Source organism: Hemitrygon akajei, chromosome 5 (assembly GCF_048418815.1).
Source record: "Hemitrygon akajei chromosome 5, sHemAka1.3, whole genome shotgun sequence".
Taxonomy (NCBI): domain Eukaryota; kingdom Metazoa; phylum Chordata; class Chondrichthyes; order Myliobatiformes; family Dasyatidae; genus Hemitrygon; species Hemitrygon akajei.
The window spans coordinates 27,285,990-27,430,168 of record NC_133128.1 but is presented as its reverse complement, the minus strand read 5'-3'; the positions used below and the strand labels follow the sequence as shown (position 1 = coordinate 27,430,168).

Below are 144,179 nucleotides of genomic sequence, written 5' to 3'. Positions count from 1 at the left end.
CCAGCATTATGTATTTAAATCCACACTGGGGCTTGATCAGAGAACCCTGAGTTAGAGATGAAATTGTTACGAATTCAGTCAAGATTACACTGAATTACAAATGGAACCTTGTAAAGTAACTAAAATGTTTTAAAAATAAATTTTTTTCATTATTGGTTATTAAATGGAACTTCCTAGAATCCCTTCCTCCCCTTTTAAAACTAAAACAATTGGGCTAGCTTACATGATCCAAAGCTTCAGTGAGCAAATTTCAAGTTTTTAAAGATTTAACAGGAATTTTCCAGTTAAAAACCCAAGACTAAATTGCTTAATTCTAGGAAATCTAGTTCTGCAATTTAATTATATATTTATCCATAAATCATTTGCAGACAAAGTTCAAATGTACATTCAGTGGAGAAGATATCTCCTAACCCTGATTCTCTCGGCCATCTGCCCATGAATCATACCATCTTCTGTTAAGAGGCTAAAAGTCCACACTAATTCAAGGCAGGGGGGACAGTAGTATAGACTCAACAACAAGAGCACAGCCACATGCAGAAAATCTGCCCCATTATTTAAAGAAATATTTAAATTTTAATGTTCAATATTAACAGTAAAACAGGAAAGGAAAATAAACAAAAATGTGTTACAGCTATTAAATGTTCATTTGTAAAGGGATGTTTCACAAAGCATCTGACCAGTATTTCTCCAGTATTATTTCCAGGGCCCACCCTGTGTCACCAAAGTGAAAGGGAAAGGGGGAGCTGTTCTAACAACAAAGATTTTTGCAGGATTGGCTCTACCTCCTGTTTTTGGAGTGACTATACTAACCACCTCCCAAATCATACAGAATTAGATTTTCTTATATTGTCTTTCTGTTACGTATTGTAGTTTTGGTTTTCATTTACAGGCCTCAGTTTCTCTCCTACACCCCTCCCAATCTCTTTCCAGCTCCCTAATCATTGATCCCATTTCCCATAACAATCCTACACCAACCCCTACAATACTTGTCCACTGTCATCCTTCTCCTTCCTTACAAAATCCTCACCTCTTGGCACTCTCCATCACAATAAGAGATTGCAGAAGCAAGTCCTACAAAATGTGCATACAAGGCTGGGACCTGCCAGCTCCATTGAACTTACAACCACAGATATCATGCACTAGGGATATCAGTTTTATACAGCCTTGATCAAAAACAACTCCCCTTGTAGTGCTATTTTAACACATGGAAACTTGCACTGAAGAATTTCTAGACCAAAGACCAGTAAAAAGATATTTAACAAAACTTAACATGTGCAAATACTAATCTATGTTAGAGTGCAATTATATCTATGTTAGAGTGCAATTCAAGGCTATTCTCAGAAAAAAAGGATCATATCTATGAAAGGAACTAAAATGGATAAATGTACTTAATCTCTTGGAACTAGCAATGGGAGTCCAAGAATCTGGGTGGTCCGTCTGGCCTGGAATGTGGTGATATCAAAACACATGTCTTATCTCACTGCTCAAGGTGACAATGCCTTGTAGAATCACACTGGCTGCCCTAATAACTTGACTCACAAGAAAACAGTAAGGTTGCTACTTAAGCACAGAATCCCTTTACTTTGCCTGGTGTCCAAGAATGACAGAATGGAATGCAAAAAAATATATTAACCAGTTGACAACTTCTTCTAAGGCAATGCCCCACAATCAAAGGTGACTTACTTCCATTGTTTCAGTGGGTTCTAAAGTACTAAAAAGGCCAATGTGGGAATCAGTCTTCTACACAGATGCAACAGAAAGTATCTAATGGCACAGTAAATAGATGGCTAGTTTGTGAGATGGCAACCTCCTTCTGCCATTGCTAAACACCATTTCATCAGGATAACTGACTTGACTTTTTCTACAACTAAGATCAAATCCATCTTTTTTTTTGCTTCCTTGCCAAATCCCCAGTGACTAAATGATAATTAAAATATATATGTAGACGGGTATCAAGCACTGTTTAAAATGGCCCAAGGAGAATGCGTGAACAGATGTAGTCTCAGGATTATGGGTAGACTCAGTATTCAAATAGCAGTGATTTTTTTGAAATTATCTTTACCTTGTCTAAAATATCTAATTTCCTTGAATATAATCAAGGCTGACACTGTCAAGATTTCTGGTCTCCAAGAAAATCAGTGAATAAGGGCTCATATCAGAAACTGCTTTGCTCAAGGATCAGCCACAATCTTACTGAAAGCAGCCACAATGAATCACATGACCCAATCTCAGTCATACTTGTACAATATAGGGTTTGCAGAGGTACAAGCCAAACTCCACCCAACAGTAGGGCAAGTTTGCAGAAACTCCAGATTTACAATCCAGATACTTCCAAGTGTCATTCTCAGGAATCACATTTATTATTGCCATGCAAAACCAAATACTGATACTTCAAGTCACAAAAATATTATAATTCTTGATGCCTCACTGGACCCTTGCTGCTTTCTCACCATTTTCCTCTCTGCCCCACTTACAATGTTTATGCTATTTCATTTTTCTTTGGCAATTATCTCAACTTAGCTTTTTCACAGCACCTAGCCTTCATCTGATTGGTAAGAAGAAGTGAGCCTATGGATGGCACTCCACAAGTTGCAGATTATATTGTTTTGTGTATAGAAGTGAAATAATTTCTAATCTCAAAGAAGAATCAAAGCACTTTCACGCATAAATTTAAGGTCTAATACCAGTTTGCATTACATGCCATAAGTGAATTCAAAATAATTTGAATGTCATTGCATGCATTGATAAAGTAAATCTTACCATGTAAAGAACCAGTCGTTAGGAGAGCTCGAGCTTTGTCTGCCAAGTCACTGTTCAGCGTATTACCAAGTAGCAAGATGTCAATAGCTTCCTGCTTGGAGCTATCAAAGAAATTATTCTGAATGGTTCTTGTCACTGAGCGAGCTCCATCCTTAAACTTTCCACCCTAGAAGAAAAAGTTAATACATTACTATGAATAATTAAATGTTACTTAACTTACTAAATCTGCCATTGATATTAGCTCAATATACTCTGTAATTTAATGTGTTACATTACATGAAGTATCTTTGATGTAAAAATATGCTTTGCAAATACATGGTGTTAGGTGAATTTTCCATTAACTTAGATTCATACACACAGATACGGGCGCTTCAATTTATTTAGTCCATGCAAATCACTGCATCCTTCTTGCCAGTCTCAATTGCCTATGTTGGGCCCATAAATAACCAAGCCTTTCCTCTCCATCTATCTATCCAATGCCTCTTAAATGTTGCAGTTATACCTGCCTCAACTACTTCATCTAGCAACTCATTGCTGGTACTCACTACCATCCCGTGTAACAAAAATAATGTTAACTTTCAGGTCTCTTTTTAATTTCTCTTATCTTGTATTTGTGCCCCCTAGTTTTGGACGGCACAACCCTGGAGAAAAGACCATCTACCCATCTTATCTATACCCCTCATGATTTTATAAACCTCTATAAGGTCAACCCTCATTTTCTCTACTTTGCGAGGATTAAAGATCCAATGCACCCAACCTCTCTCTATAGCACACACACACACTCCCTAGTCTAGGCAGCATCCTTGTAAATCTCTTTTGCACCCACTCCAGCTCAACATTGTCCTATAAAAAGCTGACCAAAAGGACCTCGAAAAAATTCATTATTCAGTTCTTAATTCGGATCTAAAGTTCCATAAGGTCTGGGGACCTTTTATCGAGTACTTTCATAACCTTCCTCTTGACTAGGGTTTTTTTTTTTCTTTTTTTTTCTTCTTTTCGGTCCCTTGCTTTCAGCTCCTTTTTTTTTTCTGGTAGTAGGCATTACTATCCTCTGTTGCTAATTGTATTCACAGTCTGGGAGTTTGACTGTCCTGACCTATACTCTCTATATTGTGTTGTGGTCGGTCTGGAGTTGTTGTTGTTTTTTTCTTGTGTTGTGGGGCTTGGGGAGGACACTAAGCTTACTTGTCTTTAATTTAGGTGCTTTTTTGTTAAATTCTCTTCCTTTGTGGCATATTGTTATTGTATGCTTAATTTTGCACTGTATTAATGCTCCTCATTGGGATTTGGGGTTTTTAATTTGTAAAATGTTTTGAAAAACTAATAAAAAAAATTAAAAAAAAAAAGCTGACCAAAACTGTAACATCATACTTCAAATACGGTCTAACCAACAACTTATAACAGCACCTGGAGTATTGTGTACACTTTTGGTCAGCCTTTTATAAGAAAGACAAGCTGGAAAGGGTGCAGAAGATGCAGAAGACTGAAATATAATATCCCTACTCCTAAATTTGATGGCTTGACTGACAAAGACCAGCATGCCAAATGCCATCTGCACCATGCTGCCTACTTGAATAGCCACTTCCAGCAGATTAGAGCATTCATACACTCAGGCCACCCTGTTCCACAACACTTGTCAACAATCTCCATACATTGTATAGCTCCTACCCTGGTGTGACTGCCCAAAATGCATCACATCACACTTAGACAAGTTGAAAGCTATTTGCCATTCCTCATCCCATCTCCCTACCTGATCAAGATTTCTTTTAATTCAGTATCATCAACAAACTTGCTAATTGTGCCATGTACATTCACAACCAAATCATTTACATATATAATACAAAACAGAGGTCCCAACAATATCCTCCCCCAGGCACCGGCCACCAGTCAGAGAACTGACCTTCAACCACCACACTCTGCTTCCTATCTTTGAGCCAATTCCAAACTCACCTTACTAACACCCCTTGAATCCCACACAACCTGGTTCTAGCATTTAACTGTCATTCATTCTTTGGGGCACTCCTCTGTTTTTGTGGATGGTTGCGAAGAAAAAGAATTTCAGGATGTATATTGTAAACATTTCTTTGACATTAAATGTATCTTTGAAACCTAACAGATCAACAGGATCTTGTCAAAGGCTTTGCTAAAGTCCATAACTTCCCATCCACCACACTGACTTCTTTTATCCCCTCAGTTACCTCTTCAAAAAACTCCAAAATAATTGTCAGATATGCCCTCACACACACAAGACCATGATTATTCTTGGAATTGTATTACTGTCACATATTGAGATATGTGAAGATATTGTCTTGCATACAGATAATACAGAGCAAACCATTAAATGGTACATTGAGGTATTAAAAGGTAAAACAACAAAATAATGCAAAATGAAGAATAATAGCTACAGAGAAAGCATGGTGCAAGTAGACAACAAGATACAAGAGCATAACAAGGTAGATTCTGATTGGGCCATGATTATCCAAATGATGGTAGATCTGATATCTTTATGCTTCTGATATACTTAACTCACCATTAGGCCAACATCCAGAGAAAGCAATAATCAGGGAAGGAAAAATAGATCAATTACTGAATAATCTACACTCATAAATCTTTATGTATAGTACATTTAAACATAATCATAAAATACTAAGGGAGTACCTTTCACTGAAAATGAAATCAAAGTTCAAAGTTTTGCTTAGAGTGAAACAATGCAAAGTTCTTAATGCTGTAGTGATTTTCTGCCAAGTATGCGTGTGAAAAGGTTAATTAGCAGGAACATTCTTATCCGCAACAACTTTTGAATTTGAAATTGTTACACAGGTTTTCTGTAAAGTCAATACAAATATTTGTCTGAATTTTAACATCTTATCATGGCACAGAACTGGCTTCATAAAATCTAAAGAAGAACATAACCTAATGGCACTTCCCCAAATACCAACAGAAGAAATACTTAAATAAGAGCCCTTCACACTTGTGAAGTATGGCAAAGTATATCCTCAAAAGGCAGTAATGTTGTAAACATATGACAATGCATCAGAAACACAGGAGTAGAGATTGACAGAAGAGATACTTCTCAAAGGTCCACTGAATTTCATATGCCTAATAGGCATACAATCGTTTAAAATTAGGAGGGGGGAAATAAAGGTACATTGCACAGAAATTCCAACATGACACATTGAAAAATAGAAAACCTCGGGGAAACAATAGTTGCAGAAATTTCACTGTCAGAGAAAGAGACAGCCCTTGTGGAGCTACAGCTGAGAGCTCTGTACAATGTGCTGCAAGCTAACAAAGGATGGAAAGATTTGGTATGAGTGAACCAAAAAAAATGGTTCATGACAAAGGATATATCAGGATCATAATCAGAGATTCTGCAGACGCTGGAAATCCACAGTAACACGCACGAAATGCTGGAGAAACTTAGCAGGTCAGGCAGCATCTATGGAAAGGAAATGTCAACTGTTTATTCTTTTCCATACATGCTGCTTGACCTGCTTGACATTCAGCATTTTGTCTGTGTGTTACAAATATCAGGAAATTTGAAAGTATACTTCATAAGCCAAGTTCAGAACTAAAGAACAATCGTCTCTGAAGCACTTCCACAAACTCAATTATCATGAAGTAAACATTATAAATATCTGCATATGGCTTTAGAATACAAGTAGGATCTCATCCAGAGCATTTGGAGGAGAAGGGGGAGCAGCCAGATGTCTTGGTACATATTGATACCAAGGACATGGGTAGGAAAAGCAAAGAAGTCCTGAAGAGAGAATTTAGACAGCTGGGCAGAAAACTGAGAAGCAGGACCTCCAGGGTAACAATTTCTGGATTGCTACCTATGCCACCTGCCAGTGAGGGTAGAAACAGGATGATTTGGCAGAAAAATAAGTGGCTGAGAAGCTGGTGCAAGGGACAGGGCTTCAGTTTCTTGGATCATTGGGATCTCTTTTGGGGGAGGTATAATCTGTACACAAGGGACGGGTTGGGTTGCACCTGAACCCGAGGGGGACCAATATTCTAGTGGGCCAGTTTGTTGGAGCTGATGGGGAGGGTTTAAACCAGTACAACACAGGGAGATGGGAACCAGAGTGAAGGGACTCAGGGTAAGACGGATGGTAAAATAACAAAGATAGTGTGTAGTCAGACTGTCAGGAAGAGCAGGCAGATGATAGGACATAACTGCAGCCAGCAGGGTGAATATCAGTGGATTAGGGATGCAGAATTAAAAAGGTAACAAATAAAATACTCAATGCACAGAGTATACGAAATAAGGTGGATGATCTTGTAACACAATTACAGATTGTCAGGTATGACGTTGTGGCCATCACTGAATTGTAGCTGAAGGATGGCTGTAGTTGGGAGCTGAATGTTCAAGGTTACACATTGTATCGAAGGGATAGGAAGGTAGGCAGAGGGGATGGCATGGCTCTGCTGGTAAAGAATGGCATCAAATCAGTAGAAAGATGTGACATAGGATCAGAAGAAGTTGAATCTTTGTGGGTTGAGTTTTTAAGAAACTACAAGGGTAAAAGGACCCTGATGGCAGTTATATACAGGCCTCCAAACAGCAATTGGGATGTGGACCACAGAATACAAAAGGGAAATAGAAAAGATGTGTCCATAGGGCAATGTTATGATAGTCATGGGAGAATTTAACATGTAGGTAGACTGGAAAAATCAAGTTGGTAATGAGCCTACAAGGGGATGAACTATATTGGATTGGGTGTTACGTAATGAACTGGGGGTGATTATGAGGCTTAAGGTGAAGGAACATTTAGGAGGCAGTGATCACAATATGATTGAGTTCAACTTGAAATCTGATAGGGAGAAAATAAAGTCTGATGTAGCAGTATTTCAATGAAGTAAAGCAAATTATAATGGTATAAGAGAGGAGATGGCCAAAGTAAATTTGAAGATGCTGACAGGGATGACAGCAGAGCAGCAATGGATTGAGTCTCAGGGAAAAATGAGGAAAGTGCAGAATAGATGTATTCCAAAAAGAAAGAAATATTCAAATGGCAAAATAGTACAACCGTGACTGATGAGGGAAGTTAAGGCTAATGTAAAAGCAAAGGAGAGGGCATACAATGAAGCAAAAATTAGAGGGAAGATAGTGAGAAGAAAAAGCAAAGCTTTTAAAAACATACAGAAAGCAGTAAAAGAATCATGAAGATGGATAGGATGAAACATGAAAGGAAGCTAGCAAACAATGTTAAGGTGGATAAAACTTTTTCAAGTCCATAAAAAAAATAAAAGAGATTGAAGTGGATATAGGACCACCAGAAAATGAGGCCAGAGAAATAATAATAGGGAACAAAGAGATGGCATATGAACTAAATGAGTACTTTACATCAATTTTCACTGTGGAAGACACTAACAATGTGCCATTTTAAGAGGTCTAGAAATGTGATGCTGAGGCTTTATAAGGAACAGGTGGGGCCTCACCTTGAGTATTGTGCTTTATCTAAGAAGAGATGTGCTGGTTCAAAGGAGGTTCACAACGATGATACCAGGAATGAAAGAGTTATCATATGAGGAATGTTTGATGGCTCTGAGCCTGTATTCACTGGAATTTGGAAGGATCAGGAGGAGTTTCATCGAAGCCTTTCAAATGTTGAAAGGCCAAAGACAAAGTAAGTGTGGAAACGATGTTTCCCATGGTGGGAGAGTCTAGGACAAGAGGGCACAGCCTCAGGATAGAGGGGCGTCCATTTAAAACAGAGATGCAGAGAAATTTCTTTAGCCAGAGAGTGGTGAATTTGTGGAATTTGTTACCACAGGCAACTGTGGTTGCCAGGTCGTTGGGTGTACTTAAGGTGGAGATTGATAAGTTCTTGACTGGCCATGGTATCAAAGGTTACAAGGAAAAGGGTGAGGAATTGGGCTGAGGAAAGGAAAAAAGGATCAGCCATGATTGAATGACAGAGCAGACTCGATGGGCCAAATGGCCTAATTCTGCTCCTAGATCTTATAGGATCAAGACTGGATTTGCAAATTAACTGGTATCACAGTGAATACAAATAAAGTAGATAGCAGAAATAAATAAAGCAGATCAAGACAAAGGCTGGTAGATATTAGTTCAGGTCTAATTTTACACACTTAGTTCCTCTCAAGATGTGAGCACAGGAAACTCAAAATATTCCTTAAGGTACAGGAATAGATTCATCATTATTTCATATACATGTTGAGCACTCCTTTTCCAAAAATCCAAAAAATTTTTAAGTGCTGTGCTGACATGACGCTACAAGTAGAAATTGCACAAAGTGCTGGGAAGATTCCCAGGCGATGCATGGGTCTCTGCACACCACAGGTAGCTCTGAGAAGTGACCTCACATACCCTGAGTGAGGCCCTGTTTTGCACCAGTTGTTTTCAACAATCATCATAGCCAGATCTTCATGCATTACTGACAGTGGTTATCAAGTGTTTTGCGCTTATTCTCTACTCTGTGCTGTGAAGATATTGTTGGAAATGTTAAAAAGGTATGCAGTTACTCCTATGTGTAATAGTGAAAAGAAAAATGAGGAAGAACGTATGTTTATGTATAAAACAGAAAGTCAAAATGTTGGGAAAACTTGACAAGGGTGTAAGTGTGAAGCATCTGACAGAGGAATATGATGTTGGAATGACCACTATCTACAACCTGAAGAAACAGAAGGACAAACTGTTAATGTTCTATGCTAAGAGTAATGAATGGAATTTAAAGAATAATAGAAAAACACTGCATAAAGAGAAAAATGAAGATCTCATCGTGTATTGAAAGAATGGATTCATCAGCATCAGAGTGAACATATGCCACTTAACAGTATGCTGATCATCAAACAAGCAAAGATCTATCAGGATGAACTGAAAATTGAAGGTAATTGTGAATATTCAGCGGGCTGCCTGCAGAAGTTTAAGAAAAGGCAAGGCATTAAAATTTTTTAAAGATTTATGGTGATAAAGCATCTGCTGGTCACAAAATAGCAGAGATTAACTAGATTCAATCTTGTTCTTCTATTTTACATAAAGTTGCTGTGCAGCTCTTGTTACCCTGCACACATTATATTGTCATTATATTAAAGGTGTGTAATAATTTTTACTGTTAAGTACATATGCCTGATGAACAAGTGTAAGACAAAGACTGCTTACCGGTAATTCAGAATCAGGAATGATGGCAATGTCAAACAGCCAATGACTGCCCACCTGGGCAAATGAGGTAGTGATAGCTTACCTTTCTGATTGTTCAATGTACATATTATTGTTACATGCACAAGATTATTAAAAATATTATATAAATCTACCTTCAGGGTATATGTATAAGCTGTATATGTAATGTAAATGGATTTTGTGTTTAGACTCTGTTCCCATCCCCAAGCAATCTCATTATATAGAATCAAATATTCCAAAATCTGAAAAAAATCTGAAATCCGAAATACATCCAGCCCGAAGCATTTTAAATAAGGTGTGCTCAACCTGTACTAAAAACCTTTATAAGCTGTAAGACTTTGAAACTTTTGTATTGCATTGGTTTACTATTGTCATATGCAACAAAATTCAACACAAAGCATTTGTTTCGCATGCCATCCAGATAGATCATGCCACACATGATTACATCAAAAGAAAAAACAGGATGCAGAATATACTGTTGCAGTTACAGAGGAAGTGCACTGCAGGAAGACAAATACATGCAAGGGCCATTATAAATTAGATTGGGAGATCAAGAGTTCATCTGTAAAGCCTAGTTCAATAAACCAGATAATATGCTAAAAGAGTGCATGAGAAAGCAGGTGTAGCCCTAACTTTCCTTGAGAAGACAACTCAAATGTTCCGGAAAACCGGAAATAATCTGCCAACTCATGTCAATTTTCTCAGATATTCCTCATATTGCTTGATTACTGCTCAAAATGTATATATAGAGTGGTATTAACAGACCTCTGGAATATAGAATTCCAAAAAGTTACAACTCTTGAGACCATCTACTTTGCCCTCAAATTATAACCTTTAATCTCAGGATTCAATCTGGTGAATCCATGACACACTGTCTTTAAGTCAAGACCATCCTTTCTTTCATACAGAAGCCAAATTATCATCGCTTGTTAATGCAGTCTCACATAAACCTTCTGCAAATACAATAACAAGCCAATGCTCTTGAACCCCATTTTTCGCAATAAAGTTCACCCTCCTAATTTCTGACTGTGTAGTAATTGCTTGATTTGTAAATGTTCAATTTGACTTTTTGCTAAAATGACATGGCTTGAGGTATTTTTTTAATCTATATAATAATTTTTATTCCACTGAATAGCATATCACACTGTGCACAAAGGCCCTTAATACATCTCACTTGGCTTTCCTGATTTGTGAAATTTTGCTTAGCAGAACAGTTTTTCCAGAATGCATCCCTTTCATAAATTAAAGATCTTTTTTATTTATATTCCTCCAACATAGTGAATTACTTCAGTTTTCTAAATTATGCTCCCACTCTTTTATACATGATTATGTGCGCACACATGCACACACATTCTTGTTTACTAACAGGATATAATGCGATTCAAATGTCACAGAAAAGGAACAGTGAGTACGAAAAAAAACTGCACATTCCAGATAGATGAACATCATGTTTTAATATGGAAAAATGCTAGTCAAAGGAAATAAACTAAGAATTCTCTACAAAACCATTCCCTCCACTGGTAAAACTTTACTACGAGGAAAGGTCTGAACCAGCCTTTGGTCAATTCTTCTAATATCCTGATCATAAAGAATTTCCATTTTGCCTAATTACAATTCTGTTAAGTAGATAAACATGTGTCTATGTTAAAAATGTGGTGAAGTAAAAGGTAAAAAAGTTAAAATACCAAATGTGTCAGATGTCAAGTTATATGTAAAGCAATTTTTACTTTTGAAACAGAGAGCACTGTAGTTTTTTGCAGAATAATTAGAAAAAAAATCTATTGTATAAATCAATGGTAACACAATTTCATTACTTTTAGATTTTCCAGTGCCGCGTACAATAATTTATACTATACCTTTGCTTTTCCTTCCAGTGCTCCAGTTCCAGCGTAGATTTTACTTATTGAATCACCACACATTGACCACATGGAACGAAAAACCTCCTGAAATCTAGTGATCATCTGTTGCTTCTCAGCTAGCCCTAGAATTTCTAACTGCTTGTGAAGCATCTGTTGAGAAAATGAAGAATGTGGGAGGGCATAAACAGTCAAAATGCATTTTTTTAAAATCAATTTGAATTAAACATTTAACATGATTTATTATTGCAGACTATTTTAGGTTCCTAAGCAGTTATCCAAGATTGTACAGTACTGTGCAAAAGTTTATAATCTATAAACATAGGCACTCTAGCTGTATATACGTGCCTAAGACCTTTGCACAGTATTGTATTTGTCAACGTGGAGCGGAGAGCATCTTTGTAAATCTGGGAGGAGCAAAAGATGTCGCGAATGGCGAGGGTAAAGCTCCACATAAGGGGTGTGAAACAGGCAACACAGAAGGAGTACCAGGGGTGGAAGGGGTGGTGGTGTGGGTGTAGACACACCCAGGCCTGAGTCACCAGGCAAGGTTACTTGGTTCCAAACAACTGGTTTATTGATCATTTTGGAAAGTCTCTCTGGTGCTTCCTGCCCCCTCCCCTCTCCTTTCCCCTTTTCCCAACCATGATTCCTCTCTCCCTGCCCCCTTCCCACTCTCAGTCCACAACAGAGATCCATATCAGAATCTGGTTTATCACTCACGTCATGAAATTTGTTTTGTTTTGTGGCAGCAGTACAGTGCGATAGATAAAATTACTACTGTACTGTGCAAAGGTATATATGTAAACATATATACAGCTAAGGTGCCAAGACTTTTGCACAGTGCTGTACAATGGTTGTCATTACAAATGCAGTACAAATATTTACTTCTTCCCTACATTTCATGACCATAAAACATTACGCTTCATGTTCATAAAACTGTGCAGGATCTAAAAGTTATTAACTTTTATCATGAATACCAGAATTTTCATTGCAATTCCAGACTCACATCAGGTAATGTTTCGGGTCACGCAAATATCGAATAATAAAATCTGTAGCAGTTTAGATTCTGTGCTATTGGTTATAGACTCAACCACAAAATACTGGATTTTGTCAAATAATTACATAATTTATTTATTCACAAGGCCTAAATTTATTATCCACCACAAACTTACTAGCCCATTTCAGAGAACATTTAAGAAACAACCACAATGATGTTAGGTATAGAACACTCTACAAATTCTCCACCTAGCAGTTAATTGTTTCTGCTGCAATAGCATCCTGGGTCCGAAGTGAAGCATTTAGTGACAGAAATTAAGAAAACTGGTAGTTATACTTACCGTATTTAATGGAATGCATTAGAAGAATAAACAACCACAACTTGAAACATACCTCCAATCCAAAGAAAGCTTGCACACTGTTTGTTCTGTCTAAGCAATCAAGACAATTGGTTCTGATAGCACCAGTCTGGCACCTGTGGGAAAACATCTTATGCTCAAATTAAAATGGTTTAATATCCCTTTCAGAAATACTAACTCAAACTTCAATGGTAAAATGAGCTCACCTCTGAACTCCACGGGAATCACAATAAAAAAAGTCACATTCTTCCAGAAATGTCTCTAGTTTGGGTTTCAGCACAGTTATAAGTCTGTCTGTCTTTCCACCCTTTACCTGCTGGTGGTAGTCAAAATTCACCATTGGAACATCTGCAGCATGTTCAGATGCCTTCAAATGACTCTAGCAAAAAAACAATTTAAAGTTTGTAGAATGGTGCATACTTTTCATTTAACATCAGAAGAGAAGAAAACCAAAACATAGGAAGGTGTTTAATACTAACCAAGGTTACCCAAAAGCAGAAGATATTTCTTCAGCTCCAGCCCTTTATCTTCCCACCCACCTGGCTTCATCCATCACCTTCCTGTTAGTCCTTCTTTCCCTTCCCCAACTTCTTTACTCTGGCATCTTCCACCTTCCTTTCCAGTCCTGAAGAAGGATCCCAGCCCAAGATGTCAACTGTTTATTCATTTCCATAGATGCTGCCTGACCTGCTGAGTTCCTCTAACATTTTATGTGTGTTGCTATAGAAGATATATTCTTTTCATTTCTGATGAAGAGTCTCGGCCCGAAACGTTGACTGCTCATTTCAACGGATGCTGCCCGACCTGCTGAGTTCATCCAGCTTGTTTGTACGTGTTGATTTGACCACAGCATCTGCAGTGTACTTTGTGTTTACTATCCTTTTCATTTCCTGTCCTCACAAAACACAAATTCTTTTCCTAGATACACACTGCATTAATCACCAGGTTAACATAATAAATAGCCCAACTACATTCTCACTTAATGTACAAATAGATTGACATTATGTGAATAGTAAAAACCTCCTGCAAAAGTTGCGAAATAAGCCATATAGATTTGTCTGGAGCCACATCTCAAAATAGGCACCCGTATCCAAACTAAGTAATTGCATTTCGTCTGCACTAACATCCATGGAAAATCACCAAGTGTGTGAAAGGGACCACTAGTTTGTACTTGATGCTTTTTCATTCCTGTCTGAGCTGAATATACATATCACAAGGTGTTTGGACACAGACAGGTTTTTCCACAGAGACACAAGGATTTTTTCCCCCCGACCTTTGTTTACATTACAGAGATTTGGTAACTCAACAGAAGTCGATCAAAGATTCTCTAATCAAAATAGATCAACTGTTCCTTGCCAATCAAATGACGCAATGGAACCACAAACACTGTTTATAATTTACTGCAAGAAACTTTGGGAAACCAGAAAGATTTCAGGAGAGAATTAAGGAAATTTGTTCAACAGGCTTGAAAGCGGGTCAATTTTTTCCTTGAAATACACATATTTAAAGTCACCATTTAAAATGAAGGTATTTAAGGAAGCAGCATAAATGTTTTCAAATTTCATTTGAAGATTTCGAACGAAGATACCAAACAACATTTAATTTCCTGAAAATAGGAGCATTGAGAAATTTATTTTTACATCAAGTTTAGTCACTTACCTGGAATGCTTTACTAAGCATGTGCTCTCCTTCTTTCATTCCTAGTAAATTGATTATAGTTTGCTTCCCATATAGCTTTTTCAGTGTTCTAAAATGTCTGTAAAAATTTAGTAGGTATATTTTGGGAAATGGAGATCTGAAAGACTAATAATCAATATACATTCTAAAGCAAGCAATTGTTTTTGAAAAACATTAATTGTTACTATTGCTCAACTGATAGTAGTAATTACTGCTAAATGCAACTTCAATACCTGTCAAAAGCTGGTGCATTAGCTTCAAACCCCCTGGACATCCGAACACGATGGGACCCAACCTAAAGCACACAATGTGAATGATAGTTATGCAAATATTGAAAGGAAACTGCTGAAAGTAAGTTGATTAGCAAGAAAAAAAAGTATGAATTAAATAAATGTTAAGTTGAATACATTTTTATCTAAATAAAAGAAAAACGACAGTAAAACTAGTTGTGTCTTTTGAAATCTGGCTATTGAATAACCAACATAATTTTGGTACACTATTACTCTAACCCTAATCTTGATATTCTTTAACAGGCCATTATTGGATTTAAGTTCTAGTAGTCACTACAGTAATTAAGCAATGCCAGCAGTAAACACAGGTCACTTCAAAGCAAATCACATTTAGCAACATTCAATGTTAAGATTACAACTATAATACAACATGATGGTTTTAAATATTAACCTACAAACAATGACGTACACATCTATTGCAATGGATGATCTCTGCTGGAGCAGTAGCGAGGATATTATGATCAGATAATGTCCATGGGTTAGAGATGGGAGAAAAGGAAACCTCACAAAAGTTATTACCTGGATGCAAAATACACATTCATCATTGAGATTAAGCTATAAGGTTTACTAAAGTCAGGCATGTTGTCAGCATTCAAAGATAAAGCTCATCCATGCGACACTGACAAAGGGTCCACAAAAACAAAGAGAAACAAGAAATAAACTAAAACAATAATCAACATTTTTCTCTAAAAATGTAGAAAGAATGGCAAGATACTAAGTCAGGCTAGTGCAACCCATTACTTGGAATTAATTACATCCATCTTTTCTACAGTAAAAGAATGTCTATTAGTAAACACATCCTTTGACATAATAATGGCCTCTTACTGTAACATTAAATTTAAATCACGTAATATCAAAGACCATTAGTTGGGAATGAAAGCAAATATGTTCATACAAGCCATAACTCAGTACTGGCAGATAACTAAAATGTCCTCTGAATTCATTGCAGAAAAATGTAGACTACAGATGTGAATTATAAAGAAATTTTAAAAGGCCAACCTGAAGGCCCGGTTGCTCCCAGAACAATGGGATGGAACCACGGATTTGAATAAAAGAAGACACACAATCATCCAAGAATATCACCTTTGGAAAATAAAAGTAAAACATTACTGATTGGAGTGGATGATAAAAGTTTTAAAACACCAATAATGACTCTTTCATCATTTGTACAGAGCCTCTTAAAATATATAGATTAAATAAATATTTCATGACAAATTAAAAAAAAGCAGAATGTACAGATAAATGTATACAGAAAATGCTGGAATATCTCAGTTAAGACACATACACATAGCTTATGCAGGAAAAAAAAGTTTCTTTCAATTGGTGACCTTTTAGTTTTAATGAAGGATAACTGACATTGAATATTTTGTTCCCTTCAGATGTTAGTTGAGCTATTGTGTATTCCCAGGATTTTAAAAGAAATCTCCAATATATTGGTTATACCACTAGATGGAAATATCCAATTTATGGTTAGATTTGATATTGCCTTCCCTGTATATGCTCATTATTGTATTGTATTGTTTGTATTACCAGGAACAGTGGAAAAAAGAGGAGATGAACGAAATGGAATACAGATCAAATTGGCTGGGGGCAGGGGGAGATTCTTATGAGCCCACCCTGACAATTTCAAAAACTACATCCATGTATCTAAATCCTCCAGGGTTGGGAAATAAAGAGGCACTGAAGAAAGTACAAAAAAAATTCTTATGTAAGACCCTAGAACAGAGCTTTAAGAAAAGGATGAACAGGTTGTTATTTACTTTAGAATAAAGTGAACGCAACAATTGTCTCAACAGAAACCTTTAAAATTGTGAAGCAATTTGATCATGTGGACAAGAAACAAAATTTCCATTTCTGATAGAATTTCAGTGTTGTGGCCAAAAATATCAATGAGACATTCCTTGTCCAACAAAGAATCAGAGAAATTTATTTATTTATTCAGGTAATGTTTAATTGGTAGCTTTGACCTGAAGACAATCTACAAACCCAAATGAGTAATAGGAGATTCAATAAAATAGTGCTGAACTAATCAAAATTACAGGAGTTTCTGCAGGTGTTGCAAATCCAGAGCAACTCACACAACATGCTGGAGAAACTCAGCAAGTCAGGACCTGCTGAATTCCTCCAGCATTTTGTATGTATTGCACTGACCTCATCAACTCTGATTTCATTCTATGCCCCCTGATTCTCTCAACACACAAAATCTATCAGTGTAGTTATATTCTATTCAACAGGCTCAGCAAAATGGGAAAGTCCAAAGGATCACAGCCTACTCAAATAAAGGAGTTTGACCCATGCCATTTCATTGTCTATGATATTCTATCCTAGCCCCAAGTTCACTGAAGAATGTTATACATTTTAATATACAGTAAAGTTTCAGAAGATCAGGACATTGATGGATGTTCATCTTAATCACATAACAACCTTTTAATTCACTTTGGTTTTTAGAAACGACTTTGCAGGACAACAATTTTTCCAGTGAATCCACTGAGTTAATGGAAACAAAGAAATCAGCATCTTAAAGGGAATTGTGATACATCATTCAGAGAGCCAAACACTGAACCATTCAGATTTCTGAATAATAGGACAGGTATATTATATTGAATGTAAACCCTTTTTATTTACTCTCTCCTCATAGAAGGACATTCTCACTCCATAAAACAATCTGGTAGTAGATTAAGTGAAGAGGGCAGATGGAGTCTTGTATGGAGAATCAACACTAGCATAGGCAGGTTGCACTGAGTAACCTTTTTCTGTCGTGTAAAATGCTAATATATTTTTAGCTAAGTAATTCAAAGCAGAACATTACATGAAGAAGAGAAATCCCCACTCCCTGCAGTTTAGTTTAAGATAATAAGTGGCAAGGATTTGCTTAAAGAGTTTGTACATCTTGGAGGTGTAACATGAGTTTCCCAGTGACCATGTGGGTTTCCTTCAGTACTCCGGTTTCCTCCCACAGTCAAAAGGCGTACTGGTCAGTAGGTTAATTGGTCATCGTAAATTGTCCTGTGATTAGGCTAGGGTTAAATTGGGGAATTGCTGGGTATTGCGGATCAAAGGGCCAGAACGGCCTACTCTATGCTGTATGTCAATAAATAAATAAAACTGTTCATCATATTTGTAATGTTATGGGGGAGGGGGGGAACGGAAATACTAATGACCAGCTCAACAACTACAAATTATTAATTTGAGATCTCACCACAAATTTAATCTGGGTAAATGGTTGTGATATATTCCAAAACAGTACAGCTCTGAAAACATGGAGCAAGATCTGATCACCTTCAGTCATAACTGTTCTACAGTTTACTATCATGTTTATAAATCAGATTACTTTTATACATTTGTATCTTTATAGTTTTACAAATTCTTTATTTTTCCTGTGAATAGGTTATTTTGATTGCCATGAGATAACATGCTACACCTCAAACAAGAACCTTCAAAAGAAAGGAACACCTCAATAAGTATTGTACCTGTTCTGTTTCAACAAAGTTAGCTACATGTCCGTCATCATTAGTTCCCCGCACGTTAAATCTTGTTCCCGCTCTTTCACAGCTGAGACGTGAAATTAAACAAGCTTTCGCTTGTTTGTGAGCAGCATAGATGGTCCTAATTTCCACTCCTCCACACATAAGTCTCAATACCCATTCATCACAATTCACATCATAATGCTTCAAGTGCAAATGCAATGCCTGGTTCCTAAAGGATATAAAAGATGAATTTATGAAGGTAATTTTTTGATTAGGTGTGATAATTCTAGAACAAAATATTAGAAGAGCATTTAATTCTAAAAATGCATCTTAGAAGTAATGTGTTGAGTACAGTGCAACACATTAAAATTTACATCATTATAAATTTGCCTGGAAATCATGCTGTGAAAATCATAGGTTGTAAACACAAAGGATCAATTAGCAACTGCAAATATATCTTGCATTTTTATATTAAACAATATACTTTTTAAGTTTTACAGTTATTTGAAAGGACAATGGACCAAGTATTATGGATTAGTGGCTTTCAAAACAGAGTTCTACAGATTACTTTCAAAGGGTCCAGGAAAGCTGACTTTGCAAGAAACTAGGCTAAATCAGCAGCTTAAATGTTACCACAGTTTGGATTAGGATAAATGGCATGACACCCAATTAAAAATAAATACATTACGGTTCTAAACATTTCAATGTACTGCTTTGTTTAACCCATCTCAGCATATTCTCCAAGCAAGTATTTGTACCAAAGGTAGAAAGTAGAGTTGAGGTCAACCTCTGTCTTTTAGATTTGTGATAAAGGAAGGTGCAGGAAAATGGATGGGAGCTGGAATAAGACAACTTCTACTCTGCTATAATATATTTTTTCTTTTGCAGTCCACTATCTTCATAAATTGACTGTATCAGTTAGCAAGCTGGCAAGTGGATGAGAAAATGAATTTCTCAAGCACAAAAGCCAGAGTATTTTCAAGTCCTGGGACTAATGGGCTTAGAAGGCAGAGACTCAGGAAGGATGGAGTCTTGTTTCACTAAAGACAAACCGGGTCCAATAATTGTGGTTGGAAATGCAGTAAATGGAAGACATTGATAGTGATTTTTTTTGGTGGAGGACAAGGAGGAATACATTTCAAACCTATTAAATTGTACACAAACAATAAAACAAATGATGGTTTTGGCAAAGCAAGGAATGAATTTCCAGACTTGTACCTGACCTTTGTTCCCAGTTAACAAGAATTTGGAAGCAGTCATTAATTTATTCTACTATTCCTTTCCCAGCTGCCACTAACAGCCATGCTTTATTTCACTGCTATGCAGTTCAGGGGTAGAGCCTGTGCTTGGCATGTTTGAAGCTCCGGGTTCCGTTACCTCCAATCAAGGTGTTGAAAGTTATTTTAAAAAGGCCTCCTTGGGTATAGAGTCATTCAGCAAGATATTATTTATCACAATACCAATCTCAAGGTCCCTTTACATACTTAAGTTTTTCAACTTGAAAATTTTGTTAGTTCTGTAATTTAAAGAGGTTAAAATGTACTAAGTACACCAATCTTTATTATGATGTTATGCTACATTAGTTTTATGGAACAACACATCTGCCAACTCACCAAAAGAAACGATTATCTGTTGTATGTTCTTGCATTCTACGATGAGCATTCAAGCTCAAGTCCAGACTAACACCACTGGGGGACCAAGCAAAGTAGAAGCTTCCAGAATTCAACACTTTTCGTACTTCAGAGATGCGTTCCTCATCCAAAGGCTCGTTTCGAAGAGAAATGAACTCAGTAGAAGTGACTCTGAAGACTTCCGAGTCCTGTATCTTTCCCACTGACATACAGCCAGTTACCAGCACAAGGTAATGCAACATATTGTCATCTATGAAAAAGAGACTCATGACTGTAAACAAGAAAATAGCTGCATCTGAAAACCTTATTGCCCATACACAACACAAGTCACACCAGTTGGAATTTTTTCAAATTAAATCATCAAACATTCCAGATGATAGATAAAAGCAGAAGAGCTTACCTAAGACTGGATAATATTTGTTAAAGGGTAAGTGCCATTGCAGCAATATTGAAACTAACTGTAACTAAAATTCTATTCACAATCAAGGTTACTTACTAAGATTCAACTGAGTCACTTAGGCTACTTACCTAGATTCAACCTCAAAACACCCAAAAGGCCATAAGCATCAAGGAGCTTGGTATACATGCTTTTGATAGACTCCTTCTCAGCTGATGCTGTAGGAAGCAAAACAAAATTCTAAGTCAGAGAGCAAGAAACTGCCAACATAGTTTGCAGATCATTGTCATTTAAAAAAATCTTTGCCCATATTGGCTCCTAAGCAAATATTAGAGACAAAATGAATGAGAAAACTAATTAAAACAAATGATACTACAAGGATTAGAAAGGCAAGAAGTTCAAGAGGAAAGAAATGGGAGTGTGGCAGTAAAGCCACATCAGAAATGTGCAAAGTTCAAAGTTCTAAGAAAATTTTATCGAAGTACATACATGCACCATATACAGCCCTGATATTCATTTTCTTGTGGGAATTCATAGTAAATACTAAGAAACATAATAGAATCAATGAAAATGCACAAACAGAAACCAATAAACAACCAATATGCAAAAGACAACAAACTGTGCAAAGACAAAAAGAAAATTAATAGATAAGCAATGAATATTGAGAACAAGAGTTCTTAAAATACCCTATCGATTCCGCCTCCACCACCACTGCCGACAGCCCATTCCACACATTCACCACCCTCTGCGTAAAAAAAACCTACCCCTGAAACCCCTTCAAAGGTTTGAACGGGGGCACAACTGTGCAACCGCATGCAGGTCGGCCAGTGAGAACAGCAGGAAGAATTCAAAAAGAAGACAGCGTTACAGAGCGTGTGTCGGAGTAGAGGGAGACAGAGTAGGAAGGCTTTGGCTCAGAAGGGCTTAGGCGATAAGGGGTTGAGACGAGGTACGTTATCATTATGAGACGTTATGAGACAAGGTACGTTGTCATTAAAAGTGAATCCACAAGTTGTGGAACCAGTTCAGTGTTGGGGTGAGAGCATGATAGTTGTGGGGTAATAACTGTTCCTGAACCTAGTGGCAGTATGGTTCCTGTACCTCCTTCCTGGTACAGCAGCAAGTACACAGCATGTCCTGATAGCAGGGGTCCTTAATGATATTGCTGCTTTCCTGTGACAGTGTTCCTTGGAAATGTGCCCAGCAGCGGGGAGGGCTTCACCTGTGATGGACTGGGATGTATCCACTAATTTTTGTAGATTTTTCCCCATTCAAGGGCATTAGTGTTTCTACACCAGGCTGTGATTCAACTTGCCACTACACATCGATAGAAGTCGGTCAAAGTTTTAGATGACATGCCAAATCTGCTTAAACTTCTAAGAAAGTAGAGATGCTGCCATGCTTTCTTTGTAATGGGAGTTACATGTTGGACCCAGGACAGAGCCGCTGAAATATGATACCCTAACCTGATACACTAAAAATGATAGATAGATAGATAGATAGAAATAAAACAAAATAGAACTGAGTGCTCCCTGACACAAGTAATTAAATTTAGAACATTTTGATGCTTTGCAGGATGGATGAGAAGACATAACTGAGAAATCGAATTTGAAAGATGAAAAAAATTAAGGGTGTAGTTAGTGAAAATCAACTAATGTTGTGGATGTGGAAATATATGCTCCAAATATAATTCACCTTAGCTCCATGTCAAACAAGGCTATATTCTAACAGATGATCTGGATAACCTTAGTATGTAGCTGGTTAGAGATATCGTCTCAGTAGCAAACAGGTTATAAAATTCTATTCTTATTACATACCTAACAGAAATTCAGACTCACTTGTTTCAGGCAGCCAGATAACATGTTGCTTGACATAGAGTTAAGGATAGGTAGGACATTATCAGTATAAATAAAGAAGCTCTTATGAATGAAATAATTACATCAATACGTAATTTTTTCATTCATCCCAAATCAAAGAACTGAAAGGACATCCCAAAAGGATAAGAAAGGCAAAATAATTTTAGTATCTTTTTGATCAAAGATATTTTGGATTTTTAGTATCAGATTTAGCATTAGTGCTAAACAACATCTTTTAGACAAAAGACTTGAGCACATAATCCAAACAAATATCACTAGAGTACGTTAGTAGAACTAAATTGGAAATACCATTTTATGTTTGAAATGACAAAGTGAGGCTCTATCTGAATCAAAAAAAACATAGGATACTAACTGAAAAATAAGTAAGTGTTCCCTGTATGTTTCTTTAATCCTCAATCAAAAGTCAAAATGAAACTTGATCATTTGTAGCAATTCTAGGTCCCCCATACTACATATTTTCTTGTTACCATTTACTTAAATGGCAATAACACTAAATTTTAATAGTATTTAAATAACTTCAGACCATTTTCAAGCACACACATTATTTTTCTTTAATTTTCAGTGTTTGGAAAATTTTGTGCAAGAAGTTGACTGATGTTCAGAAGTCAATATTCATAGATAGAACACATTAAATCAAGCCTACCAAACAAATCCTACCAGAGTTTCAAACTACCAAAATTCCTAGGAGTTAAAATCACCAATAGCCTGTCCTGGTCCATCCATGTAGACACCACAGCCAAGAAGAGCCTTCGATCTACATCATTATGATTTTGCACTTTATCGTCTACCTGCACCGCACTCTCTCTAGCTGTTACACTTTATTCTGCATTATGTTTTTGTTTTACCTTATACTATCCTCAATGCACTGCATAATGAATCCATCTGTATAAACAGTACGCAAATCAAGCTTTTCACTGTACCTCAGTACATGTGACAGCAATAAACCAACATCAATTCCAAGAAAGCTCTCTAATGCCTCAACTTACTCAGTTTTTCTGCATTACCTTGTGTCTGGGAAGAAGTTTCCTGTATGACAGGAGGTACACAGTGCGAAATGATGCATTGCCAATGCTGTTATAAGCAAACAGCATTTACACAAATAGCAAGTTGACTTCCAGTATCTTAATGAGTGAAGAAGAGAAATATTCTCATACTATAAATATGAAATTTGAGTGGAATAAATTGAATCACTAATTCCTCTCTCATTATTAGGCGTATGCCATGAGACAGCAATTAACTGCAAGATAGTACACAGTGAAGAAAGACAGACACTGAACAGCTGACTTCCACACACGTAACCTGTATAAAGGATAGAGGCAAAGAAGGAAAGAGTTTAGACTATGACTATGGCAAATAAACCCGGACAGAAAAAAGTTAGTGTCATTCCATCACACTGTTTACAGAGAAAAAAACTGCAACACGCAATTAGGCCTTCATATAGTGTATGACAACAGAAAATTCACTTGATGTGTTTACAAATACATCATAAACAATCTAGAAATGAAATGCATTACTGTTATCAGTTACTTGCTTATAATAAAGAGTAAGCAGGATTCTATAATACTTTCCTAATGGAGCCAAGACTGTAAGCAGAGAAGTGGAGTTTCATATATAAAAAGGCTCACTCATCGGAAATCTAATTGCTTGTACAATCTCAGAGATCATATTGACAACAGTGAGAAACAGAGACGGGAGTACACAGCTGGGCCCCATACCTTCACCACCATTCAATAAAATTACACCTGATGTTCTACCTCAATATCACTTTCCTGCATTAACCCCATATCCCTTGATTCCCTAGTCTTGGTCAAACTGACTGAATGAGCCTCCAGAGCTTTTTTGGCCAGTGAATTCCTGAAATTCACTGCTTTCTGGGTGAAGAAATTCCTTCTTCTCTCCACCCTGAATGGTCAATTTTGTTCAACCAAGCCAAAAGAAACAGAATCAGAATCGGGTTTACTATCACCAGCATGTGTCGTGAAATTTGTTAACTTAGCAGCAGCAGTTCCATGCAATGCATGATAATATAGAAAGAATAAATAAATAGCACTAAGTATAATACCTATATTGAATAATTAAAAATAGTGCAAAAACAGAAGTAATATATATATTTAAAATATTTGAGGTAGTGTTCACGGGTTCACTGTCTATTTTAGGAATTGTATGGCAAAGGGGAAGAAGCTGTTTCTGAATCGCTGAGTGTGTGCCTTCAGGCTACTGTACTTCCTTCCTGACTTTAACAATGAGAAGAGGGCATGCTCTGGGTGATGGGGGTCCTTAATAATGGACGTTGCCTTTCTGAGGACGTTGCTCTTTGAAGACGTCTCGGGTACTCTGGAGGCTAGTACCCAAGATGAAGGTGACTAATTTTACAACTTTGTGTTGCTTCGTTCAGTCCTGTGCACCCAAAGGAAAAATGGCTGGTGCAAGGGTGTTGATTAGGTGCATTAAAATCAAAAACTTACAAAAATTAGTGAAAACAGTGAAAAAACTGCCAATATTTACAAAAACATGTCTACCAAAAAAACACAACAGTAGCTCCATACTTTGTCGATATGAACTCCTGGCAGTCCCGATCTCTCTCACCGAGGGCAATGAGCTCATTTTTATTTGGCACTAGCACATACCCGTACCATCTTTAATTACCAACAAAGTTAACTTTAAACTGCACAAGAATTAGAATATGATGCACCACACAATATAGTTACAATCATATTACAAAATAAACAAAGTATCTACCTTAAATACAACATACAAACAACAAACACACACTTACACATCCCCATTACTAAAGGAATAGAAAATTCCATCATAAATGGCAGGAAAGGCACCAGGAGGCCAACCCGAGTGCATCAGGTTGGTTTAGGACCCATTACGAGAATATACCGAGGAAGACATTGAAGTGCATACACTCAGCACAATTATAGCAGAATGATGTGTGTGTGTGTGTGTGTGTGTGTGTGTGTGTGTGTGTGTGTGTGTGTGTGTGTGTGTGTGTGTGTGTGTGTGTGTGTGTGTGTGTGTGTGTGTGTGTGTGTGTGTGTGTAGGGTAAAAATGAGTATGAGTTAGGAGTACATTTACCAAGTGCTCTCTATCACACAACATATCAAAATCAAATAAGCACTGTAAAAACAAAAATACGTGTTATCAAAGTACAACAGCAATACAATTGATGCCATGGGATGGGGGAAGTACAGGTGATTCTCTGAAGGTGGAAACCCAGAAGATTCTAGAGAGCTACAGTATGGAGTTATTGTAGTATACCAAGAAATGTCACAGCTATACTTTTAGGTGCTTTAGAACACTATAGTTCATCAATAGCATGGATAAGTTACACCATAGGAGCAGCATCAATAGATTTCAATACAAGCAATAATTTCAAATTGGCAACTCACTGACGACTACACAAAAACTGAACACGAAGTAGTAAAAGCAGAAGTGCAAAATTTTGCAAGAAGGAAGCCAAAAGAAGACAAATTACTTTAGACCATAACACCATAAGATACAAGAGCAAAATTAAACCATTTGGCCCATCAAGTCTGCTCCACCATTCAATCATGCTGATCCTTTTTTCCTTCCTCAACCTCACTCCCCAGCCTTCTCCCCATAACCTTTGATGCCATTGTCTATCAAGGACCTATCAAACTCCACCTTAAATATGCTAAACAACCTGGCCTCCAAAGTGCCTGTGGTAACAAATTCCACAAATTCACTACCCTCTGGATAAAGCAATTTCTCCACATTTCTGTTTTAAATGGTGGCCACACTATCCTGAGGCTGTGTCCTCTTGTCCTAGAATCTCCCACCATGGGAAACATCCTTTCCACATCTACTCTGTCTAAGCCTTTCAACATTCAAAAGGTTTCAATAAGATCCCCCTTCATCCTTCTAAACTCTAGTGAATACAGTCCCAAAGCCGTCGAACATTCCTCATGTGATAACCCTTTCATTCCCAGAATCATCCTTGTGAACCTCCTCTGAACCCTCTCCAATGCCAGCACATCATTTCTTAGATGAGGAACCCAAAACCGTTCACAATACTCAAGATGATGCCTCACCTGTGCCTTATAAAGTGTCGGCATCGCATCCCTACTCATATTCTAGACTTTTTGAAATAAATGTTAACATTGCATTTGCTTTCCTCACCATTGACTGAACCTGCAAGGTAACCTTTAGGGTGTTCTGCACAAGGACTCCCAAGTCCAGTCGATAACCTCATCCTTAACAATTGACTCCAACATCTTCATCAAGGAAGAAATACTGTATATTAAAAAAAAGTGAGGTAGTGTCCAAAGTTTCAAAGTCCATTTAGGAATCAGATGGCAGAGGGGAGAAAGCTGTTCATGAATTGCTGAGTGTGTGCCTTCAGGCTTCTGTATCTCCTACCTGATGGTAACAGTGAGAAAAGGGCATGCCCTGGATGCTGGAGGCCCTTAATAATGGACACTGCCTTTCTGAGAAACCCCTTTCTAAAGATGTCCTGGATACTTTGTAGGCTAGTACCCAAGCTGGAGCTGACTATATTTACAAACTTCTGCAGCTTCTTTCAGTCCTGTGCAGTAGCCCTTCCATACCAAACAGTGATGCAGCCTGTCAGAATGCTCTCCATGGTGCAACTATAAAAGTTTTTGAGTGTATTTGTTGACATGCCAAATCACTTCAAACTCCTAATAAAATATAGCAGCTGTCTTGCCTTCTTTATGCTGGGACCAGGTTAGATCTTCAGAGATCTTGACACCCAGGAACTTGAAGCTGCTCACTCTCTCCACTTCTGATCCCTCTATGAAGATTGGTATGTGTTCCCTCGTCTTACCCTTCTTGAAGTCCACAATCAGCTCTTTCGTCTTACTGACGTTGAGTGCCAGGTTGTTGCTGCTGCACCATTCCACTAGTTGACATATCTCACTCCTGTACGCCTTCTCGTCACCACTTGAGATTCTACCAACAATGTCAATGTCAGCAAATTTGTAGATGGTGTTTGAGCTATGCCTAGCCACACAGTCATGTGTATACAGAGAGTAGAGCAGTGGGCTAAGCACATATCCCTGAGGTGCACCAGTGTTGATTGTCAGTGAAGAGGGTATGTTATCACCAAACCACACACACTATGGTCTTCCAGTTAGGAAGTCGAGGATCCAATTACATAGGGAGGTACAGAGGCCCAAGTTCTGCAACTTCTCAATTAGGATGGTCAATTAGGAGGTCTTAGGATAGTCTGCATTACAACAAAGGAAGTAATGAATGTCTTAAAACATATGAAATTAGGTAAATCTCCAGGGCCTGATTATGTATGTCCAAGAACACTGTGGGAAGTTAGAGAAGAAATATTCACACAGAGGATGGTGGGTATATGGGAAAAAGCTGTCAAAGGAAGTGGTAGACGAAGGTAAAATTACAATGCTTAAAGGACATTTGGACAAGTACATTGATAAGGAAAGGTTTAGAGCAGTATTTTTTTTATGCCATAGACCAACACCAACAAGCAAGTGGTTCGTGGAGCCCAGGTTGGGAACCTGTAGTTTAGAGGGACAAGACCAAATTGAGGCAGATAAGACTAGCTCAGGAAGGCCTTACCTAACTTTCGTTTATATTATTGGGCAGCCAATATACGTTGCGCTACCTTTTGGTCTTTTTTCCATGGCCAACCCGACTGCCCTAATTGGGTGGCAATGGAGTTGAGTTCCACTAAAGATTTATCTATTTCTGCACTTCTTGGCTCTGTACTCCCTAGTAGGTTGTCCAGATTAATTGTTAATCCTCTTGTTAGACACACTTTGCGAATATGGGCTCAGTTTAGGAAATTTTATGGTTTCTATGGTTTTTCCTTTTCCAGTCCTATCTTACATAATCACCTTTTTTTTTACCTACTATGTATGATTCAACATTCCATGTTTGGTATAGGAAGGGCATTAAGACATTTTGAAGATCTTTTTATCGATAACCGCTTCGCATCTTTTCAATAGCTCTCTGTTAAGTTCAATCTGCCTAATGCTCATTTTTTTAGATATCTCCAAATTAGACACTTTATTAATCCTTTAATTCCTAACTTCCCTGAAATGCCTGAGAAAAATGTTATGGATTTATTCCTTTCTATTAATCCACTGGGTAAAGGTTTAATATCATTTATTCGTGATAAATTAGCATTCTTACGGCGTGCCCCTGTGGATAAAATTAGAATGGCTTGGGAGCATGATTTAAATATCTCCTTATCTGATGAGACTTGGGACTCGATTCTCAAATTGGTTAATTCAACCTCTCTTTGTGCTCGCCATTGCCTTTTACAGTTTAAGATTGTTCATAGAGCCCATATGTCTAAATCTAAATTATCTCGGTTTTACCCTAATATTAGTCCTCTTTGTGATAAATGCAAAAGGGGCGAGGCCTCTCTTATTCATATGTACTGGTTCTGTCCTAGCTTGGAGAAATTTTGGAAAGATGTCTTCATAACTTTATCTTATATTCTGAATCACCAGTTAGAACCTAACCCTTTAATTGCTTTGTTTGGTTTTTTGGGTGAGACAGATTTACGTTTGAGTTCGACTAAGTGTCGAATATTATCTTTTGCTTCTCTTCTGGCTAGACGTTTAATCCTCCTTAGATGGAGAGATGTTGCCCCGCCCACGCATGCTCAATGGCTTAATGATATTATGTCCTGCTTAGACCTTGAAAAAATTCATTATTCAGTTCTTAATTCGGATATAAAGTTCCATAAGGTCTGGGGACCTTTTATTGAGTACTTTCATAACCTTCCTCTTAATTAAGGTTTTTTTTTCGGTCCCTTGCTTTCAGCTCTTTTTTTTTGGTAGTAGGCATTATTATCTTCTGTTTTTAAGTGTATTTACAGTTTTGGAGGTTTGAATGTCCTGATTTATATTCTCTATATTGTGTTGTGGTTGGTCTGGAGTTTTTTTTGTTGTTGTGGGGCTTGGGGAGGGTACCAATTTTATATGTCTTCAATTTGGGTGCTTTCTCAATTATCTTTTTTGTATTATATTATTATTGTATGTTTATTTTTGCACTGTATTAATTTTCTTCATTTTGATTTGGTTTTTTTTATCTGTAGCAATGTAGAAAATGCATTAAAAAACTAATAAAAAAAAAGACTAGCTCAGGAAAACATCTTGGTTAGCAGGACATTGGGCTGAAGGAGCTATTTCCATGCTGTGTAACTCTTAAGACTTTATTTTGCTCAGACAAAAATTGCATACTGATAGTTGAGTAGCCATTTATAATTCTGACACAACATCTGTTCAATTAAATGATGAGAAGATTTGACAGAATATATCATTCACTTAGCAAGTCGCTAAGCCATGAGAGGGCAGAAGTAAAGGAGAGAAGAACTTATTTTATTCCTCCATACAGAATTGTCAGTATCTTGAATATTTCACCTGGGAATTTGGGGTTCGGGGCTAGGAGTAAGACAAATCAATATCGTGGATGAAGTATTTATTTGTTATAGACAAAAAAGAATGGTGTGGGACTGGGTATTATCACTTTATCCAGGAGCCAACCTAGATGCAGCAAGTTGAAAGGTTTCCTTTTTGCTGTATGCTTACATCTTTCAGGAATTTACCATTTCTCTTTTTTTTCCTCTTAAAAATTGACACTAATTTTATGGCAAACTTTATCAGAATTTAAAAATAAGTTCAGTGATACAATCTTTTCTTTCTTCAATGATTTCCAAATCAGTACAATTCCACATTAGTGGTTTTACATGCACAAGAATGGAAATAGCAATAAACAAATATAATTGTTTAAGTGCCCTCAAGATTATCCATCTCAATCTCAATCATTTTTGCCACTTAGCTTTGACTTTGAACTCTATCCCTACCCTTAGGATTAAGCTTCACATATAGAACTAAGATCATAGAGCAAGTTAACATTTTGATGTATTTATCAAAAATCCTTTCATAGTCCAGCTGCTACAAGCTGTCCATGACTGTACACAATAATTATACTTAAAATACAAAGATATTACACCTATATAATACTTAAAAACATGATTTATTTTTATTTTTCTTTCATAACCAATTATTTTTGAAGAGCAGTAATTGTAACGTCAAGAACAGCAACAGCATATTGCACACAGCAAGAACAGAAGCAGCAATTGAAATGAATTACCATTTGCCATTTTTGGCGAAAGTGGCAGAAGGAGGATGTGACTTAAATCCAAAAAGAGTTTTCTGACCTTTCTGAAATACCTCATAGGATTGTTGATTTCATCTGAACAGTTGGATGTCTCAAATGATGGGTGGCACATCTGACAATGTAACATTTCTTTAGTAATGCAATGTGGATAATACTTAAGAGGATGTGATATTTACTTAGAAACAAGTAGTGCAGACCAAAATAACAAGTCAGAAGAAAGACCAAACATATTACAAGTACATTTCTCACCACCAAAAAAAAATGATGCAGCTGGAAAAGAGTGGATTTTGTGGAATCATTCGGAAGGGGAAGTCTGTTTAACCTATAACCCAAAGATCGTTCCATTTATTAATGATGTTGACTGGCTGTTATCATCAATTCACTTCAAAATATGTTACCTTTCCAAATTAATCTTTAATTTGACTCAACCTCAATACATCTTCTAGCCTAATAGCAGAAAATAATTAAAAAGAGAAAAGTGATAAAAATATATTTTACATTAAAGGTAAAGTGCAAATAAAACATTTAATTACTTCAATTATTTCTACAGAAATGTCAAGCTTTTGTTAAAAACAGGTAGGTGGAAACCTATCAACTTGAGGACAGTCTTAGGGTTTAACCCAGGTGAAGTGAAATCTTTTAGAAACAAAAATGTGAGATAAAAAGTAATGGTTATATGAATGAGGATGAATTAATTAATGGAATCAGTATTGATTGCCTATGGAGAATTATATCTAACTAATCAACTGAATCTTTTATGGAGATAACAAAGAATTATTAACATTGTTGCTGTTGATATGGTATATATGAACATCCAAAGGACATAATGACTACATAATCACCAGCAAGCTTCCAGACTAAAAGAGATAACAGTATTATGGGAAAAAATGGCCCGAAAACAGAACCATGGCAAACAGTTTCTTTACAGACCAGAGGAAGGGTGCATTTCATCTTTTCCTGATATTTATGAATGACAGTGTGCAAGAGCTAATTTTTTTAATTTCATACAATAAATTAGAAATACAGTCAGTGGTCACTTTATGAGGTACCTTCTATACTTAGAAAAGAGGCCACTGAGTGTATGTTTGTGGTCTTCTGCTGCAGTAGCCCATCCACTTCAAGGGTTGGGATGTTGTGCATTCAGAAATGCTCTTCTGCACACCACCTTGGTAATGCATGGTTATTTGAGTTACTGTCCCTTCCAGTCTTTCCATTCTCCTCTGACCTCTCTCAATAACAAGATATCTTTGTCCACAGAACTGCCACTCACCAGATGTTTCTTTTGTTTCTCGCATCAATCTCCGTAAACTCTACAAATGGTTGTGCATGAAACTCCTAGAGATTAGCAGTTTTGCACATATTCAAACTACCCCATATGGCACAACAATCATTCTACAGTCAAGTCACTTAGATCACATTTCTTCCCCATTCTAATGTTTAGTATGAACAACAATGGAACCTCCTGATCATGTTTGCATACTTTTATGCACTGAGTTGCTGCCATGTGATAGGTTGATTAGATATTTGCATTAATAAGCAGATGTACCTATGTACCTAACAAAGTGGCCACCAAGTGTAGATCGTGGAGGAGGATAATGATAGAACACAAACAAATTGGGGGAAAAATACACTTCAGTAGAAAAAAAAACAAGTACAGTTTAAAATAGTATCAGACAGGTTGATATTCCTTGACTATTGAATACTACTGACATTAATACATAAACACACTTTAAAATTCACTTTACATTGCTGTAAAGTACATTTAAATATTAGATGCAAATCCTGACACCAACCCTTTCATAGTGACATATTTATTCCTCATGAAAGGCAGCGCACAAATTCATGTGGAGTTAGCATCAAGTACATTCATTCCTTGGTAAGACAAAAGCTACGTCCTAACCAAGACAGTTATTTTCACAGATGCATCTTTCCATTGTCACAGATTAGTCCCAGAAATAGAGTTGATAAACCTCTTAACCATATAACCATATAACCATATAACAATCACAGCACGGAAACAGGCCATTCCGGCCCTCCTAGTCCGTGCCGAACTCTTAATCTCACCTAGTCCCACCTACCCGCACTCAGCCCATAACCCTCCACTCCTTTCCTATCCATATACCTATCCAATTTTACCTTAAATGACACAACTGATCTGGCCTCTACTACTTCTACAGGAAGCTCATTCCACACAGCTATCACTCTCTGAGTAAAGAAATACCCCCTCGTGTTTCCCTTAAACTTTTGCCCCCTAACTCTCAAATCATGTCCTCTCGTTTGAATCTCCCCTACTCTCAATGGAAACAGCCTATTCACGTCAACTCTATCTATCCCTCTCAACATTTTAAATACCTCGATCAAATCCCCCCTCAACCTTCTACGCTCCAATGAATAGAGACCTAACTTGTTCAACCTTTCTCTGTAACTTAAGTGCTGAAACCCTGGTAACATCCTAGTAAATCGTCTCTGCACTCTCTCTAATTTATTGATATCTTTCCTATAATTCGGTGACCAGAACTGTACACAATATTCCAAATTTGGCCTTACCAATGCCTTGTACAATTTTAACATTACATCCCAACTTCTGTACTCAATGCTCTGATTTATAAAGGCCAGCGTTCCAAAAGCCTTCTTCACCACCCTATCTACATGAGACTCCACCTTCAGGGAACTATGCACTGTTATTCCTAGATCTCTCTGTTCCACTGCATTCCTCAATGCCCTACCATTTACCCTGTATGTTCTATTTGGATTATTCCTGCCAAAATGTAGAACCTCACACTTCTCAGCATTAAACTCCATCTGCCAACGTTCAGCCCATTCTTCTAACCGGCATAAATCTCCCTGCAAGCTTTGAAAACCCACCTCATTATCCACAACACCTCCTACCTTAGTATCATCAGCATACTTACTAATCCAATTTACCACCCCATCATCCAGATCATTTATGTATATTACAAACAACATTGGGCCCAAAACAGATCCCTGAGGCACCCCGCTAGTCACCGGCCTCCATCCCGATAAACAATTATCCACCACTACTCTCTGGCATCTCCCATCTAGCCACTGTTGAATCCATTTTATTACTCCAGCACTAATACCTAACGACTGAACCTTCTTAACTAACCTTCCATGTGGAACTTTGTCAAAGGCCTTGCTGAAGTCCATATAGACTACATCCACTGCCTTACCCTCGTCAACATTCCTCGTAACTACTTCAAAAAATTCAATAAGGTTTGTCAAACATGACCTTCCACGCACAAATCCATGCTGGCTACTCCTAATCAGATCCTGTCTATCCAGATAATTATAAATACTATCTCTAAGAATACTTTCCATTAATTTACCCACCACTGATGTCAAACTGACAGGTCTATAATTGCCAGGCTTACTTCTAGAACCCTTTTTAAACAATGGAACCACATGAGCAATACGCCAATCCTCCGGCACAATCCCCGTTTCTAATGACATCTGAAAGATCTCCGTCAGAGCTTAAATCCCATGGTTTCAGAAAAATAATGAAGAACAGCTTAGTAACTTCATAAGATGTGCAAAAAAAGATCCTGGAGGACATACAGGAGCAAGATATACCAGCTAGTTGAGCGGTGTTGCAGCAACAACTTTGCACTCAACGTCAGTAAGACCAAAGAGGCCATTATGGACTTCAGAAAAACAAGGACAAGGGATCAAGAATCAATCCTCAGAGGGATCAGAAGTGGAGAGAGTGAGCAATTTCAAATTCCTGTATGTTAAGATCTCTGAGGATCGAACCTAGTCCCAACATATCGACGCAGCTATGATAAAGGTAAGACAGTGGCTATGTTTTAGCAAGAGCTTGAGGAGATTTGGTTTGTCACCTAAAACACTTGAAAACTTCTACAAGTGTACCGTGGAGAGTATTCTGGTAGGCTGTATCACTGTCTGGTACGTGAGGGCTACCACACAGGAAAGAAGCTACAGAAAGTTGTAAAATTAGTCAGCTCCATCATGGGTACTTGCCTCCATAGTACCCAAGACATCTTCAAGGAGCCGTTCCTCAGAAAGACGGCACCTATTATTAAGGACTCTCCCCATGTCAACCAAGACATGCCCTCTTCTCATTGTTACCGTCAGGAAAGAGATACAGAAGCCTGAAGGCACATACTCAGTGATTCGGGCTGCCATCCGATTTCTAAATGGACATTGAACACATGAACACTACCTCACTTTTTTTATTATTTCTCTTTTTGCACTACTATTTTTAAATGTAATTAGTTACTATATATCTTACATACACACTACCTGTAATTGATTTTTTTTCTATATTATTCTGTACAGTATTGCATTGGACTGCTGCTGCTAACAAATTTCATGACATATGCCGGTGATATTAAACCGGATTCTGATTATCATAAATGCTATAAAATTATACTTATTACAAATTTTAATTCTACAGAAATGAGTGAAGTGATTGTCACTAGTCAGGAATGGGACAAATTTATCAACTTATTTAAAGAACGAAAGTAAATTTGATGAGCCAAATGACTTCCTTCTGTAGAATTTATTGGGTGGTGTCCCATAATCATAACCCATCTCCTATGATAGAAACAATGACAATTCTTACACCATGAGCATCTGTAACAAACAAGGAAAAGGGATAGTTCCTTTTGGAATTCAGTACTTATTTCCTACAATATCCATCTGTACCAATAATATATTCTAAGGTAGTGATTAAGAAACATTTCAAGAATTGCAGAAAGCCATTTGGCTCTATGCCAATTCCCCATAAATGCCATCTATCAAATATTTCTCTTCACTATTAATATGATTTCATTTTGAAAATTATTATTAAAACTGTTTCTGACACCTATGCAGGAAGAGCATTCCAGATAAATCACCGCATTCAGAAAATGCATGCTGCCTCTGGTTCTCTTGCTAATTACCTTGTATCTGACTCACTGATTACTGACTGTGTTGCCAATGAAAATAAATTTTCCTTACTCACTTTAACATGTTGAATAGTTCCAGAAAATTTCACAACAATCTTTACTCAAAGGATGGCAATCTAATTCTCTAACCTCACTATGGAAATACAGGTTTTCATTCAATTACATCCTTGTAACTATTTTTATACTTTTGTAAAGCATAATGACCAAATCTGGGAACAATCAACATTTTAAATAAGTTGAGAATAACTTTTGCCTTTGTACTCTATGCTTATTGATAAACCAAGGAAACCATTAGCTAAAACTTGACCTGAAACCTCAAATGAGCACTTCCCTCCACAGCAGCTGCCTGACCCACTAACAAGTTCAAGTTTAATCATCATTCAGCCATTCACGAATACCCATGAATACAACCTAATGAAACACTTACTCCAAGGCTGAGATGCAAAACACAGTATCAACAGTCATACACAACACAAATCACATAAAGCACACGCAAGCTATCAAGCACATACAAGATATCAGTAAAATACGGTCACACATAAAATATAGCCTAAGACCCTGAGTCCATGAATGTCGCAGCAGTCTGCAGTCAAACACAATACAGTTCGTCTTCTGCTGACCAAACACTGGAGAGCAGCACCAACTCCAGCTGGGATGCCCTGCTACAATGCCCCCCAGAACCCTAGAGAAGCACAACAACTCTAACGCCTCTCTCAGGAATGGCTGTAAACAGGGAACACTGTGGGTTGAGGCCTTGTCCTCACTACAACTAAAGCCACACAGCTCCCCTGCTAACTGCCCTTGCCAATCTCCAATAAATCAGTGAATTGAACTTGCAGCATTCCACATCAACAATGTGCAACAGGGTCTTGCGATCACAAGAAAAGTGACTAAGATGATCACTCACTTTTAGACTGCAAACCATCTTTGTGCACCGACTCCTCCAAAGCCTCTCTGATGCAAGCAGTAACATGATCCACACCAAGCCCATCTCCTTCAATTTCTCTGCCAGAAAGTAACGTGCTGATGGGGTGGACTTACAGTACTTTAAATTCTTAATGTCGAGTAGAATCTTGCAATCGTAAAAGAAAGACAACACCTTTGGTGGGCCCCGTAGAAGCCACCACCACTGAGTGTGTCATTATTTTACTGGAATTTCATCCAGCAATCTGATTATTGCTCCAGATTGCAGCATCTACAATCTCTTATTTCCATAAACCTTCTAAAAGCAGCCTTCTCAACTCCCCCATCTGCCTTCATAGACATATATATGCACCTCAGATCTTTGTTACTGTACACCTTTTTATTTTATCATTTACGCTGGCTCATCACATTCTTCCAACCAAAATTACTAATTTCAGAATTCGTTGCAGCTTTTTAACAACTGCACATCATACAACTGAAGTAAATGATATTTTTAAGGAAAGCTGTTAACAACACAATGTTTTGAAAAAACTAACCTTGTTTCTGCAACAGCACTACTGCATTCTCAACCGAGCAAACTAAAGATGCTTTTTTCATTAGATGTACACTTTCTGAAGGTCTAGCTGAATCAGCTCAGCAAATATCACATGACATGCAGACATCAGATTCAGTGGACAAGGTGAAGATCTCCAGATAGCACAATTAAATCTCTTGGACTCTCCAGCCAACCCTGTTTTAATACTTATGTTAATTCTCCTCTCACAACCAGGTTGAAATTGAGATGAGTCATTGGGTTTCTGCAGCCGCAGTGCTCAAGAGGCTTACCAAGGAAATGTGACAAGTAAAATCAGTTCTGTGTGTAGATTTTGTTTCTCTTCCCCTAACTAGTAAATTCCCAACTTCCCTTTGGATTTCAAGATAAAATGAAATGAAGAACAGCAAGATCATCCATCGAATGTACTTTGCTGACTGAAGTGTTTTACAACACTGAAAAGAACATGAAAAACATTAATACAAATGAAGCTTTGGTTTTGTGTTTTTTATACAAACCCATCAAACTACACTCACTCAAGCAGCACATAATAACAAACAATGTTTAAATTCAAACAGAAACTTTCGAAAATAAATTCTGAAAAAGATAACAAAGGAGAGGATAGGACCTCTCAAGGATAAAGGCAGGAACATTTGTTTGGATGCAGAGGTTCTGGGTGAGGTTCTTAATGAATACTTTACATCAATACTTACCAAAAAGAAAGACATGGAGGATAGGGAGATTAGTGTTGAGAGTATTGATATGCTAGGGCACTTCAAGGTAAAGGAGGAGGTAGTGTTAGGTCTCTTAAAGAGCATTAAGTTGGATTAAGTCCCCAGGGCCTGATGGGATATCCCCCAGTTTATTGATAGAGACAAGAGAAGAGATTGTTGGTGCTTTGACCAATATATTTGAGTCCTCTCAACAGGCGAGGTTCCGGAGGACTGGCAAGTAACTAATGTTCCATTATTCAAGAAGAAAACCCGAGATAATCTTGGAAATTATAAATTTTTGAGTCTCATATCAATGGTATGGAATTAAAGGAGAGAATGCTTATGGATAGGATTTATGAGTATTTGAAAAATCATGGCCTAATTAGGGAAAGCCAGCATGGCGTGTTACAAATTATAAAATACACTCTGCCTTCGGACATAGTTGCCAAAGTGCATCTACTTTGTTTTCCATGCACTCTCCTGTATATCTTCACATTAATAACATTATCTTTCCATTATTTTAAAACACCTGTAGATTTAGTTCATTGAAGCTGACAGCAGCATTATAATGTTTCTAACTGTAAGGTCTATAACTTGCCATGCATCAAGCTCCGAATTCAGACATAAAACAATCTTGACCTTTTTTGCAGGCACAGATAATTGGTGGAAATTAAGCCCACAATGCTTACATTTCCTAAATAATCTAGGACAATGGGCAATATCAGATAAGACTAGGCTCCTTTGAAATGAGAAGAAATGCATTCACTCAGCATTTGGAATTCCATTCTAAGATCAGTTTGCAAACTTAATCATTGCCATAGTGTTCATTCAAAACACAGGCTGACAGATTCTTGAACATTAAAGAAAGCAAGAGATATGGGAAGAGAGCTGGAAAATGGGACCGAGACCATGATCAACAGGGCAGGCTAAAATGGCCCCCCTCCTGCTTTTATTTCTTATGTCATTAAATTCATGAGACAAGTGGACTTTTCCACCAGATCCTCAGGTGAAATAACTAGTCAGTGCAACAAGAGAAAGTGGTTAAGGGTAAAATACACAAGGTTATTCCTCCCTTTTGCATGGAGCAATTTGCATAAAGCCTTAAGTACAAATGATTTGACAGCGCCAAAATTCCAATAAAATCACAATCCAAAAAGACTGTAACTTCATAATCAAATGAAAAACAAAAAATATTAATCCAACTATTGATCGTAAATATATATATATTAGCTTCTAGGGAGAAAGAGAACCCTTTAAAGCATTACAATACTCAATTTTTAATTCACAACTCTTCAGTTGTCAAAGCAACATCACTAACAATCAAAATATCACCGTTCCTAGCTACGAAATTATTCACTGACAGTAACACCCAAAATCGAAAGTGGTTTCACTTATTACTTACAAAGAATAGCCACAGCTCCAGATTCAAACATCAAACAATCTTCTCGATTTCGGGTCTCTACAATTACACTATAAGGACTCTGTGGTGGATCCAGTTTGTGATAGATACGATATCCTTTGCTAAATGCCATCTTCTCCAGTAACCTGTCGATAGAGATAAGAGATATCGCAGATCGGACAGTGGTCTTCAAAAACGACATGTGCAGACATCGACACAACCACGTTACAATTTTTAAAGGCCAAGTCTAAGCTCTTCACCGTCATTTTGCACATTTCATTTGCCTTACAAAAAATGCATTATTTAAACAAGTCACGTCTCCTAATCTCCCTCCATTGAAACGTTGTACACATTAAATATTAACAGATTTCTTAAACATGATCGATCATTTCCGAAATCGGTTGTCTCTCAAGGGCAAATCACAGCTGTCAACATGCAGTCAATAGGAAGAATTTTGGAAACTGACTGTCAGTAAGTAATCAGCTAAATCAAAGGAAACAAATGCCTTCCGAAGACCGAAACCTTCCGAGGACGGGGTTAATTCGGTTTGCTACTGTCGAGGCCTGTCAAGCCGACAGAGGGAACCCCCACCGGACAGCAACCGAGCAAACACGATAAGCAGAGCAAATAATTTCCGGCAGTAACAATGTGGGAGGGGATCTGGTCTCGGCAGGGCTGCATCCTCTCCCTCGACCGCCCCTCAGGATTTGAATGCCCGACTCACCAATAACAAACCTGACACCGAATCTATGGACGCTGCGCCCACACCCACACCCACTGCCCACTGAGACGGCGGCAGCAGCGATACCTCCTCCTACCGACCCAAACGCCGCAGCGACCTCCGCTTCTTCGCCGTCACCCGACAGACCCGTCGTCACTTCCTGGAAACCGATTGTCAATCAACCCCGTCTCCCTAAGCGTCCCCGCCTTTTCCGGGACCGGGACTAATGGCGGCGTTAATTGTGGGATGTTTGGCAATGGTCTCCACTTCGAACCTGCGGAGTCTGCCTCACTTCCACAGCTCCAGGGCCATTTGTTCCAGGACACATTGTTTTTTCCAGTGATGAAAAATTGGAAGCTTCTTTTTAAAAAAAAAAATTCTCCGCGCGAAAATTTTATTTCCACATTTAAAGTGAGGAAATTGAAAACAGCACAATAACTTGCTGCTGGGCTCTGATGCTGGCGGTAATCTCACGACCCTGTGGGAACTTTTGCGCTAACACTCAATATGTTGCTGTAATTGAAATAATACCAGCTGGTTTGTGGAAAGGTACTCAACAACAGCAAAAGAGGTTGTGAAAAGATCTGTACGGACGGCATGCGTCTCCCGGTGGCCACTCATTTTCATTCTGAATTGTCTGCCCGTGGCCGCCACGATGGGGCCAAACTCAGGTTGGAGGAGCAACATCTCATATTCCATCTTCTTGGTAGCCTCCAACCTGATGGCGTGAATCTCGTTGTCTTAAATTTCCGGTAATTTTCCCCCTCCTTATTTTCCATTCCCCATTCTGGTCTCCCTCTCACCGCTTCTCACTTGCCCATCACCTCTCTCTAGTTCTGCACCTCCTTCCCTTTCATCCGTGGTCCACTGTCCTGTCTACCTTCTTTAGCACCCATCTCTTACTTCATCCACCCACCTACCTTCTCCCTCACCTATCACTTGCCTGCTTGTACTCCTTCCCTTCCCCCAATTTTGTTATTCTGGCTTCTGCCCGTATCCATTCCAGTCCTGATGAAGGGATCAGCCCAAAATGTTAAATATTTATCCCCCACCTTTGATGCTCCTGACTTTCTGTGTTCCTCCAATATTTTGTGTGTGTTGCTGTTGCTGAAGTTTTTCACTGTACCTAGGTATATGTGACAATAATAACAATTTGCCAATTACACATTTGACCACCTCAAATGAATTGCAATTTAGTGCTGTTTTGGATTGAATGGTGCTGGTATGTTAATCACTGACAATTAATACATGTTAATTATCATGTTAATACATATTAATTACATGTTAATATTAAAGTTCCTTTGATAACACTTTCCTATTTTATGCCACTAATTTTGGCACCACTTCTAAACAATTTTGGAATTTGCTGTCATTGCTCAAATCTGTAATGAGAACAAACTTCACTCCTTCTGGGGCATAGGCTGCTGACAGTAGCTCACCAGAGACCTCTGTCCAGGGCCAGTCTTTCAAGTTGTCACTAAGTGTAAGCATCTTTGAAGATCCTTCCTCTCCCAGAGATGAGGTCTTTTGACTAATGTTGGCATTTCCTTAGCACTGTTGGTTTTATGGGGCAGCTTTGATAGCCCCATGCCCAAATCATTTTGCAGCCGGACTTGGTGGAATTAATCAGAACTAAATTATGGTGAAAATACTCAGCAGGTCAGGCAGCATTTGTTGAAAGAGAGAGAATTGGCATTTCAGTTTGAAGATCCCTCATCAAAGCATCTGGATATTATGAGCAAAATACTCATCTCAAAATGATTTTGAAAGAGAATGAAATTGAAGGCAATGCACACTAAACACCAGAAGAACTCAACAGGTCAGGCAGCATCAACTGTACCCTTCCATAGATGTTTCAGGCCTTGACCCTTCTTCAGATCCATCTGAATATCAACTGTTTACTGTCTTTCATAGATGCTGTGTGGTCTGCTAAATTCCTCCAGCATTTTGTGTATGTTGTTTTGTAATCTTGCAAACTGCATTCTGTTAGTGTGTATCAAAATAATTGTTTTATCCATAAGTTACAGGCAATGGCTCAATGGATAACAATAGATTGTAGATAACACAGGGCCACAGGCAGTGATGAAACTCTCCATGCCTTTGTGAATATAACAATTTCTAAGTAAATTTCAGCTTGTCAAGGCAACCAGAAACGTACAGCAAACAATCTAGTGGAGAAACTGGCATCTGAGAGGTGTGATGAATTGTTGACTGTCACAGAATTCCATACATTTCAATTTTGTAAGCTCTGGTGAATGTATTTCATCGGTTTGGCTTGTCTGAACTTTTTCCAGAAAAACAAAAAGCCCATTCCATATATTCCTCCAGTAAACATTCTCCATATTGTTTCCAATGTACTTGCATCATTCCATTAATGGAGAAACCAATCTTGTATACCCTAGTCCAACTGTGGTCTCTATTATCTTTGTAAGTGAAATATGACCTTAATTTTGTATTCCTCTCACAATAAACAGTAACATTTGGTTTGTCCCATCACCTGCCGATTTATCAGCCTAATTTGACCATAAGGATGGAGTGATAACAATATATTTTTCTTTCTGCTTACTAATTTTAGTATATTCAGCAAATTTGCTCTGAGAGTGTCCCTATGACTAGGAGCAGGCGTTTCAAACCTCTAAGTCTATGTTTGCTCACAGAGCATTCCCAGTCCTCCACTAGAATTCCCTGCAACCTATTCTCTCAACATGCTCAGCAATCTGACCACCAACCTACACTTGGATCAGCTTTACATTAGCCTTTTAATCTATCAACACACGCTTCTGTGGCATGTGAAGGATGCCAGAACATCTGGAGAAGCCCACACAGTTGCAGGAAGAACATGAAAACACCACTCTGGTAGTGTCAGGAAGCAGAATTGAAGCTGGGGTCATTGAAACTGTGATACAACAGCTTTACAGCTGTGCCGCTATGCTGCCATCAGTAAAGCATCGGCACAAGTAGCTCTCTAGAAGAACTATAAAAGCTATAGTTAGGTTAATCAGACCATTTGGCCCATTGAGTCTACTCCACCCATTCTATCATGGCTGATTTATTATTCCCCTCAACCCCATTCTGCCTTCTTTCTGTAATGTTCAACACCCTTACTAAATCAGGAACCTATCAACTTCCACTTTAGATATGCCCAATGACTTTGCCTTCACAGCCATCTGTGGAAATGAATACCATAGATTCACCTCCCTCTGGCTAAAGAAATTCGTCCTCTTCTCTGTTCCATTCTGAGGCTGTACCCTCTGGTTCTCGACTCCTCTACTAGAGGAAACATCTTTACCACAGCCACTCTATTTAGGATTTTCAATATTTGATAGGTGTCAAAGAGATTGCCCTCCCTGTTCTAATAAACTCCATCGAGTACAGGCCCAGGACCATCAAACACTCCTCATCCTGTCATTCTGGGATGATTCTCGTGAACCTCCTCTAGAGCCTCTCCAATGCCAGCACTTCCTTTCTTAGATATGGTGCCCAAATCAACACGATATTCCAAGTGCAGCCTGACAAATGCCTCGTTGAGCCTCAGCTTTAAATGTCATTGCCTAAACTGCTGTGCTAAATTGTCAGCTAAAATGGTAGCAAATAGCAGACAGCAAAAATACTAACATTGACCTGCACCTGAAAAGCAAATCTTAGCTGTAATCAGCTTTTGAAATTCTTATGTTGGTGAGGCTGGGATTAGTTCTGGGATTTACTGTATAAATCAAAAGCTTGCAGTTTGTCATTGGCTCTGCAGAATAGTGGTCAAGAATAAGAATTCTCACATTGATCCCACATGGTGCTTGGAGTTTCACAGTTCACTAACATGCTGAATGTCCCATTGACTTGAATTCATCAATGCCTGGTCTGTTTCTTTGATCAATGCTGCTGTTGCAAAACCAAACAATCCTCATAAAGAAAATTGCCTCTCTCTCATCCCAGTAACATTCAGGAAAAATGTTAACAAATTAAAACTGGATAAAATAGATCAATATTAACAATTTTGCTTTATTTAAAGTAAAAACTGCCATAAAGAAAACAGAACAGTACAGTACAGTACAGTCCCTTCAGCCCACAATGTTGTGTTGGCCTTTTAATCTACCCTAAGATCAATCCAACCTTTCCTTATATATACCCTCTATTTTCTATCATCCATGTGTCTGTCGAAGAGTTTCATAAATACTCCTAATGTTTCTGCCTCTACACAACCCATGGCAGCATATTCCACGTGCCCACCACTCTATGTCTGTTTCTGGGGAAAACAATTAGAAGTAAATTTGGGGCGTTTACGGGAAAGGAATGGAAAGAGGAAATACTAGGTCACTTTGTAGGAAGATAAAAAAAAGAAAAAAGTGTCATTGCATTTAGAAATGTGTATCCAGATAACACCATTTTGGGAAGAAAGGAGAGATAAGATTCAAAATCAGGTTTAATATCACTGATATATTTTGTGAACTTTGTTAACTTTGCAGCAGCAGTACAAAGCAATACATGATAAATATAGCAAAAAACTGGATTACAGTAAATATATATATAGTAGTTAAGTTAAAATAAGTAGTGCAAAAGTAGAAATAGAGTAGTGAGATAGTGTTCTTGGGTTCAATGTCCATTTAAAAATAGGAAGAAGCTGTCCTGAATTGCTGAGTGTGTGCCTTCAGGCTTCTGTACCTCCTTCCTGATATTCTGTGTGGTGTGAGTCCCTAATGATGGATGGCACCTTCCTGAAGCATCGTTCTTTGAAGATGTTTTGGATACTATGGAAGCTTTCATAGAACTTACTTTAATCTTGTGCATTAGCCCCCATACCAAACAATGATGCAGCCAGTCAGAATGCTCTCCACCATACATCTGTAGAAGTTTGAGCGTGTTCGGTGACAAACCAAATCTCCAACAGTTTGAGGAAGAAACTATATCAGTATCTTTCAAAGGATACTTAAAAAAAAACAATTCCAGGAAGAACATACTTATTCCAAATTGTTCTTGCAGATGTTTTTATTAGGGAATAAAATGTTGCTAAAAATGTAAGCTTTATTGACCATTCCTTTGTAATTGTGTGGTATATGGCCAAGTGGTTAAGGTGTTGGACCAGCAACCTGAAGGTCAAGAATTTGAGTCCCAGCTGAGGCAGTGTGTTGTATCCTTGAGCAAGGCACTTAACCAAACATTGCTCCAGTCTACCCAGCTGAAAATGGGTACTGGCAAAATGCTGAGGGTTAACCTTGCGATAGACTGGCATCCTATCCAGGGGGAGTCTCGTACTCTCAGTCGCTTCACGCCACGGAAACTGGCATAAGCACCGACCTGATAAGCCTATAAGGCTTGGGACAGACTTTAATTTTAACTTCAACTTTGTAATTGTGGCAGGGGTCAAGAAGAGTGCATTATGGGTCAGTATTGAGTGGGGTGGTAAGCAGTATTTCATTTAATTTATTTAAACCAATTCAACCATTTAATCAGAATCAGGTTTAATAGCACTGGCATATGTCTTGAAATTTGTTTTGTGGCAGCAGTACAGTGCAAAATATATTTTTGCTTAAAATCCTATAAATTACAATAAATACAGCGCATTCCAGTTAATTGGGGCAGCTTTTATTTAGGACAACTCTAAAAGAACAAAAACCATTCAAGATAACAGTCAGGATTCCTTTTGTTTATTTCAGACACTATGCCGCATAATTGGGACAGGAGACTTGCAGAATAGTTTCCAGTTAACGTCAGTCACGTGACTGTCAGACACTACATCATACTTGGAGGGAACAGTTTTTAAATAGCAGCTGCGGGTGTTTGTGTTCAAAAAGCAGTGATTTTTGTCACTGATAGTTCATGGGAAATAAGCAGTAAGACAATTCAGAACTGTTTTGCTCACTGTGATTTCAAGCATTCAGGCTTGGAGATGCCAGAAATGGCTGGGAGTGAAAATTAATTCAGAATCAGAGTCAGGTTTAATATCACTGGCATTTATCATGAAATTTACTAACTTAGCAGCAGCTATACAATGCAATACATTATAAATATAGAAAAAAAGAATTTCAGTAACTGCATATATGTATATTAAATAGTTAAATTAAGAATAAAAGTACAAAACCAGAAATTAAAAAGTGAGGTAATGTTCATGGATGCCAATGATTTCACTACTTCAACAAGATAGGAAATACAAAGAATTTGAAGGAATTAACAGTCATCTTGAACATTACAATAAAAGTTATGATTTGGAAGATGCAGACATTGAAAGCATTGTAAGAAGATGGTCCATTTCTACAACAGATGTCCGCACTGATTTTGTTCTTTTACAGTCAATCAAAAGAATATGGTAGTGTATACTGAATGAATTCCTCTATTAATAATCATTAGGATCCAATACACAATTTTATAGTACTGTAGTACTATTGATAACTTACTAATTTTCTAAACCTTTTTAACTAATTCCATGAAATTTTGGCTAATTGGAGCAGCCATTTAATTGGGCCCAAATATATATGCACACACATAATATATACAAGATATATATATTTTAATAATGCAAAAAGAGGTAGAAAAAATTAATATTGAGGTGCTGTTAATGAGTTCAATGTCCATTCATAAATCTGATAGCAGAGGTGAAGAAGATTGAGTGTGTGTTCAGCTCCTGTACCTGCCCTCGATTGTAACAGAAGGCTTGCATAGGTATTGGGGGTCCTTAATGATGGAATGTGCCTTCTGAGTTTATGACTTCCCAGAAGTTTTTCCAATCCTGGACTGTGGCCCCTCCATAAGCAGACGGGGATGCAGCCAATCGGGAATGCTCTCCAGAATACATCTGTAGAAATCTGTGAGAGTCTTTGGTGACATACCAAGTCTTCTAAAACTCCTAATGAATATAACCACTGTCATTCCTTCTTTGTAATTGCATCAATATGCTAAGCCCAGAGATGTTGACACTCAGGATTTCGAAACTGCTCTCTCTTTCCACTGCTGGTTCCATAATCAATTCCTTTGTCTTGCTGATGTTGAGTGCAAGGTGGTTTCAACACCACTCAACCATCTGATTTATCTCACTCCTTATGGTGAACTACATATACCTGCCTGGACACGCCCCCCCTGCAGACTGCTCCTGTGGCTCCTCCCACTGACTGTGGCTCCTCCCACAGACCCCGGTATAAAGGCGATTGAGGCCTGAGCCCTGCCCTCAGTCTCCAGGATGTAGTATGGTGGTCAATTACTGCTTGTTCTTTCTTCCAGTCAATAAAAGCCAATATCTCGCCTCACGTCTCGGAGGGTTATTGATGGTGCATCACTCCTGTACATTTCCTTGTAACCATCTGAAATTCTGTCAAGAATAGTTGTGTCATCAGCAAATTTATAGATAGCATTTGGGCTGTGCCTAGCCACACTTTCATGGTTGTAGTGAGAGTAGAATAGTTGGCTAAGCATGCATCCTTGAGATGCACCAGTGTTTATTGTCAGCCAGAATGAAATGTTATTTCCGATCGGCACTGACTGGTCTCCCGGTGAGGAATTCAAGAATCTAGTTGCAGAGAGAGGTAATTACGCCTAGGTTTTGGAGCTTGTTGATTATAACTGAGGGTAACATTGTGTTGACTGCTGAGCTGTAACCATTAAGCAGCAGCCTGCTGTAGGCATGCTATAGTCCAGGTGATCAGGGCCGAGTGGAGAGCCCTGAAAGAGAAAGAAAAATGGAAGGTTACAGGGTAGTGTGGGTTTAGTACTTGTTTTTTAAGGATTATATGGGTCAGCACAACATGGAGGGCTGAAGGGCCTGTACTGTGCTGTACCCAATTTCCCTCAGGATCAATAAAGTATGTCTGTCTGTCTGTTCTATGGTAGCCTAGTGAGATTGCATCTGCTCTAGATCTAATGTGGCAATAAGGAAATTGCAGTGAGTCCAGGTCCTTGCTTAGGCAAGTGTTGATTCTGGCGATGACCAACATCTCAAAGCACTTCATCACAGCAGGTGCGGGTACAGCTAGGCAATAGTTATTGAGGCACATTTTTTAAGGGGGGGGGTCATCCAGTATAGGCAAAAATCTGTAACCCTCTCACTATAGACTTGTAATGAGTCAGCTGTACTGTGAATGCAAACTAACAGTAACATAATGCATGGAAATAACAATAAAAGGCCAAGTCCAATAAATAAACACATCCAGGATAAATATGATTCAGGTAAACACAAAGCATAAAAGATTGAATGTCCCTTTAAGGGAAAGTAGGATTATATGAATACACACCCATGCAAATTTACTGTTCACCAGGGAGCTATAATTTAACTCACAGATTAGATTAAAATATTTTGTCATTACAATTTTAAACTATAACAAACACAATAAAGAAAAGGACCCATTACATGTATTAATTAGCCTATAGTGTGTATATAATAATTGGAGATCATTGTTGCATAATCAAACCAATTTGCTTCACTTCATTTACTCACAGTACCAAACAATTCTGCCAGAAACACAGTCCAAGTGAAGCATAAATAAATATCCAAGGACAAACATCAAACTGTCTCCAAGGTTATGTGATAACTAGCTAACTAAAAGTTATCCGCACATTCTCTATGAGACTATTGTCTGCATGAGGATTTTCCAATAGTATAGAACCATAGAACATTACAGCACAGAAACAGGCCTTTTGGCCCTTCTTGGCTGTTCCGAACCATTTTTCTGCCTAGTCCCACTCACCTGCACCTGGCCCATATCCCTCCATACACCTCTTATCCAAGTTGTTCTTAAATGTTAAAAGTGAGCCCGCATTTACCACTTCATTTGACAGCTCATTCCACACTCCCACCACTCTCTGTGTGAAGAAGCCCCCCTAATGTTCCCTTTAAACTTTTCCCCCTTCACCCTTAACCCATGTCCTCTGGTTTTTTTTTCCCCTAGCCTCAGTGGAAAAAGCCTGCTTGCGTTCACTCTATCTATACCCATCATAATTTTATATACCTCTATCAAGTCTCCCCTCATTTTTTTATGCTTCAGGGAATAAAGTCCTAACCTATTCAATCTTTCTCGGTAACTCAGTTTCTCAAGTCCCTATCTTTCCTTTCAAATGAGTTCATGTTCTTCTGCTGTTTGTTGGACATTTCCATTTTCCCTCTTTCTCCTTCCTCCAAAACACCTGCACACTCTCTCCAGAAAATGGCTACCCTGATTGCTCTAGCATGTTCTAGGACATCTTATTGGACAAAATGTTAACAAGACAAATCCTATTGGCTATTTCAACAAGCCTAACTTGATCAACAGAATTATTATTTTAAACAGCAAAAAATGAAATACCCAATTGTACAATGTAATTAAAGGAAAACATTGTATTTTGAGAAAATCTGCAGAAAATAAAATACCCAACAGCATAACTGTATTAATACAATAAAGCATGGTCTTAAACCAGGGTATTATGACAATATCCTGGAAGCCTGCAGTGAAACCCAAGGAAGTAAGAAGTTGCTCAATCTGTTTTTAAGGACATTTAAACCCCCCCCCCCCACCCCCAACACAATTACTCACTGTACGGTACATCTATCTTTTATATTTGAAATGGCTCCAGGAGAAGACAAAAAGTTGCTTCAAAAATATTTGTTTCATTTCACCCTCCAGAGTACTCCACTCTGTTCTAGAACAGATTGACTTGGAGTGTTCTAAATCAGGAACATTGTCAAATAAAACCTATGAACATTTTTAACTTCTAGTGGTATCTTGTCTTTATATAACACTTTGTGCTTTTATTGATTCAGAAGGATTCTGTCTTAAAGAAATACTTTGTTTTTCTTAGATTTCCCTTTTAATTTCTTGATTGATTCACTCTTGTGTATTTTCAGTTCTCTACATCCTTTTTAATTTTTTTGGTCAAAACTATCAAGAAATAAACAGGAAATGCTGAACATTCTGACCAGACAGCATTTAAGAAGAGAGGCAATATTTCTTGGCAGTGAAAATGTCACTTCATTGAAGATTCAGAGTATCAATTTCATTTTCTTAAAAGTTGCTTCATTTAAATTCACTTACAGATCACTGTTTCATTATTTTTGAAGTTTCTGCCATACCCAATTTCAATGTTTAACCAATATTCGTAGAAAGGAAATTTTCAGAGAATCAAGTTTAAAATTTGGTTTGTTCTTTACTGCCACTTTTTACTGAGAAAGGAATATTGCACCGTTGCATTCAATACATAATCCAGATTCAGGAATTAGAGCTAAGGTATTGAAGAAGGGTCTCAGCTCTAAACGTCCATTTATTTCAATGGACGCTGCCTGACCCGCTGAGTTCCTCCAGTATTTTGTGTGTGTTCCTTTGGATTTCCAGCATCTGCAGGATTTCTTGTGTTTACGATTTGTGTGTGTTGCTAAGGTATTAATACTTGTTTATTTATTTTAAGGTAATAATACTTTGTATTTATTTTTGTCATTTGAGTTATGACCTTTTGAGTTGCGGGAAGTGAGTTATATAACTGGAGTATCATGTGCTCGCTGTAAGGGATGTTGGGATATCACCCACAATTGTTATTTCATATTCAGGAAGTAGTACAATGTTACTAACATTTTCTTCCCCTCCGATCTCTGGCTTTCTGGCCTGGTTTGCTCTGATCTTTCTAAAAGAAAAAGAAATATGTTTATCCCTAGAACGGATGCCTAGTTTGCTAACTTTGTTTAACTAAAGCAGCACAGTTGAGCTGGTAGTTTTCTTTAAATACTCCTTTCTGATTAGTTTGCTGTCATTCAACAAATACTCTTTTCTTGTGTGTCCCTGTTAGAGGATAGCAACACACACAAAATGCTGGTGGGACACAGCAGGCCAGGCAGCATCTATAGGGAGAAGCACTGTCGATGCTTTGGGCCGAGACCCTTCGTCAGGACTAACTGAAAGAAAAGATAGTAAAAGATTTGAAAGTGGGAGGGGGAGGGGGAAATCCAAAATGATAGAAGACTGGAGGGGGTGGGGTGAAACTAAGAGCTGGAAAGGTGATTGGCGAAAGGGATGCAGAGCTGGAGAAGGGAAAGGATCATGGGACGGGAGGCCTTGGGAGAAAGAAAGGGGGAGGGGAGCACCAGAGAGACATGGAGAACAGGCAAAGAATGATGGGCAGAGAGAGAGAAAAAAAGGAGGGGGGAAATAAATAAATCAGGGATGGGGTAAGAGGGGGAGGAGGAGTATTAATGGAAGTCAGAGAAATCAATGTTCATGCCATCAGGTTGGAGGCTACCCAGACGGAATGTAAGGTGTTGTTCCTCCAACCTCTCTTTGCCCATCACTCTTTGGCTGTTCTCCATCTCCCTCTGGTGCTCCCCTCCCCCTTTCTCCCTAGGCCTCCCGTCCCATGATCCTTTCCCTTCTCCAGATCTGTATCCCTTTTGCCAATCACCTCTCCAGCTCTTAACTTCACCCCACCCACTCCGGTCTTTTTAGATTTCTCCCTTCCCCTCCTACTTTCAAATATAACCATATAACCATATAACAATCACAGCACGGAAACAGGCCATTCCGGCCCTCCTAGTCCGTGCCGAACTCTTAATCTCACCTAGTCCCACCTACCCGCACTCAGCCCATAACCCTCCACTCCTTTCCTATCCATATACCTATCCAATTTTACCTTAAATGACACAACTGAACTGGCCTCTACTACTTCTACAGGAAGCTCATTCCACACAGCTATCACTCTCTGAGTAAAGAAATACCCCCTCGTGTTTCCCTTAAACTTTTGCCCCCTAACTCTCAAATCATGTCCTCTCGTTTGAATCTCCCCTACTCTCAATGGAAACAGCCTATTCACGTCAACTCTATCTATCCCTCTCAACATTTTAAATACCTCGATCAAATCCCCCCTCAACCTTCTACGCTCCAATGAATAGAGACCTAACTTGTTCAACCTTTCTCTGTAACTTAAGTGCTGAAACCCAGGTAACATCCTAGTAAATCGTCTCTGCACTCTCTCTAATTTATTGATATCTTTCCTATAATTCGGTGACCAGAACTGTACACAATATTCCAAATTTGGCCTTACCAATGCCTTGTACAATTTTAACATTACATCCCAACTTCTGTACTCAATGCTCTGATTTATAAAGGCCAGCGTTCCAAAAGCCTTCTTCACCACCCTATCTACATGAGACTCCACCTTCAGGGAACTATGCACTGTTATTCCTAGATCTCTCTGTTCCACTGCATTCCTCAATGCCCTACCATTTACCCTGTATGTTCTATTTGGATTATTCCTGCCAAAATGTAGAACCTCACACTTCTCAGCATTAAGCTCCATCTGCCAACGTTCAGCCCATTCTTCTAACCGGCATAAATCTCCCTGCAAGCTTTGAAAACCCACCTCATTATCCACAACACCTCCTACCTTAGTATCATCAGCATACTTACTAATCCAATTTACCACCCCATCATCCAGATCATTTATGTATATTACAAACAACATTGGGCCCAAAACAGATCCCTGAGGCACCCCGCTAGTCACCGGCCTCCATCCCGATAAACAATTATCCACCACTACTCTCTGGCATCTCCCATCTAGCCACTGTTGAATCCATTTTATTACTCCAGCATTAATACCTAACGACTGAACCTTCTTAACTAACCTTCCATGTGGAACTTTGTCAAAGGCCTTGCTGAAGTCCATATAGACTACATCCACTGCCTTACCCTCGTCAACATTCCTCGTAACTACTTCAAAAAATTCAATAAGGTTTGTCAAACATGACCTTCCACGCACAAATCCATGCTGGCTACTCCTAATCAGATCCTGTCTATCCAGATAATTATAAATACTATCTCTAAGAATACTTTCCATTAATTTACCCACCACTGATGTCAAACTGACAGGTCTATAATTGCCAGGCTTACTTCTAGAACCCTTTTTAAACAATGGAACCACATGAGCAATACTCCAATCCTCCGGCACAATCCCTGTTTCTAATGACATCTGAAAGATCTCCGTCAGAGCTCCTGCTATCTCTACACAAACTTCCCTCAAGGTCCTGGGGAATATCCGGTCAGGACCCGGAGATTTATCCACTTTTAAATTTCTTAAAAGCGCCAGTACTTCCACCTCTTTAATTGTCATAGGTTCCATAACTTCCTTACTTGTTTCCCACACCTTACACCATTCAATATCCTTCTCCTTAGTGAATACCGAAGAGAAGAAATCGTTCAAAATCTCTCCCATCTCCCTCGGCTCCACACATAGCTGACCACCCTGATTCTCTAAGGGACCAATTTTATCCCTCACTATCCTCTTGCTTTTAATATAACTGTAGAAGCCTTTCGGATTTACTTCCACCTTATTTGCCAAACCAAACTCGTAACTTCTTTTAGCTTTTCTAATCTCTTTCTTAAGTTTCCTTTTACATTCTTTATATTCCTCGAGCAATTCCTTTACTCCATGCTGCCTATATCTATTGTAGACATCCCTCTTTTTTCGAACCAAGTTTCTAATATCCCTTGAAAACCATGGCGCTTTCAAACCTTTAACCTTTCCTTTCAACCGAACAGGAACATAAAGATTCTGTACCCTCATAATTTCACCCTTAAATGACCTCCATTTCTCTATTACATCCTTCCCATAAAACAACTTGACCCATTCCACTCTCTCTAAATCCCTGCGCATCTCCTCAAAGTTAGCCTTTCTCCAATCAAAAATCTCAACTCTAGGTCCAGTCCTGTCCTTCTCCATAATTATATTGAAGCTAATGCTATTGTGATCACTGGACCCGAAGTGCTCCCCAACACATACATCTGTCAGCTGACCTATCGCATTCCCTAACAGGAGATCCAACACTGCCCCATCTCTAGTCGGTACTTCTATGTATTGTTGCAAAAAGCTATCCTGCACACATTTCACAAACTCTAAACCATCCAGCCCTTTTACAGAATGAGCTTCCCAATCTATGTGTGGAAAATTAAAATCTCCCACAATCACCACCTTGTGTTTACTACAAATATCTGCTATCTCCTTACACATTTGCTCTTCCAACTCACGCTCCCCATTAGGTGGCCTATAATACACTCCTATCAGTGTTACTACACCTTTCCCATTCCTCAATTCCACCCAAATAGCCTCCCTAGAGGAGCTCTGTAATCTATCCTTCCAAAGCACCGCCATAAGATTTTCTCGGACAAGCAATGCAACACCTCCTCCTCTGGCCCCTCCTACTCTATCACACCTGAAGCAACTAAATCCAGGAATATTTAGTTGCCAATCACACCCTTCCTGCAACCATGTTTCACTAATAGCTACAACATCATAATTCCAGGTATCAATCCACATTTTAAGCTCATCCACCTTTCTTACAATGCTCCTAGCATTAAAATAGATACATTTAAGATACTCTCCACCTCCTCCTCTCTTTTTATCCCTAGCAATGCATTCAAATTTATTATCCTTTAAATCTCTTACTATCTTTTCTTTCAGTTAGTCCTGATGAAGGGTCTCAGCCCAAAATGTCGACAGTACTTCTTTCTATAGATGCTGCCTGGCCTGCTGCGTTCCAGCAGCATTTTGTGTGTGTTGCTTGAATTTCCAGCATCTGCAGATTTCCTCGTGTTTGCCTGTTAGAGAATAGTTGTTTTTACTTTCAATATACTTCTTAATCTACTCATACTAGACAGTAGAGATGCCAGGCAGGATAGCGGAATGCTCTTCTTGCGGGATGTGGGAAGGCAGAGAGATGTCCAGTGTCCCTGAAGACTACAACTACGAGAAGTGCATCCAGCTGCAGCTTCTAACAATCTGCATTAAGGAGTTGGAGCTGGAACTGGATGAACACAGGATCATTCAGGAAGCTGGGGGGAGGGGGGGTGATAAGACATATAGAGAGGTAGTTACAGCCAAAGCAACATGTACAACAAACTGGAGGAACTCAACAGATCGGGCAGCATCCGTGGAAACGTTTCCATGGATGCTGCCCACCCTGCTGAGTTCCTCCAGCTTGTTGTACATGTTGCTTTGACCACAGCATCTGCAGTGTACTTTGTAGTTACAGCCAAGGTGCAGGACACAGGAAACGGGGTGACAGTCAGGAAGGGGAAAGGGGTTAAGGAGCCAGTGCAGAGTACCCCTGTGGCCATCCCTCTCAACAACAGGGGTACCACTTTGGATACCATTGGAGGGTGTGGGGGGGTGACCTAAAAGAGGAAAGACGCAGTGGTTGGGTCTCTGGCACTGAGTGGGCCTCTGAGACTCAGAAGGGAAGGGTGAAGAAAAAGGCACACTGTGGTCATAGGGGATTCGTTAGTTAGGGGAATGAACAGGAGGTTCTGTGGGTGACAATGAGATTCTCGGATGCCAGGGTCCGGGATATCTCAGGTCGAGACCTCAGCATTCTTAAGTGGGAAGGTGAACAGCCAGAAGTTGTGGTCCACGTAAGTACCAATGACATAGACACTTCGAGTGACGAGGTTCTACATAGGGAGTTCAGGGAGTTAGGTGCTAAGTTAAAGGGCAGGACCTCCAGGGTCATGATCTCAGGATTGCTATCCATGCCTTGTGCTAGTGAGGCCAGCACAAAGAAGATTATGCAGTTTAATACATGGCTAAGGAGTCGGTGTAGGAGGGAGGGCATAAGATTTTTGGATCATTAGGCTCTCTTCCAGGGAAGGTGGGAGCTGTAAGTAGGGATGGTTTGCACATGAACTAGAGGAGGATTATATCCCAGCAGAAAGGTTTGTTAATGCTGCACGGTGAGGTTTGAACTAGAGTTGTAGGAAGATGGGAATCAGAGTGCCAGAACAGTTAGTGGAGAGGTTGTGGAAGAAGCTGTTGATAAAACCTTAGACAAAGTTAGGTATCAAAACATTGAGCATGGTGCCACTAGTGTTCTGACCTGCATATATTTCAATGCAAGAAATATCGTAGAAAAGGCAGATGATAGTGCTGAAGATGAGGTAGCTGACTTACAAACAGATGCAATGTGTTTTGAGGAGAGGCTGTTGATAGGGCAAAATTGCAGGCAACAGGATGAATTTCAACATAAAAGGCAAACAAAATTGAAAAGGGTGAATGCAGGACTGAAGGTGTTATATTTGAATGCACGTAGTCTATGGAATAAGGTAGATGAACTTGCAGCAGAGTTGCAGATTGGCAGGTATGATATTGTAGGCATCACTGGATCATGGCTGAAAGAAGATTATAGCTGGGACTAGGATATAAAAGCAAGGATGTAATTTTGAGACTTTACAAAGCACTGGTTAGGTCTCACTTGGAGTATTGTGAGCAGTATCTTAGAAAGGATGTGCTGAAACTGGAGTGGTTCACAAAAATGATTCTAGGATTGAATGGATTTTCATATGGAGAGCATATGATGGATCTGGGCCTGTATTCACTAGAATTCAGAAGAATGAGGGGTGACCTCATTGAAACCTGTCAAATGATGTAAGGTCTTGATAGAGTGGATGTGGAGAGGATGTTTCCTATGGTGGGAGAGTCTAAGACCTGTGGATAAGGCCTCAGAATAGAAGGCCATCCTCTTAGGATAGAGATGAGGAGGAGTTTCTTTAGCCAGAGAGTGGTGTATCTATGGAATTCTTTGCCACAGGAAGCTGTGGAGGTCAATTCTTTATGTATATTTAAGGCAGAGGATGATAGATTCTTGATTGGTCAGGCAATGAAAGAGATTAAGGCTGAGAGGAAATTTGGATTAGCCATAATGAAATGATGTAGCAGACTCAATGGGCCAAATGGCCCAATTTTGCTCCTATATCTTATGGTCTTAAGTTACTCAGATTTAAAAGAATTTCATGAAATAACAGAGATTAAGCATGGTATTAAACATGAAAAGGCTTAGACCGTGAGATCATAACATAGGAGCAGAACTAGCCCATTCGGCCTATTGGGTCAGCTCCGCCATTTCATCATGGCTGATTTATTATCCTTCACAATCCCATTCTCCTGCCTTCTCCTACCTTAGGTGCCCTTACTAATCAAGAAACTATCAATCTCCATTTTAAATATAACTTAAGATGGGGGGTTATATGGGAGGCAGGGTTTGAAGGTTGGCACAACATTGTGGGTCGAAGGGCCTGTAATGTGCTGTCCTATTCTATGTTTTAATATACTTAATGACTTGGCCTCTAATACTGCCTGTGGCAATTAATTCCAGATTCACTACCATTTGGCTAAAGAAATTCTTCCTCACCTCTGTTGTAAATGGACATTCTTTAATTCTGAGGCCCTCTTCTTACCTTCTATAGGAAACATCCTCTCCATCCAGACCTTTCACTATTCAATAGGTTTCAATGAGATTGCTCTCATCCTTCTAAACTCAGGCCCAGAGCCATCAAATGCTTCTCATATGTTAACTCTTTCATTCCCTGAACATTTCTCGTAAACTCCCCCTTGAAGAAGGGGCCCAAAACTACTTACGATTCTCCAACTGCTGTCTGACCAATGCCTCAGCATTATATCCTTTCTCTTATATTCTAGTCCTCTCGAAATGAATGTTAACATTGTGTTTTGCCTTCCTTACCACTGTCTCAACCTGGATGTTCACCTTTAGGGAATCCTTATCTTGTTAAGCAGCCTCATCTGCGGCACCTTGTCATGGCCCTCTGAAAATCCAAGTAAACAACATGCTCTCCTTTGTCTATCCTGCTGTTATTTCCTCAAAGAATTCCAATAGATTTATCAGGCAAGATTTCCCCTTAAGGAAGCCATACCAAATTTGGCCTATTTTATCAAGAACACCAAAACCTTATCCTTAGTGATGGACTCCAGCATCTTTCCAACTACTGAATTCAGGCTAACCAGCCTATAATTTCAAACAAGAAAAAATTTGCAGATGCTGGGATCCCAAACAACGCACACAAAATGCTGGAAAAACTCAGCAGGTGAGGCAGCATCTATGGAAAAGAGTACAGCTGACATTTCAGGCCAAGACCCTTCAGCAGGACTGCGCCTTCTGAATTATCCTCTGAAACACCAGCCACTGCTGTTGTACTGTCATCCCTGCTAGTATCCCTTTCTAATCAATTTTGGCCAGTTCCTCTCTCATACCTCTGTAATTCCCTTAATTCCACTATAATACTGACATATCTAACTTTATCTTCTCCCTCTCAAACTGTAGGGTGAACTCTATCATATTATAATCACTGCCTCCTAAGGGTTCCTTTACCTTTAGCTCCCCAATCAACTGAAACAGCTTGACTGTTTCAAAATGACTAACTTGTTTTACTGAAAAAATATTACTCAATTGAGATTTTGTCATGATTCTTTTGGTATTGAGGCCCTCTGTTGGTTGGGATCAACCATGGACGTTGTGTCCCAGCTGTCTATGTTTGTCGAGTACCGTTCAGCTAGGTATTCTATTATACAAAAACAAATTACAACCAATTCAGAGTAGATCACATTATGAACACATGTATTATTTTACTTACCTCCAAACATTATGCTGGAGAACAGTTTCCAATCTTATGTTTCAACCAAGGCACTTTTATACATTTTTTGCAAGAGAACAGTAATTAGGTTGTTTCATTTGATAACATTACATTCCTCCGTTATCTTTTACTTATCTCGTTTTCACATTAGTTCTTTTAGAAGCTCTATCGTTTTCACATTAGTTCTTTTAGAAGCTCTATCCTATCCTGTTTATCTGTCGCCACAAAACAACTCACCTGTCCTAAAAAACAGCTTCCTCCCATAAAACACATAGACTTATGTAAGTTTTCCCATGCAAAGAAGCAAAGCACCTTGAAGCTCCATTTTGCCGCATTACCTTTTACCAAAGTTACAAACTCATAAAGGCTTCAAGGTTACAGATCTGTTTCCACAACGTGATATGCAGTCCAGGGCAGTATGAAATGGAGAGCAAGCTGTTGACCTGTAGCGGGCTCCCCCCCCCCCACCCCCCATGCAGTTGATGAATCCAAAGGAACAACAGAGACCAATACAGTTTGGCCCCGGTGGTGTTGCAGGAGTCGCCAGTCAACATTGAACTCAATGTAGCACTGTCTTAGAGACTCCAGCTCCAAAGTCCCTAAGGCAGCGGAGGTTTGAGATCAGAGTTTTCCTCCCCTAGCTGAGCTGCCAGTAGAAACAGTTCTGTTGGGTTTAATAGCTAAGACTCACATGGAGACCAGGAGCTAACATGGTTGTGTCACGGTGACAGCTTTATCTATAAATTAGTATTATGTATATTTGATCGATATAACTACTTACTTCAGGAAAATGCTTAATGATGTATTTATGTAAATGCTGTCTTATGGCTTAAAAGATCAACTGTCTGACTTCTCACCTATTTTATGGGCTTGACCAGTTTTTATACCAACTTGCGTATTGTTAATGGACTATTGATTTTAGATTAAGGTTATTTTTTACGTATTACCAGTTTTTATGGCTATGTCTTAAGGCATGCCTAGCAACCCAGCCAGTTTTTCTGTCTAAGTGACTAATTAATGGCTAAGTTAACCGCAAGATGTACCCACCTGACGATAGTAGCTGTGTTGTTTTTCCTGCTTCTAGCTCTTTAAATATTGTAAACTCAGAGCACTGACAGACTTCTGAAGCTGCAGGATCTCCTCAGCTGACAGCACTCACAGCTGTTCTACAGAACTGTCTGTCAGGACTCTTGGTGAGTAGTATGAATTATATTGTGTAATATTATATTAAAGTGGAGCTTTTTAATTATATCTGATTGTACCTATTTGCCTGAGTAATTTGCTTAAATAAAAGTTTTATTATGAGTTAATACCATGTTTTGGGGAGTTTGTTAAAAATGAAGTGTGATTGTAAGAAGAAGCTCAAGAATCTCACCCTCTGAGCCTACTGGAGGTACGAAACCCCTTATCGACCATACTTTGCTCTCAGCCCAAGATACTTAGCTGACTCTTAGGATAAGTTGCCTACTTCTATTTTACTCAGGATATGGTTCCGGGATAGAGGAAAATCTTAACTGGCTTACAGGTAAGCTCTAGAACCCAGATAGTGTTCCAGTTAGCCAACTTGTTATAGTATTTAGGATTAGTCTCCGAGAACCCAACTCTGTATTGAGAGAACTATATCTCCTAACCGTCACAGTTGTCAGAGGCTACTTGGGATGCACACCATTGGGAGCATCTAATAGGAAGTGGGAGCTTAACCCCACTACCACCCCTAGCTATGGCAGTCTTAAGGAACTGATTCTCCTGGTATTGTTGTGCGATTCACCAGATTTGTTGACTTTCTTCAATTTGCTAGTCTAATCCCAAACCCGGCAGGCCATCATTTAAAACTTTGATTACCACCTGTGCCTCATTGTAATTATTGTTCATCTCCTAGTGAGGTCCTGATCTGGGTAAGTGTAGGTTGAATCGTGGAAAAGATTTCAGAATGTACAAAAGCAAGTGGTTTTAGATGCAATTCCCTTAATGTCCATAACCTTTTGTATTAGATAGTCATTTCGGTTTGAACTATGCAAATGAATGAAAATTCTAGCCTTGCATTTATAAACTACTCTCAGTGGCCACTTTATCAGGCACTGTATCCCCTTCATTTCAAGATTCAATGTGTTGTGGATTTAGAGATGATCTTCTGCACACCACTGTTGTGATGCATGGTTACTTGACTCACTGTCGCCTCCTGTCAGCTGGTACCAGTCTGGCCATTCTCCTTTGACCTCTCTCGTTAACAAGAACTGCCACTCACTGAATGTCTTTTCTTTTTCACACATTTCACTGTAAGCTCAAGAGACTGTTGTATGTGAAAATCCCAGTAGATCAGCAGTTTCTAAGATACTCAAACCACTTAAAGTCACCTAGATCACATTTCTTCCCCATTCTGATGTTTGATCTGAACAACAACTGAACCTCTTGACTATGTCTTCATGCTTTTATGCATTGAGTTGCTGCCACATGATTGGCAGATTAGGTATTTGCAGGGATACTGATGAAACCTAATAAAGTGGCTACTGAGGGTATATTTAATATTATGGGTAATTGTTTAATTACAAATATACTCAAAAGTATTATTGAATGAGTTCTTTATATAAATTCAGTATTCACTATATTTAGTGAAGATGTTAGCCTTTAAGTTTATCCTTGACTTTCTCTTATCATATAACCATATAACAATTACAGCACGGAAAAAGGCCATCTCGGCCCTTCTAGTCCATGCCGAACGCTTACTCTCACCTAGTCCCACTGTCCCATACTTAGCTCATAACCCTCCATTCCTTTCCTGTCCATATACCTATCCAATTTTTTTTTTTAATGACAATATCGAACCTGCCTCTACCAGATATAAATACTTCTGGAAGCTCCTTCTGAGTAAAGAAGTTCCCTCTTGTGTTACCCCTAAACATTTGCCCCCTAACTCTCAACTCATGTCCTCTTGTTTGAATCTCCCCTAATCTCAATGGAAAAAACCTATCCACATCAACTTTATCTATCCCCCTCATAATTTTAAAAACCTCTATCAAGTCTCCCCTCAACTTTCTATGCTCCAAAGAATAAAGACCTAACTTGTTCAACCTTTCTCTGTAACTTAGGTGCTGAAACCCAGGTAACATTCTAGTAAATCTCCTCTGTACTCTCTCTATTTTGTTGACATCTTTCCTATAATTTGGTGACCAGAACTGTACACAATACTCCAAATTTGGCCTCACCAATGCCTTGTACAATTTTAACATTACATCCCAACTCCTATACTCAATGCTCTGATTTATAAAGGCCAGCGTACCAAAAGCCTTCTTCACCACCCTATCCACATGAGATTCCAAAATCATTTAATCAAAATCTCTATGGGAGTGATTTTGACTTTCTTCAGTTCTTTTATTTATTAATTTTACAGGATTTGGTTGTCACTTGGCAATGCTGGCACTTATTGTTTCTGAGAGCACTTCTTAAACACTACAGTCCTTGTGCTGAAAATACTTCTGTTGAGGAAAGTGTTTAGATTTAGGTCCAGCTGTGGTATAGGAATGCTGAGAGTTCAGGGTCCCGTCATTGGCTAATACGAGGATCAAAACCAAAGACTGGAGCCCAAAGCTTGATCAGTAGTCAGGAAGTTGGAGCCTGATGCTCAAAGCCTGAAGCTGGAGGTCTGTTCTGGAGTTGAAGGATTGTCCGTGTGTGTGTGGGTGGGAAGAAAGGGACTCGATTTGTTGTTTTGTTGCTTGATGCATTGTTTTACTGAGATTTGGAGGCATGCTACATTGGCAGTGAAATGTGTGGCAACGTCTGCAGGCTCATCACTAGGTAGAGTTGTTAGTCAACGCAAATTACACATTTCACTGAATGCTCAATGTGCCTGTGATAATAAATAAGAATCTAAAATGATATTTACAAGTTAGTATGGTATAACAGAGAACACTTGGTAAACGCACACTTTGCACACGTGCATTTACACACACACAGACATTGCCTCATCGTTGCACTGAGTGTACGCACTTCAGTGTCTTCCCTGATAGGTTCTCATAAATGATTCTAAATTGATGCACTCGGTTTGGCTTTATGGTGCCATTCCAGCCATACACGCGGAATATTCCATCTCTTTAGTAGTGTGTAAATGCGTATATGTTGTTTGTATACTGTATTTAAGGTCCATACTTCTGTTTGTTTTGTAATTTGATTGTAACTACATTGTGGGGTGCATCATATTCTGATTCAAATGTAGTCCTAAGGGAACTGTGGATACTTAAAGTGGGCATGTCCTGGTGCTTTAAAAAAAAAACAGGGTTAGAGGAGAGAGAGAGATTGATTGATTGAGAGTGAGATTCACACTGGACAAAAATAGCATGGAGCTATTATTGTGTTTTCTGCTAGATGCCTTTTGTAAGTATTGACTGTTCATTTTTTCAATACTTTCACTGATTTTTTCTCGCTCCTAATCAACATCCTTGCACTAAAGTGCTTAGCAACTCCAGCCATTTTTTTAATATCATAACCCACATTTCTAACATATGGTGTGTGACTTGGAGTGGAACACACAGGCAGTGGTGTTTCCATACACTTGAAGTTTTCATCCTTTTTGACAGCAAAAGTTACGAATTTGAAAGTTCAGTCAGAGTAGCCTAGTCATGTGGTCACAGTGTATTTTTGTAGGTGGTATAAAGGTACAAGTGGTAGCTATTGTGGAAGAAATTAATGTTTAGAGTAGTGGATGGTGTGGTCATACAAGTAGGCTGCTTTCTCCTAGATGGTGTCAAATCTCTTGAATGTTATTGAAACTGGAAGTAGAGAGTATTTGACTTGTGGCTTGTCAGGAGGCAAGTCGCTGAGCACAGGTATCCAGACTCCAGTTTGACCTTGTAGCTGGTACTTTAATAACTTGTCCAGTTGAGTTTGTGGCCATTGTCTGGAACTTTTGTAACACAAATATTGTTTGCCAATTATTAGAACATCCTTAAGCATTTTCCACATCTTTGTACCTTTTCTAACTCCACAAAAATGTTGAATCTTTGAAAAGTACGAACATATAATAGTGACAGGACATGGGTTTAAGTAAGCTATTAACTCTTATGGAAGATATTTTAAAATGTACTCATCTTGTGGTCCCCAAGGAAATAGTTTGAAAGTGATTTTCAAACTTTTCACTCAGCCATCATTCACTGCACAATTATACCCACATAGGCCAGGTACAGAGGGTCTGCCGCAGGAGTTCAGACAGAGATGAGGACTTGGGCAGCAAGCTGCGGAGACTCCACCTCTATAATGTTTTGATAGATTTTGACAGAAGATAATGCTGGAGGCTGGAGCTTTGCTCTGATTTGATTTTAGTTTAATCAGGCTTTATATATCCATAACATCCAGAGACATTTAAAACTATTAAAAGTAATGTAAGTCATTTTTAAACATAAAATTTTTAGAACCTGTAGTACTATCTGTCATCGGACATGCAGCAGACCACCAACGTCACCCCAGATTTGGCCCACCAGCTAAACTTTTTCAGTGAAGTACCTGACCTTGACTGAAGGTGGAGCAATTAGTCTTGTGACCAGATAAAGATGAGAAAATGAAGATTTTTTTAAAACGTGAACGTTTTTACCATTGTTTATCTAAATCAACAAAAATTTTAACAACAAAGTGTTAATGGTGCTTTTGCAACACTTTGCAATCTCTTGAAAATTCCTTAATACAAACAGATGAGATATAAAAAATGCACAAATTTGGATGCATTTCATTTATCTTAAGGAGCGCCTTACCTCCTTTGGTAAAGACATATCTCCAACCCTGGCGTAACAGCACATAAATTCCACTATTCAAGAAAGTGTGTGTGTTTGTGGCGGTGGGGGAGGAATGGGTGGAGAGGAAGGTTGAGTCTGAAAGAAGGAAAATATGAGCTATTTAGCCTATCATCTTTATTTGGGGAAATGTGGCATTTCTTACTAGCAGGACATTTAGAAAATCATAAGATAGTCAAAGAGAGTCAACATAATTATGAGAAGAGGAAATCACATTTGACAAATTTCTTTGAGATTGTAACCATTAGGATGAATAAATGTATATTTATAGAGTAATATACTGATAAATGAAATAGTGGGATAATTATAGACCATAAATACACTAGTACATTTTATTTCCAACAAAAACATTCAACAAAACATAAAAATATACAGCTTCTAATGAACCGAATCAAACACATGGTAAATGACTTAATGGAATAAATGTAGAACGTAAATATTCTAGGACATATACAGGTTCAAACTAAGCTAAATACGTACAGGTACCTCTAGTTAAGTTGCATTACGTCTGGCAAACAAAGTTAAATACTCTACAGGTACCTGATGGGCCAGGAACAGGATTCTCAAGTTATGAAGCAGCACTACGACAGATGGCGTTTTTAAAGACTTCTTCAAGTGTCATCTGTCTCATTAACATAGGTTTATGTCTAAGCAATCTCTCTTTAACTGAGTAAACTGCCATAATCTCTTGTTCACTGATAAATGCACATTGTTCAAAGTGCTGCCACGTCACACCTGAGTGATGTCAGCTGTTGGCACGCCAAACAAGCCTTGTTACAACACTCTCCACACTCCACGAAAAAATCTTTGGTTTTCGGAGCTTTTCGGATTTCAGAATTTCGGATAACGGATTGTGGACCTGTATTTGAATTTCCAGAACAACTTGCTGTTCAAGAGCTCACAGAGTTATCGGTAATATATTGATATATAATTACTCTTTTACAATGAACATTAAGAAGCCTTAGTTCCAAACCTGAGACAAATAGCTAGAAACCTGCATACAGAGAAGCTGCTTTGCTCCAGAATCAAGCTGTATCCTGCCTCTGATTATATATCTCTATTTTTTAACATCATTGTGAAATGGAAATATACTATATTTGTTTTTATTTTGGTCACAACTCAAGTTTCAATGAAATTAATATTGAAATAAAGCTTGTTTAGAGTACTTAAAATATTCAAAGCTGCAATTAATTGTATTGGTCTGCGATCAGAACCCTGCATAATGGAGCCCTGTGATAAATTCCACAGGATTTTCAGAAACTCCTTTAGGAACTTCGTTGTTATATCATAACAGCAACCATGCAAATAGGACCCATCCGCATCCGCTACACAATACTCCCCTCCAGACTAATATCCAAATTCAAAAGCCTGAATGTATAGGAGAATTATAATATGAGGCAAGGATGAGCATGTGCAATTACAAAACTATTAGCAAAAATATAAAACTTTACTTATAATGCTCAAAGCAAAGCACAAAACAGCTACATTTTCCATCTTATCCTTCTAGGATCACTAAAGCATAACAATCTAAGTAGGAAAGGTTCAAAACATCAAACAAATCTGTTATTAAATATATTAATATACTATAAAATATTTACAGTTAAGTATGAACAATAAGACAATTAAGTTTTATGTAGTAACAAAAACAGTTCAAACTCTCCACTTTTTCCTTAAAATTACCATTTAGTTATATCCACAAGAATCTTTTTAGCAGTCTTTTCCCCTCCATTAAGAGATTCCCAATACTCAGTTCCTAAAAAAAGAAGGAAATGTGATATTTGATGTCCTACAAAAGCTGGAATTGCGGACTCTATATCATTCATGTACATTATTGTATGCAAAGTGACTCAAAAACAGGAAACTGGCACTGGCACTCTTGGAAGTTCCCTTTCCCTGATACTTCACATTTGCGAATGTGCTCTTTGGCCTCTGCCCAAGTTGTTAAGAAATTGAGTATGGTGACATTGAACAAGGCGTTGAAACATTTGTTGAACGAAGTCACTCTGTAATTCAGTCAGCTCACTTACTTAGAACTCACTGAATTGCATATAAAGACTTTTTATGATTTTGAGTGCCTGCAACATGTGAAGTCAGCAAATGCTGGAAAATCTCAGCAGGTCAGGTACCATCAGAGAGGGAAAGAGGAGTAACACTCCAAGTCATCGATCTTTTATTAATGATTTGTTCATTCTTAACCTGTTCCAATTCTGATGCAGGTTTGCAGTCCGTAAACTTTCTCTCCCTGCTGGCTGTGCCTGACCTGATGAATATTTCAAACAAATATTTTTGATTCTGTCTTTGTGTATATAACAGAACCAATTTCAATACAAATATAATCAAGTACAGTTACTGGAAATATGATATAAAACCAGAAAAAAACAGAAAATACAAGTGAAACTCAGTAAGTAAAACAACTTTCGTGGAGAGAGAAATACATTATAGAGAGATATTTAATGCTGAAGACATAACTTAGAAAGCAAAATCATGATGCTTTGACATTTTGCTATGCTCCTTAGCCTACATTTCTTCAGCAAATTTCAAGTTCAGCTAAGACATAAATTTCAAAAACTGAACTCATTAACAATGATGAGATTGCTGATTGTCACACTATTGTAAGTAGATTGTGTTACAGACACATTTAAATAAATAGCTAAACCCAAGTACATTTCTGTTTTAAAAAAAGGAGACACAAGAGTCCGCAGGTACTGAAACTTAGAGGGGAAAAAAACAAACCACAAGAGGAGCTCAGTGGGTCAAGCATCATCTGTGGAGGCAGAGGAAATATCATTTCCAAGATCGAGACCACCCCACCCATCTCTATTTCTATTTCTCCCATTTATTTTCTCCAGTCATTTTCACAAATGCAATGAAGTGTTAGCGTTTTCACTTCTTCTGGTTTGTCAATGGCCTAGCTGCTGCTGCATCGCACTTACAGCTAAGAACCTAAGAATACAGAGATTTATTTATTTCATCCATGATTTTCATGCTGCAGAATTCAGTGGTAAAATAAGGATAAATGAACAATGAATTGCTGCTAGTGTTAATACTACAATCATTACATGCAGCATTAAAATAACATACAAGTGGAACCAGAACTAAAATGACGAGAAAGTTGTAAAGAATATTGACATTTCAAGTTACAACATTCAAGGACGTTATATGAATTGCAACATCTGCAGAGTCTAAATGGCCCAGTATTAGAATTCAAAACGTGCATAAGCTTCCCTCAGTTTATCTGTTATCTGAAAAGGAAAGAAGATTTTGCATCAGAAATTTATGTTACTGGTGAACCTCCTACCATGTTTGACAAGAGAATACATTTTGCATTTGAAATGATCCTCCTGTGATTTTGCATTTATTTTTTGTCTCGTTTTCTTTCAATTTCTTTTTCTGCCAATTAACCAATTGCAGCAATATGGAGAAAAGCTGAATAATCGATCTCTTTCGGTCTGCCACATCAAAGCCTCATATGCTAGGAAAAGTATTTTACACGAGGAAAGGCTGGTCATTTAACAGTTGCACAGGTGCATTGAGTGCAAAGGTAATCAAATATGTCCAGAGCTAAAGCAAGGTCCAGAGAGAGAGAAAAGACACAGGGAAGAAAGGGCAGGGTGCATGTCAGGCCGCAGATGAGAGCAATTGATGGAGAAATGGCTGAAGCCTGCCTTTGCCTGTCAGAAGTAGAAAACTGCTGTCAATAGCAAAATGTCTGGTTAGTAATTAATGTGTTTGGTTGATGATCAATAGATGGTGGGAGTTGTTGAATGTAGGGCTCAGATCATGTGATCAGTGAGTGGCTGCAGGTAGCCAGGTGATCAATACTTTGGGGTGGAGGGCACTGATGCTATTATGGAGTGAGGGCAGACTAAAGAAAGGCAACTGAGTAAATCGCGTTTTACAGACTACAGTACTGAAGCTTGATTCCTAGGGCCAGCTTAGGACATACTCCAGATACTGTGGAATGAAAACCACATTTAAGTCTTTGACATTTTTTTTTAGTATTTTTTTCCATGGGCCTAATATGGGCCGATGGGACTAGCTCACTGGGCAACACAGTTAGCATGGACGAGATGGGTTGAAGGGTCTGTTTCTGTGACCTTATAATTTATCTTTCAATTCAATATGATTAATAGGTCAAAAACATGGTGCTATGCAATCTAATTTCTGTACAAACGTAGCCATCTTACAGTCCATATATGCATGAGTTCAAGCATGTCACTCATGCTCTATTATCTGTGTGAACTCGAATATGCCAAACTTGAAAATTTTTCTGTGATATATATACTATTCATTAAAGTCAACTCCAATGGACTGGGCAGATGAGATCAACAGAGAGATCCAACAGCCAGGAAGGCAGTTCTGCAACGCTTCATGGAGAACAAAGGGCATGACAGGGCACAGAAGTCACGGTCATCAACTACAATCAAGGAAGACTCCGGTTGTGACATCACAGGACCCAACTTCCAAGGTCAAAAGAGTGTGGAACTGCCCCAGTGCAATAACTTTTCCACTTAAAAAAAATGCTCCCACGTAGCTTTCTACACGATGGATGTCAGACACAATGGAAAACCAATCAAGCAAATCATACTTATCATATTGTTATACTAGTTCACATATTATAACTAAATAATGCAATAGATTTTTGTGGCTGCAAAAATATTACAATCAACCACCTTGCAATTTCCAGCACTGTATGGGATTAACTCCAGTATCAGGAGTTCATGTTGCTGCACACTTATCTTTTTGCTGATGATAGAATATATAAAAGGTAAAGAAGATTCATAATCAATAATTCATGAGAATTATCACATAGCCATACGTATGGTGAAATGTTTACCTTATTATACATCTGAACCTGTTCATAGAGAAAATGTTGAACTGCTATTTTGTAGTCACTGGTAAGTTCATGGTTAAAATGATTGATTTCAGCTGCAATCACAAGAATGAACAAATGCACAGTTATTGAAATATAGGTTCACAATTGAAGCTATTTAATAAATATTTCTTATTTATGAATGGGTGTCTGTTGGTTTTCACTGCTGAGACAATGCAATGGCTTGTAGAGACAATCACTTCTTCCTTATAGAACAGTTTTCTGAAAGAAATAAAGCCACTAATGATTCTTATAGAGTAAGGCTAATATAAAAGAAACTATTGATCACTATATTTAACTTATTCTTTTCTCTGTTTTATTTGTGTTACAATGGTGATAGACATCAACTTCATTAGTATATTGCTTGGGGAAATTCCTGTAATAACTAGTGTGAATGATCAGAACTATGTGAGCAATGATGATCATTAATAATCTGTTTTAAAATTTTATCTTTATATGTTTGGCCCATCCATTACTTCTCCTATATTACTGAAGGTGATACAGATTTCACCTATTGGGTCAGTCATAATTTCTCGGGAATTCCATTAGCCAAGCATTTCAGTTTGGTCCAAGAACATAGAGAACTCTCAGATCTTCCCTAGGCAGGATCCAAGAAATGAGTGGCGAACAGAAGGAATGTATATGAATATGTCAAGGAACACCTGGAGCGGATCGCTCACTGCAATGACAGGAGTTATTTGAATTTGCTACCTTTTAAGTACTTAACTAAGCGAGGGTTCAGCAATCCAAGTATAGGCTGAAATCCAGCCTTCCACTTCACTTCACTCAGCTTCTCATTCCACAGAGGCTGCATGTCTTGCTGAATATCTTGAGCAATTCCTGATTTTATTTCTACTGCAGTTAAATAACGGCTTGTGAAGACCTGTTCTTTTTCATGATCTCCTCAGCTCTTAAACTGGGAAATCTGACCAGGTAACACTGCAACAATTGAACTTAAATACTTTAAATGTATTTAACTTTGTATTCAAAGGTGTATTTTTCAGCGGAATCAGAATCAGGTTTATTATCACTGGCATGTGGCTTGACATTTGTTAACTTAGCAGCAGCAGTTCAATGCAATACATAATCTAGCAGAGAGAGAAAAATAATAATAATAAAGTAAAATATAGTAATAAATAAACAAGTAAATCAATTACGTATATTGAATAGATTTTTTAAAAATGTGCAAAAACAGAAATACTGTGTATTAAAAAAAGTGAGGTAGTGTCCAAAGCTTCAAAGTCCATTTAGGAATCAGATGGCGCAGGGGAAGAAGCTGTTCCTGAGTCACTGAGTGTGTGCCTCCAGCACTCTGTATCTCCTGCCTGATGGTAACAGTAAGAAAAGGGCATGCCCTGGTGCTAGAGGTCCTTAATAATGGACGCTGCCTTTCTGAGACACTGCTCCCTAAAGATTCTTTTAATTTAATTTTAATTCTTTTATCTTTCTTCAAAACCCCGATGTATTTTAAATGGCACAGACATCTGGTCCTTGCCTCTGATGTCAATTGTTTTCATGTTACGCACCTCATTAAAATGGAAACAGTGTGCCCCTTGTAAAATAATCCTAACTCAGAGAATCAGAACACTGGGATACAAGGCCCATTTATGAAAAGTGATCTCAAAACTCTGGGCTGACCATCTAGAGCTTTATTCAGGAGTGCTGCTCTTTTATAGATGGTGGCATTTGGAAGAGATGTTAACCCCATCTTCTCTTTCAGATGAACATAAAATAGGCTATGCACTATCATAGTGGGAAACAGAAATATGACTCAAAAGAACACCGTATGGCCCCCACCTGGACCAGTGTGTGTGTGTGTGTGTTCTTGCCAAGCTAAGACACTAGAATTGGCTATTAAGTAGAAAGGATCAGAAGGCTTAGATCTGAAAGAAAACAGACCTTCAATAGCTGAAGACACAACTCCAGCTCTGAAAACAACAGCTTCTTTTTCTTTCAATGTGACTTTGTTGGTGTGTGCAAGCTTTTCATATTCATGAGCCTTTTCCAGAGCTCCCTGAAAAGATAAACAAGTGCATTTTTTTTCAGTTAAAGGTTTGAAAAACACAGCAGAATTTCTATCAAGCATGCTGTCTTAAAAGCTTTTCTGTCTAAAAATATCTTATACAGCTATACCAAAAATCTATGTACTTTACAGATTGGAAATTATGCAAAAGAACAACAGATGCTGTTATAACTGCAATGGAACTTCGGACTTGGAAACATAAATTGGAATACTGGGTACACCATCCCCTTGTTGAGTAATGCTGTCTCTTCTTTTACACTGCAATGGGAGATCACCTAACACACTGGAGCAGTGCTCAATGCATGAAAACTGTATTAGAATCAGACCAGAGTCAGAGTGGTGGACACAACCTGCGGCTATCCTTCCTCTGATAGTAAAATTGTCATGCAGGACAGTCAAGCCCGCACTAAATATAGATTTTGCACCACAAAATATATTAACCTCATGACTGCATTTCACTTCAAATGAAAAAAAAACCTGACATTAAAAAAAAACACAAAACTGCAAATACACTGACAACATATTTCCTTTATTACAAAAGTGACCATAGAACAATCTGGGAATTCAGATCCATAATTCCTTGAAAGTGGCCTCACAGGTACAGAGGGTTATAAAGAAAGCTTTTGAAAAATTGACCTTCATTAATCAAAGTACTGAGTACAGGAGCTGGGATGTTATGTTGAAATTGTATTAGATGCTGATGAGGTCTAATTTGGAGTACTGTGTCCAGTTTTGGTCACCTACCTACAGAAAAGATGTCAATAAGATTGAAAGCATGAAGGGAACATTTATAAGGATGTTGCCAGGACTTGGAAGACCTGAATTATAGCGAAAGGTTGAATAGGACTTTATTCTCTAGAACATAGAAATATAAGGGGAGATTTGATAGAGGTATACAAAATTATGAGGAGTATAGATAGAGTAAATGCAAGCAGGCACTTTCCACTGAGGTTGGCAAGACTACAACTAGAGGTCATGCATTAACAGTGAAAGGTGAAATGTTTGAGGGGAACATGAGAGGGAACCTCTTCACTCAGGCAATGGTGAGAGTGTGAAATGAGCTGCCAGTACAAATGCTGGATACCAGTTCAATTTCATCATTTAGGAGAAATTTGCATAGATATGGAGAGTTATGGTCCGGATGCAGGTTGATGGGACTAGGCAGATTAACGGTTTGGCATGGTCTAGATGGGCCAAAGGTCTTGTTTCTGTGCTCCAGGGTTCTATGATTCTATGCCTTCATTTCAAAAGGCATTGGCTGCTAAATGCTTCTGGACAAATTGAGGTCATGAATGTTGGCAAATAAATACAAGATCTGTTTCCTTCTTTCAAGCTGACAGAGAAATTAAACTGATAATCCAAAGCAAATTGAAGACATTCAAGTTTTGACTTAATATAACACAGTGCCCTAGAAATCTGTATGCACAGCGGCTGTTGAAGTGCACGTAAGAGCTAAAGCAGCATCAGATCGGTAAAGACCCCAAAGAAAACAATGAACATCCAAACTAAGTGATAGGCCTAGAAACGATTGAGTGTAATGGACTAAATGCTTGCCCAGTGCCCAAAACATAAGCCAGTATCAGCAGCAGCCATACTAGAAAAAACAAATCTTCCTGCAATCTGACTTCATATACTTGTAAGGATGACATGTAAGGATATAATCAACAGGGGAAATTTTAAATATTTACCTGAATCTGGGACTGAGAGGCTGGCATCTAAAGCTATCATGCAGCACAATTTTCTCTGCTGCTGCACCCCCAGTGCCACTTCTTTCCAGCTTCTACTATCTCCCAACTACATCATGTTCACCTCTCATTTGATTTCCATTTCAGTCATCAAAGAGCAATTGATCAACAAATGCCATTTTGATGTAAGTGTATCCCATGAGAGAAGCAACTAGAACCTAACTACTTGTCCCCCTTAGAAATGTCCTTTGGTCATGTTCAAAGCTGTTAGCTGCAGACATTTTAAACAATGCAGTATTGAAGGTCACCTTAATCAGTATGTCAACAAAAACATACAGCCATACTTACTAAAATGAAATTCTAAAATATGAGAAAAGCAAACAAAGTGTTATCTAAAAATCTTACATGTCAAAGCAAACAATGCATTTTTTAATCAAAATGATAATGCACTAACTTATAGTTATGTAGGTTTGGGGGTTTGGGAGGGTGGTTTATTTGTTACTAAAGGGTGAATCCCATTGAGCTGGTATGAAAGTGATTGTTAGCACAATTATCCCATTTTTCATACTGTGAAAGAGCATTATTAAACAAGCCAATAAAAAGCAGCATCACTTGGTGCCTGGCTTGTACTTATTCAGTCTATGAAGAGTTTGCATCAGTGGTAGGAGGGAGAATTCCTCTTGTGAGGGGGCAGGAGTATTTCGCTTTGGATTCTGTGAGCATTAGAGAGAAGCATATCTGAATAAGCTTTAAACTGCCTTGTTTCATTTTTAAAGCCTGCCTCGTTTTTAACCACTCGGCTTCACGAATGGATCCCGATGGGAAGAAGATCCTCATTCTGCGCTGCATGGAGCTACTGCTGAGCTTAGCCTGTTTTGTTCTCATCATCCTGAAAGCTTCAGCTGACTTTGAATGGACAATCCTCTGTCTTTTCTGTGGCGTACTATGCACAACAATGAGCAGCATTATGCTCTTCCTGGAGAATGGCACCAGTAAGGACCAGTGTCGTCATCTGTCACATATCACAGAAGTGTGCATTTTCAGCCTTGCTTCTGCCTTCACTACAGAGGCTCTTGTCCAAGTTATCAGTGTTCTTGAGATGGGAATGCTATTGCAACCTGGCCAGTATTATTTTAAACCTCCTCCAACTTGGCAGACTGACTTTCACTTTAAGCTAGCCTTAACAGTATCCATTTGTTTGGTTTCTTTGTTGTACTGGATGGATCATCATCACACCAGATACCGAATTAGGCAACGAGGGCTTATTACTGTCACTCCAAAATCCATGTACGGCGTGAAACTAACATTCTCTTTGATTTTGCTGTTCTTGTTGTGGCACTCTGAAGAAAAGGGAATTTTTTCAACGGTGTGCCTTTATTTAACAGCTCACATTATCTCAGTGTTCAAGGCTACTACATTTATGATTCCTTTAGAAGTGTCCACAATAAAAATCAGATCAGCAATTGTCTGTGTAAATATAGTGCTATTTTTTATTTATGGCAAAACCTTATTAGTGTGGTCTAAACGTGTTATGATGCAATGTAGTAATGAGGCATATGTAAAAAGTTGTGTAAAGCAAGATATTGATGTATTGTGTATGTTTTCCTTTTATAATTTTTGTGCTGAAGGTGTTACCTTCACAATACTTTCAAGTTTTAACTCATTGTTGCTCATTTATGAATTAATATACTTAGTTAACTTCCATGAAAGTAATATGAATAATGTTATGCAAGATGGACCTGTGTAATGCAGTCCTTTTAAAATATCTTTGGTGAGCTGATGCAAATAACTTATTTGCTCTACTTACTTATTCTACAGAACTTAAAGTACAAGTAAAGATCAGCAAAAAATGTAGTAAGCTTCTCATGCTACTAATAGGCTTACACTAACAAATTCATTCATGTATTTATAAAGAATATCTCACAACTTAAACTGGAGTAAAAGTGGTTCTCTTCCAGAAGTAAAGTTATTAAAATAAGCTATCAAATCAGTTTAACTGGTTGTTAATGCAAAGTAAAACTAAGTTTGAAAATAAATTTCAATTTTCTTTTTCAAAATCATTTTCTGGAGTTTTCTGTATTTTACCTGTTCCATTCAAATCAGGACCTGATTCATAATGTAATTCTCTTTAGATTAAGGGTGCATCTCTCCCTTTTTTTTCTTTTGCGTTTAAATACCTTACTTCCAGCTTCTTACAGTTAAGATCTATGGGTTTTTTTTATGTGTAAACATATTATAGTTTAGGTAGTAGGCAATATACCTTCTTTTTATAAATACAGCTCTGTGGTGATACAGTTCTGATTAACTTTTTTTATATATCGTAAGGTTGGCTTGGAGTTGGGTAGTGGGAGGGTGGGCTGGTAACTAACTTTACATGATTCTACTATGGGTGCTTTGCTTAATTGTTATGAAGTGTACTTTGATGTGTTTGTTTTGCACTGTATAAACCTCTTTTTTTGTTTTGTTGCATTGTAAAAACTCATTAAAAATTTTTAAAAAGAGGAAAGAATAATGTAATTCTTATCTTCAACCCTTTCACTTCAAAGATGCAGCTAACAGGAGGAAAGGCCTCTGAGAACATTCCCATCCTCAGCGATGGCAGGGCCCAGCATGTAAGTGGCAAAGACAGAGCCAAAGCATTTTCATGCTCTGCCTGAGGTGCTAAGTGGATAATCCATCTTGGCTTTCTCCAGAAGACCCCAGTGTCAGAGAAGCAGTGTTAGTGAATTCAATTCACTCCTCTTGATATCAAGAAAGGACTGAGAGCACTGGATACAGCCACGGTTATGGGAGCAGATCACTCCCAGCCACAGTATGGAAGACTTGCATCCTTGATCTAACTGAGCTGAGCGGCAAGCTATTCAATACAAATAAAGCTCTGATGCCTACCCAAAAATGTGGAAGATTCTCTTGTTCACAAAAAAAGCAGAGCAAATTGAATCCGGTTAATTATCACCTAGTCGATTCACACCCATCAATAAGGTGAGGGACTGTAATCAACAGTACTGCCAAGCTGCACAGTCACTACCCATCTGCTGCCAGGTGACCAGTCTAGGGTTTTCTAGGACCACTCATTCCTAGACTTCATCAAAACAGTCCCACACGGGAGGATGGTCAAGAAGGTTCAGTCTCTTGGTATTCAGAATGAGGTAGTAAATTGGATTTAACATTGGCTTCGCGGGAGAAGCCAGAAAGTGGTAGTAGCTGGTTGCTTCTCTAACTGGAGGCTTGTAATTGGTGCTGGGTCCATCGTTGTTTATCATCTATATCAATGATCCGGATGATGATGTGGTAAACTGCATCAAGAAATTTGAGGTTAACTGCAAGTCTGAGGGCATAGTGGACAGTGAGCAAAGCCATCGAAGCTTACTGTGAGATCTGGACCAGCTGGAAACATGGGCTAAAAAGTAACAGAATTTAATGCAGACATGTGTGAGGTGTGCACTTTGCGATGACAAACCAGGATAGGACTGGCACTTTGATCAGTAGGGCACTGACAATGTGGTAGAACGAAAGGAACTGGAAATTCAGAGCCATAATTCCTTGACAGTGGCATCACAGGTAGATAGGGTTGTAAAGAGAGTTTTTGGCATAAAGTATGGTGAGAGTTTGGAATGAACTGTCAGCAGAAGTGATGAATGAGGGTTCAATTTGAACTTTCAAGACAAGTGTGGATACATACATGGACAGGAGGGATATAGAGGGCTATGGTCCAGGTGCAGATCGATGAGACTAGGCCAAATAATAGTTCAGCATGGATTAGGAGGGCCAAAGAGTCAGTTTCTGTGTTGTATTCAATGACTCTAACATTGACCAAATTCCAGATGCGAGGTGAGAATGGCTGTCTGGGCATCACAGCAACAATTGACTGAACATAATATCATGGTACCTGGGTGAAACTAATAAGTGGCAGGAAGGGGGAACACTCCAGCGGTCATAGACCACACAGAGGAAGACTTTGATATGTTGGCAATCAATCATCCCAGTCCTGCCTGGCCTATCCGCTTTGGAGCAATACAACCAATCATCTTCAGTGGCTTATCATTGGACTTGCTGCTATCATAAGACCAGAAGTGTAGCTATTTGTTCCATTCACAGCGCCTCTTAAAATGAGGCAGCTCATATGTGCACATAGCAAAACTCAGGTAAATCCCAGTCATGGGTTGATAAGTGGCAAGTAACTTGTGGGCTGAAAAGTTAAGTGCCAGGCAATAACTGTTCTCAGCTTTTCTGCACAGAGAGTGCATGTTTTGCCAGAAGAGATGGTAGAGTCGGGTGCAATCACTATGCTTAAGAGACACTTAGACAAGCATTTAAGTCGGTAAGGCATAGTAGGATACAGTCCTAGTGCAGGCATATGGGATTAGTTTATATTAAAATTAGGTCAAATATTAGAAAATATGTACATATCTTCATTATCACTGGCATATGTTGTGAAATCTGTTGTCTTTGTGGCAGAAGAATTAGAATCAGAAACATAGAAATATAGAAAACCTACAGCACAATACAGGCCCTTCAGCCCACAAGGCTGTGCTGAACATGTCCTTACCTTAGAAATTACCCAGGGTTACCCATAGCCCTCTGTCAGGTTTATTATCATCAGCTTGTGTTGTGAAATTTATTAACTTAGCAGCAGCAGTACAAAGCAATGCATTATAACATAGAAAGGAATGAATAAATAAATAAATTACAGTATAGATATATGTGTATATTGAATAGATTTAAAATAATGCAAAAATATAAATAATTTTTTAAAAGTGAGGTAGTCTTCATGAGTTCAATGTCCATTTAGGAATTGTACGGCAGCAGGAAGAAACTGTTCCTGAATCGCTGAGTGTGTGCCTTCAGGCTTCTGTACCTCCTTCCTGCTGGTAACAGTGAGAAGAGGATATGCTCTGTGTGATGGGGGTCCTTAATAACAGGTGTCACCTTCCTGTGGCATCGCTCCTAGAAGATGTTTTGGGTACTACAGAGGCTAGTACCCCAAATGAAGCTGTCTAATTTATCGACTTTCTGCAGCTTCTTTCGGTCCTGCGCAGTAGCACCCTGCCCCCTCCCCGTACCAGACAGCAATGCAGCCTGTCAGAATGCTCTCCACGGTAATAACAATAGAGGAAAAAATGTGAATTGCAGTAATGTGTGTGTGTATGTATATATATATATATATATATATATATAATACACAAAATAAATAAGTAAACCAAGAACAAAAATAAAGAAAAGGTAGTGAAGTAATGTTCATGGTTTTAATGTCCATTCAGAAATCCGATGGCAAAGTGGAAGAAGTTATTCTTGAGTCGCTGAGTGTCTGCCATCAGGTTTCTTTACCTCCTTCCTGATGGTAGCAGTGAGAACAGGGCATGTCCTGGGTGATGGGATTCCTTAATGATGGATGCTGCCTTTTTGAAGCATTGCTCCTTGAAGATGTCAATGTGGGAGCTCCTTCACAGGAATGATCACTATAGGTGAAGATGGTAACTCATTCATCAATCATCACTTTCTCAAGGCTGCTTGCTGTAGGTGTGGGAGATAAATTCTGTCCTTGAAACTGATGCTCAAATCCCAAAAAAACTGAATAAACAAGAGAATCTTACATAAAGAAAAATAGAGTAAGATGGCCCTCTATTGAAATCCTGCTTCAAACACAGTCTGCTACATTCTTCTTCCTGTTCCTCTAAGTGAAGGTTGAGAAATCTGTCTACCTTAAATTTCTTAAACTAACATTCTTTTTAAAATTGGATATCCAAAATTTCTTTATAAGCCCCATTCATCCTGTGTGATCACATTTATTTAAATTAAATGAGGCCTCATTGTTTTATTGAAAAATTTATCAACATTTATTTATTTATAGCCCAAACAAAAAGATTAGATTAGATTTAATCAAACTTGATTAGATTTTGGGACAAGTAACTGAGCAGCAGGAGAAGAGCACATTATGAATCAACAGAGCAATAACAAAATGCTGGACCAACTCAGCAGGCCAGGCAGCATCTATGAAAGGTAATAAACAGTCACATTTTGGGCCGAGATCCTTTCCCAGGTCCTGATGAAGGGTCTCAGTCTGAAGCGCCAACTCTTTTTTCCTCTCGATCGATGCTACCTGACCTGCTGAGTTCCTCCGGCATTTTATGTGTTGCTTTGGATTTTCAGCATCCACAGAATCTCTTGTGTCTATAAATAACACTTTTTACCTTCTGGTCATGGTCACCAAAGATTGTATCTGGATTTAGGACTGCATATTTTCCTAAGCTGTTCTTGTTGTATGAGTTGATTTTGAGAATGCACATTGAGTTGCACAAAGCTATGTTTCTACATTTTGATAGTCTCCCACTATATTTCATTGGCTAGTTCATCACATTTCATGTGAGTTACACTAAATCTCTTATTATCTAGCAAAGACTGTCACTTTTCAAAATGCTTACTGCAGAAGATCTGAATGTGCTCTTTACAATGCCCTCAAGCCAATTGTTGATGGCAAACTTGAGTAAGATGGATGACAACACAGAATTTAGTTCTCTTAGCTTTCAAGAGAAATAGATTCACTGGGGCAACTATTTACTCACATAGATTTTGCTATATCACAATTTCTGGCAGATGGTTGTCCAGTGATCCCTGCTAGAAACTGAGCTGCAATTATATTTTCATATATTATAATTACCGTACAAGTGCTATATTTCAAAACAGTCATGAACTGACCTTAAGGACGTTTAGAATATCAGGGAAACAAGTCAGCATCCCTTTGTACTCTTTATTAATCTCGATCAGGCTGTGAAAATCCTTTTTTGGCTGCAAGACAAATCAGAAATATACCAGGTACTTCTAGTGGTGCCATTAAATAGTTCAAAGGCCATTAATTCTACAAAAAGCAAAGTTTAATATAAATTATGAATAAATCATTTAAAAATAATTAGATTGTTAGAATAATGTACCTGTTCGAAATGAAGATTCCCAATGTCAGTGTATGTTTTTCCAACAAATGATAAAGCATTTTCAATTGAGCCTTTCCCTTTTGAAAAATGATAAAATATTTACACTCTGTTACATTTAGCATTCGCACTGCAGCATTCAACAATACTTTAATGCTACATTCATTTAATATCCACTTGCTATCGCATTTATTCTAAGCATGCAAGGTCTCATTTTCTTGGCTACAATTTCCATCTCCAGCTTATAGGACAGCTATAATGTAGTCATGCACGGAAATGTAATTGCTGTATTTGCAGTGTGTAAATATGTACAATTAATTAAAAGGGATGTTTGAATTTGATATCACCTACTTAATATTTCATAAGCTCTATTTGACTGCCTGCCAGAATTCCATTTGCTGTGATGTCAATGCAAAATAGCATCACGCGCTTCTATATCAATTCTCTTTTATCTTTGGATTTGGTCTGCACTGTATCTGTTATTAGGACTTTCATCAGCAGCAGGCACATGAAATAAGTCCAACGGAGAAAATCATATTTGTAATTTTAAATTGCTCTTCTAGAAATGCCCAAATCCCAGCATGTTTGCAACCTGTATTCAAACTGCAATCAACTAACTGAGTAGTGGAAAAACAGAGTGACTATATCAATTACCATTACCGCTGTGCAACATCACATGCCAGCTGTTCATAAACCTGTAACACCAAGATCTTGCACCACTGTTGCAATATTATTGGACCAACGCAGGTCATGACCAAGATAGATCTCATTTAATTTGTTCTAGGACTAAAACAGATCTAGCTTCCATTGGGAATTTTACAACAGAATAGCTATAGTAACACTTAACTAATGACAACACACACAAAATGCTGGTAGAACACAGCAGGCTAGGCAGCATCTATAGGGAGAAGCGATGTCGACGTTTCGGGCCGAGACCCTTCGTCAGGACTAACTGAAAGGAAAGATAGTAAGAGATTTGAAAGTAGTGGGGGGAGGGGGAAATGCGAAATGATAGGAGAAGACCAGAGGGGGTGGGATGAAGCTAAGAGCTGGAAAGGTGATTGGCAAAAGTGATACAGAGCTGGAGAAGGGAAAGGATCATGGGACGGGAGGCCTCAGGAGAAAGAAAGGGGGGGGGGAGCACCAGAGGGAGATGGAGAACAGGTAAACAACTAAATATGTCAGGGATGGGGTAAGAAGGGGAGGAGGGGCATTAACGGAAGTTAGAGAAGTCAATGTTCATGCCATCAGGTTGGAGGCTACCCAGGAGGTATTTAAGGTGTTGTTCCTCCAACCTGAGTTTGCTACTTAACTAATGATATTCTTTTTCAAACACACAGCTCCTTCTGCTCTGCAAATGTGACTCCCTTGTAGATTAACAATCTGTCTTCCTTGCTTTTGAATATATTCAATGAATCAGCCTACAGAGCTCCCTGGGGCAGAGAATTTTAAAGATATGTAAAAGTTAGGTTTCAGAGCCAGTGATGTTTGACAGTAAAAGTTAACAAGGTGAGAAAAAATTCAGATTTGAATTGTCAGGTCTGATTTGTTCTGCTCTTATTAATGAGCCAAGGGCAGTAACTTCGTGCAGTACACGTCAACCCCCTCCTGCACATGCAAAAAACAAATCGTTGGGATGGGGGGTTACGTTCTTATTGCGTTTGCGCAATGTATTTTTTGTGCATGGAGAGGGGGATGTTGATGTACTTTTTTGAATGAACTCCATGGATTTCTTTGTTACATGGCTGTCTGGAGAAGATGCATCTCAGAGTTGCATATTACATGCATACATTGATAATAAATATACTTTGAACATTGATTGGACAGCCACATACGAAGCCTCTGAAGAATTAATATGTTTAATCGTGAATGCAAGGTCAGTGGCCTGAAGATGCTGAATAACTTCAAATCCAGAGGACTACAGGCTGACAAATGCCATCAATGTTGCTCAGGTTGCACAGTCGTAACTCTGCATCAAATGTGCACAGTTCCCTGGAGATCGTGATTGATTTATGTTCCAACTTCTGTTAGTTTCCATACTTCCCAATATTATTGAGATAATGTTAATGTTTTTTAATGTGGAAACAAATACAAAATAATTGTTCAAAGTTTTTGCCATTTTAAAATTTCTCTTTGTTAACTTCCATTCTCTTCCTCTAGAAACAACATTTACCTTAGGTTTTTTTTCCCTCTCTCATAGTATTCATTCTTTATTTTATCATGAATATTCCAACTAAAGTCTATCGATCCTAATTAACATCAAATTATCCCACTTTTACCAATCTGTTTCCAGTATGCAGTTTGCAAGTCGCTGATATCTTGAAGCACCCTAACTGGAATGGCAAGATTAGCCAATGATTATAGCTTAATGCACAGAAATATTTACATATAGGTAGTATGTTGTAGGATGTTTACAGACAATTTAATTAGCGAATTTGAATCCACACTGTTCTTTACATCGAGGATGTGTACTAACACATGAAAAGATATGCTTTGGCAATCTAGGCAGGGTGAGATAGAATGCTAACAGTAAACTGTGATGACGTATAACCAAGGGTTAAAGTGAAAGCAACTGAAACAACCTTAGAAAGATGAATCAAATCTGTCGACTAATGGGAAAGAAATGAAGCAAGAACTATTGAAAGGTGTGAGAAAAAGTCTTTCCCTAGAAACTCAGAACATTTCACATGATACACAAGTGAATTTTCATCTCTGGTCATATGGGCAGAGGCTCTTCCGGGGAAGTGTAGTGTGGTCTTCATTGTTGCTGTAACAGGAGTGCAATGATCTCAACTGGTTGGCAATGCATAACTGACAACACTCCGCTGATATTCTATCCTAAATATATTGTTCTGGGGGCAACTCTGTTTTCCAGAAGAGCCCCAGACATTAACATTTTTAAGGACTCAAGGTCTGTGTACCGATCCCAAGGGCAAAGCAGTTCCAAAGTGGCCCCACAAATTGAAGCAGTAGTTCCTGTTGAGAACTGCTTGCAATGAGCATAATATTGCTCCACCTCAATACAAGTTGTAATGCATTGAAGAATTCCCAACTGAAATAAATAATTAGCCTTTGACATATTTAAACACAGAAATTAGGATGTGGTTACTTCATCTCATGACCACAGCTCGTATGTTGTAAGAAAAGGAGAAAAATTTAATATATTTGAAAGTCCAGCAGGTAGTAAAAACAAATTCAAAGCCAAAAGCATCCAAGGTTCACCCTAAGGCATATGGATTACATGCTATTTATGATGCTTGATGTATCTCACACAAAATGCTGGAGGAACTCAACATCTATGGAAACAAATAATCAGTTGACATTTCAGCCCAACAGCCTCCTTCAGGGGCGAGGGGCAAAGAGGCTAGCTGGAAGGGGATAGGTGAAGCCAGATGGGCGGAAAAGGTCAAGCGGTGGAGAAGAAGGAATTTGATAGGAGAGAGACCATGGGAGAAAGGTCCCCTCCTCCCACCTGTTTTATTCTGGCGACTTCCACCTTCTTTATCAGTCCTGAAGAAGGGTTGGCCTTAAACCTCTACTATTTATTCATTTCCCTAGATGTTGCCTGGCTTGCTGAGTTCCTCCAACATTTTGTTTGTGATGCTTTGGATTTCCAACATCTGCAGACTTCCTCGTGCTTGATGTATCGGTTTAAGCTACTACAAAGGTCCTTATTTGAAATTAAATATGTCGATGTTTACTTTACCATGAAAGGAGTTTTTGCCAAATGACGCTGCCAAATCCAAGAAAGCTTTTCCTATTTTGGTATATTCAGACTTCAATGCTGAAAGAACAGATTTTTCAAAAAAGACATTGTAAAATTTATTTTAACACAACATGAAGCAACCCAAAGGATATTGTCATTGATACAGTTTTCCTAATATTTTAGTGTAATGGATTAATCCAAATATTCACAGCTGTATCTACCCTTTAGTTGTGAATGCACTCAGTGGCCTGAGGATGCTGTATGACTTCAAGTCCAGAGGTCTACAGGCTGACTAATACATTCAGTTTGCCGTACACTATTTCCTAGTGATACTGATTGATTTATCTTCCACCTTATATGTTGTCCCCATATTTTCTCATATTATTGAGATAGTTTTGGTGACTTCTACTGTAAAAGCAGAGAAAATATTTGTTCAAGGTCTCTGCCATTTCTTTATTTCCCATTATTAATTTCCACGGTCTTCGTCTGGAAACATTTACCTTAGTTTCTCTCTCTCATAGTATTCTTTATTCTGTCAGGAAAATTCCAGCTAAAGTGTATCAATCCCACTAAGCATCAGATTATGCTGTGTGTGACTGTCCATTTCCACTATGCAAAGAGTTTTCAGTTCACTCACACCCTGGAAAGCCCAAACTAGAATGGCAAGGGTACCAAGTGTTTATAATTTACCACACAAGTAGCCAGTGGTCACTTGAACTATAATTTAACCACTGAGGCACCAATCAGAAATATGTGATTTAGAAGCCTCAGCCAAAAGGTTATTGTTGTTTTGTTGCTTGTCTAATGGAACCAGCAAGAGGATCTTTATTGATGGCTCTTACTTGAATAGCAGTGATCCACCTGCTTTCAATAAGCATCAGTATTTAGTTTGCCAGTTTACTGGAAGGAACTTTCTTTCACAAAATATAGCTGGAAGCAAGCCTCTGATAGAGGTAGAGATGAAGAAGGAGTTCTGGTAATTAACTGTCAAGGGGCAGCTACTGAATACTCAAAAGCCAAGGCAGAGTGGATGTGGGAGAGGTTGTTTCCTATAGTAGGGGAGTCTAGGACCAGAGGACACAGTCGTAGAATACAAGAACATCCATTTAGAACAGAGATGAGGAGGAATTTCACAGCCAGAGGCTGGTAAACCTGTGGAATTCATTGACACAGATGGCTGAGGAGGCTAAGTCATTGGGTATATTTAAAGTAGAGGTTGACGGGTTCTTGATTAGTAAGGGTGTTAAAGGTTATTGGAAGGAAGCTTGAGAGGGATAATACATCAGCCATGATGGAATAGTGGTGTCGACTCAATGGGCTGAATGGCTTAGTTCAGCTTCTCTACCTTATGGTCTTATGGCAGGGTGATTTTTTGGCTGTGAAATATGGGAATGCAGAATATGTGCTGAAAATTTTAAATGAAATGCTCAGCTGAAAATTTAGCACAGTTCTAGTAAGAGATGTTAAATCAAGATCTTCCAAGGGAGGTTGTGTGACCTTCTTTGGTTATAAAGGGTTCACATTCAGACAATGTGCTTGAAAGAAATTTGTGTGCCTTCCTTTCCCCCCAATATAAACAAGTAATAAGCTAGACATTGATGCCATTATGCTCCTTCGCAAACATTCTCTACGGTATGATTGCTATTGCTAATATCTATAGTATTAATTATGGAAATTTTAGAATTAGACATACTGTTTTTATGGATAGTGATTCTATCCAAGTAGTACCATTTCTGAACTGTTATTGATAATACCTATGGGACAAATTAAAGCATACATAAATTGATTTTGTATTAATTATGATCAGAACATAGTTCTACCCATTTCCTATAAAGTTCAAACAATTAACAAATACTTGACACCTTTATGGTAATTCTTGCACATTCTAGTACATTCGAAAAGCATTTCTTATAGGATTCTACAATCAGTGGCCACTTTATTAGGTACCTCCTGTATCTAACAAAATGGCCACTGAATGTATATTTGTGGTCTTCTGCTGTTGTAGACCATACACTTCAAGGCTCAATGTGTTGTACGTTCAGAGATGCTCTTCTGTACACCACTGTTGTAATGTGCAGTTATCTGAGTTACTCTCGCCTTTCTGTCAGCTTGAACCTGCCTAGCCATTCTTCTCTGACCTCTGTCACGGCATTTTCAGCCACGTAACTACTGTTTACTGAATGTTCCTTTTTTATTTTGCAAACCTTTCTCTGTAAACTCTAGAGACTGCTGTGCATTAAAATGCCAGGATATCAGCAGCTTCTGTGATACTCAAACCACCCCATCTGGCAGCAACAATCATTCCATGGTCAAAGTCACTTAAATCACATTTCTTCCCCATTCTGAACAGCAACGGGACCTCTTGACCATGTCTGTATGTTTTCATGTGTTGAGTTGCTGCACACGATTGGCTGATTAGATACTTGCACAAACGACCAAGTGTTTAAGTATACAGAATAAAGTGACCCCTCAGTGTACCGTAATCGAATGCTATTGATTGCAAGTTCCAATATATTTTATATCCATCCAAGTACTAAATGATTTTATGTTGAACAATAGGTCGACTATATTTAAGAAATGCACCATATTTGTGGTGAATATGTTAAGGCTGACTGGAAGTAATTAAGAAAACGCTACCAATTGGAGAAAGACACCAATCAGAGTGGAAATTGGGAAGGACACTATTTACTTGGTTCTATCAAGTAATCAAGGTCTTTAAAATTATGGTAGCTTATTTGTGGGGACATAGAGGCCATGTATTGGTGTGGGGGAATTCCTAACTTTATAAATCTAGTAGAGAGCTCAAGAGGAACTTGTAGGTGAGAAGTCATGGCCACTTGGAGTAATTGAGGAAAATAAGCTCTGTGGCTGGCCAGTGATCACTGGGGATGGATAACGGGTCACATCACTGTGAACGAAGACCAGCAAGGATGAGGGGAGGGGTCCCCCCCCAACGTTAGCGGATCCCTGGATCAGAGATCTGCACAGGCAGGAGGCGTGAGGGCTGGAGACCCCCTAGGCTGGCAAGACGGCAACCCTGGAGTTCACGGTTCTGTCATCGGTGAATCCTGGGGAGAGTACCGAAGATCAAAGCCCAGAAGTCGAAGACTGAAGTCTAAATTTGAGTCAGCAAGTCTGGAAAGCAAGGCCCAATGGCCAACACCCTGGGTCTGCACGTCTGCGAATTCACTGGGGAACTCAGGAGCCTGATGTCTGGGAGTTTGCAAGGCCGCAGGAGGAAAGGACGCGATCTTTCCTAGGGTTTAAATCCTTCTCGGTGCGAGAGTGAGCGGAAAGGTGCTTGTTTTGTTGTTGTGTTGTTAGTCTGTTGTTCTGTTGACCATTATGGGCATGCTATGTGGCATCTTGGCGATACTTGTGTGCTGCACCCAGGTTGTGTTGGTTATTAACACAAACATTGCAACTCATTCTATGCTCCAATGTACATGTGATAAATAAATGAATCTGAAACCGGATATATCCCAGTTATTGACCCATTTACATGGAGTGCAACCACAAGAAAGCAGCACCCATCATCAAAGATTCTGACTATCCAGGCCATGCCTTAGATCCCACTACATCAGGTTTAGTAACAGTCATTACATTAGGTTCCTGAACCAGTGTGGATAACTTCAATCACCATTACTCTGAAATGATTCTATGACCCACAGACTCATTTTCAAGGACCCTTTACATGTCATTGTTGGTATTATTTGTTTATTTTCGCAGTCTCTCTTCTTTTGCATATTGGTTATTTTTCAGTTTTTATGTATTGTTTTTCATAGAATTATTGTATATTTTCCCATAAATGCTTGCAAGAGAATCAATCTCAAGGTAGTTCTGCTAATGTATACACACTTTGATAACAAATGTACTTGAAACTTCAAACTAAAGATATGTCTTTTACTTTTGCCATGCATTAATATACATACTTCCAGGACACCGAGCCAGGTGCTCTTCTGTTACTGCTACGAGATTTCTGACACTTTCTCCCATACTCTTGGCAAAGGTCAAATATTTTTCTGCATCTTCTCTTTAAATTAAAAGAGAGAAAAAATCTATTAACAACTATATAGCTGGCCAATCATGTTAACATTGTACAATATATAAAATTGTAAGCCACACACAAAAAGTTGAGGAACATTGCAGGTCAGGCAGCATCTATGGAGGGAAATAGCCAGTTGGCGTTTCAGGTTGAGATTCTTCATCAGGATTGGTAAGACGAAGTGGAGAGAGTCAGTATATAAAGGTGGGGGGAGCTAAAGAGAGCAGATGATGCAGGTGAAGGAGGTGATAGGCCGGTGGGAAAGAGGAGAGTGGGACTGACGTAAGAAGTTTAGAGGTGATAGGTGGAAGTGACAAAGGGCTGAAAAAGATGGAATCTGATTGGAGAGAACAGTATACCATGGAATAGAAGGAAGGGGTTAAGGAGGGGAACCAGTAGGAGGAAGGTGATGGACAGATTGAGAGGGGGCAGAGGCTAAAGAGACAGCCCGATGGGAACCAGTGGGATAAGCGCAAAGAAGGAGGAAGGGGAGGGCTTATGGTCCACTCTCCTCTTCAATCAGATTCCAAATATTTTCTAGATGTAAACGGAATAAACCTACCCATCCAGCAGCTTAAATTCTGATGACGGCATGATTTCAGAGAATATCATTCCTCCAACTGCTTCATCTTTCTCTGCAATTCTTTTACCAATTTTCCATTCCTGGAGGGAACAATGCTACAATCTTAAACATTCATGAAATATGTACAGGAATAACTCAGAACCTACACAGATGAATGATCAGTGTCCTCAAGGTTTAGAGGATACGATGGCACCTATGCACTGTATCATATCCAATGCTGTTGATTGTTTTTTTATTAATTCAATACCTTCTTGATGAATTATCATGCTTATCAAAGCAGTAGAATAATTTCTTATTGTTGGCATCCAATGTCATAATCAAATGCCGCAGTGTGACAGAGAGCACAGGACAGATGCAAAATGGATTTCTAGTTCACACAGACACAGAGTTAAATTTAGGTTCTGGAAGTTTGGATTATAATGGATTAAATTTGGTCCTTCATTCCAGTTTCTCTCCATTTTGGCTCGTAACATAGCATTCGTTGCTTTAAATTCTGAAGTATGATAGTTCGGATTGAGTATGAAGATTCTAAACATCATGCCCCCACTTCCATGGTACCAAATCCTTAATGTATTATTGGCCACTTCAGTGCTGGGTTTTGGCTCTTCTTAATGTAGCCTTCAAAACGTTAAGCATTTTCCACTTATGTTTTGTATTTAGTATCTGTCAATTTGTGGTATTTGTTATGCTGGTTCAGACCATCATGGGGTTTAATAGAAGTAAAGGCTAAATCCATGAAATGTGGTTAAGTTTGAAAACCAAGCATAAATAAATATGTTTTCTCGGCTTAGCTTTCTTCAAAACAGTGACTGAAATACTCACAAACAAGGGAAAATCTAACAGATGCTGGAAATATGCGCAACACACACAAAACGCTCGAGAAACTCAGCTGCCAGGCAGCATCTATAGAAAAGAGTACAGTCGACATTTCGGGCCACGACCCTACATCAGGACTCAAAAGGACTGAAACACTCACTCACTTTTTCATCGTTTTTTCTGATAAAGTGTTGGAAAATTTCACTCTGGGAGATCACGGGGTGACGAGATATACGGTTGATCCAGATCTGCAGTCCACCCATGCGAGCCTGAATAAACTCTTCACTGAACCGCCCTGTAGATTGAAAACAATCAAGGATGAACTTACAAAGGCAAACCATACAGGGACTCAATGATCAATGATCAAATGGCAGCCTAATCCGAGAATCAGATGTAACCCGTTATATTGACTCTTATTGACCACACAAAGTGGGATGGCGCGGAAGCTTAGTGGTTAGCGCAACACTATTACCGTGCCAGCGTGGTGGCGAGGGTTTCCTCCCACATCCCAAAGATGTACGGTTAGGTTTAGCAAGTCGTGGCCATGCTATTTTGGTGCTGGAAGCATGGTGACACTTGCAGGCTACCAAGCACAATTCTTGGTGATCTGATTTGATGCGTGCAAAATACACAGTTTGCTGTATGTGACAAATAAGGCTAGCCGTTCTTTCTTTCAAAAAGGTTATCACAGATGTTCTCGTTGAGGCGAAGGAGGATGAGAGACGACTTGAGAGAGGTGCTCAAGATGATAAGGGGCACAGATTGAGAGGGCACCCAGAGGCTTTTTCCCAGGGGGGGAATGAGCTCATATCGGGGACATAATTTTAAGGTGATTGGAGGAAAGTATAGGGGGATGTGAGAGACAACCTTTTTGCAAGAATGTGTTGAATGCAGAATTCCCTGCCAAGGGTGGTGGTAGAAGCACATACATTAGGAGCATTTAAGAACTCTTAGGTAGTGCATGGATAAAAGAAAATTGGAGTGCTAGGTAGGAGGGAAGGGTTAGATTGATCTTGGAGTCGGTTAAGATTTTGGCTCAACATTGTGGGCTGAAGGGCCTGTATTATGCTGTAATGTTCCAATTTCTGTATCTGGATAACTTACTAGCATTGATACAGGGTTAGTTAAGGGCAAAGATCAGAGAGTAGGGTAAACAGATTGTTTACTGGTTGGATGTTGACTACTTTACAGGGCACCAGAGGGATGATTTCTTAGCCCTGAACATTTCAAATGATTATTAATGCCTTGGATGAAAAGCAGGGTGCAGCACAGCCACACTTGCTGATGTTATGAAACTAGGTGTGAGCGTGAACAGTGAAGCTGATGTAAAGAGTCTGCAAGTGGACACAGACAAAATGAGCAAGTGGGAAAGAAGATGACAGATGTAGTACAATGTGGGAAAATGTGACATAAAAAGATTAGAAAGAAGCACTTGTTTTAAACGGTGAGAATCTAGTGAATACTAGCAACACACACATAATGCTGGAGGAACTCAGCAGGCCAGGCAGCATCTATGGAAAAGAGTACAGTCAATATTGTTGTGCAGAGGATATTGACTCAATATTCATGAAAGTCAAGAGGTAAACATGCAAATGTGGTAAATGGTCAGAAAATCAGATGATATTTTGGACTTTATTGTAAAGTGGTTGGATTATAAAAATAAGAGTCTTTCTGAGATACTACAGGGCTTTGGTGAGACATCATACGGAATAGAGGCATTGAGCCAAGCAGTATATGAGATGGCCCTTTCATCCACTGAGTGTTTGCCTACTGTTAACCAACATTTTGCAGAACTCATTCATTAACCCCATCTCCATTCTCCCCACATTCTCATCATCTCCTCCCAGATTCTACCACTTACGTACATCCTCGGCATGATTTACAGAGGCTCCTTATTTTGTTTTCCATATTTTCTGTTGCCTCTTCTCAAATTCTTTCAAAGTGCATCACCTCATATTTATCTATATTAAATTTTAACTGTTATGTAACAGCTTATTTCTAAAGCTTGACAATTTTCTCCTGAAGTTTGCATCTAATCTCCTCACTGTTTACAACATTGTTTGCACAATTTATTCATGGATTCTAGGAATTCTTGGGGTGAGTGGGTGTACTGTATAAATGCAAGAATGATATCATACATAACTGAGCAGGAAACCTCAGTCGTATCAACGATGCTCTGTATATCCCAACACTAGTTTCATACAACAGAAATGCACAATCAAGTGTTACCATTAATTCAATTATTTGGTATGAATTATATTAAAACTACAGTCTGAAGAGAATCATATCAAGGGAAACAGGTTCAAACTTAAATACACAAAATAAAAACAGAAAACATAAGAGAGAGAACAGCCTCCCTAGTCACCTTCAGGATGCTGGAGACAGGTAACTGGGTGACTGTGAGGAGAACGAAGGGAATTGCACTGCCAGTGCAGAGTACACCTGTGGTTGTTCCCATCAATAATAAATATACAATTTTAGATTCTATTGAGGGGAATGACCTACAGGGGTGGAGGGGGTGAACAGAGACCAGGTCTTTGGTACTGAGTCTGGTGCTGTGGCTCAGAAGAACAGAGAGGTGAAGAGGACTGCAGTGTTGATAGGAGATTCCATAGTCAGAGGAACAGAGACAAGGTTCTGTGGACATGATAAAGATACCTGAATGGTATGTTGCCTCCAAGGTGTCAGGGTCAGGGATGTCTCAGTTAGAGACCACGGCATTCTAAAGGGGGAGTGGGAGCAGCCAGAAGTCTTGGTACATATTGGCACCAATGACATAGGTAGACAAGGTGAGGAGGTCCTGAAGATAGATTTAAAGGAGCTAGGTAGAAAGTTGAAAAGCAGGACCTCCATGGTAGTAATCTCTGGATTGCAGCCCATGACACATGCCAGTGAGGGTAAGAATAGCATGATTTGGCAGATGAATGCACGGCTGAGGAACTGGTGAAGGAGGCAGGGGTTCAAATTTATGGATCATTGAGATCTCTTCTGGGGAAGCTATGACCTATACAAAAGGCATGGGTTACACTTGAACCCAAGTGGGGACCAATATCCTTGCAGGCAAGTTTGCTAGAGTTGTTCCGTGGGTTTAAACTAATTTGGCAGGTGGATGGGAACCAGAGTGATAGTGCTGAGGAAGAGATAATTGATTTGCAAACAGAGACAGTGTGTAGAAAGACTCATAGCAAGGAGAGTTCTGTTGATAGGGCAAAACTGCAGTCAACAGGATGAGCTGCAATGTAAAAGGTGGACAAAATCAAAAAGGGTGAATACAGGACTGCAGGTGTTATATTCGAATGCACGCAGTATACAGAATAAGATTGATGAACGTAGCACAGCTACAGATTAGCACGTATGATGTGGGTATTACTGGATCATAGCTGAGAAAAGATTACAGCTAGCAGCTTACTTTCCAAAGATTCACATTGTACTGAAAGAGACAGCAGATAGGTAGAGGGGATGGACTAGCTCTGTTGGTGAAAAATGAAATCAAATCATTAGAAAGAGTTTGGAAGGTGCTGAATAGTTGTGGCTAAAACAAAGAACTATAAGGGTAAAAAGTCGTTGATGGGAGTTCTATACGGACCCCCAAACAGTGGTATACAAAATACAACAGCAGATAGAAAATGCATGCCAAATGGACAATGTTACAATAGTACGGGTGATTGCAACATGCAGGTAGATTGGGAAAATCAGGTTAATGCTCGATCCCAAGTGGGGGAATTTCTAGAATGCCTACGAAATTGCTTCTTAGAACAGCTTGTGTTTGAGCCCACTGGAGGATCAACTAATCTGGGCTGGGTGCTGTGCAATGAATCAGAGTTCATTAGAGAGCTTAAGATAAAAGAACCCTTCGGGGGAAAGTAATCCTAATATGATAGAATTCACCTTGCAATTTGAGGAGGAGAAGCAGATGTATCAGTAGTACAGTGGAGTAAAGGGAATTACAGAGGCATGAGAGGGAAGCTTGACAAAATTGATTGGAAGGGAACACTGGCAAGGATGATGGCAGAGCAGCAATGGCTGGAATGTCTGGAAGCAATTCGGAAGGCACAGGATATATACATCCCAAAGAGGAAGAAGTATTCTCAAGGCAAGATGTCACAACCATGGCTGACAAGAGAAGTGAAAGACAACATAAAAGCCAAAGTGCGGGCATATAATAGAGCAAAAGTTAGAGGGAAGATTGAGGATTGGAAGCTTTTAAAAATCAACGGAAGGCACATAAAATGTCATTAAGTAAAAGATAGAATCCGAAAGTGAGCTAGCCAATAATATAAAAGAGGATACCAGAAGTTTCTTCAGATACATAAAGTGTAAAAGAGAGGTGAGAGTGGATATCAAACCAGTGGAAAATGATGCTGGAGAGGTAGTAATGGGTGTGGAAGAAAAATAGTAAAACAATGTGATGACTGTTAAGGGGTTAATGACCTTCCTCTAGTATGTGAATTCAAAGTCTGTAATCACTTATCTCCGACTAATGTACACTGTGTGACTGAAATGTGCTTTGTAGACGGGATGGGAACATAACTATCTCTGTGCTTCCTTGTTCTAAGAATCATCATGTCTGTGCTTGGGAAAGCCTGATATACTGTCCTGTGAACTAACACTTAAGAAACTGTATAACCACTCAAGGACATATAGTGCAACTTTGCTATTCTAATGATTTGTAGTTGAAGTTCCCTCCTTTTTCATATTTAAGTGCTTCTTGTCATGTACGCCTGGGGTATAAATAAGAGTGTAATCCATTGTTGAGCAGAGTCTCAGAACTCTGCTTTAGGAGTCTGGGCTCTCCATGATATCATGTAATAAAACCCTTTAGTCTGAAACAATTCTCTGAGTCGGCCTGATCTATTCTGTCTGCTGCTCCTGAGATTTTTTTTCCACAACAATGGGAGACATTGAAATGAAAATAAGTACTTTCATCAGTCTTCACTGTGGAAGACACTAGCAGTATGCTGGAAGTTCAAGGGCATCAGGGGTCAGAAGTATGTGAAGTTGCCATTATTAGGGAGAAGCTTCTTAGGAATCTGAAAGGTCCAAAGATAGGTAAGTCTACTTGATCAGATAACGTACACCCCAGGGCTCTGAAAGAGGTGGCTGAAGTGATTGTGGAGGCATTAGTAATGATCTTTCAAGAATCATGAAAGTCTGGAATGCTTGTGGAAGACTGGAAAATTGCAAATGTTACTCCATTTTTCAAGAAGGGAGAGAGGCAGAAGAAAGAAAATTACAGGCCTGTTAGTCTGACCTCAATGGTTGGGAAGATGTTGGAGTCAAGAATGTGGTTCTGGGATACTTGGAGGCACATGATGAAAGAGGCTGTAGGCAACATAGTTTTCTCAAGGAAAATTCTTGTCTGACAAATCTATCGGAAATCTTTGAATAAATAACAAGCAGGATAGACGAAGCAGACTTGGTTGATGTTGTGTACATCAAGTCAAGTCAAGTCAACTTTTATTGTCATTTCAACCATAACTGCTGGTACAGTGCATAGTAAAAATGAAACAACGTTTTTCAGGACCATGGTGTTACATGACACAGTACAAAAAAACTAGACCGAACTACATAATAAAAAAAACACTGAGAAAGCTACACTAGCCTACAGACCTACAGTGGACTGCATAAAGTGCACAAAAACAGTGCAGGCATTACAATAAATAATAAACAGGACAGTAGGGCAAGGTGTCAGTCCAGGCTTTGGGTATTGAGGAGTCTGATAGCTTGAGGGAAGAAACTGTTACATAGTCTGGTTGTGAGAGCTCGAATGCTTCGGAGCCGTTTCCCAGACGGCAGGAGGGAGAAGAGATTGTATGGGGGTGCATGGGGTCCTTCATAATGCTGTTTCCTTTGCGGATGCAGCGTGTAGTGTAAATGTCCGTGATGGCAGGGAGAGAGACCCTGATGATCTTCTCAGCTGACCTCACTATCAGCTGCAGGGTCTTGTGATCCGAGATGGTGCAATTTCCGAACCAGGCAGTGATGCAGTTGCTCAGGATGCTCTCAATACAGCCCCTGTAGAATGTGATGAGGATAGGGGTGGGAGATGGACTTTCCTCAGCCTTCGCAGAAAGTAGAGACGCTGCTGGGCTTTCTTTGCTATGGAGCTGGTGTTGAGGGACCAGGTGAGATTCTCTGTCAGGTGAACACCAAGAAATTTGGTGCTGTTTACGATCTCTACCGAGGAGCCGTCGATGTTCATCGGGGAGTGGTCGCTCCGTGCTCTGAAGTCAACAACTTGGATTTTCAGAAGGTCTTTGACAAGGTGCCGCATATGAGGCTGATTATCACGTTAAAAGATGTCAGGATGGAGATGTCAAGGGTAAGTTTTTTACTCAGAGAGTGGTGAGTGTGTGGAATGGGCTGCCAGCAACGGTGGGGGAGGCGGATACGATAGGGTCTTTTTAGAGGCTTTTAGATAGGTACATGGAGCTTAGTAAAGTAGAGGGCTATTTTAAGCCTAGTAATTTCCAAGGTAGGGACATGTTCAGCACATCTTTGTGGGCTGAAGGGCCTGTATTGTGCTGTAGGCTTTCTATGTTTCTAAAAGCCATGGTATTACAAGAAAGATACTAGCATGGATAAAGGCGTCGCTGGATGGTAGGAGGCAAAGAGTGGGAATAAAGGGAGTTTTTTCTGGTTGGCTGCCCGTGAATAGTGGCGTTCCACAAGGGTCTGTGTTGGGACCACTTCTTTTTACATTATATGTCAATGTCTTGGATGACAGAATTGATGGCTCTGATGCAAAGTTTGCAGATGGTGGTAAGATAGGTGGGAAGCAGGCAGTTTTGAGGAAGTAGAGAGGCTACAGAAGGGCTTAGACAGATTATGAGAATGGGGAAAGAGGTGGCATTTGGAAAACAGTGTCAGGAAGTGTATGATCATGCACTTTGGTAGGAGAAATAAAAGGCTAGACTATTTTCTTTACAACCAGGTGGCAAGACCTCCAAAAAGGGATTCCAACCAGCTGTGCCATCACCCCAATTTTGTTTGTCATGGGTATGAACCTCCTCGTATCAGCAGCAGCAGACATAACCTGAGGCCCAGTGTTGGATCCCGGCATCTGACAGCCTGTAATATGGGGGATCATGGATAACTTCACAGTAACCACTGTAACCCATGACCAAGCCAGGTAGGTATTGGAAACCCTGGACAATGTAGCTACCTGGGCTCGGATGGCTTCCAGCCCAGGAAGTCCAGATGTATGATGATCAAAAAGGGCAAGGTTACTAGCAAATTCAGTCTTCAAGTACAGGGAGCAGTCATTCCATAGAGGCCAACCCAGTGAAGTGTCTTGGAAAGTGGTTTAATGCAGCAATGAAGGACAGTGCCAACATCACCGATACTGTAAAGTAGATTGAAGAATGGCTGAAGAAGATTGACAAAACCAGACTCCCTAGTAAATTTAAGACATGGTTGTAGCAACTTGGTCTCCTAACAAGGCTGCTTTGGCTTTTCACAGTGTATGAGTTCCCCTTGATGTCCTATAGAAGGCATCAAGAGGAAAGTCAACATGCACCTGTGGAAGTGGCTGGGGATTTCCTCACCCCCCCCCACCCCACAACTTTTCTTCAGTGGCACTCTACATAAGATCAGATCAACTACAGCTCCCATTGTCATCAGTCATGGAGGATTTCAAGGTGGCCAGTTTAGAGCTGTGTTAACACTGAGGGGCCATGATGACAATCTAATAAATCAAGCAGGAGTCAGAACAAAATCGGGCCGAAAGTGGGCCGCCAACTTGGCTATAGACCAGGCAGTGAGCTCCCTGCAATTGAGAGACATCATCGGCAAACCATGCCTGGGAGGACAAGGACTCGGCTCAGCACACTTCTAATAATGGGGCAGTGCAAATGCAAGGGATAGGAGTGACATGGTCTAGGCAGAGGTATGGAACCTTGAGGACCAAAGGCAGGTATCAAAAGCAGTGGAGTTGGGCTCACTGGGCACCTGGATGAAATGGGATCTTCCCAAACATAAGATCACTTGGGCAGAGCTTTGGAAACTGGAGCCCTTCCACATTTCCTTCCTCCTGCGGTCTGCATACAACACTCTCCCTACACCATCACAGCTGTACACGTGGGGTCCGAGAGAGGACCCTATCTGCAAGCTTTATGATCGTGGGTTCACTGGCACACATACTGTCAGGATACAAAACAGCTTCAACACAAGGACGGTGTAGGTGGTGCCACGACAGGGTCCTGCTCTCCCTTGCTGACACACTGGAGTGGGAGAGGTGCAAAAAGAGACCAGCTGGCAGAGAGGCAAACAGGGCAGTCATTTCCATTAAGGAGAGGGCCACACCAGTAACATCAAAGAGGCCTAAATCCAATCTGCTGCAAAACTGCCAAATCATGGGAGCTCAGGGTCAATGTGGGGAGGAAGTTGCAGTTCCTGGAGGTGGCGCAGACCAGACATTGTACTGTGGTCCACCAAAGACAAGAAAATCATCCTGGTGGAGCTCACAGTACCATGGGAGGACGGATGCAAGGAGGCTCACAAGAGGAAAGCACTGAAGTACCAGTCCTTCGTACAGGAATGCAGGGACAAAGGATGGTTGACGTGGCTATTCCCCGTGGAGATCGGCTGTAGAGGGTTCCCAGCAAGGTCCGCACGGAGGTCACTGTCTGCACTGGGCTTTGATGAAAAGAGCATGAACCAAGCAGCTTAAACATAGAAACATAGAAAATAGGTGCAGGAGTAGGCCATTCGGCCCTTCGAGCCTGCACTGCCATTCAGTATGATCATGGCTGATCATCCAACTCAGAACCCTGTACCTGCTTTCTCTCCATACCCCCTGATCCCTTTAGCCACAAGGGCCATATCTAACTCCCTCTTAAATATAGCCAATGAACTGGCCTCGACTGTTTCCTGTGGCAGAGAATTCCACAGATTCACCACTCTCTGTGTGAAGAAGTTTCTCCTCATCTCGGTCCTAAAAGGCTTCCCCATTTATCCTTAAACTGTGACCCCTCATTCTGGACTTCCCCAACATCGGGAACAATCTTCCTGCATCTAGCCTGTCCAATCCCTTTAGAATTTTATACGTTTCAATAAGATCCCCCCTCAATCTTCTAAATTCCAGCGAGTATAAGCCCAGTCGATTCAGTCTTTCTTCATATGAAAGTCCTGCCATCCCAAGAATCAATCTGGTGAACCTTCTTTGTACTCCCTCTATGGCAAGAATGTCTTTCCTCAGATTAGGGGACCAAAACTACACACAATACTCCAGGTGTGGTCTCACCAAGGCCTTGTACAACTGCAGTAGAACCTCCCTGCTCCTGTACTCGAATCCTCTTGCTATGAATGCCAACATACCATTCGCCTTTTTCACTGCCTGCTGTACCTGCATGCCCACTTTCAATGACTGGTGTACAATGACACCCAGGTCTCGTTGCACCTCCCCTTTTCCTAATTGGCCACAATTCAGATAATAATCTGTTTTCCTGTTCTTGCTACCAAAGTGGATAACCTCACATTTATCCACATTAAATTGCATCTACCATGAACTTGCCCACTCACCTAACCTATCCAAGTCACACTGCATCATCTTAGCATCCTCCTCACAGCTAACACCACCGCCCAGCTTCGTGTCATCCGCAAACTTGGAGATGCTGCATTTAATTCCCTCGTCTAAATCATTAATATATATTGTAAACAACTGGGGTCCCAGCACTGAGCCTTGCGGTACCCCACTAGTCACTGCCTGCCATTCTGAAAAGGTCTCGTTTATTCCCACTCTTTGTTTCCTGTCTGCCAACTAATTCTCTATCCACATCAATACCATACCCCAATACCGTGTGCTTTAAGTTTGCACACTAATCTCCTGTGTGGGACCTTGTCAAAAGCCTTTTGAAAATCCAAATATACCACATCCACTGGTTCTCCCCTATCCACTCTACTAGTTGCATCCTCAAAAAATTTTCCTTTCACAAATCCATGCTGACTTTGTCTGATGATTTCACTGCTTTCCAAATGTGCTGTTATCACACCTTTGATAACTGACTAGCATTTTCCCCACCACCGATGTGAGGCTAACTTGTCTATAATTCCCCGGTTTCTCTCTCCCTCCTTTTTTAAAAAGTGGGGTTACATTAGCCACCCTCCAATCCTCAGGAACTAATCCAGAATCTAAAGAGTTTTGAAAAATTATCACTAATGCTTTCACTATTTCTTGGGCTACTTCCTTAAGCACTCTGGGATGCAGACCATCTGGCCCTGGGGACTTATCTGCCTTTAATCCCTTCAATTTACCTAACACCACTTCCCTACTAACATGTATTTCCCTCAGTTCCTCCATCTCACTAGACCTTCGGTCCCCTACCATTTCCGGAAGATTATTTATGTCCTCCTTAGTGAAGACAGAACCAAAGTAGTTATTCAATTGGTCTGCCATGTCCTTGTTCCCTATGATCAATTCACCTGTTTCTGACTGTAAGGGACCTACATTTGTCTTAACCAATCTTTTTCTTTTCACATATCTATAAAAGCTTTTCCAGTCAGTTTTTATGTTCCCTGCCAGCTTTCTCTCATAATCTTTTTTCCCTTTCCTAATTAAGTCCTTTGTCCTCCTCTGCTGGACTCAGAATTTCTCCCAGTCCTCAGGTGTGCTGCTTTTTCTGGCTAATTTGTATGTTTCTTCTTTGGACTTGATACTATCCCTAATTTCCCTTGTCAGCCATGGGTGCACTACCTTCCCTGGTTTACTCTTTTGCCAAACTGGGATGAACAATTGTTGTAGTTCATCCATGCGATCTTTAAATGCTTGCCATTGCATATCCACCGTCAACCCTTTAAGTATCATTTGCCAGTCTATCTTAGCTAATTCATGTCTCATACCTTCAAAGTTACCCTTCAGAACCTTTGTTTCTGAATTAACTATGTCACTCTCCATCTTAATGAAGAATTCCACCATATTATGGTCACTCTTACCCAAGGGGCCTCGCACGACAAGATTGCTAACTAACCCTTCCTTATTGTTCAATACCCAATCTAGAATGGCCTGCTCTCTAGTTGGTTCCTCAACATGTTGGTTCAGAAAACCATCCTGCATACATTCCAAGAAATCCTCTTCCTCAGCACCCTTACCAATTTGGTTCACCCAATCGATATGTAGATTGCAGGATGGGGAAGGAAGCAGAAAGAGCCTTGTGCTGGATATGGAGCAGGTGAGAGGAGTTGAGCTGGAAGTCAGGAGCAGATGGGCAGTGACTTGGCCACCACTGCTGACCCACCAACTGGAGAATGTAGTAGTTAAGGGTAGAAACACTCTATAAAGGTTGGGCAATCTATGAAAGGGTGTCCTTTTAGAATGGTGATGAGGAGGAATTTCTTTAGCCGGAGAGTGGTGAATCGATGGAATTTGTATCCACTGGTGGCTATGGAGGCCAAGTCTTTATGTATATTTAAGGCAGAGGTTGATAGATTCTTGATTGGTCAGGGTATGACGGGATATGGGGAGAAGTCAGGAAATTGGGGCAGAGAAGGGGAAAATGTATCAGCCATAATAAAATGGTGCAGAAGCCTTGATGGGCCAAATGGCCTAATTCTGCATCTATATCTTAAGGTCTAAAATGATGCAAACAGGTCAGGCAGCTTTGGTGGAAAGAGAAACAGTTAATGTTTGAGCTCCAGGACCTTTTCTTTTTCTGCAGTAGTTACAGCCTTTTCTGTTTGCATTTCAAATTTCCACAATCTGCAACTTATTTTTTGATTTTCCTAAACGCATAGACTCTGAGTGTGGAAATTATTAAGAAAATGATGTGTCTTATTTATAAATGTTAGTACATTTCCTATTAATCCTTCTTTTAACAAGTGATTTTATTTAATTAAATATTTATATTTTTGGGGCTTGGAAAATAGATACTGAGGGGATGCCAGGGGTAAGTTTTTCACACAGAGAGTGGTGGGTGTGTGACAGAGAGACTGCCGGCAGCGGTGATGGAAGCAATAGGGTCTTTTAAGAGACTCTTAGATAGGTACAGGAGCTAAGAAAAATTGAAGGCTCTGTGCTAGGGAAATTCTAGGCAGTCTCTAGAGTAGGTTACATGGTTGGCATAACATTGTGGGCCGAAGGGCCTGTAATGTGTTGTAAATTTCTATGTTCTGTGTTCTAAATGTTAACATATTTTTAAACTGTCTTGAATGTCAGAGCTATTCTATTGGAAGATAACTTTGCAGATCACTTGCAGCTTTAACAGAAGCTAGAAAGTGCACTTGTAACTTCGCTGATTCATAAATCCTGCCCAGTCATTCCTGACTTGAGGCCTTATTGCCACTTAAACCTTATGCCTATCTTAGGGAAGCCGAGACTTAGCAAGAGCAGCTTTTGGCATCTGTTCCAACAACATTCTGACAACCCTTCTTTGTACACTTACATTTATCTATTCTGTGCAGCAATGTGGATAAATACAATTTTCTTCTGTATCCTCCACCTCCATATCCTCCATATTTTGCTTATTCATTCAGTTTGTCTATACCCCTTTGAAAGCTCCTTCCCGTTCACAATCTCATTAATCCCTTTATTTATTCTCACAGGTTTAGTTTTGACAATTACCTTTGCCTACATTGATTTTCCCTGGCACAATGGGTAGGGAAGCATGCAAGATTAATTATACATAATCACTGTCACAGCAATTCTAACCATATCTGTACAGATTTAGTTAAAAGGAATATTTAAAAATGAAAAATACAGACAGAAACATCAGGAGAAACTGTTCTTCAGTATTATTCTGTTGTTGTTATCAATTCCCTTGCTTTTTGGTCATTTAATTACTAGTAGCCATGGAGAGTTGAGGCCTTTTAGATTATAATGTACATCATCAATACAAATTAGCAATGTGAACTAGCCACCCATAACAGTCCATAAGACCATAAGATACAGGAACAGAATTAGGCCATTTGGCCCAACAAGTCTGAACTTGGCTGATTTATTATTCCCTTCATCCCACTCTCCTGCCTTCTCCCCATAACCTTCGATGCTCTAACTAATCAAGAACCTATCAAACTCCATTTTAAATATACCCACAGACTTAGCCACAACTCCCATCTGTGGAAATAAATTCACCATCGCCTGGCTAAAGAAGTATCTCCTCATCTCTGTTCTGATGGAATATCCTTCTATTCTGAGGCTGTGCCCTCTGGTTCATGACTCTCCCACAGCTGGAAACATCCTCTGCACATCCACTCTATTCAAGCCTTTCAGTATTTGGTTGGTTTCAATGAGATCTCCCCTCGTCCTTCTAAACTCCATAGCCATCAAACACGCCTCGAATATTAACCCTTTCATTCCTTGGATCATTCTCGCAAACCTCCTTTAAATCTTCTCCTCCGCCAGCACATCCTATCTTAGATGAGGGGTCCAAAACTGCTCACAAATACCCACATAGCCCTGGATTTCTCTTTCATCTATATGCCTATCTAAGAGGTTCATTAGTGTTCCTAATGTACCTGCCTTTACTACCACCCCTAGAAGAGCATTCTAACCACCTACCACTCTGCGTTTAAAACCTTCCTCTGACATCTCCCCTATACTTTCCTCCAAACATCTTAAAATTATGACCCCTCGTATTAGTCACGCAGTGTGAAATGTAGCAGACCCAACACTGACCCCAGGGAACACAAGCAGCCAACCAGAAAAGTCCCTTTATTCCCAGTCTTTGCCTTCTGCAATTGTGCTAATCTTCTATCCATACTAGTACCTTGCCTGTAATAACATGGGAACCTATTTTGTTTAGCAGCCTTTCACAAAAGCCTTGTGAAAAACAAAGTAAACAACATCCACTGACTGCCTTTTGTTTAACCTGCCTGTTCATGCAGTTGGGCAAGATCATTCCCTTGAGTTTAATTTCAGCCATTTAAAGTTGTCCACTGGTCAAATCAACATTGAGCACGTTCTTTTTCTTTTGAAACTACAATATTGGTAAACTTCACTGTTGCTCATGGCAAGATGCTATTTCACAAACACTATTCCCCTACAATAGATAGTACATAATTCTGTTGCAAATATATACTGTAGTCATTTCACTTTAACATGATTGTGTGTGAATACAACTCAGCTCAACTGGAATCCAATCAAATAAAGTCAACAAAAGCAGGTTATATTCTCAATTTTTTGACCCAGGTATGTAAGCATTACAAGTAAACCTGATTATTTTCAAGTTGCTGTGATTGCAGAGATAACATTAATGGTAGTCAACTATAAAACAATGCAAATTTATTTTTAACCAATGCTTACATGGAACGTCTTTTTCTGGAAGTAGAGGGATTGGGATTGCTGAACCAAACTTCTCTAATAGTCGACCGTACAGCCAATCAAAATGCTTGTATCGATGGTAAACTGATACAGTTGTGTCCTAAAAATAATGGCAAGTTAACTTTAAAACTGATAATGTAAGCAAAAGTTCTTGTCAGGAAATAAGGTAATGTGAAATCCAGGAATTTTGATTGGAAAAATAGTTCTGAACAATTTAATGCACTGTTCAAAAAATACAGCAAGATCTCTTTCTGAATTGTGATTTCATCATCTACATTAAGGCAAAATTTTAGTATTAGGACTAACCGTTTAAACATATGACCATTTATGCTATGGACCACTAGTTCCATCTAATTTTTAAATGTCTATAAATCTGGAAAAACACTGAAAACATTGATAGTTTTATATTTACATCGCAAGAAACCAAAGGTAACTGATGTTGTCATGCACGCTTGTTATCCACTCTGTTGGGAGAAGTCGTTCATTGATTCTATTATGGCTGTTGGATCTACTGAGTATGCCCACAAGTAAATGAATCTCAGGGTTACATGTGGTGACATTTATGTATTTTTTTAGTTTTCTATTTTGTTGTACCAAGAGCTTTTTATTATGTTGCACCAAAACTTAAGAGATAATCCGGGTAATGATTCAATGATGATGTTGTTATTTTACATTCATATCTTCCCTGCTTACAACATCCCAACATCATACAGCTTTGCTGAGGTAACAGATACAACAGCATTGTGGATTTGTTACTGGGCTGGGACTAAATGATCAGGACATGAATGATCTATCTGGCTGTATTAAAACCCAACCCCAACTCTAATTGATCACTGAAGATTATTGTGTTGGTGCCTTTCTCCTGGCCTGATCAAATCTTTCTTATATATTATTGTCCAGAATCCAGACCAAGACTCGACACATGTTCCCACTTGACTCAATATTGCAGAATCCCTATATGTGTCCACATTTTAATATCATGTCACTGTATAGCATCCTTGGGAGTATTTATATCTTTTTCCCTTTCTACTTGACATCCCTGGAATGAATGGAAAGACTGAGCTGATGAGATTATTTGTTCCTAAGCCTTTGTAAAAGTCATTCTGTTAACAGGCCACCTTTATTCCCTCGCCATGACAGCCCTGTAAGTGGAGTTCCAGTGAACTAACCTTAACTGGGGGTTAAGAGTGAAAGGTGAAATGTTTAAAGGGAAACTTCTTCACTTAGAGGGCTGTGAGAGTGCGGAACAAGCTGCCAGCACAAGTGGTGAAAGTGAGCTCGATTTCAATGTTTAAGTGAAGTTTTGATGGGTACATGGATGGTAGGGGTATGCAGGGCTATGGTTCTGGTGCAGGTCAATGGGACTAGGCAGTTTAAATGGTTTGGTATGGACTAGATGGGCCAAAGGGCCTTTTCTGTGCTGTACTTTTCTATGACTCTGTTTTACTAATCCCTCTCCCAATTTATCCCTCCATGGTCAAAGATCTTTTCCCCTCTACATCTATGATTGCCTGTTCCTGTAATCCTTTTAGAACCTTGCCATTTGGTTTATATTATCTTTCCATCCTTCCTAAGCACCTAACTTTTAAAAGCATTTTCTACTAAGTGATTACAGTTTTAGGGGGAATATTGTTTTAGCATAAACTTACAATCCCATTGTTGGAAACACAGTGAGTAATAATGGAAGGACATTTATAATAGAGAAGCTGTTCCCAATCTATTCCTCTTTGGAAAAGGAGTTAATCATTAAAATAATCATGCTAACTGTTTATCCACTATCTTTTCCAACAAAGGTTCCCTGTTCCAGTTTTCAGTTCATTATAAACCCTACCCGCCTCACAAAAATAGGATACTTACATTAGGTGTAATTTGATAAGAAATAAATTTCTTCATGCCTGAATATTTGGTTTCCAGTTGAGGATTAGTTACCGAGCATTCCAGTGGCACTATTGGATAAACCCATGATGCTCCATGTTCATTGAACTAAAACAAAAGAAAAATCATGTTAATTTACAAACATGAGGAAATCTGCAGATGCTGGAAATTCAAACAACACAATCAAAATGCTGGTGGAACGCAGCAGGCCAGGCAGCATCTATAGGGAGAAGCACCGTCGACGTTTCAGGCCGACGAAGGGTCTCAGCCCGAAACATCGACAGTGCTTCTCCTTATAGATGCTGCCTGGCCTGCTGTGTTCCACCAGTATTTTGTGTGTGTTGTTATCATGTTAATTTAATTTGTTTCACATAAATTAATGATTCAGACAGGCTATAAACAAATATAATTATATATTATTTTCTATGTTATTGAAAGTACACAATATGTAGAAGCATGAACGTAGTTGAAGGTAATTTAACAGTGTGTACTATTTGAAGAAATACTGAAGTATAATGTTCTGCTATTGAGTTACTTTAATCCAGTCAACCGATAATTGATCAAATAGGTAGAGTTCAGAAATTTTAAAAGATCCTTTTAAAAGCATTCTCTTGCTCTTCAAAATAGTTATAGAACATTACAGCACAATGCAGGCTCTTCAGCTCATGATATCATGCTAGCATTTTAACCCAATCGAAGATTAGTCTACTCGGGCCAGCGGGTGGTATAATGGCATCAGCACTAAATTTCAAGGCAGATGGCCCTGAGTTTGAATCTGGCCAGGACCCAACCTGCAGTGGTATCTGTGAGGAAGAAAGGCTTGGCAATCTACTTCTGTGTCTTGCCATGAGAACCCTATGGACAACTAAACTACACTTTGTTTTGCCGTGAGTTGACAACGACTCGACGGCACTCAACTACAAGATCAATCTAATCCTTCCCTCCTATATAGCCCTCCTTTTTTGTATCATCCATGTGCCCCATCTAAAATTGTCCCTAATGTATCCGCCACTATCAACCCCCCCCCCCCCCCCACCGCCCCCATGGCAGCCCATTACATGCAGCCACCACTTTCTTCGTGAGAAAAAAACTTACCACTGGCATCCCCCAATACCTTACTCCAATCACCTTAAAATGATGCATCCTCATGTTAGCCATTTCTGCTTTGGGGAATAAGTCTCTGGCTATCCACTTGATCTATGCCTCTTATCATCTTATGATGTGGATTATGAGTGCTCTAATTCAGAGAACAGTGGTAGTTTATGGCATGAAATCATGTTGAATTCCTTGCTTATCCCTGCATCCCTGCTGACATTAATCAACATAAAATTGGCCTGGTGTTTAAAAACAGCTTCTAGGTTATTTTGGTCTGTATTTCACTTTAGACAACAGCTACCTTTAATCCAGTGATACTCAACTTGATAGGAGCGAGAGCTTTCAGCCTCAGTCCCAAATGGCTGAAAGTCAACAGTGCTACCAGCAGTAGAATGCAACATCTTTGGCTGGGCTACTTAATTAAATGTGGGACCTATGAGTGTGCATTTTCATTTAGCAAACACTTGCACAAACTGAGTAACTGAGATCTCAGAAGTTTCTGAATTCAAGGTACATAAAAATAGGTCTCTGTCCCCCTTTCTGTTGTGAACTCTTATTGGACAGTAGTTGTTGCCACAATCCACAATATTCTCTTCTTTGTAACTCACAAAGGTAACACTGAGGAGAAAAAAAAAACGCCCTTCTTTTTTGAATTCATTTTGATTCTTGCCCACAAGCAGTTTGATCATCTATCTCTCAGATATTATCATGTGCACAAACTTAACGATGGACGTTGAAGGATTGTATATTAAAACAACAAATTAACAACTATGATGATTACGTTCTACTTACTACTAGTTGAATTTTTGTGGTTGTCTTTACAGTTTTTCCCGAAATGAAGGGCTCAGCTTCTGTTTTTGTAACCTGATACAACCTACAAGAAAGCCATAAGCATATTAAGTTAAGACCCAAACTGCACCCAGACCCTTTAGTCTGTTTATATCAAGGAATAATTTTTCCTTTGTGCACAATACGAGGACAATGATGCATTAGTTATTTCTAACTGATAATTTTCTTTGAACACCACATATTCTGCATGTGGAGTGTAATTAAGAAGACAACTAAACCAGCAGTGTTTCCTCTGCTAGATACCTTATACCTGAGGATGTCTTAGAAAATTTGGTTTCATCTTTGATAAAGAAGGACTTAGGAACAATGATGAAAATTTATAACAATACAGATTTATACACAAAAGGCATTTTAATCATATTAGATAATTGGATATGTTACTGTAGAACAGCAACAGCCTGTTATCTTAGCCATTATTAATCTCATAAATTAGAAGGCTTTAATGGATAGAAAGCTGGCTAAACAGATGCGTAATGAGTGGTTGTTTTTTTGAGCCGGAAGGAAACATAGAAAGGAGTTGGTACTGCTTCTCAGTAATGCTTAATACTCGCATTGACAATGTCATCATGGTGATAGAAAGGAAGTTGGATAAGGACTGGAAAATGTTAAAAAAAGAAAAGGGATATCAGGAAAAGAGCATGGAATGGGACTATCTGAATTGCATTTGGAAAGAACAGGCATGTACTCAATAGGCCGAATAGCCTCTTTCCCTCCCATAACCATGCTATGATTCTGAAAGCAATACAAAGCCACTTTATTAGAGTATTACCTGACAACGTTTGTCACAAAGTCACACAAGAAGATATTTGTGGAATTTGATTGGGACCCCTGCTCTTGTGATTTTTATAAATGACTTGTATGTGGAAATGGAAAGGTTGGTTAGTAAGATTGCAAATGATACAAAGGTTTGAGTGTTATGGATAGTATAGAAGTTTGTCATAAACTTATAAGTGAAGCAAGACCTAGAAATTTCAAACATGATCCTATTTCAACTCAACAGGCAAATTCTTCTCTCTTTGACCACAATGATTCCTACCCCAGCTGAGTAGATCAAAAGGTACAAGGTCCTACTGAAAATCAGAAATGTTGATTTCTTTGTCTCATCACCCATCTTCTGCTCAAGTGCAAACCTTATCAAATGCAAAGTAAAAATTTACCTGTTAGATCTTTTAGACAACTGTCTGTTACTGCCTCCCTTATCCTCTGGTTCAGTGGTAATTAATTCATAGTCTTGGTCAATCGATTCTGTGTAAAAATGGCAAATGCTTTCACATACACATTGATACATTCAAACTTTAAATAATTCTGTTCCAAATCTTCTCATCTGAAGCCTTGTATGATTCATGTAATGCCATACTGAAGTCTGCATTTATTCCAAGTATGCTGGTGATTCAAAGCTGAATGACAGTGTGGGCTATGAAGAGGATGCAGAAGGGCTTCAAGGGAATAGGGAAAGACTAAGTGAATAGGCAAGGGCAAGGCACAAGTACTAGAACATGAAAAAACATTGGGTCATCCATTTTATTTGAGAAAATGGAAAATTGGAGCACTTTTTAAAATGGCAGATTGAAAAGTATTGATTTTTGGTGTGTTGTATAGACTAATAATTGAAAATTAACATCCAATTACAGCTATCAATTGAGTAGGCAACCAAACCTTGGTCTGTAAGGCAAGAGCATTTGAGTGTAAGAGTGAAAACATATTGGTTTACTTGTAATGGACCCCTGTAAGATTGCACTAGGAATATAATGTACCTGTCTGGTCTCCCGAATGAAGGAAGGATAAACTTATGGGAATACGAAGAAGAGCAACCAGTTTGATTCCTGATATGTGATGGAGAAAACAGAAACTGGGCCTGCTGCTCACTGAGGTTTGGAAGAATGAAGGATGAACTCACAGCAATATAGAAAATTATAATAGGGATTGGTCGGGGGAGATGCAAAGATGATATTATCCAGGCTGGAGGTCTAGAAGCAGAGACCATAGTTATAAAACAAGGGATTAGACATTAAGGATCAAGATGCGAAGACATTTCCTCACCCAGAGGGTAGAAAATCCTTGAAATTATCTGTCCAAAAGCATTGCTGATTATACTCAAAACAGAATTACACATCTTTAGATATTTTCAGAATCGAGGGTTTAGTGCATGTAAATGACATTGAGATAAAAGGGAATAGTGAACTTATTGAATAGCAGAGAGGTTGTAAGGTGCCAAGAGGCTTTTGTGCCTTATGTACTTATTATCCCTGGAACTGTTCCACAGGAAAGAAAATTATTAAATGTGTTTGAATTAATGACTCCAATTTGGCCTCATAATGGGCCACCGAATAACTACATTGCACAATTGTACTATTTTTCTGGAACATCCTGAAGGTGAATATGAAATATAGACTAGTCATTTGCTGTTCCTCCCCCACTTCTGGTGGCTGGCTGAAAAAATAGACAGTAGCAACCAAATGTGACCCATTGTTTGTGTCATGCAATTTGCAGTTATATAGCTGAAGGAAAATATCTTGAGCTACTTCTCGGCAGCATTTTCAATCAAGCTTCAGCATCAAGCCACTCAGATGAGCAACAAACAAAGGTCACGAGCATCACAGACCATCCCACGTACTCTTAAAAAGAATAACCTCTTCAGCTGTCAACATGATAGATTTTGCAAGAAGAAAGGGGTGGCTAATTTGTAGAATTATATAGATGATGTAGGAATAGAAAGATCTGGATATAGATCTCTGAAGGTGAAAGACAACTGAACCGAGCAGCTAACAAAGGAAAATGGAACCTGAGTTTCATGAGCAGAAAAGGTACAAAAGAGAGAAACTTCACAGAACACTGGTGAGGCCACTGAAGTATTGTATAATATTGATCAAGCCATTGTAAGACAGATGCAAAGCCCCAGCACAGGTGCAAAAAAAAGATTTACTAAAGTAGACCCAGAGAAGAGGAAACATTTATGAAGTTACTTTAGTGAAGCTGTGGCTGTTCCTTTCAGATCAGAGTTAAGACTGAGAAATAAAGATGTATAATATCATGGGTAAATAGAAAGGAACTCTCCCCATGAACAGAAATTCAAGGACAAGAGGACAAAATGACAAATCATCGAGGATGATCCAAGAAAAGGTGTTTATTCATTGTGTATAAACAATGTTCCACCGAAAATGTGGTGGATGCTGATTTACAAAAAAGAATAGTATAAATATGTGAAGGTAAGCATTTCCTACAGAGAGAAAGAGGGGAATGGGATTGACTAGATTACTCTACACAGAATCAGTACAACACTCTTCAGTCCTACAATTATTCAGAATAGAAGAGGACACGGAAATAAATTGATGAGGAAATGCATTACATATTTTTTGGGGGGATCTAGGGAATGTTTATTATGAAATTGAATGCTCAGATTTAGCACGAGAGGCAGCAAATTGTGATATGAATTACAATGACATTATTCTATTCTATCATTCTTTTATCAAGTATAGGATATTTGTCACTCCAGTTACTCCTTATATAATATAAAGAGTGAGAAGAAACAAATTTCCCAAAGGTAAACATCAGCAAAATCAAAGCCTGGTGGTTTGTTAAATAAAATTCCTGTTGAACACTGATCTACTGCCTGCTTTTCCCCACCTTTGGCCTGTAACTACTTTCTTTCAGCTCTGAAATGTTATTCAGTTCTGTTTTTACTTCTCAATTCCGGCGTGTTGAACAAATGAAATTCTCCAGCTTCCTACTCACCTTCTTGTTTCTACTTTCCATTGAGTCAAAAACATCTATTGAACAGAAGTCAAAATTGTACAATGATGATAATCCTGTTACCTCAAGCCTTGCCAAATTCCACTTTAGTCCCCACCTAGGCTTCATCCTTACACCACTCCATCCTTATATTCCTGAATACACCCTTCACTGTCATCATCCTGACCCACTTTATTTCCTGCTTCCCCAACAACTCTATCTCCAGCTTCACCATTACCAACAAGTCCTACCAATTCTCCCCTCAGTATCTGCAGGTGTTTTGTAAATTGACTTTTCCTTGACCACGCTTTCCCTGCACAGTTAACTGGCTATCTACAACCCAATGATTGTGCATTTCTGAACACTTTGGGTGCTACAGCAAGGTAAGTTGGTGCAAGTTATACAAAATTACTTGTGATAGTCTCAAAGACTGTGTGGCTATGTTCAGAAACATCAAACACCAGTCTTTGTAACTACACAATGAAGCAACTTGCATGAAAAAGTAATCAACAGACATTAAAAGAAACTCATGAATATAAGAATCCAAATACATACCTGAAGTGTCTGAATAGCTGCTAGATTTCTTTGATCCGAGCTATTAAAAGAAGAATGATGAGAAACCTTGTTCACAGGCTATTATAACAAGCAGGAAAAATATATTTTATAGTTAAGCACTGACAGTATAGGTCAAAGAAATCTTTGGTGATCTACACTGTTATGAAACATCATAGTTACATTTATACAAATTCTAAGAATAAATTTAAAAAACTATCACTTGCAAAGGACTAGATTTATTTTATTTGCTTTATTTTTCAATGCAGAGGCAGGAGATTATCCTGCAGTCATGGCACAAAATTTAGTTTTTTTTTGTTTCTAGCTTTTAGAGATCCTGTACTGTCGATAGAAATTAAGATTTAAATAGATTTTTGTTGGAAGAGGAAGTTAGTCACTTCCTGAAATATTTGAAAAAAATGTATCTATATTGTGCATCAAAGTTCAAGGTAAATTTTTTATCAAAGTACATTATGTCACCATGTTCAACCACTGAGATTCATTTCCTTGCAGGCATACTCAATAAATCCATAATAAAATAATAATCATAATAGAATCAATGAAAGACCACACCAACTTGGGTATTCAACCAGTGTGCAGAAGTCAACAAACTGTGCAAACACACAAAGAAACAAATAATAATAATAGGTAAATAAGCAATAGGGAACATGAGATGAAGAGTCCTTGAAAATGAGTCTATAGGATGTGGGAACATTTCAATGATGGGACTAGTGAAGTTGAGTGAAGTTATCCCCTTTGGTTCAAGAGCCTGATGGTTTAGGTGTAGTAACTGTTCCTGAACCTGATGGTGTGACCCCGAGGCTCCTGTACCACCTTCCTGATGGCAACAGTGAGAAGAGAGCATGACCTGGGTGATGGGAACCCCTGATGATGGATGCTGCTTTTCCTGTGACATCTCTTGATGTAGATGTAGTCAATGGTGGGGAGGGCGTATCCACTACTGTTTGTACTTTGTGCATCAAGGGTACTGTTTAAGAGCAATGATTTCTGTGCAACCCAATGACCATGACTGAACCAAGTTGTCAAAGAAACATTGAGTAAACAATGTAGGAGGGGGTGGTGGAGGTCGTGTTGGGACAGAAACAGAATAGTCCTGAAATAAAATATTCAGGTCCTTATAATGACATTTCAGTCCATTCTATGATATTCTGTATGCAACACCACTACAGCATTTATTACTGCCAGTGTAGATTGACTTTCAAAACAAATTTTTCCCTTTACACAATTCGTCTCATTCAAAGTGAACCTGAGGCTACAATGATGCATTTCTTTGGCTTAGAATTAATAAATATTAACAACTGTTTACAACTTTATGTCACATGCACCGTGAGGTGAACCGTTGGGAGCTAGGACTGTAGCAGGGTTGGTGAAATTCACAAGTGTGTCTGCCGCACATGAAGTATTCTGCAGCTGATCAAAATAACATGACGGTTAGTTGCAGTATGATGTCACAAATCCAACGTAGTGTATTGTTTATATATTAGCTTACTGAATACAGTAAAAGACGTAGTTGCACCCCAAAACAAATCTTGAGCTCCCGCTGTGCATTAGTCCAACAAGTGTAAAAATAATGATACAGAATCCCCTTAATTGTCATTATCCATCTTAACATACCTCAACTGTATCTAGTTCTTCATAATTCGAGTCAATGTCACAGGTTTCGTCAACCTCAGGATGTGACACGGCGCCCATCAGCAACTAGAAAGATTTTAAAATAATGAAATTTAGATATTGTACAAAATATTAAGAGGAATAGATAGAGTGGACAGCCAACACCTCTCCCCCAGGGGACCACTGCTCAATACAAGAGGACATGGCTTTAAGGTAAGGGGTGGGAAGTTCAAGGGGGATATTAGAGGAAGGTTTTTTACTCAGAGAGTGGTTGGCGTGTGGAATGCACTGCCTGAGTCAGTGGTGGAGGCAGATACACTAGTGAAATTTAAGAGACTACTAGAAAGGACTCCTATATGGAGGAATTTAAGGTGAGTGATTATATGGGAGGCAGGATTTAAAGGTCAGCATAATATTGTGGGCCGAAGGGCTTGTACTGTGCTGTGCTATGTCCTATGTTGAATAAGTAGTTGCAATTTTACTTACAAATTTATAAGTTTCAATTATCATTGTTTCCTAAAAAAAAATGTAAAACTAAAATCAGTTTGTGATAAGTCATAAAATGTTATTGCAACCAGGATGGGACAAATTCATGATTCTCTTGCATTTGTTTGTTCTACTGTGAATGACTGCAAGAAAATGAATCTCATTTGGTGACATATCTGTACTTTGATAATAAACTTACTTTGAACTCAAATAGTCGCTATTTTTCTTGTACAGGTATACATTCTTCCAGTGCAATGGCGGTGCATGCAGATGCAGAAGCCTCACAGGGGCCAAACAAGCATGCTCTTTTCTTTGTTACATTTTTTTACTATCGTAAGACTATAATGAACTCCAATATGGGTCTAGATGGTCTTCTGCATCAGTGAGCTGCTTGTTGTTTGGCGTAGTAGCTGACTGAGGTGTTGTAGGAGCCGGCTGGTGGTTCGGAGAAGGGGAGTGCACTTGGTGGGCCGCGGGAGTCAGATTGGGTTCAGAGCAGCTGAACTGGATGCAAACCATGCTACTACCTGCTACTCAAAAGCGGTGTGCAGAGAAACCATGAGTGACTATCTTGGACGTTTCTCTTGCAATCACAGGACCTTATTAGGCATTAATTGCTGCAGGCCTTTTTCCCTTAATTGGTGATGAGACAGATAGTGAGGCAGCAGCAAAGCCTAGTTATAGCGAGCACAGGGTCTCAAGCCACAGGCTTGCCTACTGCTGGAGTCTAGATGAGGAGACACCGGAGGCGGTGTAGCATGGCATCCATGTTCGTTTGTGGGTGGCCTCTCCCATCAGTGCTGCCCTCCAGTGTTTGATCGGTGGAATAACAGGTTTGATTGCCAGGAGCCACCATTGTGTGGGACTTGTTAGTCAGGGTCTTGGGGTAAAAATGTATTTTCTAATGTGATTATGTTTTCTTTTCCTTTCTCACTATTTTGAATGCACGTGTATGTATTTTCACATTGGTCCCAGAGGAACTTGGAGGCACATGATAAAATAGGCCATAAGTCAGCATGCTTTCCTCACGGGAAAACCTTGCCTGACAAAACTCTTGGAATTCTTTGAAGAAATAACAACCAGGATAGACAAAGGAGAATCTGTTGATGTTGGGTGCTTGGATTTTCAGACGGCCTTTGACAAGACTGCTTAACAAGCTACGAGCCCATGGTATTACTGGAGAGATTCTAGTACGGATAAAGCAATGGCTGCTTAGCAGGAGGCATAGAGTGGGAATAAAGGGAGCTTTTTCTGGCAGGCTGACAGTGACTAATGGCATTCCACAGGGTCTGTGTTGTGACCGATTCTTTTTATGTTGTATCTCAATGATTTGGATGATGGAATTGTTAGCATTGTTGAAAAGCTTGCAGACAATATGAGGATAGGTGGAGGGGCAGGTAGTCTTGTGGAACTAGACAGGCTACAGAGGGACTTACACAGATTAGGAGAATGGACAAAGAAGTGGCAGATGGAATACAGTGTTGGGAAGTGTATGGTCATGCACTTTGGTAGAAGAAATGAAAGTGTTGACTATTTTCTAAATGGAGAGAAAATTTTGAAAAAAACTGAGGTGCAAAGGGACTTGGGGGTCCTTGTGCAGGATTCCCTAAAGCTTAATTTATAGGTTGAGTCTGTGGTGAGGAAGGCAAATGCAATGTTAGCATTCATTTCAAGAGGTCCAAAATATAAAAGCAAGGATATAATGTTGAGACTGGAAGCACTGGTGAGGCCTCACTTGGAGTATTGTGAGCAGTTTTGGGCCCCTTATTTTAGAAAGGATGTGCTGACGCTGGAAAGGTTCAAAGGAGGTTCACAAAAATGATTCCAGGATTGAATGGCTTGTCATATGAAGAGCGTTTGATGGCTCTGGGCCTGTATTCACTGGAATTCAGAAGAATGATGGGTGACCTATCAAGTGGATGTGGAGAGGATGTTTCCTATGGTGGAAGAGTCTAAGACTAGAGGACACAGCCTCAGAATAGAGGGGCATCCTTTTAGAATGGAGATGACGAGGAATTTCTTCAGCCAGAGAGTGGTGAATCTGTGGAATTCTTTGCCACAGGCAGCTGTGGAGGTCAAATCTTTCTATGTATACTTAAGGCAAAGGTTGATAGATTCGTGATTGGTCAGAGCATGAAGGGATATGGGTAAAGTCAGGAGATTGGGGCTGAAAGAAAAATCATCAGCCATGATGAAAGGCAGAGCAGACTCGATGGGCCAAATGGCCTAATTCTGATCCTATGGAACACTGTCTCATTTGGCTGTATCCAAGTACGGTTGAATGATAATTAAACTTGATTTGATTTGAATGGTGTCTACATTGATGTGCAGTCCAATATTATTAGGATCAAATTTCATTAACATTCAGAAATACTTTTTAAAAGCTATTAACAAATTAACAATAATTTTTATTTGAAAATATTAACTGTGAAAACTGAATTAAGTTTTAAAGGACATAAAACAAACCATAATTATTTCTGTAAAGGAATTGTAGTTTCCCTTTGAATTACTTCTTCAGAATACTGCAATCCCCACTGAATTTATTGGTCTTGGCTTTGACAGCAGAACGTCCAGTGTAAATACTGAGAATCCATATAGAATGGAGCTCCACCACTGGACTTCATTGGATGGGAAACTGAAGGAATGCACCCTGATAAAATGAAAAATGCTGGAAATACTCAGTAGGTCAGAGAGCAACTGTGGGAGGTGCAGAGTTGATGTTTGAGGCCAACAACCCAAGATCTTGATTTAGGGTATGATAAGATAAAATTTTATTTATCCCAAAGGAAATTATTGTTGCAAGTTTGCTCAGTCAGAAAAATATATTTTTAAAATACAAAATGTAAGCATTGAGATACGAAAAGAATACAAAATGTGCATTAAAAAGTAGTAGTGCAAAATACAAATGTGAAATGAAACCATATACTTAAGGAGGAGGAATTGTAGAGTCTTATATCCACAGGGGAAAAGAATATCCTGTGGTGTTCCGTGGTGCACCTCAGTGGAACCAGTCTGTAACTAGAGGTGCTCCTCTGTTTGTCCAGTATGTCATGGAGAGGGTGAAAGGGATTGTCCATAATGCTCCATAGCTTCTGCAGCATTCTCCTCTCAGACGCAACCACCAGGGAATCCCATTCCACTCCCAGAACAGAACCAGCCGTCCCGATGAGCTTATCAATCTCCTTGCATCAGCTGCTCTGACTCTGCTGCCTCAGCAGACCACAGCATAGAACAGACTGCTGGCCACCACAGAGTCGTAGGATATCTGCAGCATAGTACTGCAGACGTTGAATGACTGGAGCCCCCTCAGGAAGTACGGTCAGCTCTGTCCCTTCTTGTACAGAACTTCTGCTTTTTCAGTCCAGTCCAGTTTATTGTCCAGGTGAGTTCCCAGGTATTTGTAGTCTCGGATGATTTCCACATCCGTTCCCTTGACAGAGATGGGAATGCAGGGTGCTTTCACCTTTCTGAAGTCCGCCACCAAGCGGTTCTAACTGTGAGTTTCCAGCATTTTTGTTTTCATGACTTTCATCTTGACTCGGATGTTAATTATGCAACAAGGTAGAAGGTGTACAAAAAGGAGTAAAAGCAGAGAGAACATAAGAGAGGTTTACGGCATAGTCTCCACCCTATCACTGACCAGATGATCCTCTTGCTCCTCCTGCTATATCCAAGCTTATCTGCAACTTTTAACCAAGCTTCATTTCTAATTTTTCCTAGCTCTGCAGAAAGGTCATTGATCTAAAATATTATCTTTGTTTCATTCTCCACGTATGCTGCCTGACCTGTTGGATACCTTCAGCATTAGAAACATAGAAACATTGGAAAATAGGTGCAGGAGTAGGCCATTCGGCCCTTCGAGCCTGCACCACCATTCAGTATGATCATGGCAGATCATCCAACTCAGAACCCTGTACCTGCTTTTTCTCCATAACCCCCGATCCCTTTAGCCACAAGGGCCATATCTAACTTACTCTTAAATATAGCCAATGAACCGGCCTCAACTGTTTCCTGTGGCAGAGAATTCCACAGATTCACCACTCTCTGTGTGAAGAAGTTTCTCCTCATCTCGGTCCTAAAAGGCTTCCCCTTTATCCTTAAACTGTGACCCCTCGTTCTGGACTTCCCCAACATCGGAAACAATCTTCCTGCATCTAGCCCAGGGGTGGGCAAACTTTTTGACTTGTGGGCCACAAAGGGTTCTAAATTTTGACAGGGGGGCCGGACCAGGAGCAGATGGACGGAGTGTTTTGGTAATACACCTCATAAGAGAAAATAAAATATCATGGGATATGTAGAAAACATGTGCTTTAATTTCAATTGAAAATGAACAAATGCATTACAACAAAATATCTGTCTTTGAAGTCCCATGGTATTTAGCTATTTATTGAAATGACTTTTAAAACACTGAAAATTAAATGAATAAAATACAGCTTTTTTAATAGTAACAGTTATTATTTTAAAGCACTGAAAATTCTGTTATCCTTCAAGATATTATCATCATCACTCTCCTCCTGACTGTCTTTATTTCAAAAACGGTAGGAGATGCAGGTCTACTTGTCCTGCTCCTTCTTATTCAATTGTCCCCTGTGCCAAAACTCAACAACGACCAGCACAAGGACAGAACAGTGACAGCGCGCCAGTATGCGGAGCGCGTTATTTGATCTGGAGCGCATTTTTTATTTTGAGAATGTAAGTGCACCTGCGCACTACTCATGTCCATCACTTAACAGAAATGACATGTAACATGTAAGGATTATTGAAAAAAATATTCTCAAATGCATTTTTTACATAACACAACAAAGAAACTTAATTTTAATTTCAGTGGGAACAGTGTTGTTGGTCTCCCTTTTTAGCCAGCGCATCAAAGTCTGGATTTAGTTTTGTTGTGGCGAAAACGCCAGAATTGCGGGGAAAAAAACGTTAACAAGGTTTATTAATATAATTTCATCAAGTTCTGCGGGCCGGATTAAAAAGCTTAACGGGCCACATATGGCCCCCGGGCCGTAGTTTGCCCATGTCTGATCTAGCCTGTCCAATCCCTTTAGAATTTTATACGTTTCAATAAGATCCCCCCTCAATCTTCTAAATTCTAGTGAGTATAAGCCTAGTCGATTCAGTCTTTCTTCATATGAAAGACCTGCCATCCCAGGAATCAATCTGGTGAACCTTCTTTGTACTCTCTCTATGGCAAGAATGTCTTTCCTCAGATTAGGGGACCAAAACTGCACACAATACTCTAGGTGCGGTCTCACCAAGGCCTTGTACAACTGCAGTAGAACCTCCCTGCTCCTGTACTCAAATCCCTTTGCTATGAATGCCAACATACCATTTGCCTTTTTCACCGCCTGCTGTACCTGCATGCCCACCTTCAATGACTGGTGTACAATGACACCCAGGTCTTGTTGCACCTCCCCTTTTCCTAATCGGCCACCATTCAGATAACAATCTGTTTTCCTGTTCTTGCAACCAAAGTGGATAACCTCACATTTATCCACATTAAATTGCATCTGCCATGAGTTTGCCCACTCACCTAACCTATCCAAGTCACCCTGTCCATTGTCTACCTTTGTTTCAGATTTCCAAAGTCTGCATTTCATTTTCAAGGGAATGTGCTATTGTGGAAAAGATGTTGTGTTTCTATGAACATTTAGATCCCGGAGCTTCCACCAAGCTGGTCTCAGGGAATTTTCTCCTTTTTGTAAATACAAGAGATTCTGCAGATGCTAGAAACCTTGAGTGACACACACAAAGTGCTGAATAAACTCAGCGACTTCGGCAGCATCTGTGGAGAGGAATAAACATTTGACATTTTGGGTCAAAACGCCTTATCAATGTCCCTTTCTTATCATTTTAACCAACCAGATTTGGACAATAACATTAAATGAGAACCACACCTTTGTAATTCATTATGTTTTTTTTTTACTGATTGTGAATTAAACATTCACGTTTTGTGCAAGCCTTTACAAAGGCTTTCTCTTCCTTCCTTGCCCAAATTATCTGTAGATTGGAACTTCACCTGTTCCAAGCCTCACTACTGTTACCCTTGGGTCTCATTGACAAACTGGCCATTAGCTCAAACACAGAAACGGAATTCAAGGCCTCAATCCAGTTTGATGGGACAAGTAGCATGCTTGGCATATCAAGCGCAGGAGAGCATACCAGATAAAGAAATATATAAGGGGGTGACTGCGAGAGAAAAAAGAGCTAGAGTTGGTGATACAAAATGAAGAAATTAAATGGGTTTAGAGGCAGGAAAGGGACATCAAGAACAAAGTAGCCAATTGAAATCAAACGTTTATTAGAAACAAGAAGAATGTGCAAAGCCAACAGGATTTGAAATGATTAAAAGGTGATTGTTGAAAGGGAATGCATTAGAAAAACTGAGCCTACACATAGCTTTGTGGAAGTGACAAGCAGAGTCTCAGTTCCCACTTTTATATTTCTGTGATGAATGTCATGTCAATCCACAGATTATTTTTAGTAATGATTGTAAAACAATAAAGGAAAATCAACTTAATCATTTATTTTATTTATTTAGAGATGCAGTGTGAAATAAGACCATCAGGCCCTTCTGGCCTTGCTGCCAGTAACCCTCGATTTCACCATAGCCTAATCACAGGACAATTTACAATGACCAATCAACCTACTCATCGGTACATCTTTGGGTTCTGGGAGGAAGCCAGAGCACCCAGAAACCCACATATTCCACATGGAGGACATACAAACTCCTGATGGAAAATGCCAAGATTGAAATGTAATTAATTAAATTTGTAAACCTCCTTTAATTCAATTTAACTCATCTTTAGCTTGCATCTGCTGAAAACTTTTTTCTAAAATCTCCACAGCTGTTTTAATGAACTTACCTAATAATGAAACAAATAACTGCTCTGTGACTTGGTGCGTGCAAGTGATTTTATTTTCACTATTTGCTGGTATTCTGCAGAAGTGGAACAAACCATGGACAAGCTACTGAAATATGTTTCATTTGGTCAGATCAGAACACTTAGGTAATAAGGTAAATTAAAAGCAATTAAATGTATTGGGGCTTTTACTGAGTTAAGTTTTAAATTTATAATAAAGTTAGTTGATGATAAATTGAGGCTAACCTGTTTGGCATCTTACCTCCACATTATTTCCAGGGGATAGTCCATGCTCTCCATTAAAACTGATGTTTTCATACCACCCATTGTCATTATCCTGAGGAAACAATTGCATCAGCTGAGAGGATATGTTTTGTGTTGTCTTTAAACATTGCTTCCAACAAACATCACCTTCAGAATGCAAACTATATTTCGATAATATAGAAAATGGATAATGTATATTTTTAAAACTGGATTCTGTTCCCAGTATTAAAGATGTAGAAGTGGAAGTTCAGTATCATTTTGATCAGTGTTTGGTTTGGAAGTGGTGTCAAACTCTGATATTTCACCCTGAGATAGCTTTATTCAAGAGATTCAAAGTATGCCTGGCAGCTCTTAGACAATGACTAGTCACACTAACTAGGGCTTTTGTTTTAATGGAAGCTCCCTTTGGGAAAACTCTGTCCAGAAACATATGATTTGTTTTTTCTTGACATAAATTGGATGAAGTCAGAAGAGTCAAGTTTCTGAATGTTTACATGACTCATGACACCCACAAGTCAAGCTTCTGAATAGCAATTTTAGGTTGCCAGAGTATTTAGAAACAAATTTTTTGTCCCTTTTGGCTGTGTTGGGGAAGTGTTATGATGACTAACTGGAATACTTGATCTTAATTTTTTCACCATATTATTGGGGTAAAATGGAACATTGCAGGAAATACCTTTGAGATTATGTATGAAGAATACAGGAGAAATTAGAGAATGCAGGTTTCCGCGTTACACCTGAACACTGCAAATGAAGGGTTATTGAGGCTGGACTTCAGTTCAGATGAGAGGCAGTCAGTAATCCAGCTGTGTTGCTCAACATCTGCAAGATCTCTAATGTCAGAAATGGAAGCATTGGAAAGGGTACAGAGGAGATTTACCAGGATGCTGCCTGGCTTAGGGAGAATGCATTATGATCAGAGATTAAGGGAGCTAGGGCTTTATTCTCTGGAGAGGAGGAGGAGGAGAGGAGACATGATAGAGGTATACAAGATATTAAGAGGAATAGACAGAGTGGACAGCCAGCGTCTCTTCCCCAGGACACCACTGATCAATACAAGAGGACATGACTTTAAGGTGAGGGGTGGAAAGTTCAAGGGAGATATTAGAGGAAGGTTTTTTACTCAGAGAGTGGTTGGCGCGCGGAACGCACTGCCTGAGTCAGTGGTGGAGGCAGATACACCAGTGAAATTTAAGAGACTACTAGACAGGTATATGGAGGAATTTAGGGTGGGGGGTTATATGGGAGGCAGGGTTTAAGGGTCGGCACAATATTGTGGGCCAAAGGGCCTGTACAGTGCTGTATTGTTCTGTGTTCTATGAACCAGAGGCCATATAACTGCAAAGGTTACACGGATGCAATGATGACATTGGCAAAATTGGTCATTTTGCTGTTTATATTACAATCAGGAAGGCAAGCAGTGATAACATCTTCCAATCAGAGTTTAGATTTACCTTTATTATTGGTTTCCCATTGGTGTTAGTCACAAATGGCCAAAAACACATAGCTGCGGCTTAATCAGGTTCTAGTCCTTAAATACGTGGCAGATGGGTGATCACAGTTAACTATATTCCGGCAACTCCTGGCAATACTTTTCGTTGTAAATGGCTACAGAAAGTGGTGGATGCAGCCTGGTCCATCACAAGCCAAGCCCTCCCCACTGTTACATGGAGTGCAGCCACAAGAAAGCAACATCCAGCATCAAAGATGCTCACCATCCAGACCATGCTGTCTTCTCGGGACTATCTTTGAGCAAGAGGTATAGAAGCCTTAGGTCCTGCAGTACTAGATTCAGGAACAGCTATTACTCTATAACCATCAGGCTACTGAACAGGCATCAATATCTTCAATCACCATTACCCTGAACTGATGCTACGACCTATAGGCTCACTTTCAAGGACTCTTTTACAACTCATGGTCTAAGTATCATTCATTTTTTATTTGCATAGTTTGTCTTCCTTTGCACATTGGTTATTTTGCCTTTATGTATAGTTTTTTGTAAATTCTACAAAATTTCTTTATTTTCCCATAAATGTTTGCAAGTGTAACACCCTGGTTAACATTCTTACTGCTGTGCTGTAGCACATGAAAATGAATCTCAAGGTAGTATATGGTAATATAAATGTACTTGGATAATACATTTTTCTTTGAACTTTAAATGAAGGTTCTCAAAACTTACAGATCTCAGTTTAGCTTGGAGACAGAGGCTCACACACAGATTGCCAATGCAATAAACAGCAAATAAGAGCAAGCAGTCTTCAATTAACAGACTGCAGATGTCCTCAAAAAGCTCTGTTAATTCTCTTAAGTTTACTATGGTTTTTCTCCATAATCCACAGAGCTAAGTCTTAAAGACACCACGAGGATCAGGTGGAAGAAGATGATGATACAGATCCAAAAGGATAATAAGGAAGAACTAGCCACTAGATTCCCGAGGTAGAAATCTCAATTTGAAAGGCGGCATTGTAGCACAGTAGTTTTACAGTGCCATTGATCAGATAATCGGGTTCGATTCCTGCAGCTGCCTATAAGGAGCTTGTACGTTCTCCTGGGACCCCGTGGGTTCTCCCAAGTGCTCTGATTTCCTCCCACATTCTAAAGATGTATGGGTCAGAGTTAGCAAGTTTTGGGCATCCAATGTTGATGCCAGAAGCAGTACAGCACCGTGGACTCTCTCAAGCACATCCTCAGAGTTTGCTAATCATTGGTGCAAACGATGCATTTCTTTGTATGTTTCGACAAATGAAGTTCATCTTTCTCTCTCCCTCTTGCTATAAGGGAAAACCTGCAATGACAATCAAATTGCAATTCCCCTTTAAATGATGTTAGTTTCTTTTAAATAGTACCAGAAATCCTGGTGGTCCTGATTCTATCGTGTAAGTGACCAAGCAATTCCCATAATACTAATAACCCACTATTTGAAGATGACAACTCTGATCAGTTTCATTTCCCAGTGACATCCCGGCTACCTGACCTGAGCTGCACTTTCAACATCCATAGTGGGCTTGAATGTGGGACCAAGATTACAATACACATTGATGTGAAACGAGAAGACTCTATTAACCATTTAAACCTACTTCTGCTGATGGATATTTTGCTATTAATCTCTTTTAATTGACTTATTCAAGAAAGCCAAAACATTGCAACATATTTTCCTAATACAGATAAATCTGAAATAGTCTGCTTTAAAACGGGGCCAGGTCTAATTACAATGGCATTAGGGAGGAAGTTGGGACCGTAAATTGGGAAGAGATATTCTCAGATAAATGCACACTTGCATGGGGTTCTGGATAGGTTTGTCTCACTAAGATAGGAAGTAAATAATTGGGTAAAGGAAGCATGACTGACAAGAGCTGGAACATATAGTTAATAGGAAGAAGGAAGCATACTTAAGGATTAGGAAGCAAAAATCAGGCAGGGGTCTTGAGGGGTATAAAGTAGCCAGTAAGGAGCTTCAGAAAATATTTACGTCAGCTAGAAGGGGAAATGAGAGTACAATGGCTAGTCGTGTGTGGTGAACTAGATATACCTGTCTGACTGCTCCTGTGGCTCCTCCCACAGACCCTGCTGACTGCTCCTGTGGCTCCTCCCACTGACCCCCTGCTGACAGCTCCTGTGGCTCCTCCCACAGACCCCCGCTGACTGCTCCTGTGGCTCCTCCCACAGACACCCGCTGACTGCTCCTGTGGCTCCTCCCACAGACCCCTGCTGACTGCTCCTGTGGCTCCTCCCACAGACCCCCCGCTGACTGCTCCTGTGGCTCCTCCCACAGACCCCCTGCTGACTGCTCCTGTGGCTCCTCCCACAGACCCCTGTATAAAAGCGACTGTGGGCTGCTGCTCTCCCTCATTTTCCCCAGGATGTAGTGCTGTTTATTCTTCCAGTCAATAAAAGCCGATATCTCGCTTCCTAAGTCTCAGCGTGAGTTATTGATGGTGCATCATCGTGTTAAGGAGATTCCCAGGCAATCTACATATGTGAAGAAAAAGAAGATGACTAGAGTAAAGTGAGTACCTCTCAGGGATAAAGGGGAAATGTGCCTGGATGCAGAGAAGGTAGGGATGGACCCTCATGAATGTTTTGCTTCAGAGTTCACCAGGGAGGGGGACTCTAATGAATACGAATCAGCGTAGGACAGGCTACAGAGCTGGAGGATGTTGAGGTTAACAAAGAGATAGTGATGGAGCTTCTAAAAAATATTAGGATAGATAAATCCTAGGGCCAGGAATATACCCCGGTTAATATAGGAACTGAGGGAAGAGAATGCTGGGGCATTGACAATGATCTTTCCATCCTCCCTCATCACAGGAGTGGAACCAAAGGATTGGAGGATGGCAGATTTTGTTTTGTTGTTCAAGAGAGATAATAGGAGTAATCCTGGGAAATATAAACCAGTGAGTCTTACCTCAGTGCTGGGAAAAGTATTGGAGCGTATTCTTAGGGAGAAAATTCATGAGAATTTGGAGAAGTATAGTCTTATTATATAATTGTTTTGTGAAGGGCAGGTTGTGTCTCATCACCCTACTTCAGATTTTGGAAGAGGTGATGAAGGTAGAGCATTGAATGTGGTGCATATGGATGTGGGTGTTAAGGCTCCTCATGTTATATTCATCCAGAAGGTCATGAGGCAGGGTATCCATGGAAACCTGGCTGCATGGATTTGGCATTGGCTTGCTCACAGAATGCAGAGGGTGGTAGTAGATGGAATACTGTATATTCTGCCTGGAGTTGGGTGACCACTGGTATTCCACAGCGATCTGTTCTGGGACCTCTGCAATTTGTGAGTTTTATAAATGACTTGGATGAGGAAGTGGAAAGTTGTGTTAGGAAATTTGCAGATGGCATAAAGGTTGAAAGTATTGTGGATAGTGTAGAATATTGTCATAGATTATAACGGACATACACAAGATACAGAGTTGAGTGAAGAAAGTGGAGGTCAATACAAAAAAGTTTGAAGTGATATGCCTTGGAAGATCAAACTTGAAGGCAGAGTACAAGGTTAATAGAATGAATTTTAGTAGTGTGAAGGAACAGAAGGATCTTGAGGTCCTGTCTATAGATCCCTCAAAGTTGTCATACTAGTTGATAAGGTGGTTAATAAAGTGTATGTTGTGTTGGCCTTCATTAGTTGTGGGATTAAGTTCAAGATCCGAGAGATAATGTTGCAGCTCTGAAATTCTGGGCAGACCATATCTAGAGCATTGTGTTCAGTTTTGGTCACCTCATTGTAGGAAAGATATGAAAGATTTAGAGAGGGTGCAGAGGAGATTTACCAGGATGCTGTCTGGATGAGAGAAAATGTCTTACAAGAATAAGTTGAATGAACTAGGTCTTTTCTCTTTGGAGTGAAGGAGGATAAGAGGAAACTTGTAAGAGGTATATAACATTATAAGAGGCATAGATAGATTGGACAGCCAACATCATTTTTCCAGAGGCCACTTGTTTAATGTGAGTGGAAGAAAATTTAGGGGAGATGTCAGAGGTAGGATTCAGAGGTGAGAAACTTCGTCACATGGTGTGAGCAGAATCATCTGCAGCTTAATGTGAAAAAGACTAAGGAGCTGGTGGTGGACCTGAGGAGGGCTAAGACACCAGTGACCCCTGTTTCCATCCAAGGGGTCAGTGTGGACATGGTGGAGGATTACAAATACCTGGGGATACGAATTGACAATAAACTGGACTGGTCAAAGAACACTGAGGCTGTCTACAAGAAGGGTTATAGCTGTTTCTATTTCCTGAGGAGACTGAGGTCCTTTAACATCTGCCGGACGATGCTGAGGATGTTCTACGAGGCTGTGGTGGCCAGTGCTATCATGTTTGCTGTTGTGTGCTGGGGCAGCAGGCTGAGGGTAGCTGACACCAACAGAATCAACAAACTCATTCGTAAGGCCAGTGATGTTGTGGGGGTGGAACTGGACTCTCTGACGGTGGTGTCAGAAAAGAGGATGCTGTCCAAGTTGTATGCCATCTTGGACAATGTCTCCCATCCAATTCATAATGTACTGGTTAGGCACAAGAGTACATTCAGCCAGAGACTCATTCCACCGAGATGTAACACTGAGCATCATAGGAAGTCATTCCTGCCTGTGGCCATCAAACTTTACAACTCCTCCCTCAGAGTGTCAGACATCCTGAGCCAATAGACTGGTCCTGGACTTATTTCCACTTGGTATAATTTACTTTTTATTTATTTATGGTTTTATATTGCTATATTTCTACACTATTCTCGGTTGGTGCGACTGTAAAGAAAACCCAATTTCCCTTGGGATCAATAAAGTATGTCTGTCTGTCTGTTTATGCAGAGAGTGTTAAGTGCCTGGAACACACTGTGGGGGATGGTGATAGAGGCTGATAAAACAGAGACATTTAAAGGAGTCTTAGAATGAGAAAAAATGTTAAAAAGTGGACAGTTATGAAGGGAAGAGTTAGATTGATCATAAAATAGTTTTATATATATTACTATGTAAGAGTCTTATACTAAAATGCAATTGGCTCTACCCTTTAAATGATCGTAATGTACGACTGAGATGGGGAAGGCAAAAGTTCTAAATGGAAGTGAAAAGCCAACTTCCAAGATGAAAGAACTTCTTTGGTAGTTTTGAATAACAAGAATTTGGAAAGAATTAGTCCAATAGAATTATCATTGTAGAAAAACAATTGTAAGTATACAGAATGACAGATGACAATTTTCCACAATGTTATTGAACATGTAGGGAAAATACAGGACCCTGGCAACCATACTGCTGAATTCTTGTTCATGAAGGACTAGAAATGTTGGAGCCAACATTACTGACAGATGTTGAGAGATTTGACTGCCTATCCTTCACTCCACCTAATTTTCTCCATTGCCTTCACTGGAGGATAATAAATTTTGTCTGGGTATCAATACAATGTTACAAGAATTTCATCTCCAGTAAGTGTTCACACTGCTAATGCAACAGCCACTAGTGAGTTTGCACACCTCAGCAAATAGTTAAGAGTTTGATCCCTTAGATGGATGAATGAAAATTGGTTTTTACTTCATTTGAGACACTAAGGCATAGACTGCATTTAATGATAGTTTTACAAGAGAGGAGTGTTACTACACTGGTTGTCCATATCCATGTTGATTAATTAGAAAAGCTGAAGACTTGAAATGTCTTGATAACTCATGAAGGGGGTGTCACCTATTACTAATAACTTTACACTGACATGACAATATTTTCATACACATTCATTTGCCTGATAATTGCTGCAGATTCTTTAGCTGGTTCAAAGTTCAAAGTAAAATTATTATCAAAGTACATACACGTCACTACATACAACCCTGAGATTCTTCTTCTGTGGGCATACTTAGCAAATCTATATAAGTGTAACCGTAAACTATAAACATCAGGACCTGTAAACAAACTGTGCAAATGCAGATATAAATAAATAGCAATAAATAACAAACATGAAATAACAATATAACAGAGTCCTTAAATGAGTGTAGTTATCCCCTTTTGTTCAAGAGCCTGATGGTTGAGGAACAGTAACTGTTCCAGAACCTGGTGGTGCAAGTCCTGAGGCTCCTGTACCTTCTACCTGATGGCAGCAGCCAGAAAAGAATATGGCCTGGGTGATGAGCATCTTTGATGATGGATGCTGCTTTTCAATGGCAATGTTTCATGTAGATGTGCCCAATGTTTGGGAGGGATTTACCTGCAATGTGCTAGGCCAAATCCATTACCTTTTGTAGGATTTTCCAGTCAAAGGCATTGATGTTCCCATACTGGGCCATAGTGCAGCCAGTCAGCATACTTCCCACCACACACCTATAGAAGTTTGCCAAGGTTTTCGATGACATGCCGAAGCTCCACAGACTTCTGAGGAAGGAGAGGCACTGTCGTGCTATCGTCGCAATAATATTTATAAAATGGGTCCAGGACAGGTCCTCTGAGAGAGGGACACCCAGGAATTTAAAGTTACTGACCCTCTCCTCCTCTGATCCTCTGATGATTACTGGCTCATTTCCTTCTCCTGCAGTTTACAATCAGTTCCTTGATCTTACTGACATTGAGTAAGAGGTTGTTGTTATTACACCGCTCAGCCAAGTTTCCAGTCTTCCACCTGAGTGCCAATTCAACACCCCCTTTGATACAGCCCATAACAATGGTGTCATCAGCAAACCTGTATATGGTGTTGGAGATGCACTTAGCCACACAGTCATAGGTATAAAGTGAGTAGAGCAGTGGGCTAAGTACACATCCCTGCGATGCTCTTGTGCAGATGGAGATGCTTTTGTCAGTCTCAACTGACTGGGGTCTACAAGAGAGAAATCCAGGATCCAATTGCACAAGGTGGTATTGAAACCCAGGTCTTGGAGTTTACTGATTAGTTTTGAGGTGTTAAATGCTGATCTGTAATCGATAAAAAGCATCCTGATATATGCATCTTTGCTTTCAGGGTTATGTGAAGAGCCAACAAGATAGCATCTGCTATAGACCTTTTGCTTTGGAAGGCAAATTGGAGCAAACCCAAGATGCCATTCAGACAGGAGCTGATATGCTTCCGCACCAGCCTCTCAAAATACTTCATCACAGTGGATGTAAGTGCCACTGATTGATAGTTGTTTAGACAGGTTACCATGGTCCTCTTGGGCACCAGTACGATTGAAGCCTGCTTGAAGCAGGTGGGTATCACACACTGCCGGAGCAAGAGGTTGAAGATATCTGTGACTACCCCAGTCAGTTAATAACTGTAATAACCTCTCCTGGTATTAGAGTTAGTGCACCCTCTTTACAACATTTGAAGTAGCACTGAACTGCAGCCGAAGTAAAGAAAGTGAGTTATGTCCAGACCCCAGTTTCCTGAACTGTCTTATTTCACTGAAGTTCAGTGTGAAAATAGAAATGGCAAAATTGTTCCTAATTCTGCTTCAGCTTCCTGTGGAAGACTGTTAGATTAAGATTTGCTTGTATTTGAGCTTAGATTGAAGACCATGAGAAGGGAGAAACTCAATGATCGAATGATGCAGCAGACCCAATGGTCTGAATGGCCTAGATCTGCTCCTATGTCATACGGTCTCCTGGTCTCATTTGTAAATGGATTCCTGGGATTGTGCTGGCAATTATCTGATGAAGAAAGATTTAGCAGAATATGCCTTTTTCATTTTTCATTCTTCTAAGCTCAGTGGTGTAATGTACAAACATTTTCAGAGTTTACAGAGGTAGGTGCAGGAATGATATTATCCATAGCTAGAAGAGGCCATGGTATCAAATAAACAGTTGGCCATCCAGGACTGAAATAAGACTTTTCTTCTCTGCAGTGTATCTTTGGAATTCTCTACTTATGAGCGCTGTTCCCTTGAAGCTGTGCAGGTGCACGGTCGGTCGTACAGTAACTGAAATGCTCCTGCATACATAGTCTTTGTTGCGAAGCAGCTGGAATTCTCTTCTATATAATGTTAATATAATTTTGAAATCATGCTTCTATAATTTTGAAATCTATGTTAACATACTTGAGTAATACCCCATAATTAATTGTCATAACCCTTTCCTTGAAACGTTTTAGAGCTTCAATGTAGAGTACTTGCATTGTCAGCATTTCAAGTTACAATACTGCTACAAATTGTAACAATAATCACAAAACGGAAGTTGGTAGCTCATTGTTAATAAGCTGCCGGTCTGCTGAATGCCAACGCTGCCAAAACATTTTACTTTTGCTATTGTGCCTGTTTACTTATGTTCTGAGTTGCGGCTTGTATTTGTTTGATGTGCATATTGCAAAAACAAAACGTTTAAAATGCTGCTCAGTTTTCAGGCCCTGTAAAAATTTCCCTGCTCAGAGCAATGGTTGGTCCATGCAACTGTAAAAAAAAGTTAGAGGGAACATTACCCATGAGGAGCATGGAAGCTCATTCACTGACTTTATTCAAAGCAACAACTGATAGATTTCTGAATATTAAGCTAATGAAGACATGTTAAGCTAGTATAGAAATTGGGGCCGAGATAAAATATTAGCCTGGATCTTATTGAATTGTAGAACAGGTGTGAAGACCTGAATAGCCCTGCCTCTGCTTAGATCTATATATTCACTTTCATTCTACATCTCCTAATTATTGAGGCGTAAAATACTGCGAATTGTTTCTCTTGCCCCTGTATACTCTGTTTATGATGAATATTCTCCTCATGATTTTGATTAACCCTCAGATCCCTTGCAGCTTCCTTTGTTCCAAGCAGAACAACTCCAATGTCTTCAGTTTATCCAGAAAACTAGTGCTTCATGCCTAGAATAATTTTAGTAAATCTCAATGGAGCCATCATTACAACCTTTATGTCTTTCCTAAAGCATAACACCCTAAACTGAATGAAATACTGTGATTCCAGCTGAACCAGTGTTAACAAGTGCTCATTGTGACTTCCTTCTTCTTGTACTCCAGGCCCCTGTGTATAAATCCTATGATCTTATATACTTTAATAACTGCTTTCTCAGCCTGTCTTTTCAATAAGATATCCACACGTATCCACAAATTTCTTGGTGTTCACCTGGTGGAGAATCTCGCCTGGTCCCTCAACACCAGCTCCATAGCCAAGAAAGCCCAGCAGCTGAGAAAAGTCCATCTCCCACCCCCCATCCTCACCACATTCTACAGGGGTTGTATTGAGAGTATCCTGAGCAGCTGCATCTCTGCCTGGTTCGGGAATTGCACCATCTCAGATCGCAAGACTGTGCAGCGGATAGTGAGGTCAGCTGAGAAGATCATCGGGGTCTCTCTTCCTGCCATTACAGACATTTACACCACATGCTTCACCTGCAAAGCTTACAGCATCATGAAAGAACCCACACACCCCTCATACAAACTCTTCTCCCTCCTGCCAGCTGGAAAAAGGTAACGAAGCATTCGGGCTCTCACGACCAGACTGTGCAACAGTTTCTTCCCTCAAGCTATCAGACTCCTCAATACCCAGAGTCTAGACTGACATCTGCATCATTTATTATATTGAAATTTGTCCTCTACTGTGCCTATTGTCTTGTTCATTATTTATTTATTAATTATTGTACAGCGCTGCACTGTTTTGTGTACTTTATGTAGTCCTGCGTAGGTCTGTAGTCTAGTGTAGTTTTTGTGTTGTTTTATGTAGTCTAGTGTAGCCTAGAGTTATCTCACATAGTCTAGTGTAGCTTTGTGTTGTTTCATGTAGCACCAGGGTCCAGAAGAACATTGTTTCATCTTTAATGTGTACTGTACCAGCAGTTTATGGTCAAAATGACAATAAAAAGCGACTTGACTTGACTTGAAATCCCTCTATTCTTCTACTCCTTCCAGAATTGTGCCTCTAGGTTTATTTTTCACTTCTCATTCTACCAAGATGTTGCAATTTGTGTTTCTCAACCTTAATTTCACTTCCCCATTCCACATACCTGTCACAATTGCCTGAACTCAAGCACTTTCTTTTTCACAGTTCTTAGTTCATGGGTAGATTTCTTTATTGATCCTGATCAGCTTTCACACCCTCCTCTTTGCATTGTAACAGTTCTATTCTAGCATCAAAGTAAGTATTTTGATCAGTGAAGGATCTTTAAAAGCGAACATTTAAGCCTCCATCACGTTTAACCTATGCTTTAAATAGGACAGAAATGAGGCATTGTATATTAATTATTTCCTTGAGAGTAAGCTAAGCAATTGGGCCCTGCCTGGAAATTGCTTAAACTATCTATCATTTATTGCTCATTCCTGATCATATCTGAGAAGTGGTGTTAATTGTTGCCATTGGTCGGTGAGTGAAAGTTTACATTATAAAATCTGACTGGGGAAGAAAACAACAAAGTGGTTTTCATTCTTAGGTTTGAATAATATAGCACAAAACCATATCCTTCCGCTCATCTTGAAAGAACTGCGGTATCACAGTTCCAGTTACCGATCCTGATCTCTGCTGTCCCCCTGTGACCTACGGGGCTTCCTCCTAGTAGTCCAGTATTAGAGTATGGGGACAATAAAATCAGATGAGTGCGACTGGAAGCTTGATAGTTAGAGAGCCATAGTGATTTCCATTTAAAATTGAACTTAAACAAAAATACAGTAAATATTTAACGCTCAGTGTAGCCTACCTCATTCATTTCGGAATGTGGGTCCGATTGTCGCTTAAATTCACACTATTAAAAACACGTTTTTAGTACGCATTATGCGCCGATATGTAACGCATTAAATCATTTCTCGCCAAATTTGTTTAGCCATACCGTGTCTGTACACAAGGGAATTATTTGTTCTCACACTTAAAGACTAATAGGGCAATGGTGTAACTGTATCAGGAACAGAAACAGAATCCCAGTAACTTTGTTCAACAACCTTCACCTCCGATCATTTCACACCAGCGTTTCTTCTGATGGAAGATGAGAGGCTTGAAACATCCTGCTCATTAACTAGCTGGTGGTTCCAGTCACAAAAATTCTTAATTACTCTGAACATTCACCGCAACATGCTCCAGTCAAGTCGGCGGAATGAAAGTAAGTTTCCTAAATTATAAAAAGCTAATTCGTGCCGGCAGATTTGTGCCTACCTTCGAGGACATTCTTTCCGGGTGCCCCGAGAATGTAACTTTTAACAATGAACTTTATATGCAGCGGAGCAATGTAGTTCGATCACCGCGCACATCGGGGCTCATCAACAACGGTGCGTCATTCGGTGAACTTTCTCTTCTCTTTTGTCAAAATTCAGTGTTCTTCCCAATAAAGGAAGGGTCTACCATCCCCTGCTGGAGATGAATCGGTACCGTCTCACAGGATACAGTCCGACTGACTGATCATCGATGGTGTTAAATATCCTACTTTGAACGAATTCGGTATCAGCTATATGTGTAACTTATACTGTGGTAAGAAGTAAACAGGTTACTTACAGCAGATTGTTCCGATACAATATATTATGGTCCAAAAGCAAAATACTGCAGATGCAGGAAATCTGAAACAAACACAGTGTTACATCCGATAGAAAATGACTAAATGCGCGCCCTGAAATGTTAACTTGTTTCTTTCTCGATGGATCTGTTGATAGTTTTCGGCGTTTCCTGTTTTCGGAACTGTAACTGTATCTGTTCTGTTTCATTCAGGGTTCCACCTTTTGAAACGCGGGAAGACAAACAGGAAGACGAAGTGAAAACATCTATATTGCACGTACTGACTTAATATAAACATTTGAAATATTGTGTTATTTTACGAACTGCGTGCACTGTCAGATTCTAATAAACAAAATTTACACTTTTTCACCTTATCGCCCGTCTGAACATTAAAAGAAAATATAACCCATGAATATTTAGATATCATAGACCTACATACTTTATTATTTCTTTGCTGATTGCGTTCCACCTCATCTCTTCCTCTGTTGCTGTTGTTATCTTTATTTCACTCTTTTTTGCAAAACTGGAATGAACTTTTTAGGAATCCGCGGAACTGTATTTAGTGCCTTCATGAGAAGAGGAAATGGGACGACTTGTTTTAAAATGACCCTGCTGTTAACGGTCTGACATTTCTTCCCATTTACCGTGCCTTTAAAAAATAAAATAAGATAGATAGATAGATAGATAGATAGATAGATAGATAGATAGATAGATAGATACTTTATTCATCCCCATGGGGAAATTCAACTTTTTTCCAATGTCCCATACACTTGTTGTAGCAAAACTAATTACATACAATACTTAACTCAGTAAAAAAATATGATATGCATCTAAATCACTATCTCAAAAAGCATTAATAATAGCTTTTAAAAAGTTCTTAAGTCCTGGCGGTAGAATTGTAAAGCCTAATGGCATTGGGGAGTATTGACCTCTTCATCCTGTCTGAGGAGCATTGCATCGATAGTAACCTGTCGCTGAAACTGCTTCTCTGTCTCTGGATGGTGCTATGTAGAGGATGTTCAGAGTTATCCATAATTGACCGTAGCCTACTCAGCGCCCTTCGCTCAGCTACCGATGTTAAACTCTCCAGTACTTTGCCCACGACAGAGCCCGCCTTCCTTACCAGCTTATTAAGACGTGAGGCGTCCCTCTTCTTAATGCTTCCTCCCCAACACGCCACCACAAAGAAGAGGGCGCTCTCCACAACTGACCTATAGAACATCTTCAGCATCTCACTACAGACATTGAATGACGCCAACCTTCTAAGGAAGTACAGTCGACTCTGTGCCTTCCTGCACAAGGCATCTGTGTTGGCAGTCCAGTCTAGCTTCTCGTCTAACTGTACTCCCAGATACTTGTAGGTCTTAACCTGCTCCACACATTCTCCATTAATGATCACTGGCTCCATATGAGGCCTAGATAAGCCTGAGTTGTCACCAGGGCTGTGTTAATGGGAGTAGCAAAGCAGATTTTGAAATTAACCGAGGGAAATAAAATCCGGTCAAGATTTGTGGTCGTACCACCGTAAGTTGAAATATTTTAAGGTTTTTGTATGGGGCAAAGGCATTAAAGGCACACTTGCCTTAATGGGGAATGTAACTTTATGTGAACTGATCTCCTCACCTGATCACTGCATGGGTACATGGCCATGCAGTGACTGAAATGCTACCGCGCACATAACATTTTTTGCATAAAGACAGACAAGAAAAGGGTTACGAAACGTGAAAGATTTTCTTTGTTGTACTGTATTTCATTAAACCTTTCAATTAATAAATTCAAAAATATGTGATCTTTCAAAATTCAGTCTAAATATTCATAGTATGCATATTACAAAAAAATTGAAGTGCAGTGCAGTTCTCAGGCTGTGTAAACATTTCTTACAACACACACACAATGCTGGTGGAACACAGCAGGCCAGGCAGCATCTATAGGGAGAAGCGCTGTCTCGGCCCGAAACGTCGACAGTGCTTCTCCTATAGATGCTGCCTGGCCTGCTGTGTTCCACCAGCATTTTGTGTGTGTTGTTTGAATTTCCAGCATCTGCAGATTTCCTCCTGTAAACATTTCCTACTCAGACACAGCTGTAAAAACAAATTAGAGGGAACGCTGCACCTGATCTAAGCACCCATCACTCATTTTGAAGTTTTCACTCTGCAACTTTTCAAAGAGCTGCTAAAGTTTTGAAAATAATCTTACTCCCAACTACTGATCCAATTCTCTATTAAATATTCCACACAACCACAGCAACATAGTATTTAGTAAAACACTTTTATAAAACTAGGGATATGGGTTCAATTCCCGTTGTTGGAGTTTGTACATTTTTTCTGTGACTGCATTGGTTTCCTCCAGGTTCTCCAATTTCCTCCAACAATCCTAAATTGATGTAGAGGTTAGTAGGTTAATTGCTCACATCATTGTAATTGCACAGCCAGGCTCATGGGGATGGAAGACCCTGTGCCGATCTGTATCTCTAAATAAAAAAAATTAACCCCACCTCCTCCATGAGCAGCATATTCAACATTATCACCTCTTTAGAAAAAAAAAGTTAAAAATAACTTTGCCTTCTACATTGATATTGTAGTTCTGTTCTGATATTTTGATACAATTTGGTATATTCTCCCCTTTAAGAAATAAAGAGTAAGAATAACTTTTAGTTCCACAGCAAACCATCAGACATCTCCTCACTTAACACATTAGCGAGAGGCTTTTAAATAGGAAATAGATGCTTTTAAATTTACTATCAAGTTTTTGAAAATTGCCAGTTTATAAAAAGTTTATGATCATTTTTCTGCATATTATATTGTGTACTAAAAAGAATACAAGTTAATATTTTCCTATCTGTTATCCAAGGTCAGAAAACAAATTTATAGTATGCATATTGTTTTACAAATGGGACAATTGTTTAATATATCATTTTTGGATAAGTATGTCCCAAGGTTTACAATGCATTATACATCACTAAAATTGAGAACAAAGTAATTGCAATTTTGTAGGTTACTTTTGTTGAACTTGAGGGGGAATTTTCAATATTTAGGTATAAAAAAACTAGGCAGTTTTGTAATCTTGGAAAAAGTGATAAAATAGGACTAGGTAGAGAGATTTTAGAAAACGAGAAACCAATGGGCAGGAAGATGGTGTAGTTGTCATGTTTGGATTAATAAACTACGTTTAGAGCTGAAGCTTGGTTTAAAAAATACGGTAGAGGTAGAGTGGTGTTTTGTGCATTATAAGTAATGTAAGTGAGCTCACCAAACCATTGCATTTTAAGTTTAAACCAGATTCATAGAAACACAGAAACAATGCAGGTACAAGCCGTTTACTCCTATCAACTTGGTCCACAGGCCCATAGAATCATGGCTGATCCTTTACCTTCATACTGTAATCATTCTCTCTATATATAATATGCAGATACCTTTTGTGTTTACAAATCAACTGATCTTCATTGGGCAGCACGTCCTTTGTGCCAATTCCACAGGGTCACTATGATCTGAGTGAAGAAATCTTTCCTCATTCTGACAAGTGTTCTGAAATTACAAACATTACTTTTTTTTAATCCTAGCTATTAATGTGTTGTGAATAGCTGGAGCTTAAGCACAAATTCTTCTAATACTCTCTGTCACCACCTACCATTCTCAAAAAGACTATTTATTCCTACTGTTTTCTATCTGTCAAACAATTTTCAATATTTTTCAATTACCCTCAATCCATAAACTTAACTTTTTCTCATGAATCTCACCTGTGGGATTTTATCAAAGTTCTTTCTAAAATCTAAATACACCACATCCACTGGTTCTTATTTATCTACTCTACCAGTTATTCAAAAAAATTAATTGGTCTGTCAAACAAAATTTCCCTTTCATAAATTAATGTTCACTTTGACTAATGTAACAGATATTTTCTGGTTTTCTAGTAATCATAACTTTTATGATAGAATCCAGAATATCCCCCATAACAATGATCAGTTCTTCACTCTCATCTTCTTTCTCCCTTTTTGGTTATGTTACATTTGCTGGTTGCAAACGTTTCCAAAATCTGCAGAACTTTGGAAAATGATAACCAATGGCCATCTCCTTCAGTACTATCAGGCACTGGGAGTTTATTAGCCTGCGGTCCCTTTAATTTCAATAAGATCTTTTCTTACTAATACTAATTTCCTTTAATTCCTCCTTTTAAAAAAAAAATCTGACTTTTGATCCCTTGTATTTCTGGGGAGTTATTTGTATCCTTCCAAAATATTCAAGTGCTCTTTTTCTCTGTTCCCCCTTTGTAACTTATCCTGCTTCTGATCGTGAGGGAATGGGACTTGCAGTTTTTTTTAATAAACATAGATAGAAAGCTTTTACAATGCACTTTTCGTCCTTGCAAGTTTACTCAATGCTTTAATTTTTCTTACTTAATCTAATCTCTTGGGTCATTTTGATGAATTCAGTTCAAAACCATTAGGATTGTTTCTATTTATAGCAACTTTATATGACTGCGCTTTGGGTTCAATACAATCCTTAGCTTTTGTTAAGCCATATTTTTCTCACTTCTCCATTTACTTTTGCACAAGACTGGAATCTATAACATTGCAATTCCTGTATTCATTCCTAAAATGCTGGCCATTGTTTGCCAATTGTTAGGCCTTTCAATCAAGAGCTCTAATCTATAATAGCCAACATACACTATGTACCGTTGTGACTTCCTTTTTTAGATTTGTTTGTTAAAGGTTGAACCACTCTTTCCAAATGAATTATTTCATGTAATGGTCATTCTTCCAAAAGCGCGATAATTTACTATTCTCATCTCATTGCACAACTGCCAGGCTAGGATAATCTGTTCCTGTCGTGGTTACTTGAAACGACCAGGAGACGCAGACAATTCTTCGAGAAGTTTAAACCTTTATTTGCAAACAAAGGCTGAGGCAATCAATGAACTTGTCACCGAAAGCCCACCGAGCTCCAGTGTACAGCATTCTTTATAGTAATTTCTTATCTCAGTTACGTTTCGGTTTTATTAGCATACTCAATCAATCTATTCATTAACTAATCAATCGCTCTTGCCTAGCTCTCGGTGCGCCACCATTATTTCTTTCCAGTTCGCATTGGGACCCTATTCCTGGCCATGGTTATTTTTCCAGACAACCTCCCTCACATTACATTTCTTGCTCGCACCATCCTGTCTGCCACCGTTATCTCTTACTAAACAAAGGCTGAGTGTAATACATGGGGTACATTTCAGCTAATAGTGCTGCTAGCTAAACAGGTGTTCTGTAATTGCCACAGTATGCAGCTAAGAGAGTACAAAGTATCTAGTAAAATAATACATAGTAATATTCAGTACCTAGAAGTGATTACATAGTGAGTAAATAGCTGGTACATAGTGATTATATTTCAGGTATATATAGTGATTATGTCAGGTATATTTCTCAATATTCCTTGGTTGGTTTTTAAACGCACTGATTTATAGAAAGCATTCTGTTAAGTCTCTAGGAATTCATCCTCTACAATAAATTATAGTGACCTATCATCATCGTACCCTTGCTCCACGCATCTCTAATGAACAGCTTGATGCCATCTCTACATTACATGGGTGAGCAATAGACAACTTTCATCAGTCTTTCCTGCCCTTGCTGCTTCTTAACTCAAGCTGACCAATTCTACATCATGAAGTCTATAGCCTTCCCCCTCAATAATACTCTGACTTCCTCACTTATTAACAGTGCCAGGGAGCATCTATGTAAATGAATAAACAGGTGATGTTTCAGGCTGAGACCCTTTGTCAGGACTGAGAAGGAAGGGGCAAGATGCCACAATAAGATGGGGGCAGAGAAAGTGGACAGCTAGAAGGTGATAGGTGAAGCCATATGGGTGAGGAAGGGGGATGAAGTAAGATGCTGGGAGGTGATCAGTGGAAAAGGTAAAGGGCTGGAGAAGACAGAACCTGATAGGAGAGTGGACCATGGGAGATAGTGAAGGAGGAAGGGCACCGGAGGATGTGACAGGCATGTGAGGAGAAGAGAGGGAAGGGGGAGGGGAAATGACTGAAAGTTAGAGAAATGAATTTTCATGTCATCAGGTTGGAGGCTACCTAGACAGAATATGAAGTGTTGCTCCTCCAGCCTGAGAGTGGCGTCATTGTGGCAGAAAAGGAGACCAAAGACTGACATGTTGGAATGGGATTGGGGATAGGAATTAAAATGGTTGGTTAGCAGGAAATACTGTTTTTTGCAGATGGAGTGTAGGTGCTCTACAAAGCGGTCCCCCAATCTGCATCGGGTCTCACCAGTGTAGAGGCTGCACTGAGAGCACCAGATACAGTAGATGTCTCCACAGATTTACAGGTGAGGTGTTGCCTCACCTGAAGGACTGTTTTGGGCCCTGAAAGGAGGTAAGCAAGGAAGTGAAGGGACAGGTATATCACTTCTGCCACTTGCGGGAGTAGGTGCCAGGAGGGAGATTAGTGGGTAAGTATGAATGGGCAAGGGAATCATGGAGGGAAAGATCCCTGTGGAAAGCAGAGAAATTGTGTGTCTGGTGGAAGGCTATTGTTGAAGCTAGTGGAGAATATGTTGGATGTGGAGGCTCGTGGGGTGGTAGGTGAGGACAAGAGAAACTCTACCCCTGTTGAGGCGGTGAGAAGATGAAGTGAGTGTGGAGATACTGGAAATGGAGGAGATGTGGGTGAGGGCAGCATCAATGGTGGAGGAAGGGCAATTCTATTCTTTGAAGAAAGTTTTCTTGGTGAGACTCAATGTAGATTGGGGGATCGCTTTGTCAAGCATCTCCACTTCATCTGCAAAATTCAGAATTTCCCCATGGCTAACTATTTTAACTCCTACCCCCATTGCCATTCAACAAGTTGGTCCATGGCCACCTCTTCGACCATGGTGAGGCCACTCAGGTTGGAGGGTAGCCTCCAATCTGATGGCATGAACATTAATTTCTCCAACTTCCCATAATTTTCCCCCTCTGCCCTTTTACCTCACCTGCCTATCATCCCCCTCTGATGCCTTTCTTTCCCTTTCTCCCCATGGTCCACTATCCTCTCCTAACTTCTTACTTCACTCCCCTTCCCCAATCCACCTGGCTTCAACTATCACATTCTAACTTGTGCTTTTTCCCTTCCACCCCACCATCCCCACGACATTCTGGTATCTTTCTCCTTCCTGACGACTGGTCTCAGCCCAAAACATCAACTGTTTATTCATTTCCATTGATGCTGCCTGACCTGCTGAGTTGCTCCAGCATTTTGTATGCATTTCTCTGGGTTTCCAGCATCTTCAGAACTTCTCATGTTTAATATTGAATATCCTTGTTTATTCATGTTCCCAGTCTTGGCCACACTGCAGTCATGTTTCCATAATGGCAATGAGATCACTTTATTTATCTCATTATGAAAGCTTTGTGCTTTCAGATAACAGCTTTGTATTTGTCTTAACATTTTTAGATACCCTAGTGTTATCTTTTTCCGTCCTTGTGTGCAGGTCTTATTATTATGTTTTAATTTAACAGGATGTCTATGCTGTATGTTCCTTATACAATTTGGTTACCTATACCCTAATCACCTTCCTGTACTAATTTTTTTTAATATCATTTTTCATTAGCATTCTACATTTCTCTCCACCAGAAACAAACCTCACCCCCCACAACATCCAGCTTGAAGTCCCATACAAAACCATAAGATATAGCAGCGGCATTAGGCAATTTAGCCCATTGAGTCTGTTCTGCCACTTCATTATGGCCGATCCATTTTTCATTCTAGTCCCAATCTCCTACTTTCACCACCATATCCCTTCATGCCTCAACTGATCAAGAATCTATCAACCTCAGTCTAAATATACACTGAGACTTGGCCTCCACAGCTGCCTATAGCAAAAATCTATCAAGGCCTTTCAACATTTGATAGGTTTTGATGAAGACCCCCTCATTCTTCTAAATTCCAGTGAGTAGATGGCCTGAACCATCAAAAGATCCTTGTGACAAGCTGTTCAATCCCGAAATCATTTTCAGGGCCCATACTGCTCACAATACTCCAAATGAGGCCTCACCAGTGCTTTATAAACCCTCAATATGACATCCTTCCCTTTATATTCTAGTCCTCTTGAAATGAACGCTAACATTACATCTGCTTTCCTCACCACAGACTCAACCTGCAAATTAACTTTTAGGGAATCCTGCACAAGGAGTCACAAGTCCCTTTGCAACTCATATTTTTGAATTTTCTCTCAATTTAGAAAATAGTCAATCCTTTCATTTTTTCTATCAATTTGCATGACCATACACTTCCCAACCCTGTATTCCATCTGCCACTTCTTTGCCCATTCTCCTAATTGGTTTAAGTCCTTCTGTAACCTCTACTTCCTCAAAGCTAACTGTCCTTCCACCTATCTTTATATCATCTGCAAATTTGGCCAGAAAGCCATTAATTCCATCATCCAAGTCATTGACATATAATGTAAAAAGTAGCTGTCCCACTACAGACAGCTGTAGAACACCACTCATCACTGGCAGTCAATCAGAAAAGGCTCCCTTTATTTCCACTTTGCCTCCTACCAATCAGCCAATGTTCTATTCATGCTAGTATCTTTCCTGTAATACCATGGAATCTTTACTTGTTAAGCAGCCTAATGTGTGGCATCTTATCAAAGGCCTTATGGAAGTCCAGGATCACAACATCCACTGATTCTCCTTTGTCTATCCTGCTTGATATTTCTTCAAAGATTTTCCTTTAAGGAAACCATGCTAACTGCAGCCCATTTTATCATGTGCCTCCAAGTACCCTGAAACCACATTCTTAACAATCAACACCAACATCTTCCCAACCATTGAGGCCAGACTAATTGATCTATAATTTCCTTCCTTCTGCCTCTCTCCCTTCTTGAAAAGTGGAGTGACATTTGCAATGTTCCTGTCTTCTGGAACCATTCCAGAATATAGCGATTCTTGGAAGATTATTACTAATGCCTTCACAATCACCACACCTCTTTTAGAACCCGGGATGTACACCATCTGGTCCAAGTGACTTATCTACCTTCAGACCTTTCAGTTTCCCCAAGAACCTTCTCCCTAGTAATGGTAACTTCACACATTTCATGACCCCTGATACTTGAATATAATTGGCTAGCCTACCTTGGTATTCCATCCTTTTCTCCTTAGTGACTTTCTTAGTTGCCTTCTGTTGGTTTTTAAAGCTTCCTAACCCTCGCTAATTTTTCCTCTATTATATGCCCTCTCTTTGGCTTTGACTTCTATTGTCAGCCACAGTTGTGTCCTCTTGCCTTTAGAATACTTCTTCCTCTTTGGGATGTACACATCTTATGCCTTCTGAATTGTTCCCAGAAATTCCAGTCATTGCTGGTCTGACATCACCCCTGCTAGCGTTCTTTTCAATTTTGGCCACCGCCTCGCTCATGACTTGGGAATTCCCTTTACGTTACTGTAATAACGATACATCTGACTTTAGCATCTCCTTTTCAAATTTCAGGGTGAATTTGTTCATATTGCAATCACTTGTCCCTAAGGGTTCTTTTACTTTAAGCTCTCTGAATTCAGGTTCATTGCACTATACCCAATCCAGAATAGCTGATCCTCTAGTGGGCTCAACCACAAGCTGCTCTAAAAATCCATCTTATAGCCATTCTAGAAACTCCCCCTCTTGGGATCCAGCAACAACCTGATTTTCCCAAGCTACGTGCATATTGAAACACCCCATGATTATTGTAACATTGTCATTTCAGCATGCATTTTCTATCTCCCATTGTGATTTGTAGACCTCATCTTTACTACTGTTTGGGTCTGTGTATATAACTCCCACCAGGGTCTTATTTCCCCTTGCAGTTCCTTAGCTCACCCACAACAATTCAACACCTTCTGACCCTGTGTCACCTCTAATGATTAAATTTCATTTGCTACCAACAGAGCCATGCCACACTCTGTCTACCTGCCTTTTCTTTCAATACAATGTGCATCCTTTGATGTTAAGCATGTGGCTATAATCTTCTGTCAGCCACGATCCAGTGATGCCCACATCATACATGCCAATCTGTAACTGTGCTACAAGTTCATCTACCTTGGTCTGTATTTGTCCACCTTTTAGATTGCAGCTCATCCTGTTGACTACAATTTTGCTCTATCATCAGCATCTCCTTGCCAAAAGTCTCACCACATACTGCCTGTTTGTAAATCACTACCTCTTCCTCAGCACTATCACTCTGGTTCCCAGCCTCCCTGCCAAATTAGTTTAAACTGTCCTGAAGAGCTCTAGCAAACCTGCCCATAATGATAATGGACTACCTCATGTTCAGGTGCAACCCTACTCTTTTGTGCAAGTCACACCTTCCCCAGAAGAGAGCCCAATGATCCATAAATCTGAACCACTGCCCCTTGCAACAGTTCCTCAGTCATGCATTCGCTTACCAAACTACCCTATTCTTACCCTCACTGGTGTGTGGCATGGGCAGCAAACCAGAGTTTACTACTCTGGACTCCTTTTTCAGCTTTATACCCAACACCCTAAAATCTCTCATCAGGAGCTCCTCACCTTTCCTACCCATGTCATTTGTGCCACTATGCACCAAGACTTCTGGCTACTCACCTTCCCCCTTAGAATGAGATTGACCTGATTCAAGAGATCCCTGATTCTGGGACCTGGGAGGCAACCTACCTTTTTGGTGTCTCTATTTTGCCCACAGAATCTCATTTCTGAAATTTTGTGATTCACTTGAATTCTGATACCAGTGTTTTAAAAGGGTAGTCTATTCAAACAGAATTGTTTTTTTTTCTCAGTACTGACATTAGTGCCTTATGAATTGAATAACAATAATATTCATGTCATTCATCCTCTTAGCACTGTGCCAGCTTGCTTGTAGCTTCAGTAATAATCCAAGAGGTATCTTGTGATTCTGCCTTTGAATTAAGTTCTTAGCTATTCAATTTCTTATTGGCTCACTTTTCTTGCATTACATGAGTTGGTATCTATACAGAGCTTAAGTGGATTTCCCCCTCTCACGGCATCACAAGTGGCACATCCTGCAGCCCAAACACACCTCCTATCCTGGCACTGGGTAAGCAACATAGCTTTTAGGGCACTTGCTTTGATTGCTAAACAAGGAAACCTAAAAGAACCCATAAATAAA

At 39.3% G+C, this 144,179-nt stretch overlaps 2 protein-coding genes across 18 annotated transcripts in view; both read right to left on the bottom strand.

Annotated features, from left to right (window-relative positions):
* synj1 (synaptojanin 1) overlaps nucleotides 1–40,006 on the bottom strand; it is a 106,396-nt gene extending 66,390 nt beyond the window's left edge. For 9 of the 15 annotated variants that reach the window (XM_073045066.1, XM_073045076.1, XM_073045075.1 and 6 more), the window contains exons 1-12: nucleotides 39,830–39,971; nucleotides 39,109–39,251; nucleotides 20,715–20,801; nucleotides 20,169–20,436; nucleotides 18,559–18,784; nucleotides 16,088–16,171; nucleotides 15,032–15,093; nucleotides 14,781–14,877; nucleotides 13,328–13,500; nucleotides 13,156–13,237; nucleotides 11,764–11,916; nucleotides 2,761–2,926 (exon numbers count right to left, since the gene is read on the bottom strand). In XM_073045066.1, the coding sequence (XP_072901167.1) occupies nucleotides 2,761–2,926; nucleotides 11,764–11,916; nucleotides 13,156–13,237; nucleotides 13,328–13,500; nucleotides 14,781–14,877; nucleotides 15,032–15,093; nucleotides 16,088–16,171; nucleotides 18,559–18,784; nucleotides 20,169–20,436; nucleotides 20,715–20,801; nucleotides 39,109–39,238 (1,528 nt within the window). In that variant the 5' untranslated portion in view covers nucleotides 39,239–39,251; nucleotides 39,830–39,971. Of the gene's footprint in view, nucleotides 1–2,760; nucleotides 2,927–11,763; nucleotides 11,917–13,155; nucleotides 13,238–13,327; nucleotides 13,501–14,780; nucleotides 14,878–15,031; nucleotides 15,094–16,087; nucleotides 16,172–18,558; nucleotides 18,785–20,168; nucleotides 20,437–20,714; nucleotides 20,802–39,108; nucleotides 39,252–39,571; nucleotides 39,721–39,829 lie in introns of those variants that run through there. The other 6 variants (XM_073045072.1, XM_073045074.1, XM_073045068.1 and 3 more) reach the window with 5 other exon arrangements.
* A 24,246-nt stretch (nucleotides 40,007–64,252) lies between these two features.
* LOC140727281 (sorting nexin-9-like) lies at nucleotides 64,253–133,177 on the bottom strand. 3 transcript variants are annotated; one of them, XM_073044540.1, is made up of 17 exons: nucleotides 133,067–133,177; nucleotides 120,211–120,285; nucleotides 112,603–112,686; nucleotides 110,971–111,010; nucleotides 107,844–107,931; nucleotides 106,630–106,711; nucleotides 104,725–104,850; nucleotides 102,850–102,967; nucleotides 88,778–88,908; nucleotides 87,777–87,877; nucleotides 87,102–87,202; nucleotides 83,170–83,247; nucleotides 79,467–79,543; nucleotides 79,234–79,323; nucleotides 70,729–70,843; nucleotides 68,794–68,885; nucleotides 64,253–67,198 (listed from the first exon to the last, which is right to left on the bottom strand). In XM_073044540.1, the coding sequence occupies exons 3-17, from the start codon at nucleotides 112,678–112,680 to the stop codon at nucleotides 67,154–67,156; spliced, it is 1,362 nt and encodes a 453-aa protein (XP_072900641.1). In that variant the 5' UTR covers nucleotides 112,681–112,686; nucleotides 120,211–120,285; nucleotides 133,067–133,177; the 3' UTR covers nucleotides 64,253–67,153. The 3 variants fall into 3 exon arrangements, with proteins under 3 accessions (XP_072900641.1, XP_072900640.1, XP_072900642.1); XM_073044539.1 differs by lacking the exon at nucleotides 133,067–133,177 and adding an exon at nucleotides 132,731–132,861; XM_073044541.1 differs by lacking the exon at nucleotides 120,211–120,285.
* Between the last annotated feature and the right edge of the window lie 11,002 nt (nucleotides 133,178–144,179).

Excerpts from the sequence above, each read along its gene's own strand:
- LOC140727281 (XM_073044539.1), bottom strand. Across the intron at positions 106,712-107,843 it reads TTGTCTAAAAGATCTAACAG|GTTGTATCAGGTTACAAAAA; the intron begins GTAAATTTTTAC and ends GCTTTCTTGTAG. Across the intron at positions 79,544-83,169 it reads TGGCAAAAACTCCTTTCATG|GGAAAGGCTCAATTGAAAAT; the intron begins GTAAAGTAAACA and ends ATTTTTCAAAAG.